Source organism: Pleurodeles waltl, chromosome 4_1 (genome assembly GCF_031143425.1).
Source record: "Pleurodeles waltl isolate 20211129_DDA chromosome 4_1, aPleWal1.hap1.20221129, whole genome shotgun sequence".
NCBI lineage: Eukaryota > Metazoa > Chordata > Amphibia > Caudata > Salamandridae > Pleurodeles > Pleurodeles waltl.
In genome coordinates, this window is record NC_090442.1 from 125710428 (window position 1) to 125854606 (window position 144179).

General features: G+C 46.0%; 1 protein-coding gene across 4 annotated transcripts; it reads left to right on the forward strand.

The window, feature by feature from the left end:
• Positions 1-17260: 17260 nt before the first annotated feature.
• Positions 17261-89263, forward strand: LOC138287444 (scavenger receptor cysteine-rich type 1 protein M130-like). 4 transcript variants are annotated; one of them, XM_069227872.1, is made up of 8 exons: positions 17261-17716; positions 25266-25466; positions 36759-36923; positions 50741-51064; positions 64561-64875; positions 65399-65536; positions 70554-70655; positions 87543-89260. In XM_069227872.1, exons 2-7 carry the CDS (start codon positions 25268-25270, stop codon positions 70628-70630), a joined length of 1218 nt encoding a protein of 405 aa, XP_069083973.1. In that variant the 5' UTR covers positions 17261-17716; positions 25266-25267; the 3' UTR covers positions 70631-70655; positions 87543-89260. The 4 variants fall into 4 exon arrangements, with proteins under 4 accessions (XP_069083973.1, XP_069083972.1, XP_069083974.1 ...); XM_069227871.1 differs by having other exon boundaries at positions 87540-89258; XM_069227873.1 differs by lacking the exon at positions 65399-65536 and having other exon boundaries at positions 87540-89263.
• The last annotated feature ends 54916 nt before the right edge of the window (positions 89264-144179 follow it).

Sequence of the window (144179 nt, forward strand, 5' to 3'; positions counted from 1 at the left end):
CCTAGTGGATTCTGATCCGACCTATCTCAAAGAATTGGGAAAGAAGGCAAACAAATGGCTCCATACCAGGGTGAGCAAGAAAGGTCATAATGGGGGTGGTCAGAAGAAAAATATTTTTTTAATTATTTTTAGTCCCAGGAGAAGGATGGGAAGACGTCTAAGTATAAAATGAAATAAAAATCATTCAGGCCCCCAACCATCTGTCCAAGAGGGTGGGACTCAAGTCACTTGTAACAACAAAAGTGGGTACCAGGGTAAGAACTGGGATGGCACGAAAGTCATGTTGCCGCAAATGTAAACCGACAGAGCACAAAACCAATGATGTTGCCTCTCCTAAAAAAAACACTAACCACCATCAGATGTTGCCAGTGTAGCCATAGGGGTTACTTCCTCAGATCAGGAGGTCCTCTTAGCCTTTAACTGGGAAGTGGGGACAAAAGGTGAGTCGGAGATTCCAGAGGGAAGTTAGCACTCCTACCACCTACTGGTGAATGGAGTCCCATCCACTGCCCTGAGAGACACATGTGCAAGTCACACTGTTGTCTATGTCAGGCTGGTGTTCCCAAAACAGTATGTTCCAGGAGAGATAGCCAGGGTATGGGTTATACCAGGGGAGGTCAATGTTCGGCCTGTGGCTTTAGTGCCCCTAGAGATAGCTGGGTCCCTTAGCTAGAGAAGGGTAGTAGTCAGTACAGACCTCCCTCTTGATTGTGTCCGTGGAAATGACCACCCCGAGGTTCGTCAGAGGAGCTTGTCCTGGGCCACCCCTCTTTCAAGGACTCTGGAGGTGCTGCTCCTGTAGTAAATGTTGATAGGCAGGGCAACGTTTAGCCAAAGTTACAGTGGACCAAGGAGATTGTGATCGGTACTAGGGTTGAGATTCGCATTTGTTCATATTTATAGGGTTGGGGTTGTGATTGGTAGTAGGGTTGAGATTTCTATTGGTTTGTGTTTTTAGGGTTGGGGTTGTGATTGGTACTAGGGTTGAGTTTCCTATTGGTTCGTGTTTTTAGAGTTGGTGTTGTGATTGGTATTAGGGTTGAGATTCCTATTGGTTAGTCTTTTTAGGGTTAGGGTTGTGATTGGTACTAGGGTTGAGATTCCTACTGGTTCGTTTTTTTAAGGTTGGTGTTGTGATTGGTGCTAAGGTTAAGATTCTTACTGGTTCATGTTTTTAGGGATGGGGTTGTGATTGGTACTAGGGGTGAGATTCCTATTGGTTCATGTTTTTAGGGTTGGGATTGTGATTGGTACTAGGGGTGAGATTCCTGTTGGTTTGTGTTTTTAAGGTTGGGGTTGTGATTGGTACCAGGATTGAGATTCTTATTGGTTCATGTTTTCAGGTTTAGGGTTGTGATTGGTACTAGGGTTGAGATTCCTATTGGTTCGTGGTCTTAGGTTTAGTGTTGTGATTGGTTGTCAGGACTATGTTTATGCTAGGTGAATAGGGCTGGATCTCCAATTGGTTGTGGGGTTTAGGGTAACGAATCTGATTTGTTAGGATTAGGACTAGGTTTCTATTGGCCAATAGGGCTATTTAAGCCTAGGGCTCAGGGCATCCCAGCCCGGACGTCGAGGCTAAGGGCGGAGAGGACAAGAGCATTTGCCTGTTTGAGCCAGGTCAGGCCTGGGCCATTTACTAAAAAAGACCAAAAAAGACATCCAACTCATGCATCTCATACTAACCTCATACAGATTGCAATGTCTCATCAACCAACACAAAATCCCACATACCATACCTATACACATATCCACCATACCTACATCAGTAAAACACCTTCATTCCCACAGCAAACAGTACTCTGTCCATTCCCACTAACACAACCTGCCATCGCCCACACAACAGAAAAACACAATATACATTACTTTCATCCATCCAGATACAGACTCCCTGTTCATACAAACCAACAGCACTATCCTCCATTTGCTCCTGCCAGACCCCCTTTTATCATCACAATACCTAAATCCAGCCTCCCAACACACCATCTACAAACAACCTCCCCCTCTCTTCAACAATTACACACAACCATACAACCCTTACCCTCCACTCCACCACACATATTACCTCTTCCAATGATCAAAATTAGCACAAATACCCCTGACCCACATCCATCCCCTCTTACATACCTCATACACTCTTCTCCAAAACACATCAACACCCACTGTAATATTCTAATACCACTCACCAGCACAAATTCATACAAATCCTTCACAGAAAACCACTACATCAATATCTCCTCTCACTATTCCACAAAAACAAAACAGACCACACGCATCAAAATAATCAAACTTTCATTATACTTTCAGTCTCACCCACTCCCACCCTCATGACTATACAAAGAATACAAATCCTGACCAATCTTTACCCCTACATTCTCACTCTTCACAAACATCTACCACAAGTACCCCAACACAGCAACATTCATTCACCCGCCTCTCATCCATTCCACAATTTAGAGCCTTACAATATGATCCACATGCTCCTCCACCACCCCTAACCCATACTCCTTCTACACTAAACAGGCGCAAACATAATAAACAACATGCCACTCTTAACAACTTCGCATCCCCTTGTCTATTACATAATAAGGCTACGCTACAAAAAAAGTACACTCTTCATGCCTCTCACAGCCACCAAATCCACTACCAACACACACAGACCCATCAAAATGCCTCCTAGGCCTGCTGGAAGAGGAACACTATATTGAAAAACAGGACTATTGTGACCCTCACACAGTTATCACAATTAACAACACACCTGCTACAAGCTCAAAATGTACTGCTCACCCTTCTCCAAAACAAAACACCGCCACAAACACACATTTTATAAACTTCCTGCTTATAAATGCTTGATCACTCTCAAAAAACAAGCACCACATCTATGACCTGCTCACGGATACACAACCTGACTTACTATTCATAACGGAATCATGATTGGGAGATGACATGGCCCCAGTGTTGCAAGACGCCGTCCCTCTGGCTATCAAACCATCACACCAAACCGTATAGTCAAGAGAGGAGGTGGACTAGCTAATATATTCAAACAAGCAATAAATCTCAGTTAAACAGACAATATTTCCATACAAGGTTGTGAGGCCGCCCTCAGCAGATGCAATCCCACTCCAACTTCCTCCTGTAACTTTATCCTTCTTTACAGACTTCCACCTAACAACTCAACATTCCCAGACACTTTTCTAGATATAGGTGGTCATTACAACCCTGGCGGACGGTGTTAAAGCGGCGGTAAGACCGCCAACAGGCCGGTGGTAAAAAATTTGCAATTACGACCATGGCGGAAACCGCCAACAAAGACAGCCACTTTAACACTCCGACCGCCACGGCGGTACAAACAAACACCATGGCGGTAACCGCCAACAGACAGGCGGAGGACAAAGTACCTCCCACAGTATTACAACAGCCCAATCCGCCACCTTTTCCGGGGCAGATTCACCGCGGATAAAAACACAGCGGAAACAGGCATTTCGAAGGGAAAACGCTCACCTCTACACACTCCACGAGGAAGGAGGACACCATGGAGCCGGAACTCCATATTCTTCCGGCGATAGTCTTCCTGCTCCTGTACAAGGAGTACCAATGCCGGCGGCAAAGACCACGGTGAGTACTGCACCTATGACACAGAGGAGGGGGAGGGAAAAAACAGGGACACACACACGCAACACCCCCACCCCCCCACACCCACTACAACACACACACCAATGCATATCTATACATTACAGTTACAGTTACACCCCTCAAACCCGCCGGAAGAATGCAAAGACAAAATTAAATGAGTTTAACCATTGTAATATATCAAAATTCAGTAAGCAAAAATAGACATATATACACCATTAACAAAATATACACCATGATTAATAGTTCAGGTATTGCACCATTTATAGTCTGTGGACCACTGGGCCCAAAATGCATGGGCGAGGCCCACACACTATACCAGATCAAAACAGAGATAACACTGCTGGGGCATCAGATAGTAAGACAACAGGCACCTCAGGGGGAAGGGAAGGGGGGCACCTCAGCCAGATGAGTGCACAACGCTAGATCCACGAGGGGGCTCCATGCCCATTGATGTATCCTGGGGAGTGCAAAGCCACAGTCTCTCAAGTCTCTACAGTGGGTGGTTTGCCCACTGTACCATCCTGGGGAGTGCAAAGCCACAGTCTCTCAAGACTCTACAGTGGGTGGGTTGCCCACTGTACCATCCTGGGGAGTGCAAAGCCACAGTCTCTCAAGTCTCTACAGTGGGTGGTTTGCCCACTGTACCATCCTGGGGAGTGCAAAGCCACAGTCTCTCAAGTGGATAACAGTCTCCACTGGTACTGGAGGGGTACTGGTGCCCAGAGTGCTTCATCCTGTGAAGGACAGAGGTAGTGGATGCATGTCACCACTGGTTCTGGAGGGGGACTGGTGTCCAGAGTGCTTCATCCTGTGCAGGACAGACGGAGTGGATGCATGTCTCCACTGGTTCTGGAGGGGGACTGGTGCCCAGAGTGCTTCAATCTGTGAAGGACAGAGGTAGTGGATGCATGTCTCCACTGGTTCTGGAGGGGGACTGGTGCCCAGAGTGCTTCATCCTGTGAAGAACAGAGGTAGTGGATGCATGTCTCCACTGGTTCTGGAGGGGGACTGGTGCCCAGAGTGCTTCATCCTGTGAAGGACAGAGGTAGTGGATGCATGTCTCCACTGGTTCTGGAGGGGGACTGGTGCCCAGAGTGCTTCATCCTGTGCAGGACAGACGGAGTGGATGCATGTCTCCACTGGTTCTGGAGGGGGACTGGTGCCCAGAGTGCTTCATCCTGTGCAGGACAGACGGAGTAGATGCATGTCTCCACTGGTTCTGGAGGGGGACTGGTGCCCAGAGTGCTTCATCCTGTGCAGGACAGACGGAGTGGATGCATGTCTCCACTGGTTCTGGAGGGGGACTGGTGCCCAGAGTGCTTCATCCTGTGAAGGACAGAGGTAGTGGATGCATGTCTCCACTGGTTCTGGAGGGGGACTGGTGCCCAGAGTGCTTCATCCTGTGCAGGACAGACGGAGTGGATGCATGTCTCCACTGGTTCTGGAGGGGGACTGGTGCCCAGAGTGCTTCATCCTGTGCAGGACAGACGGAGTAGATGCATGTCTCCACTGGTTCTGGAGGGGGACTGGTGCCCAGAGTGCTTCATCCTGTGCAGGACAGACGGAGTGGATGCATGTCTCCACTTGTTCGGGAGGGGGACTGGTGCCCAGAGTGCACCACTCACCCTGTAATGGTCCCTGTTGCGTCAGTGCCCCTGCCGCTCATGGTCTTGCGGTGCTTGAGTTGGCGGTCCTTGCCCTGTTCAGTGGTGCTTGACTTGGCGGTCCTTACCCTGTTCAGCGGTGCTTGAGTTGGCGGTCCTTGCCCTTTTCAGCGGTCCTTGCCCTGTTCAGCGGTGCTTGACTTGGCGGTCCTTGCCCTCTTCAGCGGTCCCTGCCCTGTTCAGCAGTGCTTGAGTTGGCGGTCCTTGCCCTGTTCAGCGGTGCTTGAGTTGGCGGTCCTTGCCCTGTTCAGCGGTGCTTGAGTTGGCGGTCCTTGCCCTGTTCAGCGGTCCTTGCCCTGTTCAGCGGTGCTTGACTTGGCAGTCCTTGCCCTGTTCAGCGGTGCTTGACTTGGCGGTCCTTGCCCTGTTCAGCGTTGCTTGACTTGGCGGTCCTTGCCCTGTTCAGCGGTGCTTGACTTGGCGGTCCTTGCCCCGTTCAGCGGTGCTTGCCCTGTTCAGCGGTGCTTGCCCTATTCAGCGGTGCTTGACTTGGCGGTCCTTCATTGCCCAGCTGGGCTGGGGCTGGCGGTCCTTCATTGATCAGCTGGGATGTGGCTGGCGGGCCCTCCTGGGCAGCTTGGCTGTGGCTGGCGGGCCCTCCAGGGCAGCTGGGCTGTGGCTGGCGGGCCCCTCCTGGGCAGCTGGGCTGTGGCTGGTGGGGTCCTCCTGGGCAGCTGGGCTGTGGCTGCCGGGGTCCTCCTGGGCAGCTGGGCTGTGGCTGGTGGGGTCCTCCTGGGCAGCTGGGCTGTGGCTGGCGGTGGCCTCTTGGCCAGCGGGGATGATGGCGGTCTTCTCCGCCGTGCTGCTCCTCCCAGACTTTCCGGGTTTCTTCTGCCCAACCCCACCTTGGGAGGAGTCACAGCTGAGTCCACACTCCCCCCGGGACCCCTGGGAGCGGCTTGGTTGGCTGGAGTCCTCCCCCTCTCCTGCCGGGCACTGGCCAACTTCTGGTGCTTCACATGGGGGGGACTGGCTGTACTGTGGCTCCGTGCCACGCTGGCTGTAGTGTGGCTCCGTGCCACACTGGCTGGCCTGGTGGCCGGTGCACTCCACATACCTGTGACAATAGGCACCACTGGTCCGGAGATTTTGTGGCTGAGGTGCTAGTTCGGAACCTATGAGTTGGACGGGGGAGTGGTGGGAAATAGGTTAAGGGTGGACAGGAAAAGTTGTTTGGAGACACTGGGACGGGTAGCTGGAGGGGGTTTGGGAGTGGAGGAAGAGGTGGTGGTTGTAGGAGGTGTAAGTTTTGTGGCTTTGGGTGCAGGTGCATGCGCTGGAGGCTGTTGTGAGGTGGATGTATGTTGGGTGGGTGTGTGCCTGCGTTTGTGTATCTTGGGAGGGGACGTCACAGACACACTGGGAGAGGACACAGGGGACGTGTGAATGGTAGTGGGGGTGGTGACTACACGTGAGTGGGGTGTGGTGGTGGGTGTGCTGGTGCGGGACGTAGTGGCTGTAGTGGTAGTGCATGCAGGTGTGAGTGTAGACGAGACTGGGAGGGAGGAGGGAGACGAGGAGGAGGGGGACACAGTGGAGGCAGTGGATGTTGGTGTGTCAGTATGTGTGTGATGCTTGCGTGAGTGCCTGTGGGATGTGTGGTGCTTATGTTGGCTTGAGCTTCCCTTGTGTGGTGAGGTGTGTGCAGGCTGGTCTGATGGTGTGCTTGGGATAGGCAGAGGAACAGGGGATTGGGTCTGGGTGGAGGAAGTTGGAGGGGGGAGGCTAGACACAGGGACAATGGCTGCCATCAGTGCTGAGGCCAGAGTTTTAAAGGTTCGATGAAGGGCCACCTGACCAGAATGAATGCACTCCAGGAATGCATTGGTTTGTTGCAACTCCCTTTCTACACCCTGGATGGCATTCAAAATGGTAGACTGCCCAACAGTGAGGGACCTGAGGAGGTCAATGGCCTCCTCACTGAGGGCAGCAGAGGTGACAGGGGCAGGGGCTGAGGTGCCTGGGGCGAAGGGAGGGCGGTGCTGGTTGTGGGGGTGGCAGCTGTACCTCTAGTAGTGGGGGGCACAGATGTTGCCGCCACCACAAGGGAGCTCCCATCGGAGGACTAGTCTGTGTCGCTGGTTGCAGCTCCTGTCCCCGCCGTGGTGCTCCCCTTGCCCTCCATCCCACTGGTGTATTCAGAGTCTGTAGTGTGGCCCTCCATGGCCATGTGGGATGCAGCTCCCTCGTGCTCCGGTGCCACTGCTCCTCCGCCTGATGATGCTAATGCACACAAGAACAGGGAGACCACAAAAAGGGTGGGGGGGAAACAGAAGAAAGACATGTTGAGTGCATGGCTTACCGCTACCGTTGACGGACAAGACAGACACAGCAGACCCTTGCACTACGCTGTGCTCTTGGGCTCTACAGTGCAATTTCTGGGAAATGGCCTACAAGGCTATGGACGACATATGCACACATAGATGACACAGGTGCATGAATAGCTGTACTTGGCACTCTACAGAGGTGGGGTGGGGGCCACAGGGCCATGCCTTACTCAGGGGCCTAGCCTATGTAACTCGCCCTGGCCTAGGGAAACCCACAGCCCTCCTCCCCCACCCAGACACCTCCATTGCGTGCAAAGTAAGCTGAATGAGAGTGTACTCACCCCCTTGTGTGTGCTGTGATGCCCTCAAGTGCCCATCCAACTCCGGGTAGGCCACCGCCAGGATCCGGAACATCAGGGGGGTCATGGTTCGATGGGCACCCCTCCCACGTTGGGAGGCCATCCCCAGCTGAGCCTCCGCCGTCTTCTTGCTCCAGCGGCGAATGTCCTCCCATCTTTTACGGCAGTGGGTGCTCCGTCTGTGGTGGACCCCCAGGGTCCGGACGTCCTTGGCGATGGCACGCCAAATATCCTTCTTCTGGTGGGCGCTGACCTACATGAAATGTACAGGGGTAGAAGAGAAGTCATTACCAACTGCACCGCAAAGTGAGTGGCCCCCATCCCTACCCTTGCCATGTGGCACACGCACCCATCGTCTTTCATGCACTAAGAACTCTGCCCCCTTCATTCTTACAACCAGCCCTCTCCACACAGGCATAGCCCATACTACATGCTCCCTGTGTACTTACCTGTTGGTCTGGAGGACCGTAGAGTAGAGTGTACTGGGGGAGGACCCCATCGACGAGCTTCTCCAACTCCTCCAATGTGAAGGCAGGGGCCCTTTCCCCAGATGCACGAGCCATTGTCTCTTCCAGACCGAGGTCACAGCAGCACTTGCAGTGTAGGTCCTCTCCTGTTGAAGATCAGGTATCAAGTGATTGAACAGATAGAAAATGGCAGTCACGTCAGTGGCGGTCACATCCGCAGCGGTGCGTACCATTACCGCCGGCGTACATCGTCATTGGCTGCTGGAACCCATAGGGTCCAATGTTAACCAATGCAGCATTGCGCCGCGGTCTTTGACCACCTACCGCGACGGTGTACAACGCCAACGCAGTTACCTCACATCCCATTGTCCCACTTTACAGGTCAGGCAGCCGCCATTTCAGGAGCCCACATGACCTAATTACCAACTGCGTCACACATGCCTAGGCCTACTCTCAACACACATACAGGCCAGATTTTGTGTATGAATGGTGTTCTGTGTAGACTGTGGGTACATACCGCTGAGTTGTTTGACTCTGTGCTCGCTGTTGTCCTTCATAGGCACCGTCTGCTGGGACATGTGAGGAGATGGCGGAATCCTCTGGTGTACCGACCGCTGGTGGACCTGTCGACAATGGAGGAGCGACTTTTGATAATCACCTACAGGTTTGACCGTGCCACAATCCAGGAACTGTGTACCCAGTTGGAGCCAGACCTGATGTCAGCACTCCGCCATCCCACAGGAATCCCCCCTCAAGTGCAGGTGCTGTCAGTGCTCCATTTCCTTGCAAGTGGGTCATTTCAAACAACTGTGGCCATGGCATCAGGGATGTCCCAGCCTATGTTTTCCAACGTATTGTCCAGAGTGTTGTCTGCCCTGCTGAAACACATGCGGAGCTACATAGTTTTTCCTCAGGTGGAGGACTTGCCTACAGTGAAAGGTGACTTCTATGCCCTTGGACATATCCCCAACATCATAGGTGCCATTGATGGGACCCATGTGGCTTTGGTCCCCCCCCCCACAGGAGAGAACAGGTGTACAGGAACCGGAAGAGTTATCATTCGATGAATGTATAAATGGTATGTTTGGCCGACCAGTACATCTCCCATGTGAATGCCATGTTCCCTGGCTCTGTGCATGACGCCTACATCCTGCGGAATAGCAGCATCCCTTATGTGATGGGTCAACTCCAGAGGCACCGTGTGTGGCTATTAGGTGACTCTTGTTACCCCAACCTGTCATGGCTACTGACCCCAGTGAGGAATCCCAGGACAAGGGCAGAGGAACGCTACAATGAGGCCCATGGGCAGACTAGGAGGGTGATCGAATGCACCTTCGGCCTCCTGAAGGCCAGGTTCCGGTGCCTCCATATGACAGGTGGATCCCTATTCTACTCACCAAAGAAGGTGTGCCAGATCATCATGGCCTGCTGTATGCTTCATAACTTGGCTTTGATACGACAGGTGCCTTTTCTGCAGGAGGATGGTCCAGATGGCGGTGTTGTGGCAGCTGTGGAGCCTGTGGACAGTGAGGAGGAGGAAGCAGAGGAAGAAGACATGGACAACAGGGACTCAGTCATCCAGCTATATTTCCAGTTAAACACAGGTGAGAATACATTCCTGCCTACTACATGTACTTTTGCACTTCTACCTCTGTCCTATCTGTCGTTTTCACCTAGTGTATGGTCACTGAGTTGTCACTTTCCCTTACGGTTTCACAGGTGTGGGTCCCACTGTGTGTCATCTGCTTAGATTCCTCATGGACTAGAGCTGTGTGACATAGGTATGTTGACATTACTATTTCCTGAGAATTTTGTCACTGTAATTGCAAATACACTATTTCGAAATCACAGACAGACTCCAGATCTTTTGGTGCTTTAGGTGTGTTTATTTACATACAAAATATTGGAGGGGGAAGTTAAATGGTGAGGGGTGATGGCGGAGGAGTGTCCATGGCAGAGTCCAGTCTATTAGTCTCACAGGTGCATTGCCCATATGGGCATAGGAAGTGGAGCAAGGGCAGTTTCAATATGGACAGGGTGACAAAGTGGGACAGTGGGATGACAATCAGTGTGGTCTCATTTCTTGGCGGGGGTCTTGGCATCGTGCTCTGTCTTGTTCCTGGATCTCAGGGACCGTTTGCATGGTGGTTCTCCGTTTGCAGGGGGTGGGGTGCTGGTGTGGTGGTCCTGTGGCGGTGCCTCCTGTCCACTAGCGCCGGCGGAGGTGGTGGGCAGTTCATCGTCCATGCTAGTGTCAGGGGCCCCTCGTAGTGCCACAGTGTCCCTCCTGGTGTTGAGTATTTCCTTCAGCACCCCTACGATGGTGCCCAGGGCGAAGCTGATGGTTCAGAGTTCCTCCCTGAACCCCAAATACTGTTCCTCCGGCATGCCCTGGGTCTCCTGAAACTTGGCCAGTACTGTTGCCATCGTCTCCTGGGAGTGGTGGTATGCTCCCATGATGGAGGAGAGGGCCTCGTGGAGAGTGGGTCATCTTGGCCTGTCCGCCCCCTGTCGCACTGCAGCCCTCCCAGTTCCCCTGTGTTCCTGGGCCTCCGTCCCCTGGACCGTGTGCACACTGCCCCCAGGTCCCTGTTATTGTTGGGGTGGTGGGTTATCCTGGGTTCCCTGTAGTGGTGGACACACAGCTGATTGACGTGTCCTGGGAACGGAGATATGGGCCCGCTGAGTGGGTGCTGTGCTGGTGTTTCCTGAGGGGGAAGGTCTGTGGTGGCCTGTGCCTGTGTGAGGGGAACCGACTGTCCCGAGGCCCACGAAGGTCCAGGCTGGTCATCTAGATCCAGTTGGACAGAGCTGCTGTCATCACTGTGGGCCTCTTCTGTGGGTGGAGTGGAGATGTCTGGACCCTCCTGTCTGGTGACGTTGGGTAGTGGTCCTGCAGGGGTGTAAAGGCATGATTATTGCATCTGTGTTTGTCCAATGGTGTTCCAATGCCGTGGATACCTAAGTACCATATACTAGGGACTTACATAGGTGCACCAGTATGCCAGTAACTTAAGAGATACACTTTTTAGATTAGGCAGTTGAGGTTGCATAAGGTCATTGCCTGTAATAAGCTTATGGAATGTGTATCCCAGTGTACATTAGTGCTATTAGGATTTTTTCATGGTCTGTCCTAAGAATAGCCCCTTGAGTGGCTCTGGTAAAATCCTACCTCATCAGCAACCACAATTCTCTGTTAGAATAAAGTCACAAGCAAACCCTATGTTAACAGGTGTTTAACACACTGGTAACTTGGCACAGAGCAGTCAGGCTTAACATAGAGATAATGTGCAAAGTATTTATGCAGCAGTTCATACAGTAATACAGTGAAACACAAGAAAAGAAAAAGCTCACACTAATTTAGAAAGCTGGAGTAAAATTTATTAAACAAATTAAGACCAAAGCAACAACCATATAATTAGTAGAAAAAGAGGTATGCAATTTTAAAGATTTAAGTGAAAATAACACCAAAAAGCGCAAAGTGCCAACTGGTTTTCTGTGTGTGCCAGACCGGACAAAGATACAAGTTCAGGCCAACCTTAATGGAGCACTGGTTGGCTACAGGGACCAAGTTAGGCCTGATGAACATGTATACCTTAAATTCGTGTTGGGGAGCATTGTGAGGTATTTTGTCCAAGACACATCATGCAGCCGAGAAGATGCAAGATCCTGGTGCGGAGATGTGCCACACTGCGGTGGTTCTGGGAGGCTACGATGCTGCAATGCGAGGGTCTGCACCGTTGTTGAGAATGCCATCAGCAAAGTCCTGCATCGAAGGTGGGTCATGTAGCAGCGGTTCTGATGAGGCTTTCACTTCCAAGGGTCCAGGACTGGGGTAACACCACTTGAGGGACAAGACTCACAACGGGCTGAGTCTAGGAGCTGGGTTCAAGATGGCTGAAGCCAGTTTTCTTCCTGAGCCTTCAGATCAGGAGGCTAGCCAACTAGTCCTTGGAGTACCTTTGGTGGTCCTGGGTTCCAGGTGCTGGTCCAGTCTTTCTCACTCAGGCAGAAAGGTAGCCAGGGATCAGAGCTGCACAGCAGGACGTCGGAGTGGCAGTCCTTCCTGCAGCAAAGCAACACAGCAGACCTTATTCTGAGTCTTCCACAGGTCAAGACGTGTACTTAAGGGTTGGGTCTAAGGGTCCAATAGTTATATCTGGAGCCCACTCTGAAGTGGTGGTCTGGGATTGTCTGGGGTCACAACTGGTGACAAACCCTTTGTGAGTGTGTACAGGCAGATCCTTTGTGATGTGCAAGTGTGGTAGGTGACAACTCCTCCCCCTCGTTAACTTAGAGTACCCCTCCCCAACAACACCTTGCCTCCCTTGGATTAACTGTCTCAGAGCAATACACAAAGACCAACTGCCAGCTCCACCTAATCATGTGAACCAGGCTGCAGGCACCAAATTGTAAGGACAATAAAATGCTAACTTTCTGAAAGTGGCATTTGCAGAATTGTGACTTTAAATCTGACTCTGGCATTAAAGATTAATTTTAAGTTAAAAAAACAAACTCAAACTGTCTACCTGCTCCCAACTAAGAGCAATCACATATTAACTGTAATAATGAAACCCAATATTATCCTATGGGAAAAGTAGACCCTGCAGTAGTGAAAAATGAACTTAAGAGTTTTTCACTACAGAGAAGTTTATAACTTAAAAGTACATGTCCAACTTTTCAAATACACCGTTCCCTGCCCTCCTGTCCTCTAGGGGTGACTTATATGTATCAAAATGTAGTGGTGAACCGAACATGCAGAATTTGACTCTGCAGTGTTCCACCAATGGGCGGAAATTGGCCCATCATGCTGCCTGTGTTGTTATTTATTGCTAGGAGTGTTGAAAAATTACTGCAAGCAGCACCATGCGGTGCAACAGAAGGCCCAGCTGCCTCAGTTGATTTTACTGATGCTCAAGAAGTTTTTCTACTCGAGCAGCAGCCTTCTGACCGAAAATGGATGTGACCCGCCACATTTGAAATATCTCGCCAGATGTCGTACGAGCAACTGGAAATCGCACAAGGGATGCCAATACTCGCTTAGGCTAAGGACGCCAAATATTGCTAATTGTTCTGAAGCCAGGCGCAAGACAAAAACTCTGCCACTCGGCAATTGGAAAAATTCGGCTGGAACTCCACGTTAAATGAGCAATGCAGAGTTGCCATAATTCTACCGATTCCGCTGAATATTGTGCCCACCCCTATTAAAAAGTAAGGTCTGTGCCTGGCAAGAGGTTTATCTTGCTGAGTTGAAATATCAGTTTAGAACTGCACACACAAGCTGCGATGACAAACCTGAGACATTATTTACAGGTCTACTTAAGTGGTTGGCACAATCAGTGCTGCATGTCAACGAGTAGCAATTGATTTACAGGCACTGGGTTCATGGGTCTTTACTAAGGACTTACAAGTAAATAATGTGCAAACTGGGTACATGTCAATTTAGGGGGGAGAGCACAAATACTTTTGCTCTATTTAGCAGTGGTAAGGTGTTCAGGGTCCTAAGGCCAACTATAACAAGATTAGCAAAAAAGAAGGGGTGAAGGCAAAATGTTTTGGGGAAGACCACCTTAAGGCTGACACGTTTAACACCATAGATCCTGTTTGTCTCCTGATTATATTGCAATAAGGCAGTATCAATGTCCACATCAATGTTACTAAATTAGTGAATGGGGAAAAAAATACAACTGGGGAGAAAGGGCAGAATAGGGAGAAAAACTGGAAACTAATTTAAAAAATAGGTCAAAATATATAAAATAGCATGCCTCGGAGGCATCTTCCAAAACAATTATGTAAAATAAAGCACCTTTTGCGAGGGCACACCCACTTTTTGCTAGACTTTATTTTCTGGATTTGGACTCAGCACACTGGGAGATTTCTGCCGAGTGCACTGTGTATGTGCTCTGAGCCCTAACAACATTTCAAATTGGTATACATTTAATTGGCGTATTTAACTTACCTATAAGTCCCAAGTACACACTAGAAAGTGTACCAAAGCATGTAAGTTAAATGTCACTAGTGGACTGAATCAGTGACAGTGCAAAACTGACTGCAGGCCTGAGAGCCTGTTTGTAAATTTTAAAACTGCAACCTTGATCTGTCAATGTAATCCCTTTTGACAGGCCTAAATCTGTCAAAAGCTTAAAGTTAAGTCAAACATGTCAAAAACTTGAAGTTAGGTTAAACCTTTACTGGACCTAACAAGAATAGTGACCTTATTACTTGAGATTAACTGCTACCCAGGCCTTATTACTTGAAGTGGACTACCTTTAACAAGTGAGCAAAACAGTGTGAGATCATTAATTCAATATTCAAGGTTATTTCAGTGGTCTATAACCATGGTTACAGCCAGAGGGTTCAAACTAGTTAGTATTTCCAATCAGCAGTCTCATCACAAAGGTTTTGTGCTCAATGTCCATGTCAGATTGAGTCAGTCCTGTGGTCACCTCACATCTCACAGGTCATCTGCCAGTACAGTAATTTCATACTTCTGGCATTTTCAGCACTGACAGCTCTCTTTTATTTGTTGTGAGTGGGATTCCTGCGTAGTCTGAGGACTTCAGTTTTAGCATTTTCTATACTTCCACCATAAACACAACTGAGTCTTTAATTTTTATATTGATTGTTAATGACAATGTAAAGTGGAAACTCCAATCTTAGTTACATTTTTCGGCATGTAGGTATAAGAAAGTGGATTTTTATTCAGGTGGGCAGTTCCATGTCTCAATGAATAATAACACTAACTTGCTAGGCTGAAATCTAGTCTACAAATTAATCTGAGATAAACCCCATGGTAGCTATGGCACACAGCTCACTTGCTTAATTTAGGGCAATGTGTTATGTAATTATTTAGTATCAAAACAGAAATAAAATCAAAACATCAAAATATAAATAAGAATAGAATAGAATAGAAAAAGAATAGAATTAAATAAACAAAATGACACAAACACAACAACAACAATAGGATGGCATGGGCTTGACTGCAGGGCCTGTCTGTCGCCCGGCCCTGGGTCCAATCCTCCACAGGCGGCCAACCCCTGCACGCTCCTTTGGGACTCTCGTAGGGGCAAGGAAGTCCCACTGGCTCGTGTGAGTGCCCCAGAGGATCTCAACAACCCAAAAATAAGTTTTTCAATATTCCCCTAGGTGGCCATCTGGGACCTCCCTCACAAGGTCTAATGGGTCAGGCACACATACAAAGAGGAAAGAGCCTCAAGAAAATGTTTGCATCCTGGAAAGTATCATTTAGTGCATAAAAACTATCCTGAGCACAACACTGGCATCTTGTGACATGGCGTTGGTGTTAAGAAGCCACGGTGTGCTAGAGCTAGAAGAGTCTAGAACTGAGTCATATCTTTATAATATGGTACAGTTCTGCTCTTTCTCATTTCCACAATGCATGTGCAGCAAAGTACTAAGCTACGTTATGTGAAATGTTAGTACATCTGCCCCTTTTCAATCAGGTGCAATTTGTAATATAATTTTTACCACATCTCATGGTAGTGTACACAAATTCATGTCATAAGCAGCATTTGACATAACCTTACTTCTAGTTAGTCTTTTGAATGGAAGCCCACACATTCAAGGTTTCAGTTTATCATTTCATCACTTTTATGATGTAAAAATGGAGCAAAATCTTAGTTAATGTACCCCTCAGAATCGTGTCCTTCTGCCTTATAAAATGCGCTATTGCTACTTTGCATTGCAGTACACTTCTGGAGTTTGCGATCGATTAGTGACAGTGTACATTTATTTAAAGAGTTACCATGTTTCAGCAGTTATTTGACAGAGTATCACATACAGAAATATCACCTTTCAAGAATATCATGTTGCAAATATAATTTACAAAATTATTGTTGGCTATATTTTTTTTAATGTTTATCCAATGGGACGATGTTTTTTAGACGATATATAAGACACTATTTATGGAAGGTAATGTTCTAACAATGATATCCTGCTCCCACACCGTTTCAGAATGAGTATTGCAATCACCCATGTGGTTTGTTTTATAAACAGTACAAGGTCCTCAACTGGTTACTGATTCTGAACAGTACAAAATGTGGGTAACTTGGGTTCACCACCATTATAACAGCATTTCTCGGCCACTTTCCTATTTTGTTATTTTGATACTGTTCATCGTTTGGGTTCTATTTGTGGTGCCCATACAATAACACAGTAGGAGATGTTCATGTGTTATTCTTTTATAGAAATACAGGTTTGTTTAGGCATTCCCACCATTATAGCAAGTGCAATAATTCTGCTTTACTGTTCCCCTGCCCAGCCTTCATCTCTCTTCCTTTGAGCTAGCCTCGACCCCTCCACCAGGCTACCCAGGGAGTGATGGAGCCCTCGGAGGCCAGCAGGTCATCACATTCTTTGTGCACAATGTCCTGGGTGCTACAGAACGCTTCCAATCTCACCTTTGATAATGTAAGGATGTCTCAGGAACTACAAGGATGAACAGGGGAACCCAGAAAGCGAGAGAGGCACGTAATTACAGTTCAAAAAGAATTACTTTGCAAACTGTGCATCTGTATAGTTGTGGGTTTGTTGTAATAGGGTGCATAGATGCGGTAATAGTCCAACCCAGTGCTATTTTGCACCCCTCCCCTCCCAGCTGTCCAGTGGACATAAGTCACGAGATTTCACTAAACAACCCATACGGACCACTTGTGATGGGAAGGCCCCAGTCTGGATGCTGTAGGTTCGAGCTCACTACTTTTGCAAATTAATTTTCTGCCACGCTCTGATAACTCGGAAATCTAAAGGATGCAGGCAGTGCCGACGTTCCCGAGGAGCTAAATCAGTCAGGAAGGAGAGGGCGGGGCCTTTCTAAATTTAATCCTGTTCCGACATGGGTGGCCGTACGGGGTAGAGATGACACAGGCCCTGCTGTGTTAACCACGGTTGGGCGGGACTAATACGAAGGAGCGGATGTACACTTGTGGCAGAGAAAAGTGGCGGGGCAAATAAAAGAGGCAGGACAGACGCAAAGAGAAGCACTAAACCAAACGTTAGCTAAACCAACAAAAATCAAGAATAAAGTAATAAACTAGAGAGAACGAGAGGGAGAAGGATAGAGGAGAGACGGGTGAAAGCAAAGTGTCCAGGAAAAGAGGTCAACTGAAGAGGAAAGTGTGCAAGAAGGAACGAGTAGGTGTAAGCTCACAGAATAGAGGTTTATAGGAAGACGACACAATAAGTGTGATAAGAACAAGCATAGAGACTGATAAGGAGCCAAGAGGGAGAACGAAGAAACGTGTGACAGGAACAGCAAGACAGCGTTACAGCATTTAAATTACCCCGCCACCTCCAGAGTGCTCCCAGTGAGTACATCTTTTTATTTTTTTATTTTGTATGAGCGTTGTAACTTGTTTCTGTTAAGTTCTGAATGCCACTGTCAGACAACCTATCCCTTTAATTCTTTCGTAAATTAATTATTTATGCATCTGTACCCAAGAATGTTACGTGTATATTAGGGGGGTGTAACACCCCAAACAGCCCATCTGAAGCTACGACCCTGATTATAGCGGATCTCCCATAGTGATAATTTCATGGTGGGCTGCAGATGAGCCGGGGGCGCGGCCATTGGGAATGTGGTGAATACAAGATAATGGAGCCCGTTACGAGGTCCCTTTAAATTATGATGGGGCAAGAAATGGCAGTTAAAGCCCCCCTTGGAATTATGAGGCATGGGGAACACGGAGGATCCGTGTTACTTCACTTGAAATCTGAGTGAAACTCAGGGGCAAAATGAAGAATTCCAGTGTGAGTCAGACATACAGCCAGTGATGCACCTAGTACGTTTTTAAGGGTACACTCGAGGTCCCACTTTTAATCCCCCAGTAATTGTTCCTTCTTATCAGTATCTGTGCTGGGGTGGAGTTACCAACAGGGTTCCGGGCCACTCATCATAAACGATGATGTTGCAACTTGTGAGTATTTGTGAGGATACCCTAAAAGTACCAATTATAATCCACCAGTAATTTTGCCCCCCTGTAGCTACTGGTATCAGCGCCCTTATGATACCATTACCTGTGCCGTTTCAAAAAGACACCCACCATGCAACACTCTTCATTATGGAATGCCCACAAAACATGGATCACACTTTCCTCTGAGTTAAGACTTGTCTCAGCACTCCAAGGGCCATATTTATACTTTTTTATCGCCGCGTTTGAGCCGTTTTTTGACGCAAAAGCAGCGCAAACTCACCAAATACAATGGTATTAGGTAATTTTTCGCCGCTTTTGTGTAAAAAAAATGATGCAAATGCGGCGCTAAAAAAGTATAAATATGGGCCTAAATCTTTAAATACAAGCTCCGAGACCATATCCTTAACTAAAACTAATGGCTGAACTTTCTCCCAGAAGTGCTTCTCCCCCTGTTAGTTTCCTCACTATAATCAAAGATTTTTCCCAGGACTTCTTGGCACACTTATTTCACAAAACTAGAGATCTCGCACTTATGCCTCATACATTTAAACCTGTCTGCAGTGGTGCTGCAACAATTTTCGGGGTGAGGTGCTCCCATCAATGTTACATCATTGAAGTCATAGGGATTGTGAAAAATCCAAGCATAACACAAAGAACTAGTATAGCAAATGGGCCACGTCAGGTCAGCAGGAGTGTTAAGGGTGTGGTATATAGCTAGTGGTAAATTTTTGGAGAAGACTTGCATTTATATTGCTAGATCAAGGTGTGGTAGTGCACTGTCATTTACAGACAGCACATTTCCCATTGAAACTGTAACAAAACATGCACTGACATAGTTTTACTATCAAAACTGTATTGGGTACAAACGATTATGTATAGAAATTGGGTTTACTTTCAGTAAATATCTGTCGTTTGTACATCACCAAGTGAAGTGTCTTGATTTGTTTTGATCCTATGAAAATCTTTGTTTCCATATCACCTCAAAATCTTTAAAAACTTTGATTCACTTGGTGCTTTCCTAACTGATAGATTATTAAATATTTTTACTGTTTATTTACAGAAATGTAATTGTTGTGTATTGCAAAAACGCTGACATCCTATAGCCTTTCTTTTCATACCAGCAAAAATTGTCAGATAGTTCATTTAAAAAAATACCCTAACTTTGTAGATGGATAAAGAATATTAAATACCAGTCTGCATGTTAAAAGAATAAGCAGCAATTTTAGAGAAGACTTTGCCTGAAAACTGACTTCTGTCTTTGAACGCATAGCAAATGTGGCAGGATAAAAACACTCTTTAAGTCATCTTTATTGTTCATTCATCTTCTGAACTCTAGCACGTCTATGTTGAGGGCGCTGCAGTATCCCCGCACACCTACTTCTAGTTCCAATGTCTGTCTTTTTTTGTATTTATTCTCATCTTGCATGCCTTTTCTTTCTATGTGCTTCTCTATGTATCCATGCAGGTCCACTGTATACCATGGTGATTATTTTTTGCATATTGCTCAGTGTTTTTTTTTTCTTATTCATTTAATCCTCACCCGAGTTTAGCAGCACATTATCAAAAACTACTGTATTAAGATATAAGTTATTAATTCACCAGCTTTCACACTGAATTTGCCCACTTTAGTAAAAAAATGCTGGAGTGAGTGAACAGATTGATTTTGATAGCTTATGAGTAGCTCTGTTTCTTGAGGGCGTGAAGGAGAAGAACAATCACCACATCACCATATTTCATTTTAAACAAAAGAAATGAGGTGAGTCGGTGCTATGATTCTCGAAGTTGAGAAGCAGTACTTTGGTTGCCTAAAGACCTGCACTAAATAATATTGAATCTGGGCGCACATGTTTTATCCACATCTCTTACTTATGGGCAGAAGTTCCCATCTCTTCTTGAATGTGGGCAATCTGAACATTGGTAGGAGCCACCATCTTGGCAGGTCACTGCCACACTTCTATCAGAAATCCTGTTGGCATCCTCGTCATTATCTGGTGCTTCACAAAATCTTTATGAATGTCAATAATATACTTTTCACATCTGGCATGCAGTTGGCTAGCCTCCATCTTGTGGCATGTTTTACCAGGAACATCAAAAACTGGCCCCACTCTCATCCAAACCACTCACTTCCATACCATACAGATTTATAAAACCAGTCACCTTACACTGCTTGCACACATACCATTGTAGCGTCCTCCCCAGCCTGGGTACCCACCAATGATTATGCCACATACAGAGCTATGTATCACACTCCTTTATTCTTCAGTGTGTAACTGCAAACTCAACATTCTAAACCTGCATTTATTTTACCATGTTGTAACACTTACAACATAATCTTATGGAGTCTTTCAAGATCCAAAAAGGTTCCAACATACATACTCAATATACAACATCACCCCCTCTGTTAAATAAAAACAAATTGCAATTTTTTACAAAATATCCACATTATAACTCTTTAATGAGCCTTCTTAGCACTTTGATGACCTGTCTGGATCGTGTCTTTGGAAACTGAGAATCAGTAATTACAGTCTCCGTGCAATGTAGGAGCAATGGCATTATGGGATTCTCCAATTGTTCTCTCTGAGCCTGTCTCTACATTGACAGTGCATAACTTCATCAGCTCGTGGTATTTTCTTTATGACTTCTTTTACACCATCACCAGCAAGACTCTTGAGGTATTTCGTAATCTTTTTATTATCTGTCTCTGCCAGCGCATCATTGAAATCATCAAATGTCTCTGTCCAAGGAGTCCATCTATAGTAAATTTTTTCACTTTGGCAGTATAGAAGGGTGGTGGTGGTTTCACGAAAGCAGCATTGTAACTGTTCACAGGATTGGCTGTCACTGCGACTGGAGAGCTCTCCAGCTCTAGCTGGTGGGCTTGGTGACTTGGTGTATGCGCACCATATCTGAGGCTTCGAGACATGCTGGCATCTGGATCGTCTTTAGCAGTCGGTGAAACTGTGACTTCTTTCTTGGTCTCCATTGGAGCCCTTCACTTTCTGGAGATTTTTGGAGTTGTGCTGAGTCACCACTCAGAAGCTTTCATGGTGTGCACTTCAAGTATGAGACAGCTCCATAAGAATAACCCTTGTGCTTCTTCTTGGCTCTCCTCACCCACTATTGAGGTCATAAAGGTCTTCTTGTCGAGGCTCAAGTAAATGTGAATGAATGAATGAATGAATGAGTGTAATTTATAAAGCATTCAGCTAGTCCAAGAGTGTTCCGGCACTTGGCATCACAGACAGAGATTGGGGAGGCAAGACCGACAGGCTTCCTGACACCCTACAGACTTAACAGATACACTTTCAGTGCTTTTTTTAAACTTGCTTCCTCTGTAACTAATCTCAAATGGTCAGGCAACTGATTCCACATGTCAGCGGCAAATACCATGAAGGAGGAACTCCTTCTCCTTTGCTTTTTAAAGTGAGGGACTGCTAACAGCACAGCGTTACTAGAGCACTGCAATCGCCCTGGTCTATATTCTTTGTTCCTTACATTTAATTATGCGGGAATGTTGGACCTGACATGCAGGGATAGTGGTTACCTAAACCTTTTTGCTTTTTTAGGAGACTTTGCTGATCCTGTTTGAAAGGCCTTAGGGCCCTGGGCACATCCCCACTGTAAGCACAGTGTGAATGTGCATGCGTGCCCTCCTTACATAAGTTAGGAAGTGGCGCCCACTAGTATGTGCACACTTGCACATTGGTGTTTTCCATGTATATACTGAGCCTGACATGGCTTACCTACATGTGCACCTTTGCACCTTTACATTAGTGTTTTACATGTATATACTGAGCCTGGCCTGGCTGGTCTATATGTTCCCACCTGAACATTGGTGTTTTCATGTATATATTGAGCCTAGAATGGCTTGCCAGTATGTGCACACTTGCACATTGGTGTTTTCATTTATATACTGAACCTGGCATGACTTGCCGAAATGTGCACACTTGCACACTAGGGTTTGCATGCATATTCTGAGCCTAGAATGGCCTGCAAGAATGTGCAAATTTGCACAATGGTATTTTTATATGTAGACTGAGTCTGGCACAACTTTCCAGTTTGTGCACACTTACACATTGGTGTTTTCATATATACTGAGACTGATACAGCAAGTCTGTATGGGTGCACTAGTACCCTTGTGATGTTCTCAAAGCTTGTGTCCAGCCTGCCCCTGCAGGCTTGTGCATGCGCCAGGGCACATGTGCCCACAGAGTGAAGAATGCCCATGTGCGCTTTCTCTACCATTGACAGTTGCTCCGCCCATAGGTTAATATGAGGAAAGTTTATAATTAATCCTGGCTACAATAGTGGATTGCACTGAGGCAGCATCATAATATTTACTATCATTAGAATCCTAAAGACAAACCCTTTCTATTGGTAAAGGTGGTTTTGTCAAGCATACTTTGGATATACCACTTCTAGAAAGTGGGCATTTCCATGTTCTAAAATCTATTTTGTGTGCCTTTTTAATTCAAGCTGTATTCCACAGTTATGAAATTGGAATGAGAGACCTCTGCCATGTGAGGGCCTGGCTGAATATTTTGGGAGTCAGTAAGAGATTACTGACTTGCAAAATTGGGTTGGTACATGCCACAAGTCAATTTAGGAGTCGCAAATGGAAAATTGTGCCATTTGCCACTGCTAAATAGCTTGGTACGTCTGGCCCTAAATGTCTCTAGCCTAATACCAAGGCTGGTAGTCTTTAATCCACTACCAGATAGTCCCTGCACTCTTTTCTCACACTTGCAGGTTTTTATTTTCTCCCTTTGTGAAGGTTTCACCGTCTGTCTTCCCGATCTGTATGTTTTTCACTAGAAGTACTGGTCTCCAAAAATAAATGCTGGTGCCCCCACCTCCAACCACTGACTCAAATTAAGCACTGCATACCGTACACTTAAGCCCATATTATACTTTATGACGCAAAAACTGCATTTGCGCAGTTTTGCATCAAAAAGTATAGTGCCAGCTTGCGCCATTCCAGGCACAAAGGGTGGGCTAGCGTAAAAAAAAAGAAGTTAGCCGGGTGGGGGTGGCGGTATAGGAGAATGGTGTTTTGCATCAAAAAATGAAGTTAGGCTGGTTAGAGTAAAAAAAGATGACTCTAACCAGCCTAGTGCCATTTCTTGATGCAAAACCATCCCTACCACATGACTCCTGTCTTATTATAGACAGGAGTCATGCTCACCACCCCAATGGCAAGCACATTGGACAAGGGTCCCTTGGGCATGGCCATTGCACCCTGTGCCATGTAGGGAGGCCCATTTCAGGGCCAATGGCACTTTAATTTCTTTTTTAAATACTTACCGCTACTTACCTATACTTACCTGGAATGGGGTCCCCCATCCTGTGGTGTCCCTCTGGTGTGGGTGTTCCTGGGGTTTGGGGAGGGCACCTGTGAGCGCTTTCCATGGTGTTTAACCATGGAAATGGGTCCAAAGGTCCCCTAACGCCTAACCAGACCCAAGTGTTAAACAATGGCGCTAAGCAGGGTTAGTGCCATTATTTAGGCCCGTCTCCCTCCTGTGCACCATTTTTGCACTGGAGGATAAATAAGGCGTTAGGGCCTTGAAGTAATTTTTTGGATGGGAACGCCCAGCTTGCATCTCATTGGCGCAAGGTGGTTTCACGCATCCAAAAAATGACTTTAACTCCAATATTTTGGCGCTAGACTAGTACAGCATAAAAATATAAATATGGAGTTAAGTTTGCCCTGAATTAGCGTAAAAAAATGGTGCTAATTCAGCGCAAACAGAGTATAAATCTGGGCCTTAGTATATAAGCAAAGCACCCGGTCATGGTACATTAGTGACATTATTGAGTGAGGCTAGAACCCTTCCTGATTGCTACTATGACAGGAAAAAATCCAGTTATAGATGCTAGAAAGTTATGCTACCCCTACGACTGCTGGCGAACAGGGGATTAAGAGTTTTCTGTTGGTAAGGGGGAAAAGGCCAGGAGATATCAGGTGCTCATACATGTCGTTTTACTAACTAAATTACTGACATTTTGTGCCTGCTCAGAGCAGAATGGAGACACATTGGCGCCAATGATCTTGTTAGGTTTCAATCTGTCCAGGAAAAGCAAAGTGTGCTCCCCCTCTGCTGCTGCAGGGTATGCAGGGTATGCAGGGGGAGGCTGTACTTTTCCCCAAAGCCTCTGCCCATGCAGCTTGGAAACATGATTTGAAGTCTTTGGATCTAGGGTTATGTACTGCAATGTTTTGGGGCCCTGTAATTCCAGACCTGAAGCATAGAAAGGAGGCCTAAATATACAGGAACTAGTATATGGATAGTAGTCCTATGTAAAAAAACAGAAAGGCACACTAGGATCGCCCCTCCAGATGACAGAGCCTCCATGTGGGTTTTAAGCACTTACGCACACATTAGGGTGACTGCTGCACCTGCTGCACAATAAAAAACAAAAATACCTTGAACTCATGGATGGCAGATGGATAGCTCAGCAGAGGGGTCCATGCTTGAAAAGCAATGTCAGCGACATTGTCATGCCAACATTACATAAAGTCAGGAACAACTTTGGTAAATCTAGGGAAAAAAGCTTTTCTCAAGCTTAACCTCTTACAAATATACTGACTGGAACAAGTTGGGCTAGTTGTGATGCAGGAGGTGACGTGAATTTGGAGCCCCAGTGCAATGACAGATACAAGCTAGAAAGAGATAAAGACCCTGCCCGAGGTATTCCCAGTACTGTACATGCTTTGACTTAACCATGGCTTTTTGACTGTTGCCAATTAAAAGCATACATTTTGATTAAGAAGTGATTTTTCTAATTATCCACTTTAATACTACTCCTATTCTTGGTTTAATTGTTCTTTTTTCCTGGCATTTTGCGAAGCATCTTCGATGGTCCATTTTTAAATATATGTGAGGTGTCACAATAAGGCCAAAGTAACAATGATGTTTTTTACTGATTCTGTCTCTTCAAGGTATGTTCTTGTCCCTTCTCGTCCTCACCCTTTGTGGCATGATGAGGACCTTCCTTGCCTCCGCCTGCACCTTTCCCTTCATCTATGAGGCAAGGAAGTTCTCAAGTTGTATCGCCAATGGAAGGACAGACAGGATGTACTGGTGTGCAACCACCAGAAACTACGACAGGGACAAGAAATGGGAATTCTGTCCTGAGGCAGGTAATGAACTTACTCACAAACCTTTTTCCATATAATTTCTTTCAGTTAGTCTCACTGATCCGTGACTACTGAATAAAAAACTTTTGTTTGACTCGCTATACGGTAATCGCAGTTCTTAATGCAAGAAACTTTTATTTTTAAAATATTGATTCCTAGGGCTAGATTTACAAGGCCCTAGCGCCTCCTTGTGGTACATTAGTGTCATTTTTTTTACGCTAATGTGGCTCAAGGAGGCAATTTTCACGGTGCCATATTTATGCCTGTGTCAGACATATTGTGTGCATGGGGGGCGTTCCGGCATTAGGAGGCTCGCAAAAATGGTGCAGTGAAATCTTAAAGATTTCACTGCACCATTTTTGGTGTCATTAGGTGGGGAAGGGAGCGAAGCACTTAGGGCCAGATTTACAAGAAAGTGGCGCATGTGTACTGAAGCACCACTTTTCTTGCTGCGCCATTGCCCCACCTAATGACACCATGTGTGCGCCGTATTTATGATATAACTTTTGATGCTATTGTGGCGCTTTGTTGTTTCTGCATCACCAAGTAAAGTGTCTTGATTTGGTTTGATCCTAATTAATTCTTTGATTCCATCCCACTTCAGAATTACAAACAATTGGCCTCATTTTTGCTTTCTGTACGTGTAAAGTTAACTCACAAGTGTTTACATTTTGCTGTGTGTTATGAAAACTTACATCCTTTTTTTCACACTTACTGTACCCCAGAAAGACTGTCACATAATTCACTTTAATTTTATTTCTCTAACTGCCAAGTAACAGGAGTTTATAAACACAAGTCCTGATGTTAAAAAATAGGCAGTGATTTGTCTGAACACATAGGGGCTTATTACGAACCCTGGCGGTTCAGACCGCCATGCCGGCGGCGGCAAAGATCGCCACCGGCACGGCAGTCTGAACCGCTATATAATGTTCACAGGGAGGGCTGCCTGTGGTGGCCCTCCTCCACTGCCAGGCTACCTCCGACAGGCAGCCTGACAGTGGAGGAAATCATTATCCGAAGGGCAGCGCTGCAAGCAGCGCTGCCCTTTGGATAATGATCCCTTTTTCTCCAGCCTTTCTCTGGCGGGTTCCCCGGCAGGGAAAGGCTGTTGGAAGGGGTGCTCTGGGCCCCCCAGGTGCCCCTTCACTGCACATGCACTTGGTATGGACAGTGCATGGGCCCGCGTGCAGTGCCCCGTCACGCAGGTCACTGCCCGATTTACGGGCAGTGATCTGCGTTACGGGTGCTGCTGCACCCGCCGCACACCAACATTGGCAGCGGCTCCATTTGGAGCTGCTGTCAATGTTACGGCCCTTTTCCCTGCTGGCCTGGCAGGCGGAAACACTGTTTCCGTCCGCCTGCCCAGCAGGGAAAACATTATACGGCCGGCGGGGGGGTCGTTACGCTGGCGGTCTTCTGTTGACCGCCAGTGCAAAACCGCCGAGATCATAATGAGGGCCATAGTCTGATGTATCTATGTTCAGAACAGCTTCCCTCCCTTAGAGATATAATATACTCAAAATTATAACATTACCTTCATTTCTGATGTAAAGCCCTTAAGGTACCACTCCATTTTAAGTGGACTCCAACTCCATACTAGGTATTTGAAGTTGCCATCTTCCCAATTTTCCATAATCAGAGTCACTATTTTCCTCGATTTATCCAGAATCATTGTCATGTTGGTCATTGATGCAGCTGTTGTCTGGCCTTATCTTTCTAAAAACTGTGAAAGTGACAAGTCATTTACACAATGACATAGGCATACCACCTGATTCAAGATCAGCTTGGGACAAGTGTCTAGTTATCACACATGTCAAGGTCAAATAAGGAACACAGACATATAGATAAAATAGTGTTGCCTGAAGTGATGTCAGATTACTTTATATTTCTCTGATACATACCTTGAAGACCATAATCTATATCAGACATTCCTAAACGTATGTCAGAAATTTGAATCTCTGATAAGATTTAATATACAAGGACTGCACCTTGACCACTTTTCAGGAGAGGTCCTTCACCCTGATTATCATACAAGGTACAGCAGGGTATAGTCTTGAGTACTGCCAGTTCACCAGGAAGATGCTACCTTGCACTTACAGATAATAAGCTGAGGCTAGGAGAAATGATGCTGCCATGTCATTTGTTTTCCTTTCACTGGGAATACTGCCTTCACGTCTGTCTGATAGTCACATCTTTGGCTGTCAACAAGGTATGCAGTGCCTTGTTTTAACCATGTTTTATTCTCACTCTGCACAACATACCTATTTGCTATATTTTTGTGATATTCTGTGTGGTTATTTTAGATGTTCTGAAAAACAGGTTTGCCCTGTTGCAGTATGTGCTTTAAGTTAAAAGTGACTTTTGTTCTTAGTACCATTTGTGGGTGTCATATTATGAGGAGCGGAATAGTTTTTTTTCCAGTACCACGATGCCCTAGATTGCCAGTTTAGGGATTGTTAGTAAGAGGCATGAAATGGCAGCTTTCGCTGCCTATGGCCCTGGCCTGAATTTAGTCCAGGGCCCTAGGCAGTGAAAGCTGCCACATCAGCCCACTTGTGCACTGGCTTTTCCCGTGCAGTGGACTTGGAGCAGGAAGGTGCACAAGAGGCCTGGCAGCTTTGACTGCCTATGGCCCTGGCCTGAATTCTTGCCAAGGCCATAGGCAGTGAAAGAAAGCTGCTGTGTCAGGCCTCTTGTGCACTGGCCTGCCAAGCGTGCACTGCACATGGGACAGGCTGGTGCACAAGAGGCCTGAATGCGGCCCTCTCCTGAATGCACCCGATCTTGGAAGAACTAAGCAGGGTCGGGCCTGTGCTTAGTGCTTCTGAGATTGGGTGCATTCAAGACTCCGCAGCTCACGGAACTCTGCCTCTTCAGAATTCCACAGAGTTCACCCTTTGCACTCTTTTCAGGCAGAAGCAGCAACTGCAGGCCAGTCCAGCAAAGCAGCACAGCAAAGGGAAAGTACTTCTCCTTCAGCTCTTCAGCTCTTCTCCTTGCAGAGGTTCCTCTTGATTCCAGAAATGTTCTAACAGTCTGGAGTTTTGGTTCTTCCTTTGAAGTTGGCAAACTTCAAAGCAAAGTCTCAAGTGTTTGCAAGATCCTTCCTTGTCCAGGCCAGGCCCCAGACACTCACCAGGGGGTTGGAGACAGTATTGTGTGAGGGCAGGCACAGTTCTTTCAGGTGTGAGTGCCCACTCCTCACCTCCCCTCCAGCACAGATGGCTAATCAAGATATGCAGGCTACACCCCAGATAGGGAATCCACAAACAGGCAGAGTCACAGAATGGATTAAGCAAGAAAATGCCTGCTTTCTAAAAGTGGCATTTTCAAACTAACAATCTAAAAACAAAACTTCACCTAACCCCACAATTGTATCTGCTCTCAGACAGAATCTGCGTTTTAAGGATATTTAAAGGCAGCCCCCATGTTAAGCTTTGAGAGAGATAGGCCTTGCACAGTGAAAACCGAATGTGGTAGTATTTCACTGTTAGGACATATAAAGCACACTAGTATATGTCCTACCTTACACATACACTGCACCCTTCCCCTGGGGCTACCTAAGGTCTATCTTAGGGGTGCCTGACATGTAGTAGAAAGGAAGGTTTAAGCCTGGCAAGTGGGTACACTTGCCAAGTCGAATTGGCAGTTCAAAACTGCACACACAGACACTGCAGTGGCAGGTCTGAGCCATGTTTACAGGGCTACTAATGTGGGTGGCACAACCAGTGCTGCAGGCCCACTAGTAGCATTTGATTTACAGGCCCTAAGCATCTCTGGTGCACGTTACTAGGGACTTACCAGTAAATCAAATATGCCAATCATGGATAAACCAATCAACAGTACACTTTACACAGAGACAATATGCACTTTAGCACTGGTTAGCAGTGGTAAAGTGCCCAGAGTACTAAAGCCAACAAAAACAGGTCAGAAACAATAAGAAGAAGGAGGCAAAAAGACTTTGGATGACCCTGCAAAAAGGGCCATTTCCAACAGGACTACACTTCTGAAATGTGTGATTTCTCTACCCTGGCCTTAGAAGGAGGCATATACAACCATGGTTTGTTTGCATGAACTGGAGCTTTCTATACCCACAGAATATTATCCCTTGTTCATCTAGTATTCAGCAATAGTAAATCCCATTCAATGGATTGGAGATTGGTGTTTCAAACATTTCTCATCATGGAAATTGTCAAATATTTAATCCACTGATGGGCTTTAGTAAATCCGTTTCCAGGGTGAGAGAAAGAACAGAACAACCCCAAACGTCATTGGGGTTAAGAGAAAGGGTTTTGGGAGTTTCACAGGAGCCTTGTATATGGATACTGATATTTATAAAGGACAGAGCAAGGGAATGCTGAAAACAGTGAGGAGGGAATACAAGAATGGACCAAAAACATGATAGGTAAATGAGAGTGAATCACACTTTACTGTGGCCTTAGTGTTTTTTGAGGGTGAAAAGAAGACTTGATTGATAATAGAACACGTTGTTTGAAGAGACCTGCCTTCAATTATTTTTTTAATTGTAGCAGTAAATGTAGACACCTGCTGTGCAGAGGCATTACTAGTCTACCAATGTCCTTCATCCTTGTTTTGCACTGACAGCAGGGGAGGTTTTATTTTTTTGGTTGCATGCCCTATGCCTTAAAAATCAAGTGAACTTAGAAGGCCAAACAAATGAAGTGTTTTCCTGGTGATAGACAACTGTATGGAATTATTCAGTCCTTTGATGAGGTTTGAATAAAAGTGAAGGATACCCGTGAGTGTGGTCTGGGTAGCTTCAGTAACTAGATGGCCATTGCTATCATCCCCATCACCAAACTGTGGTTCTGAAGTCTGTTCCAGGGAAATAATGTTTTAATTTTTGCAGGATTGACAGTTAATATAATCTCGTCACTGCTTTCTTGGAAACTCTATCTTGGAAATTTGGCAAGCAGTTGTCATTAGTGCTTGAATTATGGAGAGGCGTTTTTGAGGCACAATGTTGTTGACAGTGGTCTTTCAAATGTGGTAATATGTATTCATCATATTGGAAAGTTTTGATTTAATATTTAGAGTAGGACAAGGAAGTGATTAATCCTTACATACTATGTGGCTTTCCCAGTAATACTGATAAGGCTGTGAATATTACGTGGCTCAGGGTTTAGTGGCAATATGACGAGAATCTGACTCAAGGGATATTGTGCACGGTTAGCAAAATGATTGTAGGCAAATAGGCAGTTCTCTAAAACAATAACAAACGTGTCAATCACTCTAAAAAAATTAACACAACTTTATCTTTTGTCAAAGAAAGGTTTCCAAATTACTGCCTCCCCTAAAAATGCCAATCTGGAAGCACTTCAATCAATTGCATATTGGGTTACCTCAGGCACCTAAATATTTTCCAGGCATTCAGTGACCAGACAAGCCAGTGAGAAACTACAGGGTTAGCACTTATCAGTGCAACATTTGTGTTTTCAGCCAAAGTTAGGAGATATTCTCTCTTTGAAAAGATTGTTCCTCATGCCTCTCAAAAAGGTTGCATTTCTCCATGAAGCTGGATTCCCTGAGGGGCAGCTGATATTATGGCTAAAACATGTAGACCCAAGGTGGCAGAGATCATAATAGCCCTCTCTCACAACAAACTTTGTTTTTTATCTTACATAAGGTTCCCAATGTTAAATATTACTTTTTTGGGAGGCACACCTTGAGGCTATTTTAAAGTTCTGGCTCCATGATGAAATAAAAAATTAACCTGCTCTTGCTGTAAATCAGGCATTGAAGCACACCCAGATGCACTAGGCATCGCAGGTGGGAACCCTATGAAAAAGCACGCCACTAAATAGTGTTAGTGGTTGAGTGTAGGAGGCTGGCCTGGTTTGTAGTGGATACCTTGGGTACTTACACCTTACACCAGGTCCAGTTATCCATTGTTAGTGAATGTAGTAGTGTTCTAACAGCTTAGGCTGAAGTAGGAGACATGGAAAGCTCATGCAATACCACTTATAGTTACACAGTACTTATACACAAGCAAAGACAATACTCAGGGGCATATTTATACTCTGTTTGCGCCGGAATTGCGTCGTTTTTTTTTACGCAATTCCGACGCAAAACTAACTCCATATTTATACTTTGGCGTTAGACGCGTCTAGCGCCAAAGTCCATGGAGTTTGCGTAATTTTTTAGCGTGGACACCTACTTTGCGTTAATGATATGCAAAGTAGGCGTTCCCGTCTAAAAAATTTACTCCGAGGCATGTGCGCCGTATTTACACTCCCGGGCAAAATTCACGCCCGGGAGTGGGCGGGTCAAAAAAAAAGACGTCCAGCCGCTTTTGCGCCGTTTTTTAGCGCCTGGACAAGGCAGGCGTTAAGGGACCTGTGGGCTCGGAAGGAGCCCAGAGGTGCCCTCCCATGCCCCCAGGGACACCCCCTGCCACCCTTGCCCACCCCAGGAGGACACCCAAGGATGGAGGGACCCATCCCAGGGACATTAAGGTAAGTTCAGGTAAGTAATTTTTTTAAAAAAAATTGTGGCATAGGGGGGCCTGATTTGTGCCCCCCTACATGCCACTATGCCCAATGACCATGCCCAGGGGACAGAAGTCCCCTGGGCATGGCCATTGGGAAAGGGGGCATGACTCTTGTCTTTGCTAAGATAGGAGTCATTTCAATGGGGGTTGGGAGTCGAAAAAAATGGCGCAAATCGGGTTGAGGCGAAAATTTTGCCTCAGCCTGACTTGCCCCATTTTTTGGCGCCCAAGCTCCATATTCCCCTACGCCGGCGCTGCCTGGTGTACGTCATTTTTTTTCACGCACACCAGGCAGCGCCGGCGGCTAACGCTGGCTAACGTCATTGAATAAATACGGCGCCCGCATGGTGCTTCAGAATGGCGTTAGCCGGCGCAAATTTTTTTGACGCAAAACTGCGTTGTGCCTTACAATCCACGTCTGGCTGGGCTTGGTTGACAGCTCCTTGTGCATTCACTCAGACACACCCCAAACACAGGGTACTCAGCCTCACTTGCATACATCTGCATTTTGAATGGGTCTTCCTGGGCTAGGAGGGTGGAGGGCCTGCTCTCACACAAAGGACTGCCACACCCCCTACTGGGACCCTGGCAGACAGGATTGAACTGAAAGGGGACCTGGTGCACTTCTTAGCCACTCTTTGAAGTCTCCCCCACTTCAAAGGCACCTTTGGGTATAAAACAGTGCCTCTGCCCTACCTCATCAGACACTTGCTGGAGAAGAAACCTGAACCAGAAACTACACCCTGCCAAGAAGAACTGCCTGGCTGCTCAAAGGACTCACCTGTCTGCTTTCTACAAAGGACTGCTGCCTTGCTGTTGGCCTGCTGCCTTGCTGAACTCTTGTCTGGCTGTGAAAGTGCTCTCCAAGGGCTTGGATAGAGCTTGCCTCCTGTTCCCTGAAGTCTCAGGACCAAAAAGACTTCTCTCTTTCACTTGGACGCTCCGTGCGCTGAAAATTTCGACGTACAGCTTGTTCCGCGGCGAGAAAAACGCTGCACACCGACGCTGACCGACGCGACGCTCTTGGGACGACCGAAAATCCGACGCACGGCTTCGCAAGGACAACGCCGCCCGACCTCTAGAGGAGAAATTGACGCGACGCCTGCCGTGAGATCGTAATTTCGACGCGCAGCCCCGCAGAATGACGCGCAGCCGGAAAACAAGCAGGAAAATCCACGCACAGACCCGGGACATCTGGTAATCCCCGCAATCCACGAAAAGAGACTGTCCGTGCGCCGGAAAACGACGCACGACTTCCCCGCGTGGAAAATAACGACGCAAGTCCGTGTGTGCTGGGGAGAAATCGACGCACACACCCTTTTTCCACGCACCTCTTCTTTTGTGGCCCTCTGAGGAGATTTTTCCACTCCAAGCCAGGTACTTGTGTTTGAAAGAGACTTTGTTTATATTCTAAAGACTTAAGACACTGTATATCACTTTTCAGTGATATCCCTACAATTTCCCTTTGCATACTTTATTCTTTTTGACCTACAATTATCCAGATAAATATTATATATTTTTCTAAACACTGTGTGGTGTATTTTTGTGGTGCTATATGGTGGTATTGTATGATTTATTGCACAAATACTTTACACATTGCCTTCTAAGTTAAGCCTGACTGCTCATGCCAAGCTACCAGAGGGTGGGCACAGGATAATCTTGGATTGTGTGTGACTTACCCTGACTAGAGTGAGGACTTTTGCTTGGACAGGGGGTAACCTGACTGCCAACCAAAAAACCAATTTCTAACAATAAGCAACATTTTTTAGGCCAAGAACTCTTCCTCTCGGTTTTGCTCCTGGTCCCAACTGAGAAACCAATTTCACAGCTGGTTCTGATGTACCCCAAATTTCCGGGTCCATCAGTGATGACCCAAAAGATTGAGGGAATTAGGGGGCAATGGTCCGCATGTTTGACACCTTGTAGCCTCTTTCTTTTGAACCCTTAAGGCCCCATGGATTTGCAGCTGCCTCTAGTTGTTTTGCCAGTGGCGGGACAGCCTTTTGCGCTGGTCATGCCACCTGAACCAGCTTTCGGTTTATCACCAATTCCAGAGCTGACTTCACACTCAGCACTAGGATCCGTGTTGGTTTAGACAGCATTATGCCTGCACTGATGCTAATGATGCTGAAGAGAAGAATAGGTAACTCTACCTAATTCTGAGCCAAATTCATCTTGGCCTCTGCCAAAGCCATGCTCAAGCTCAGTCCCTACGTGCGCAATACATATACATACTGATACAATAGTGCCTTTTCTCAGGAGTGCTCCAACAACTTTTTCAATCAGACTCTGATCACAGCAAACACTTCAGTGATGGTGGGAATTAATTCTCCCCACAATATGTTGATGACACTTTTTATATAGACCTGCAAGAGAGCTCCACACTTCCCCTGGCATGGCAAGAAAGGCATCTTCACTTTCCACACATTCTCACCCTATCTGTCATCACAAATCTCTGACCGTCTCATTGCATTTCAGCATTAGATAGCCCTGTGGATCCTTATGCTCAGTTTTTCAAGAAAGATAGAAGGCCTCTACTTCCCCTCTTCCTCTAATCCTATCAACTCTCCAACTTTCTGTTGACTTTTCTCCAGATGGCATGAGGTTTACCTCCTTGTTTGAGAATCAAGGGGCCAGATGTATGAAGAAAATCATTTGTGACTACCACATTTTTTGCGAGTCACTATTTTGATTTGCAAAAACCAATGTACAAATGTGTCTATTGTAAACCAAGACCTACCTCATGAATATTAATGAGGTATGTCTCGGTTGGAGACCCATCACAGGGATAGTGGCCTGCCTGTGGTCATCAAACAGCCATGTCTGTGATTGTTTTTATATAAAGTATTTTTTGAAACACATCCCGTTTTCGTTAGCGAAAAATTGGATGCTTTCCAAAAAAAAAATGAAACGTTTTCTTTTCATTTTTATAAGAGTAGGCAGTCAAATCACAAACCCACAATTTGGCCTTTCTATAGATAAAAAACCTTTTTGCTTTTGCAAAGGGCCTTATTCTGTCAATCAGGCCGTTTGCAAAGGTAAAAAGGCATGGCACATCTGGCCCTCTGTGTACTGTTCAGTTCTCTGAAGACCATGGAATAATTAATTGCCACCACTACCACAGCAGCACGTTATTAGATCACAAGCATGGAAAAATATGGTCTTGCCTTCCATTCAATACTGCTAAGACACTAATTATCCCCTTAATAGCCAGGAAACTAGACTAGTGCACCAGTCTTCTACTGTGCCTGCCCCAGCATTCTTTTACTCAGCTAGCAAAGTGCTTAATTTCACAACCAGAACCTTATTCAAACTGCCCAGGCACACACCTACCACCCTCTTATGTCATAAAGCTGGGTAGCTATCTGCTGCAGAAGGACCCTATAAAAAGTCTTAACTGGTATACAAAGGTATTATTATTATTATTTCTCCACACTTTTTCTCAGACATCATGATTTGCTACCCTCCACCAAGAAATCTGCACTCCTCACACTAGAATTTACTGGTCCCAGGTTCTGTCTCTAGATCCTGGTATCTTCTCCTGATAGGTTCCAGTCTATGAAACGTGTCCTGTCTTCCTGACATCAGTGCCTGTCATAACTCTAGAACTAGGCTCTAGAGACAGCTCATAAAAATGGAGAGGAAGAACACATAAAGATGAGCATCAGATCCATTAATATACATATTGCCATTTTAGTGGGGGTAAAAGTCTTTGGTTCCTTATTCTGTCATTCCTTACTCTGCGAACCAAAAGTGTATTTGGGTGACCAAAGCCACATTTTTTAACCGGACCTTGAGTCTCAGGTACTCAGCTAGCAAAGTGCTTAATTTCACAACCAGAACCTTATTCAAACTGCCCAGACACACACCTACCACCCTCTTATGTCATAAAGCTGGGTAGCTATCTGCTGCAGAAGGACCCTATAAAAAGTCTTAACTGGTATACAAAGGTATTATTATTATTATTTCTCCACACTTTTTCTCAGACATCATGATTTGCTACCCTCCACCAAGAAATCTGCGCTCCACACACTAGAATTTACTGGTCCCAGGTTCTGTCTCTAGATCCTGGTATCTTCTCCTGATAGGTTCCAGTCTATGAAACGTGTCCTGTCTTCCTGACATCAGTGCCTGTCATAACTCTAGAACTAGGCTCTAGAGACAGCTCATAAAATTGGAGAGGAAGAACACATAAAGATGAGCATCAGATCCATTAATATACATATTGCCATTTTAGTGGGGGTAAAAGTCTTTGGTTCCTTATTCTGTCATTCCTTACTCTGCGAACCAAAAGTGTATTTGGGTGACCAAAGCCAAATTTTTTAACCGGACCTTGAGTCTCAGGTACTGACTGAGTGTATTCATCTCAATGAAAGGAGCAGTGAGTGGAACATTGAATGAAGAGGTGAGACTGTGAATAAACACAAAAATGCAGCAAGATAGTTGACTGTAGTATCATTTCTGTGTTACGTGATAATAGTATTGTCATTAGGAATCAAATAGATATTTAGAGGGATGGAATACTATATTTGGTGTACCAGCATGCACACGTACATCTAATTGTGTGATTTGGTTTCTCTACACCTAAGTATAAGGACACAGGGCCCGATTTAGATCTTGGCCAATGGGATACTCCATCACAAACATGACAGATATCCCGTACGCCATATTATGATCCCAATATATCCTATGGGGATCATAACAGGATATCCATCACATTTGCGACTGAGTATTCCCTGCTGCTGAGATCTAAATCAAGCCCAAATTTTTGTTTGCTATTACAGATCTCCCAGAGAATTCCAGCGTGGCCTTTTGTACCATACCTTTTATCTTTGAAGGGAAGAAGTTCTTTTCTTGCACCACAGAAGGAAGGATGGATGGAAGATACTGGTGTGCCACCACTGAAAATTATGACAAAGACGGGCAGTGGATTCTGTGTTCTGGTTCAGGTGAGCTGGGAGAGTGTTGATGTCATTATCTCCGAAGGATATATAAGAACACTCTCAGGGGCATATTTATGTGTTTGGTGACTTGCTGCACTGCCCTGCGTCACAGGGAAAGGGCAGGAATATGCTGTATTTATCTAATATGGCACATTCCTGTCCTTTCCCCCAGTACTGGAGCCCCCTGCACTAGTGTCAAAGCTGGCACCCTTCACCATGGTGCAGATTTGTTTTTGCGCAGGAAGGGACACCTTCCTGCAAAAAAACACTGTGAAAGGCATTTTCCTCTTTCTATGTGTGCTGCACACATAGAAAGAGGAAAAAAAGGCATATTAAATATATTTCCCCTTATTACACCTCTGCTGGTTAGGTATAAGAGTTGGGAGTATGTTCAGATTTACAAGTCCTTGTGAATCTGGGAATTTGTCAAAATCCACGGGAGTTGGTGGGAACACTCACTGCAACGCCATGGCATGCTTCCACAGGGAAGAGTAAGACAATGCAGCAATATGCTCCGTGTTGCCTTACTTTGCATGTTTGAAGCTTTTTGGCTTAACAATTCTGACTTAGTGGTTTGTGCCACACAAGTACCATGTTGCGTGGTGCAAGCATGGCACAACCCACTCATAAATATGGCTCAATATTTCTCAATGAAGAAATTATCGAAATGTAGGCAAAAATTGCAAAAATGATGTATTCAGCTTTCACCATTACAGATATGTCTAAGGCAGAAGGTCAAATGGTACCAAGCCAACATAAATCTCCATTCGACTGCTCTTCTTCTATTGTTGAAACCTCAGGCAAAACAAAAGATAGTAGTCATTAGAGATCTTTGTGCTAAGACTCAGGGCCTTATTTATACTTTTTGGTGCAAAACTGCACTAAGGCAGTTTTGCCCCAAAACGTTTTGCACCGGCTTGCACCATTTTTTAGCACCAGCTGGGCACCATATTTATGGAATGGTGCAAGCCGGTGCAAAGGGTAGGCTAGCTTAAAAAAAAAAATGACATTAGGCAGTTTTGAGTCAAAATAAATGATTCTGACCAGATTAGCATCATTTTTTGAGGGGCATATTTATACTCTGTTTGCACTGAATTAGCGTCATTTTTTTTTACTCTAATTCAGTGCAAAACTAACTTCATATTTATACTTTGGTGCTAGACACGTCTAGCACCAAATTTATGGAGTTAAAGTCATTTTTTGGAAGTGGAAACCTACCTTGCCTTAATGAGATGCAAGGTAGGCGTTCCTGTGCAAAAAAATGACTCTATGGCCTTAACACCATATTTATACTCCCATGTAAAAATGGTGCAAGGGAGGGAGGAGGGGTCAAAAAATGGGGCAAAGCTTGCTTTGCCCCATTTTTTAAGACCTGGGTCAGGGCAGGTGTTAGGGGACCTGTGGCCCTATTTCCATGGTGGAACACCATGGAATAAGCCCAGAGGTGCCCTCCCTAGGCCCTAGGGGCACCCCCACCCACACTAGAGGGACTGCGAGGATGGGGGACCCCATCCCAGGTAAGTACAGGTAAGTGCATTTTATTTAGGTGGGCATGACTCCTGCCTTTTCTAAGGCAGGAGTCATGTGGCATTGTAGGTTTAGCACCATAAAATGACGCTAATCTGGTTAGAGTCATTTTTTTTTACTCTAACCTGCCTAAAGGCATTTTTTGGTGCTAAACCCTCTCCTTCTATACTGCCAGCCCCACCCGACTAAAGTCATTTTTTAAAACTCTAGCCTACACTTTGCACCGGCTTGCACCATTCCATAAATATGGTGCCCGGCTGGTGCACAGAAATGGTGCAAGCCGGTGCTAAACTTTTTGGTGCAAAACTGAGTTAGTGCAGTTTTGCAGCAAAAAGTATAAATAAGGGCCAATATTTTGTAAGTTTGCGCCACTTTTGCGTCATAAACTGACGTTAATGCGGTGAATAAAAAGTTTAAATCAGGGCCTTGGTGCTAGATGGGTCTAGCACCAAAGTATAAATATGGAGTTAGTTTTGCACCGAATTAGAGTAAAAAAAAAAATGACACTAATTCGGTGCAAACAGAGTATAAATATGCCGCAGAGTATAAATATGCCCCTAAATATGGCGCTAAGGCCATTGAGTCATTTTTTGCACGGGAACGCCTACCTTGCATCTCATTAAGGCAAAGTAGGTCTCCACTTTCAAAAAATGACTTTAACTCCATAAATTTGGTGCTAGAGGGGTCTAGCACCAAAGTATAAATATGGAGTTAGTTTTGCACCGAATTAGAGTAAAAAAAAATGACACTAATTTGGTGCAAACAGAGTATAAATATGCCCCTCAGACTTTTAACCCAACTCCTTCTTCAAAGTTGGAAAGAGCATTTCCTGCTGTCTTTTCATAGGGACCTAAAAAAATTCATTATTTGCGTATTATGCATGTGTGATGCTAGCAGGAGAAATGCTAGTGTCCTGGACACACTTACATTGATATGGGCTCAGAGAGACATCATTTGTTTTGTACATTGAAGAGGAGTACGTGTTACCAGAGTTTTAATTGCTTGTTTTGAATGTACAGCAACTACATGCAAATATCTCTTTTGGCTGAATGTCCCACTGCACTGAGTGCTGAAGCACCCAACTATGTCATAATTCCAACGTTGTGGCTGGTGCTCAGGGGATGGAACATGTTTTGTCAGTTGGGAAGGAGGGAATGAGAGTTATGATGAAGAACCAAAGATATGAGCTTCATACCCATTATTACAGAGGGGTCACGATTAAGAGGCTGCACATGTTTCACTGTCCATGAAAAAGCCTTGCTACTTGTTTCCTTTGTGGTATAATTGTTGTTTTGATTGCTTCCCAGTACCTTTCTCACGCTTAACCCTTTGAGAGGTAATGGCTTGGCGAGGCCCTGAATCAAAATGGCTGCCGGTGGGAAAGCAAATTATTAGTTGGGGACAGGAAGCTAGTCCACCACAAGTGATATTGTCCTTATTCTTGTTAGGTGCAGTAATGTTTTTAGTAATTTAAACCTGAGTAGTTAAAGCTTTGGTAGCTATGGCACAGAGAAGCCAAGATTAACTGAAGAAAATGTGCAAAGCATTTAGAAGTAACAAGCCAGTTAAAAAGTCAAAAACCCATCACATTTAAAATCCCACTCAAATTGATAAAAATGCAGAAAACAGTAATGACCATAATGACAAAATTCTATCGAGAATAACCAAAGATATGAATTTTTTAATTTTTATTGAAAATAGTGCCACAGTCATCTGGTTGCTGTTAACCTGTACCTAGGCATGCTTTAAGGAAACCATGACAGTGCGTGACTTGCATACAGAAACCAAGTTTGTCCCAATCAAAAGCTGAACCTTCTGACTTAACCCCTGAATAGAAATCAAAAATCATCAGTGGGGCAAGGCAGCAGGCAGTGGCTGAGAAGAGCTCTGAGACCACCTAGCTGTCAGACAAGGTTCAAGTGAAGCTTTTTTGGTGGGAAAGCTCAGAGCAAGAGAATGTCAAAATCTCACCCAAGGACTGTCCCTAACCAGCTGGATACTTTCGGAGCCTTGGAACCGTGAAGAGCAGCAGCAACAGCACACAAAAGGGGGTAACCATGCTAAGGAGCATTTTCCTACACTGTCTAGGACTCTTGCTTCTGAAACTGAGTCCTTAATATGTGTTAGATGACTGTGACAAGCTAAGGGGGGAAGGGCACCAGAGGGTCCAGTGGAGACGCGTACGACTTTGTGAGCCAAAGTAAAGAGTCAGGGAGCTTGACCATCTCCTGAGACAAAGTACTCAATGGGCTACCAAAGTAAGGAGAGGACACGCTGACAGACCAAAGGGGCTGAACGGGACACAGAGCATCTCAGTAAGATGCATCCTTGGAAGGCACCAGTGCTGCCAAACCTGTGGTCTGGAACCCACTCCTCCCTTCTCCTCCTCTTATTCCATTGATGTGTAGTAAATGTACTTTATTTTTCTAAATTTGGTTGGGGATTTTCTTGTGTTGTGTTTTGGCTTTACATTAACCTGCCTGCTTTGTACCATAGCCACTACAGGGCTGAACAAAGATTAATTTGTTCACTTAAGTGATTCACCCTATCAAGGACTGTTACCACGCCCTTAACTAATGCCCCCAACTCCTTACAAGCACCTAATGAATATCTAGCTAACAGCAGCAATATAATTTGCCTGCTTTCTTCACTGAAGTACATTTACAGCCGACTGTGACCAGAGAGACCTATGTTATTGGGTAGAGGTTGGATGAGGTGTCTGTGAAGCCACTGGTTTTTGGCAGGAAACCTCAGAGCAGGAGATATTTTAATTTTACACTCAGAAAAGGTCTCTTGTTAGTCAGATACTTTGTGTACCTTCTCCCTGTGAAGATGTCCACCTTCTTAGGTAGTCACTTCTTTGTTGCTCAGATTCTGGGCAAAGCTGCAGGGTGTAGACAAAGAGGGCTCCGCAAGGCTTGAAATCTTCCCTGCAGATGTTGGATCAGATTTGCTGCTGCAGGATAAGAATTTAGTGGGAGCAACCTGAATCTCTGGCTCAGGTCCAATGTATAATTGTAGGTTCATCTTTGCAGGTTGGTCCTGGGCTCCCGTCGGATCTGAGAGGAAAAAGTTGGCAATAAGTTTCAAGTCCCAGGTTTCCAGAAACTTTAGGAGGAGTAACCTTTGAGAACTGTCAAGGGTCCAGGACCTTGGTGACAGTCCTTGAGGGTCAAGGCTCACCCCAGCAGAGGGGAGCAGCAGGGCAAGGGGCAACTCCACTTGGAACTGGTCAGTGGGCTGCTGCTGGAAAGGGTTGTGGAAGTGTGCAATATCCCTGTAGTTTCACAGGTCCAACAGTTTTCTGACAGGGGTCCTGGGGATAACACCTATTTGCCAAGTGCCTTCCTGTGGGTGGGAGAAGCTCCTAGCCACTCCCTAACTATTGAGGCAAATGTTCAGAGGGGTGGCCCTACCCACTTTTGCAGCAATCCTATGTGTTTTACTGTAAGCTGCCCCACAGTGTCCTTCTCCGCTTAAATCCAACATGGCAGAGCTCTTCTTGGACTGGTCAGAGCTCTTTGTGCCCATTCAAAGATGTGTCTATGATGGGCAAACCCTTCCATGTGGCCACTTCAAAACAGTTCAGAAGCAGCTACACTTGGTTTGGAACCAAGTAAACAAAGAAGATGAAGGGAGGCAGTCCTAGGTATGAGCTACATCTGGTAGTGACGGGGGTTGCAACTCTTTGAAGCCCAGGAAGCATCGCCTCCAGGTCATCCTTCACAGGGAAGAAAAACATCTTACCCTCCAGGTTATCCTTCACAAGGAAGAAAAGCATCTTTCTACCCCCAAGTGTTTTATCCACTGTCTTGGAGAAATCCATGTCTCACCACAGGGGACCCATTCACCAGTGAGATGACACTGGACAGTGAAATAGTAATATAAAATCTAACTTTACCATTAAGTTGAATTAAAATTACTATTAAAATAAGTCCTAAATATTATAAGTTGTTTTAATGTTGCAATATTTTCCTATGGGAGAGGCATACTTGCTACAGTAAATTACATCTTTGGAGGTGTTTCACTGGTAAAACATATAAAACCTTAAGTATTCATGTCCTGTTTTTCAATAATGTAACAATAACATGTGCTCTGCTCTATTGACATTTAGGGTCTATTAAAAAGGAAGGTATATATATTAAAAAGGAAGGTTTTGGCCTGGCAAAAATGTGACAAAATATATATTTTGCCAGTTTGAAATGGTAGTTTAAAACTGCCATCCTAGGTTTCAATGGCACACCGGTATGTATGCTGTTCACTGCTACATTAGTGGGTGTCACAATGAGTGCTGCAGCCCACTAAGAGCATTTAAGTTACAGGCCCTGGGTACATGGGTACCATGTAGAAGGGACTTACAAGTAAATTAAATGTACCAGTAAAGTATATGCCAATTTTATCATATTTAGAAGAGAGAGCACAAGAACATCACCACTGGTATGCAGGAGTGAAGTACGCAGAGGCCTGTGGCCAATAAAATTGGTCCAGCTACAGAAGGCAAACACTGGGGAGTATTCTGTGCAGAAGATGATCATGTCTAACAATAACTTTGCCTCATAGTGCTGTAATCAGGACTAGACATAAACTTTGAAAGAAGCCTTGCTGCTGCATACTCCTTCTGGAAAAGGAGAAAGTGTAAAGCCTAGTCTGAAGAACATAAATAGAAAAACCGAGCTGACTAAAGCCCTCTTGCAGCCCATCTCTAAAGAGTGAGCCACCTCAAGCCATAAGAACCCTACGACTCAGCTAAACACAATCACCCTAGGGCCTCAGAGATTATTAACCTGCAGAGTTGTCTTTGAGGACTTCAAGTGTGGTGAAGTAGAGGACTTTCCCCTACCAGACCTCTATTTTCCTGTTTCAGTCACAGAGTGATGCAGAGTCTTTATATCTTCACCCAACGTTTGGGGAGGAGGGGTTCTTTGTTGATAGCCATACATCATAATTCAATAAAGATTGATCACACTAGCATAGCATACTGGAGGTATGCATATTTAAACTCCCAGTGCTGTCTTAGTCTACTTATTCGACTGACAATCTTGACGATTATAAACCAGTTCGGATATGGGGATCTCTGAGGTTTGGTACTCCCAGGGAAATTCTTGTGGTCTCTAGAAACATGCCAGCTGCCTTATCCAATGTATCGACTTAAGACCACAGTCTCTCACATTGACCTTTGCTCATTACTGTAGACCAGACTACTAGTACCCAAGTAGCCCTATTAACTGAACACCAAAGGTTTATTTAAACTGTTTTTTGACACCACTTGCATGATTGTTCTACTTTCAGCAGTGGTTGTTGGGCTTACTAGCTTTTGGACTATTTGTTGGGTTCAACCCTACTTAGTTGTATAGCCTTGCATCCATGGATGCCAAAAACTAATGGTAGGGGTCAGCGGTATCATAGATGTAAGAAATTGGATTATTATTTGGGGTGGGAGGCTGACACTCTCAAGGAATCATTACACTAAATTGTCAGGGTGAACTCCAAAATCACCAAATTAACATGTGCTCAACTCCATGGTGGCTATGGCAGAGAGCGGACTGGTTTAACTTAGGGTGTGTGTAAAGTATTTATGCAGCACCAAAACATTAATTAAGTCAAAACACCAAACAATAAAAATAGAAAAATAGAGTGAAATTTAATGAACAAATTAGAAAAAATAACACAAAGGGCCAGATGTATGACCCAGAGTTTTGCGACTTGCAATTTGCAACTCATTTGCGGGTATCAAATTGCGAATCGCAAAACCATCTGTACAGCAGTGTACTTCACACCATTTGTGATTCCCAGTGGGGTCGCAAATTACCTATCTCACAATATTAATGAGGTAGGTCGCAATTTGCGACCCCATTGGGAATGGCTGCCCTCACAGGGATGATGGCTTGTTGGGAACAGCAGACCACCATGTCTGTGACTGCTTTTAAACAAAGCATTTTTTTTTTTTTTTTTTACACAGCCCGTTTTTGTTAAAGGAAAACGGGATGCATTTCAAAAACAAAATGAAAAGTTTTCTTGAAAATATTTTTGTTACCATTTACAAAGGGGAAGGGGTACCATGGGGACCCCTTCCTGTTTCCAAATGGGTTAGCACCAACTCCAATTGTTTTGTGACCGCATCCAATGTCACAAAACAATCATACATCGCACAGCGACTCACAATTAGGAAGTGAACGCCCCTTCCAAATTGCGACTTGCAAACCTATTTTGCAATTTGGTAAATAGATTACCGAATCGCAAAATAGGGTTAATACATACCAAGATGCTTTTTCCTTGTCGCAAACGGCCCGATTCAGCAAATCAGGCCATTTGCGACAAGAAAAAAGCTACGTACATGTGCCCCAAGATCATGTAAGGGGAACCAGAGATATGAATTTCTAATGTTTTAGGTAAAAATAGTGCCAAAGAGCACTGACAGCAAATGATAGTTAATAGAAGCAGTAGAATCGAACCTAGGAATTATGTCAGACTGTCCGTGAGGGAGTGCCAGTGTGATACTCCAAGCAGGTTCAAAGATTTTCTCTTCAAATCCTCCATTGAGGTGAGCCTGAAATTGTATGCAAGGAAGGTGCATTTAAATTGAGCACCTTTGCAGTGAAGTCCCCCTTGCTGCTCTCGAGTCCTCGGAAGTCACAACTTTTCAGGGTTTCTTCAGCAGCTACTCTTGGTCAGTTCTAAGGATCCTATGATCTCAGGAACAACAACTAGGAGCCAGGACTCCCTTCAGAAGAGGAAGCCAACAAGGGCCAGCTCAGGTCCAGATGATACTGGTTAACTGGTCACTTCAAGACAAAGGTCTCTTGCAGCTTGCTGGGTCTCTGTAGCTACACAGCATGTCAGTTAACCATTTTTTGTCCTGGATACAAGAGGAAGCAGGTACACTCATCAAGGACTCCTCACAGATGACTACAGACAGCAGGTTCACTTGTATTATGATCTTCCACAGGTCCAGAAAGTGTTCTAAGTAGGGTGCATTTGGATGACACAATTTTGGTTTGCATTAGCTAGTGGACAGGGTTGACTCATGGCTCCTCTGTAACCAATGGGGTAAAAGTTCCTAAAAACAACACTATCCACTTTTTCAGAAGTTCCTATTTGCCCTATTCCAAACAATCCCATAGTGAACCTTTTGCCTGAATTTCAAGATGGAGAAACTCTTCCTCGTTTGCGCAGAGCCTGTGTGCCAACCAGAATTGTGGCCTGGTAAATGAGCATTCCCCTCCTCTGTGGTTATTCAAACTAGTTCTGGGGTAGCTCCCCTCTCATTGTGTTTGTTGCAGCTTGATTGGGAGGTCTTTTGGGGGCAGAAAAGTCCTTTGCATGGTGATGGACTTGTATCCATGCTCTGAGTGCCCACCTGCTGTGATATCTGGATCCTCAGTAATGATTTCTGAGCAAACAGGGATCATGCATGTGTGCTATGACCTAGACCGGTCTCATGGACTGAAAGGACTGCCCAAAGGATTATTTTCAGGAGGTGTAAGGCTACTGTTTTCACCTAGGGAGCAGTTCAAACAAACCTAGAGTCAAGTAGCATGAGCGCCGTCATGACATCATACTGTGTTTTCAATGATCAATAAAGGGAATAGGCAAGTTTAACGTGCATTACTAGAATGATGCCTCCTAACTATTTCAATTAAGCTTTATTGCTGTCTTCTTAACTTGACCCTTGGCCTACATTGCATTGTGTACTGTGCAAGGATGTATACGTATATGTCTGAGATATGGTACAGTGTAGAAGACTTAACACAAGCAGTGGGGTGTGAGCGCAAGATGTAAGAGACGTTACTGTGCAGCAAGAATAGCCACATCTTCTTCATATGCACACTAGGATGTGTGTGCGCCTGTATGATGGTGCAACACCGAGGATGCAGCACGTGAGGTTGCATGAGTTCGCTAGGATGTATGTGTACCCACAAAGAGCTCAGTACATTGGAGACTCTGCACATGTGAATGATTGTGTGTGCGCTTGGGTATGTGTGCGTCTGTCAAGAGCACAATACAACGCAGATGCTAGATACAATTTTAGGAGACACAGGACTTGTTGGATGAGAAGCCAGGGGGTAAAGATTGCCCCCAGAAAGATTTTGGATTGAGCTGGGTAGGACACACCACACATAGGAGGAAATAAGAGTCTGCTCTTCAGTGCACTTCAATAGCAGTTTTGCAGCTCAACTGAATGGCCCTCGCTGCAAAGAACATGGAGGGGGAACCCCTCCGGACTCACTCAGGTCAGGTGCTGTGCTGTGGGAGCCCCCTAGAGCTCGGGGGTCCCCTTGCACTGCAAGGGCTTCAGGAGCCTTTTTTACACCACTGTTCAATAGGAGTTCTTTTATTCCGAAATGAGGTCACTAGCCAAAAGGGCCTTTGCAAATCTGGGGAAGCAGAAAGGGCTGATACGAAAATCATAAAGAGTAGAGCTGGGGTCCTTTAGTAACATCTTGAAGCACATATCACTGAGGCTGACATCCAGATGTGAACCTCTAGTCACTCCCACTGCCTGTGTTTGGGGCTATCAAAATTGGAGACTTTCTTGCTGACATAGACTACTCACTGGAGAAAGAGAACACCAAAGGAGTGGGCACTTCAAAGTCAGAAATCCCTAGAACACAAACTTCAAATATAGATAGACTAAGGGCCTGATTAAGAGTTTGGTGGAGGGGTTACTCTGTCATAACAGTGACAGCTATCCAGTCTACCGAAATGTAAATCCCATAGGATATAATGGGATTTATATTTCGGCAGATGGGATATCTGTCTCTGTTGTGACAGAGTAACTTCTCCACCAAACTGTAAATCAAACCCTAAATCATAATCATGTCTGGAAATGGATTATAAAAATGGGAAGTTGAGACTCCACTATAGTCAAACTGAAGCTGTACATCACCATGGAGAAGCTCAGCATGTTTCCTGCCTGCTGTGACCCGGATGGGGGATTAAGATTCAGGCAGTCTCCCCCACCTAGGAGGATCAAGAAAACTTGCCAAGAGCCTATAGAACCAGCTTCTGTCTGACTCAAGACCAGTGGGTCCTTTGAGGATAAGAGGATCATTTGAAGGGAGCAAGGTCCAATGGGGATCTCGTTGCGTTTGAGTTCTGGTAAGACTGACAAGTGGCTCATCGGTCCCTAGGGAATATGCTCTGAATTAATACACTCCAGCGCGGGGACTCAGTGATCTCTATACGAAATCTGAGACCTGACGACCTTAGCAGGTTCTAGTTTAGATGTTGCCACATGTTAATGGGGAACTACCTTCAGCCATAAACAGGGTAGTGGGACTGGAAAACGTACCCGATAATGCTAGTGGCCTTGCCTTAATAAGGCAGTGTATGTTGTTTGCAGTTTGTTGTATTGTACATTGTTTTAGTAGATACATTTTTGACATTGCTTGATGCATTTTGAGTTGTGAGTCTGTGCTCGCCCTACACCTAACGCCTCTCTGAGAAGGTTTAGACTGCTTTACCTTCACTACCACTGAGATTCAAGTGCTGAAAGTATACTTGGACCAGTTGCTGATAACCCATAGAAAGCCAGACCCTAGGACATCAGGAGTAAAAGGCCTCAACCACCAATATTTGGCCAAGTAATTCCTGCTTCCCTGTGGCCCTCTGAAAGAGGTTATAACAAGTTCTCACTGTATATTTACTTGTGAAAGGGAAGGACCATTTACAAGTTAATGAAGTTCCTGGATCCACCTAAAACAATTTTTCTGCAAGGGAAAGAAAAGCAACTCCCCAAATCAAGGGACATATTTAGGAACCCCTTGCGCTGCCAGAGCTTCACTTTTTGTGATTCTCTGGATGGCCCAGACTCGAAAAACATATCTATGAGACCAATGCAAAGGGCACTTGGGGTGGCTTTGAATGACTTCATAGATATGGAGTAAGGCAAGGCAGTGCAAGTCGCTGCGTTGCTTTATTCTGCACAAGGGAGACATTCCATGGGCGTTGTGGTGCATTTTCCCATGCAACACCCATGGATTTTGATTCTGCCCCAGATTTACACAATCATGTAAAACTGGGTAAGCACAAAAACCTTACTATTCCTTAGAGGAGTCAAAATGAGGAAAAATATTTTTATTTCTCCATGTTTTTTCATCTTTCCATGTGTGCAGCATTCTGGCAAACACTTCTCTGGATTGTTTTTGTGCTGGAAGACTGCTCAAACTGTGCCAGTGCAAGGGGAAAGGACAGAAAAGTACCATATTGCAGAAATATGGTCCATTCCTGCCCTTCCTCTTTGGGGTAGGGCAGCGCAGCAAGATGAATTTCTGCTCTCTCCTACACCAAATCCCCATAAATATGCCCCAAGGGTACTGTCACTGCTCTGGGAGCAGTTTTACACAGCATTGAGGCCAAGCACTGACAGGCCAGCTGTCAGTGAGTTAATGCTAACTAGCCTACTGGAGGTTTATGCAGGTAAAAGGTAACTTTCTAAATGTAACTTTTCTTAAATATTTATTACAAATCCAACTTCACAATTAATTGGACTTTTAATAAACATGAAAAATAGTCCTTGCATGACTAATTTAGCCATTTTCTATCAAAATGTACAGATTAAAGTTTAAAATTTGGATCCAGCCACAGCCTTAAAAGTGAAAATATCTTTTAGGGGTTGTTACTGGAGAAACATGCCAAGTTTAATTTCACATGTGTTACACTTTTAAATATCAGGCACCCTCCCTTCTAGTCAACAAGGTCGAATGAGGACTAACTGAGTAACATTTAAAAGTAGGATTCACCACCTGTCAAACTGGGTTCTTTTTTTAGGAATTGCAGCATGTTCTTAGGGTGCTGCAGTCAGGCTACACACAGTAGGCCTGAAGCTGTGTTTCAAAGGCCCACTCTGTGGATGGCACAATAGATGCTGCAGTCCACATGTGGCATTAACCTTCCATGAACTGGGTGTATTTCCTACACCATACTTGAGACCTTTAGGCAAGTTAAATATTTCAATCAGAAATAAACTAATTTAACTATGTTTAAAAGGGGCAATTACTCCTGTTTTAAAGGGTTGCACAGGGCACAAAATCCAACAAATATAGGGCACAGAAAAAGGAGAAAAGGCTGGGTGACCATTCAGAAAAGGTAAATTTGCTACAGTAGGAAACATTATAGTTTGCGTTCTGCTAACTGGCAAATGTGCCCAACTGAGTGGTTTATATGAAATATACTATAGTAAATCTGAAAGCTCCAAAAACCAGCTGGGGACACTTAACCATTTTCCGTTAGTTAACTTTGCTCATTTGCTGATTTTCTTGTCTTAAAAGGCAACAATTTTTTTTTATGAATGCCTGCCTTTAAATGCAGCATTGCCCTGTGCCATGTACCAAGTGCCTGCATTAAAATGTAAACCTGTACTATGCTTGTATTTCTGTACTTATTAAGCACTCTTTTTGTGCTATCCATTTTAAAATGTAGGCTGTACTGTGTTCATGTGGCTGTCTTTACATGCAGAACTGTTTGATGCTCTTGTGGCTGTCTTTATATACAAGCTACACGGTGCACTTGTGAGAATTAGATTTGGGCAAGCTAGAGAAGCCAGGCCTTGGTTAAATTTTGGCTCTAAAGCCTAAAAACAAGCCAGGCCTGCTACAAAATGTCATGCTGTGGTAGGGGTGAGAGAGCTGAGACGGGTGTACAGGTGTAAGTGGACCATAATTGGATAAGGATGTGCTGTGACAGACTGGTGCCTCTGATAAGTCCATTGACATCACACTGCTGACTCTGCCACAACCTTAACTGTGTTTCACACCAGCTGGTCTTAGCCTCACCCCTCTTCCCCGGCAATTAGTTAAATTCAACTCCTTTCGGAGCACACGTGCTTCAACAGGCTGCCAAAAATATCCCTCTCTGCCCTGTTTGTTCCTGATCACAGTTCTTCCTTCTCTGCCCTATCTCTCTTACTCCACCCATCTCTTACTCTCTATTCTCTTACCCCCACTCTCGCTCATGCCATGTGCTAGAAATGCCAGGAGTAGGGTCAAAAGGAGAGCACCTAGAATAGGGACAACATTGGGGGAGCATGGTTACTGAAATAATTGAATAGGGTCTGCTCAGAAGGTTTTTGGCTTGACAATCACAGATGACCAGTGGTGAGCCAGAGCCAGCCTGAGAGGCTCGCCCATCTCTACTGGGACCATAGTCCACACTATGGTCACAAAATAAGAATCTCTTCCAAAGTAATCAGAAAACATGTTCTTAAACAAAGATTCAACCTTACAAGTATAGGATACAGGCACAATTTCAAATGCTGTATCTAACATAAACAAGTGACCTTTCTCTTTGCCATTTAGAGCATCATCTGAGGCTCATGAATGGAGGAGATCCTTGTGCTGGGAGGGTGGAGCTGCACTACACCGAGGGAGGATGGGGCACCGTCTGCAACCACGGCTGGGATCTGACTGCCGCCACATTGGTCTGCAAAGAGTTAAAATGCGGCACTGCTATAGCAACATCCACCAACTCCCAATTTGGAGAGAGTGATGGACCGATATGGGTCAATCAACTGCACTGCTTGGAAATTCATGCGCAACTTCAGGATTGTGAAGGCTCCTGGGTCAAGAGAGGAAGCGCCCATTCCTGTGATCACGCCAATGAGAGTGGAGTTGTATGTTCAGGTACATTTGTGTCCATTGTTGCTGACTCATTGAAATAATAAGCATCATAATCCCACTTGAATAAAATTCCAAACTGTAGGTATGTTTTTATATTTATCTGCTATACAAGAAAATACAAAACTTCAGAGAAGTCTAATAAAACACAGCGCTTTGGAATACCCTAAAGGTCATGCGTTTAATGCAAACATATTTACTTAGATTTCATGCAAAGCAGCATAGCAAAGGAAGTTGCTGTGCTGCAAAGCCTGAAAGGAAGGGAGCTGAACTGCACCATACTAACAAAGCCATGGTGCACTAGCACTGGCTGCGTTGTGCCAGTACAGGCATCCTAGTGCCAAGGCACAAGGGTGCCTACATTATGGGCACAATAGTTTTTCGTACAGTGAAGGATACCTTCCTGCACAAAAACAATCCTTAGAGACACATTCCTCTTTCTATGTGGGCTGCAGAAGGAAATAATGAAGAGAAGTAAGACATCTTTGTGTGGTAGGCGCACCGTTTTGGCACAATCTCAAGTTTACCGCCTTAGTAAATCTTTGATTGCCTCAAATCCCATATGCACCGGAATGTCCATTATGCATGCATGGAATGCCTATCACAACAAATGTAACACAATGTAGTGAAAGCCACTGCACTGCATTTTCATTTTCATTACATCTCTACAAAGTCACAAAGGGAGGCACAAATCACCGCCCGCTGATGACTTGCGTGAAGCAAGAACTACGCAATTCCTTCATATGTGACCCTTAGTAGAACAGAACAATGTATGGTAATGGGATCTTCATGTAATATAACATATACTGCAATACATACTTTCAGTGGAGGTTAAGGCATACAGGATTATTCTGAGTTTTCATAACAAAGCAATGATGTTAAGGGATGGAAACAAGTGATTCTTCTTTGCGGAACCCCCTCCAACCCTCAGTTTTTGCAGAGAGGCAAGCCCCCTTCACAGTAATTTAACTGATTATACATTTATTCTTTCAGCTTTTACGTCGTCACTATCACTGTCCTTATCACCCTCGCATGTAGCAAGTGGATAATTGCGGACACATCCTTTTTTAGCACAAGTGCATAGCATGATGAACATTACTAATTTTATTAAAGCATACAAAGTAACCACAATTAGAAGAGCAACAATAAGTATTCCAAATACTTATAAATATTCACACCCCTTAATTCCCAAATATCCCTGACAACCAAAGCCAGGGAAAAGCCCTGCAAGCATGGGAAGGTAACAGATATAAGACCGACATTGAGATATTGATGGCATATGCAGGACAGGTAATGTGAGCCAAAGAAATGCTCAGGATTGGTAATAGAAACCCTCAAACTTGCATTCAGCGTCAGTGATCAGAATATGTTCAAGGAAAGTCCAGCTTATTATCTTGTAATGTGATTTTAAAGAAACAAGTACCCTGAAGAAGCACTGCTGTATGCAGTAAGGCATGCGTGAAATGGATTGGGTATGGCAAATCAGTTCTTTGAATATTGTGAATGTAGGAAATTTGAAAAATAGATACAACTCATGAAGTCCATTTGATTGGTTATTAAGTATTCCAAAAAGCTATTTAAAGTTTCTTCTACATGTTCAAAACACAGACTGAGCTACTTGCCTGACAGCAAGTGAGTGCAGAGGGTAACTCTGGGCAGAAGCCACAGAATTCAGTAGGATCAAATGGAAATTGAGTAAATAGTGGCGACAACTGTGTGAGTATTTCTCCAAAAAAGGTGATTGAAGCAGCGGTGGTGCTACCAGACCCCAATATTTTCAACTAAGTCTAGAGTTCACTTAGGTGGAAATGTATTCCTTTTGCACTATCTTTAAAGTTCTTTATTTGATTGTGTATGCTAAGTGAGGTGTTGAGGAGCTATGTGCAGCACATAGTGCCAACAATAGCTACTCCCCCTTTGATGCCAGATGGTAATTTAAAGCAATTCTTTTCTGCAGGAACATGGATGTCTTGGCAAATACCTGTAATGAGTCCAAGTGAAACAGTGGTTGATTTTGCTACTTCTTCCAATACTTCAGCATTGCATGTAGTCTCTTGAATGGCCTGCCCTTCTCCGTACATGGAGCAGGGTACGTAAACAAATCATTTTGTTTTGAAAATCTCACAGCAGCCCCACCGTCTCTGGTGAACAACAGAATGTCTGATAGTGGGTACAACATAGCCAATGTAAACAGCCTAGTCCACTCTTGGGGCAATCAGAGATAGGCTCTAGTTCCACAAATGAAATCAGCATATCCTTCTTGATGCTGCTGATAATGAAACACCACGCAGTACCCATGCATAGCAGTTATGGTATCTACTACAGTGTGACACTCATTGTGATCCATCAAAAAACTTTGGGGGCCCCTTGCACTGCCTCGGTGCTAAAGTGGTCTTTTCCCCACACCATATTTACAAAGTGGCGCAATGCATGTATTTCACCACTTTGCCCCTGTGCCACATTATGCCGGTGCCAGGCATAATGTATGTAAGCGGCTGTTCCTGCACTACGAGCCCCACAAAAATGGCCATTTTTGGTGTCATTTTAAATGCCTGCCTAGATCAGGCGTTAAAATGACGCACCCATAGAGACCCATGGACCTCCTTGCACTTTGCTAGACTAGCGTCAAACTTTTTGATGCTAGTGTAGCAAAGCGACACAATAGCATCAAAATGTTTTACGCTATTGTGCTAACGACAGCCATGGTGCACCATATTACAAATATGGTGTGGTTAGGTGCCAGTAGCGGGGTACAGAAAAAGTGGTGCATCAGAGCTGATGCACCACTTTTTCATAAATATGGGCCTTTGATTGCTTAGTTTACTGTGCTCATGAATCCTCTCCCATTCTGACATAGTAAGATGAATAATATCAGGTTGGTAATGGCCAAAGTCATTTTTATACTTTTTTTGTCTTTGGTATGACTAGGGCAAACATATTGGCACATTCTGGCAGTCTGTGCCCATAATAGAACTGGTCAAAATAAGTATTGTTGTTTTTTAAGGAAAACTCTCATCAATGGCACAAAACAACACAATAGGCATGTGAGTTCAGATCTAGCAAGAAGAAAGTGTAATGTTTTTCTGTATTTTGGAGCAAGAACATACACAGAGTGGCTGCTCCATGCAAGGCCAGTTTCTATACAGTTAGGGCTTTTCTTATCCTTCTATTCCACAGCAATATATATCCCGGCAACTACAAGCTTCTCTGAGCAGTGGCAAATATAGCATGCCATACTCAGAGGGACCCAGTATCCAAGATAAAGGGGCTTCATCAGATATGGGTGGTAATGGTGAGGATTGATAGGCGTGGCTGTGGACAGGCAGATGAAGAGCACCAGACCATCATATTTGAAGGTTTTTTTAGTTATGAGCAGAATTTGACAGTGCCTGAGCTAACAAGCTTGTAGTCGGTGCATTAGGATACAAATCCAGTCCTCAGTGGGAGGGTGTGGCAGGCTTCGGTTGGATACTCAGGTAAAATAGCTTGGACAGAGAGTGGAAACTGCAGAGACAACATGTAAGCATTCTACAATACAAAGCTGCATCATCCTTCAGCTGTAAGTCTAACTTAGCAGCCAAGCTTGGAGGTTTTGTGGGCAATGTTATAGGCCACCCCAATCTTTTAGGGGCTCAACTTAGTATTATGAGTAGGCATTGGACCACAGTGCTAAGAGCAGGGCATCAGCCACTTCAATTGTGCCTATCAGCATACCTTTGCTATCTTAATTCTGAGGTTGCCATTAGTCCTTACTACCTAATTGATTGAATCTGGGTAGCATTCACAGTAGAAGTGATGATCAATCCCAAAGTGCTTGAAAATCCCCTGCACTACAGTTAAGATGAAATGTGTTTCTCTAGCACCTGAATGCTGGTTCGGTATCCCAAACCAGAAAAAACAATCCCTAAGTAAGCCATGTGCTACTGTGGTGGTATCTGCTCTTGTGGTGCAATAAACTTCTCCCTCCCCTGAGAACTTACAAATAACCACTTGAACCTAATAGTAGGACGTCTGCCACAGCATCTGGCTAAAACCCATCTACAACTGCATAAAGAGTCCTATTTAGGGGGGTGAGCAGCAACTGCGGTCTTAATCCGATTTCCAGCATTACTAGATTGACACGTAGCACAGGAGTGACAATTATATTGGACCATAAGAGGAAAGAAGGGCACATACCAGAAGGTTGCTGCAAAACCTAATATGCCACCCCTACCAACATGGGCTGCTCCCTGATACAACTGTGCAAGCATGGGGGAGATAACATTTTGGTGTGAGTGCAAACTGAGTGCTGTCACTCCACAACCACTCAAGATTATTTTCACATTTTTCTTGATCCAGTCTTGTTTCCCACTGTAAGAGGCTTGTTCAGACAAGAAAGACAACTCTTTCTGAGAAGCTACAGTGAATACATCAATTTCTTAGACATACATGACAACATTAGGGTGGGTGGTGAACTCCTAAATCACCATCTCTTAGTGAGATTTTTCATCTTGTGCAGTCACAGATGGCCACTACCACCTACGGTAAGAAATCTTCCTTTCACGTTGAGGAAGTTGCCGCTCAAGTAGAAAATCTACTCAAGCAGCAGAAAAGAAGCAGTGCCCTTGTTCACTGTGCGTGGTGCTGTTTGCGTTGATTTCTCAGCATGAGATAAGCACCGCACACTTAAAATCAGTGCACACAGCGTGACCTAATGCATTCCGCTGCTTGCGGAACTCGGCATAAAGCAGTGGAGTTTTTTTGTAATTTTGCTGAGTTCCGCATAGCGGAACTCCGCAAACTCTGCCCAGGCCTAGACAACATCAACATTTTCAGACAAAACAGATTTTCTAATGGCTGAATCAGCAGGGTCATTTTCTCAGTACACTTTATCATGAGGATATTGGTGAGCCACTCACTTGACCACTGCTACCTACTTTGCTCCTGTAGAGCACTGAGAAGGTTGTTCACATATTAACAAATCCTATAGGGAGCTCTAGCAGATGTTAAGAGCCCTCATTGGATCCAAAGAAGCAGAAAGTCTTGTGTCACTCCAAACTCATAATTTGAGTCCCTGTTCACAGTAACAAACTTTTCTTTGGCTAGAATGCATGTACGGGGAATAATGACAAAGTGAGGCGCTTGGGCAGACCTCACACTTCGTAAGCAACAGCTTTCCCCCATTAGGCATACAATCTATACTGTATAGCCCACAACCAGGATACCTTCATCATGTCTGAGTCAGGAGCCATTAACAAAGTACATTAGCTCACAATTGGGAATGGGAACAACAATCAACTCAACTTAGAGCTTGGTGACATGAGCAATAACAATTATCCAGTCATGGGGCTCATCCCCCTCATGGGTAGGCACAGGAGAAGCAGAGTTGAGAGTGGGGCAACAGACAAGGGTGATAGGTGAAACAGACAATAAAATACATATCAGGGTAGCTAGGCTGTAAGGAGGTATTGAGTCTTTATGATAAGGAGGAGAGAAATAACAGCATGAAGTATGAGGGGCAACTCAAAGAATTCAGAGAGTTCAATAAGATTTGCAGCAGCAGCCACAGAGTGGTGAGATAATGGAAACTTAGCTGCAACTCAGTCCATGGCTGTGAAATTGTAGGCTACAGTTTTCTTATCACCACAGCCCTGAACCTGCATCCCAAGAACAAACCAATTATGTTTGTGACATTACAAGCCAACAAGTTTCGCATTAATCATGATGTCCTTAGCTAGCTCCTAACGTTAACTCCTGCTGAGTTGAATACAGACATTATTGACTTCCCCATACCACTGCAAGGGTTCTGGGGTATCTTTTCTGGAATAGTATTGCAAGGCTTATAACCCGCTATCTACAGTCTCCAGCTATAACCAGAAGATATACATACCTGGTAAATGCTTATGGGACAGGGCAATTTATGAATGGAGCCCACTTGCCAGCAAAAATTTCATGAACAAGCTACCATACAAGGGGAAGAAAAAACTGTAGTTTCTCTTTTGGAGTCTTGTCTGCCTTTTTAGCCAATTCATTGAGGAGGTAAATGAAGTCTTTCTTGCAGTGTTCTAGAGTAGCAGCAGCAATAAGGGCTTGATTCACAAAGTTATACCTACACTTCTGTGTAAGTTTACATTTGTTTTGGAATTCACAAAGTCCGATTTAAGAGTAACTTTACTTCTGCAGAGTTTCCATGGTTGGAGTGGAGAACTCCGTACATAAAAAGACATGTCTATCATGTATTTTTATGTGTGGAGTTCTCTGCCCAGACAGCAGAATCTCCACAGCAATAAACTTATTATCAAATCAGAGTTGTTGAATTCCAAAACAAATGTAAATTTAATCAAAATTGTAAGTGGGCTGTGGAGTCCTTTGTTAAGCTAGTAGATCAATAGCAATTCACTGGGGAGCTCATTCCATGCTTTGGCAGCATGAAAAGAGAAATCATTACCACCCCTTCGTATGCTTGAGGAGAGGGATCGCGTTTACTCACGATGCAATTTTGAAATTATAGTAAAAATGTGTATGCGTTTTTCTATCAGCTGAAATAGGCTGAGTGATTTAAAAGCATTATTACACAAGTCATATCAAAGAGAGGCTCTCTTGTGGGACTGGGTGTAGATCATTAATGTTTGCTCCCTACGGATCTAGCTAACCCTTCATAGTCCTCAATGATCTGATCATAGTTTGGCACCATGCTAGGTAGAGCTGCTCAAGCCCTGGTGCTGGGTTCTCATTGCACAGGTCTCAATTTAACTGGCAGTGGCTACTCAGCGCCTGGCATGAGAAGTCCATTGTGCAGACATGTGGAAAATAGTACAGAAGTAATAAAGCGGGTAGCAACCTCAACCCTTCCCTGAGGCCATGGTGCACAGGTAGCATGGCCTGATCCTAACTCTGAGTATAGACGTCCCCACTCATGCTGCTTGAACTGTTTGCACTCCTAAGATCTGGAGTGAAACCACTCATAGCTCCACATTGTGGCCAGATTCTAGGCTGGGCCCAGTCAATTATCCAGACAGTGTGCCTTGGTTGTGCTTACACGAATCATTGGCAGTGAACATTCAGTGTGGTTACGCTTATGAAGCTATGGTGTTGATGGACGAAAAATTAGTCTTTGCCCACGTGGAGTTGAATGCGACAGACAAGGTGGGCACAAGTTTCAAATTTGTTGTTGTAATGTGGTAATCCATGACTTGATGGTGGCCACCAATAACAGAAAGCAAGCTCTGACATAATGGTGGTCCTTTGCATATAGCGTATACCCCTGAAATGATGATAATAACCCCTTTAGCCACAGTGCTAGCATGGCATTATTGTAGCAGTCCTTGGTACACTGCCAGTAATTCTTAATAGAATATGGACCACCACACGCATAATTATGGCATTTCATGACATACTATTGACATATATAGCATAAGAGTGTTTACTCTCTTCTACTTCTTAGATTGCTAAAAATATGCATTTGTTTTTATATAGTGTGGGTATAATGGTGCCCAGCCTCGAGTATAATGCTCACTATGGCATACTAGTGGTAATTCCTGTCACTTTACTAAAAATATTATTTCTATTGAAGATTTACCATATATGACTGATCCCATCTGTTAATTCACCTGTGCACTCACTCATCCATTAACTATTCAAGGATTAATTCATGCATTCATCCACCCATGCAATCACTGATCCATCCAAGCATCACTCCCTCATAAGAACTCCTGGTCCCAGTCTTCTCATTAGTGAGGCGATCCTGCCTCCTGACAGGCCTTTGAAATGCTAGTCAATTTTTAATCTGTATTATATAAACCCCTCCCACCCTAAGCCATGCCTGTAGTTTTTCCTGTCCCTAGACGGGCTGTACGGAACGCGATGTGCATTGAAAGTCTGTTTCCAGAAGGATTTCTGATGTAAGTGACTCTTTTTTGTCTATTTCGTTTTATTGGTTACATTTTTTGTTTGTGATATAACCGGAGCGCACTTGCCTTACCATTGCTTTCAGTAGGTTGTGTCCTTGCTCTGCTCGGGACTGCACTCTTGCGCATATGTTTGGCTGGTGCTGGGAGCTTTCTGGGCAGTCGCGGGTTCAGATGTTGAGGTGATTCTAGCAGCACCTGACTCACGCTGCTGCGTCTTTTTTGCATGTGGCCACGGGGGAGGTGGAGGTGGCAAGGCTACCTTTTAGCTTCCAAAGTCTAGTTGGGCTTGAGATTTGGTTGATAGGAGGCAGTACTAATAAGGAAGTTGTGTATGTTTGCTTGCTGATTGACTCTTGCAATTATGGCGGATGAAAAATCAGTGCCTGTGTCTGGCAAGTCTAGTCCCAAAAGGAAACATGTTCAGGACCTGCCTGATAATGACCTGTTGCAGATCTCCAGGGCAGACTACCAGGACCTGATTAATTCTGCAGTTCAGGCTGCATTGAATGAGCCTTCTGGAAAGAAACTGAAATGGAATGAGGATTCCTCAAAAGGCAAATATGTCCAGGGTGAAGTTTTTTCAGACATGTACAGCTCGCTGTGGGGGTTTTGCAGCTTCAGTGTTTCTCTGTGTTTCCATATATATAACGCCTGAGCTTCAAGTTGAATCTAGCGAAGTCTCAGCTGGTCCCTGCTGAGAAACTGCAATTTATCAGTGGTCTTTTCCACACTCATATAGGGGTGGTGTTCCTCCCACCTGCTTGCATTGCTACACTGCAGAACCTTCTGTTGGATCTCCTGGCTGAGCAGTTGGTTCCGGCTCAGACTTGGTTGATGTTCCAGTGGTTGATGGCTGCCACCATGGCTGTGGTTCCCTGGGCTCATCTGCACCACAAGCATCTGGTGAATCACGTGTTGCCTCAGTGGGACCCCTCCCATGCAAATAAAAATTCTCTGGTTCCTCTCACTCCTGTTCTGGTCCAGAAATTGTGTTGGTGGCTCCACTCTCCCAACCAGGAGAAAGAGATCAGTTTCCAGCTTCCTCCTCCTCCCTTGCTCATGACCGATGCCAGTCTTTGTGGGTGGGGGGCCACAATGGGGTCCTTGGAGGCCAAGGGTCAGTGGACTCAGGCAGACATAACTCGCTCCTGGAATTGGTGGAAGTTGATGGCCATTTGTCAGGCATTGCTGTTCGTCCAGGTTCAGCTGCAAGGGGTGAATCTGTTGGTTCCCACTGACAACCAGATGGCTCTCTGGTATTTGGACTAGGTGCGCATCTCTGTATCATCTGGCTTCCATGATTTGTTCCTAGGCAGAATCACAGCTCAGGGCCTTGAGGTCTGTTTACATTTAGGGTCAACTGAAATTCCATGCAGACAGCCTGAGCTTCAACCTGCATTCTTCAGTTCTGTTCCACCTTTCAGCACCCCTGTTCAGGGAGATTTATCTTCTGTTTGGGGAGCCTTGTGTGGACCTTTTTCTATTTCCACACAATTCCCTACTTCCTTGGCTTTGTTCTGAAGTGGTTTGTCCTCAGGCGTGGGCAGTGGATGCCCTGTCCTTATCCTGTCCTTCTGTATGCCTTCCCTCTGATTCCTCTCCTCCCGAGGGTGCTGCAGAAGATTCAGGTGGAGAGGGTAGGGCATCTGTTCTTGTGTTTACTTCTTTTTGGCCTGGCTGCCTTTGGTTCCCTCTGTTGATGAGATTGTCTGGGGGGAAATTTTTCTGCCTTTCAGTGATCCCGTCCCTGCTTCAGTTTCCCCCCGTCCTTAACTCGTCTCCGTCAATTGAAACAGACGGTCTGGCTCTTTAAGGTTTGATTGTAGAGTCTTTGGGCTTTTTTCTGGTGGCAATAGATATTCAAGATTCCTGCATGGCTTCCATCTTTAAGTGTTACAGTAAGCATTGGGGCTCTTTTGTCAGGTGGGTCAGAGGGTGGATTTTCTGAGTGGGGACCTGACAACAAGTCGATCCACGCATGTAGGGGTTCAGGAGTTGTGCTGGATGGTGTTGCTCCTTTGGTGGTTCGGCTGCCACAGAGATTTCAGCCTTGTTGTCCAGTCACTATGGTGATTGTGCCAACTTGGGATCTGCGACCATCCTAGAGGGTCTCCAACTGTCCCCTTTGAAACCTTTGTTGGAGGCCAATTTTCTGTGGCTGTCTGCTACGTTGGCCTTCCTATTCGCCATCACCTCAGCTCAGAGATTGGAGGCATTAGGGGCCTTGCTTATCTCTTTTCCTTATTTGCAGTTCTTGCTTGTTAGAAATGGGGTTCTTGTTTGGCAGTCAGGTTACCCCCTGTAAAAAGCAAGGACCCTCACTCTAGTCAGAGTAAGTCACACACAATCCAAATTATACTCTGCCCACCCTCTGGTAGCTTGGCACTGAGCAGTCATGCTTAACTTAGAAGGCAATATGTAAAGTATCTGTGCAATAAATCATGCAATAACACAGTATAACACCAAAAAAATACACCACACAGGTTTAGAAAAATATAGTCTATTTATCTGAGTAAATTAAGGTAAAAGTGATCAAGATTTGATAACAACAAGTTGCGATATCACTTTTGTAATGGTGAATAGTCTTTTAGGTCTTAAAAACAACAATGGTCTCTTGCTAGCGCAAATTACCTGGTTTGCGTCTAAATTATCCACACAGGACCACAGAGGAGGAGATGTGTATAAAATGGGGAGGTGTGCGTCGGTTTCTCCGGGTGCACACAGACGATGCGTCAACACTTTTCCACGCAACAAGGGCTTTGCATCGATTTCCAGCGTGCGTGCTTGGATCCTCTTGGGGTTGTGGGATATTTGGACGCCCCGGGGATGATACATAGAAATCCTGGGTGTGCATGACGAAGTCACAGGAGCTGCGTCGATCCGGTGGGCGATGCAGGGAAATTTATGTCATACAGCAGGTGCTGCGTCGATTCCTCTCGCAGGAAGTCAGGCTGCATCATTCCGGTTCAGTGATGCACCAATCCAGTGGGCCGTGCGTTTGAAGTTCCGGTCGTAATGCTGGCACTGTGTCGATCTCCACTCAGGGAGCTGGGCTGCATCGTTCTGGTTTGGCGTTGCAGTGATTTTCTCACTGCAGGGCAGGCTGTGCGTTGATTCCGGCAGGCTGTGGTCAATTTTCACAGCACAGGGAGTTCTTTGAAGAGATGAAGTCTTTTGGGCCCTGAGACTTCAGGAAACAGGAGGCAAGCTCAATCCAAGCCCATAGAGAGCACTTCTCAGCAGAGCTAGAGGGCAGCAAGGCAGCAGGGCAACAGCAAGGCAGCAGTCCTTTACAGCAAAGTAGTCAGGTGAGTCCTTTGGGCAGCCAGGCAGCTTCTCTTAGCAGGTTGCAGGTTCTGGTTCAGAGTTCCTTTCCCAGTAGGTATCCTGTGAAGAAGTGTCTGAGTTGGTAGGTCAGGGACCCCGTTTATATACCCAAATGTGCCTTTGAAGTGGAGGAGACTCCAAAGAGTGGCTTAGAAGTTCACAAGGTCACCTTTCAGTACAGTCCTGTCTGCCAGGGTCCCATTAGGGGGTTTTGGCAGTCCATTGTATGAGGTCAGGCCAATGTCCTTTGAAATGTAAGTGTCAGGCCCTCCACCCTTCCAGCCCAGGAAGCCTCATTCAGTATGCAGATGTGTGCAGGTGTGACTGAGCATTCTGTGTTTTTGGGTGTCTGGGTGAAATGCTCAAGGGAGCTGCCAACCAGCCCAGCCCAGACGTGGATTGTAAGGCACAGAAGGTTTTAAGGGCAGAGAAATGCTAATTTTCTAAAAGTGGCATTTCTAAAATAGTAATTTTAAATCCAACTTCAGCAGTCAGTAGGATTTTGTATTACCATTTTGGCCATACTAAATATGACCTTGTTACTCCTTTCAGATCAGAATCTACCACTCAAACAGGTTATGAGGGTAGCCCTAATGCTAGTCCATGAAACGAGCAGGCTTCACAGCAGTGTAAAACGAATTTAGGAGTTCTACACTACCAGGACATATAGAACACATATGTGCATGTCCTGCCTTTTACTTGCATAGCACCCTGCCCTAGGGGTTACCTAGGGCCTACCTTAGGGGTTACTTAAATGTAGAAAAAGGGGAGTTTTAAGGCTTGACAAGTACTTTTTAAATGCCAAATCGAACTGGCAGTGAAACTGCACACCCAGGCCTTGCAATGTCAAGCCTGAGACATGGTTAAGGGGCTACTTGTGTGGGTGGCACTATCAGTGCTGCAGGCCCACTAGTAGCATTTAATCTACAGGCCCTGGGCACATGTAGTGCATTTTACCAGGGACTTATAAGTAAATTAAATAAGCCAATTGGGTATGAACCAATGTCGCCATGTTTTAAGGGAGAGAGCATGTGCACTTTAGCATTGGATAGTAGTGGTAAAGTGCACAGAGTCCGAAAACCAGCAAAAACAGTGTCAAAAAGTGGAGGGAGGCAGGCAAAAAGTGGAGGGTGACCACCCCAAGGCTGTCAGGTCTAACACTGCTGGACAGGGTGGTGTTGCAGCTGGATCTGTCATATCTCCCTAAAATCTCCTCAAAATTACATTTGCAGCAGGAACATTTTCTTCCTGATTTTCCTGAGGAGAAGGGTGCTCTGGTTACTCCGGCATTGGATGTTAGGAGGGCCCTTCACGTTTATCTACAACGTACCCATGGTTTTCGCCTTTCTCCTGCTCCGTTTGTGTCCTGTAGGGGAGTGACATCCACCATCAGTAGGTGGGTGCACTTGGCAATTTGTCAGCCCTATAAGCCTGTATGCTTGGCTCTTTTAACTCAGGTTCATTGATGCTCTACTCATCTGAGTGTGTTGCATGCTTCTGTAAACAGTTGTGTTATGGGTATTATGAACGCAGCTTTAGCTAAAACCTTGTTTTTGATTAAACATTGTATTCAGCATGTATCCTTGGTGTCATTCTTTCTCTTTATATTTGGCTTGTGAGATACGCACTAATGTAAGGACTGGGTCGAGGAGGTCCTATCAGGGGGTAATGTGTCACTACTTACCAGTACTCTTCATTTCCCCGATTAAGGTCCTCCTCATCCCAATCCTGTTCCCTTCCCCACCTCCCCCGCTGTGGTTGTGTCTGGTCTTGTTCATAACATTCATGGTGGAAAGTGGGAGGGGTTTATGTTATAAACATTAAAAACAGACTAGCATTTCAAAGGCCTGTCGGGAGGCGGGATTGCCTCACTAATGTAGGAACGAGGACAACCTTAATCGGGTAATGAAGATTACCGGTAAGTAACAATGGGCACATTCACCAGTCTCATCTTCATATACTTATCTACACAACCACACACGCAAATGTGACAATCAATGCAGAAATGTTTTCACTATGCCAATGCTTGTTTAGAATAAATGTTCCCTTGTTTAAATTTTCCACGCTCTGAGCTCCTTCCACCACTTCCTTCTCCTTCTTCCCTCTGTCATGTTCCTTCTGCTGATTTCTGTCCCTTTTTTCTGTACTTGTCTCTGAACATTTTACCTCTCTATGCCTGACTTCTCTTTTTCTCGTCTTCTTGGCCACCCCCACTTGCTCTCTTGTGCAACCCTTCAGACACATCTTCTCACAGCCCTGTCGCTCCCACTCTGAATTCTCTTGCAGATTATGGCAAGGTAAGACTGGTGAACGGCACTGGCCGCTGCTTGGGGAGAGTGGAAATCTTCTTCAGTCACCGCTGGGGGACAGTCTGTGACAGCATCTGGGGTATCCAAGCAGCAGAGGTCGTCTGCAGGCAGCTGGGGTGTGGACACGCAAAGTCACAGGCGGGAGGAGCCCACTTTGGAGAAGGATCAGGACCTATCTGGCTCGACAGCATTCAGTGCACAGGGGCAGAGTCTCACCTTTGGCAGTGCGATTCAAAGAGGGTGGGAGAGCATAGCTGTAGTCACCAGCAAGACGTGGGGGTTACCTGTGAAGGTAGGTCAAATTAAGCTGTCCCGTTGAACAATGTATAGGTTATGGAGTTTTTTCTTTTCTGTGTTTCAATCTAAACCAGCCTATGTCACCAATCTCTGACCCCAAGTGATGTCACTTTTGATCGTCGGTATCATCTTAATATGGATCTTGTAACCATCTGTGGTTTTTCCTTTGAATTCAGTTTTTTACAATGTATCTCTCACAGGCATTGAGGGAACTAAACCGCATCACTTATCGTCTTTGTGTGCAATCACACCTCTGCCTCTGACACTACTTGCAATTTTATTTGAATCAACCTACCTCCTCCAGTCTATGGCTTACAATACTCGCTCTCAGTCTAACTCAAAAATGTCCATATGCACTTCTACTCTTGGGAATAATCCCAATTCTTCCTCTGAATCTGTATGCCCCTTACTAGTCACTAATACTAATATACTCCAAACTATCTATCTTACTATTGTGTTAGTCAAGTTGAAGTGAAGGAAAATTAGTTTTTCTGCTGAAGTCCTACATTTATCTTTAGGTCCAGCACAGAGGGATATACAATCGGACATGTACATACGGTTTCCTCTCGTTCCTGTGATCGCTGTTCTGCTGATTGTCCCAGTTGTTGTTTTTATTGCATGGATTATTAAAAGGAAAACAAACATTCAACAAGCAGGTGAGTAATGACAGAGACTGAGAATTTATTCCAAAACAAATTAAAGAAGTCTTGCTCAGTGATGGATTTTTCTGTTCTGGGTAGAAATACCCTAAATAAGAATGCAGGTCTACTCTATAAGCCATCGTTAGTTTATTTTCTTATTTCACGACTCACTTCTCCCTTCCTCTCTGGACTGTATGCATTACATCTAAACTTGGGGCATATTTAAAAGCGCCACCGTAGCGCCACCTTTTGTGATGCTTCAGTGGCGCAATGCCCTGCGCTGTATTTACAAGGTGGCGTTAAGCCACTTTTTTATCTTGTAAATATGTCCCCTTCACACGCAGCACTTTGCGTGGAAGGAGCATGCAATGGCTGTTGCTGTGGGAGTGCCACAGCAACACCCATTGCATTTTGACGCTGCCTCAGATTTACGAGTTTTCGGAAACCCAAGGCAACGCCAAAATCTAATGCCACTCCAGGGGTGGTGTTAGCATGGCACAACAAGAAGAAATGCCTTCATTTCTCCTTGTTTTATTCTAATTCTATGTGTGCTCCCTTCTGCAGCACACAAAGAAAGAGCAAATCGCCATTTAAGATTGTTTTTGTGCAAGAAGGTGTTCCTTCCTGCACAAAAACAATCTCCCCATCAACTTAGCCATCCTTGCACTATGGTGCAAGGGTTGCTGCGTTGGCACACGTCAGCAAATTTAGTGCCCACGCAGGGGCAAACACAGGGGTGCACCATATTCTAGTACAGTGAGTGACGCTTCCAAATTTGGCTCAGCGCCGTGCACCATCATTTTCGGTTAAATCTGACCCTTGATTTATTTTGAAATGTGTTCTATTTAAGCATTTTTTTGACTGATCGGTTTTGCAGACCAACTTTCAAGGAAGGTAATGGACTGAATATTACTCATGATGAATTCAGTGTAGCAACAAACTCGAGGGCCCCCACACAAAGAGCATGGAGGGAGCCCCCTCCAAACTCACTCAGGAGCTTTCAGTCCAGGGTACTGAGGTGAGAAGGCCCCCTGGAGTTTGCCCCACCCTGCACCGCAGGGGCTGTGGGAGCCTTCGTTATACCACTGGATGAATTAACTCTTTAAGGAAGTCTTAGAGATTACTTGACCTAAGAAACACAACTGTTAAATTGTTAAATAATTTAGACTCCCTAAAATTGTCCTAAATGCAACATATGCAATTGGCATGGAGACTCACCTCTTTCACTTTTCTCTCTGTAGAAACCAGTGCAAAAATATGATGAGAAGAAAATTAGCACAGAAAAAGAGATGCCTCTTCCTACTAGAGATAATCCATGAAGAGAAAATCTGAGGGTGCAATAGTAAAATCCCTTCGAAAATTGAAAAACCCTTCAATAACTGAGCATTCACTGATTCCCAAATTTTTATTTCACGTGCCAGAATTTGATTTGTGCGCAGATTACTCTGCTCGGACCCACCCAACTAACATCCTATAACAGTAAAGGCACTATTCTAAAGGGACTGCCCATGTGTCTGCATGCAAGAGCGTTTGACTGCACATGGGGAAGTTATCTGGGAATAGTTTTGCCATGAAACATTTCAAGATGGCTGCCATTGTTTGCACAAATGCATCTGCATAAACAGCTGGAAATCTTGAAACTCTTTCTTTAAGTCCATCTCTGCATCCATTACTGCTGCACGAGCACTCCTAAATTACAATGTGATATGCAGGGCCGGCTTTAGGGCTGTGCGACTGGGGCAGCCGCACTGGGCGTTGACCTGGAGGGGGGTACTAACCTCAAGAGGGCGAGGGGCCTGTGTTTAGCAATAACTTATAGTTTACAATCACCTGCTGAAGAGTTCCTTGTGAATTCCTGCTTTTAGGCAGCAACAAAAATGTAAAGATAGCTCTTGTGATTAATGTTTCTGCTAGAGAGAGATATGGAGTTTTGTCTACTGTTGGTTTTGGCTTGTCCTAAAGTAACGCAAAGGATTAATATGCCTGCTGCAAAGAACAGATCTGTATTTTATGTGGATAGCTGAGCGGAATAGTAAACCCAGCCTTTACCAGTGCTTTAAAACAAATGAAACGTATGTAAGAGAGGGGCTATGGTTAAATGAGGGGCACTTTTGATTGGTGATAGTGAGGGAATACGAGTAGGAGGTCATGGGGGGCAAAAACAATTGTTGCACCGGGTGCCACTAGTGCTAAAGCCGTCCCTTGTCACATGGAATGGCACACCACATCCTTTTATGCTCTATTCTGCCTTCCCCCACAAAACCTATGTTAGGATATTTTAGCAGCACTACCAGGCAAGTCTATATCCTGAGGTAGAGCATGCTTCTTTTTTAATACTACACCTTAACACACACATCTAAGGTCAACCAGTTTACCAGGCTGCCAGTTTACATATGGTGCTCGCATGATGGCTCCCTTGGAGCTGCCATGAGCACACATTCTCCTCCATGCGTTCTCAGCTGAGTCATGGCTTTTCTGCTGAAGGTTTTGCAGCAGCCAAGCTGTGATCCTTAGTTATCAGAACTTGAAGTAACAAGAAGATACACAGCGAGCGCTTAAGTAAGCTGTGCTAAGTGCATGGATGGCTGTCATCATCCTGTCCTGTCATGTCTGTGGTCAGCTGGTGGACAGTTCTAAGACCTCTCAGGATCATCAGACAGGAAGGGCAGCAACAGGACTGCAGAGTTCTGTGGTAAGTAGAGAATGTCAAATGGGATTCTTCAGCTGTTAGGTTTAGTCCTTTATTACACTAAAGTGGAATGGACAAGCTTCATGAACTGCTCTTGCAAGGATACTGGCCTGTGCTTCTGCTTCCTAAATGTAGAGGAAGAATAGGAATAATTATAGCTTGCGTGCATGTCTCATTTATTTGTTTACTTGAAAACATCTGAAATTAATTCTCACTTTCACTATAGCAAGCTAAAGGCCTTTTCTCAAAAGTTTCCTGTTAAATCTATCCTGTAGCTTTTCGTGGAACTTTCTATCAGTTTACTGCACAGGTAATTTCTGGATATTAGATTAAATGAAAATGTAAATCCCAAAAAAGGCAAAAACAACTGTACCTCTCTCGCCTGTATATATTTCTGAAGTAGGCACTTCAGGATGAAGGTACGCTTGGTTGTGCTCAGCCTTACCTTGAGGTTTCCTTGTGATGGAGAGAAAATCAAGCCTCCTTCAGCGATCATTTATGCAACCTAACAGGAGCCTGGATTTGGTCTCTGTGATGAAGTTGATCAGGCCTATTTGTGTATATAACTGTACTTCCTGCCTACTGTTTTTCTTGTATACGGTGTATACTGTAGCCATTTTGTTCATATTAATCTATACTGTATTTGGGGGCGGTCGAGACACTGTTTAGATCATATACCATTGTCAACATTATCAGTAAATGCATAACATGAAAGGCAACACAGTCTCAAGCCTCCGAGTGATAAAGTTATATAAATATCCCAGTCAGACGGACTTTCACCTACCAGCTGGTCAGTTCCGTACTTGCCACCAGCTGCATAACACCTGCTTCAGGCTATAGGGAACTAGAGATAAAAAACAGCCCATCCATACTATGTTACAAATCATACTCACTGTAGGTGACAGTTGTCTCCTGATTACATGGCTTTATCAGATGCTCCATAGTCACACCAGCATTTCACTGAACCCTCTTCATGCAAAATAGGAGAATGAGGCGGGAAGGGGATTCATTGACAAGAAGCAGGCTGGGACACTAGCATTTCCCCACAGTGTCTCTAGAAATGTGAAGTTCAAAAATATACAATTTCATGTTTTATATCATGCTTATTTAACCTAGATGCAACTTAATAAATATTTCCCCATGGCCAACCTGACCTGTCTCCGCTGTCGGTAAGACAAGGTTGATCTTCAACATGGTCATGTCCCGCTATCTCCACCTTCTGGCAGGGTGTACACACCATCTTACGCAAAGTCACCGAGCTTACTGATTTCAACTCTTGGGAGGCCTGCTCCCTTAGAACTTTCAGATACTGGAAACACAAGGTTCTTCGCACTCATATCACCAGTCTGGCCCTGCTCTCAGCTGAGCGATTGCTTACTCTGCATTGGAAAGTGCCCAATACCCCATGGAGGCATGGAATGTATTACGCAGAAATGAGGGACAGCAGAGGGTGCTGATCTCCGCTAAGAGGAGACCCGATGCATTCGTAGGCACTCATTATCTCAGCCAACAAACATCCACAATCAACCTCACAAGCTCCCTCCCTGTAACCTACTTGGGCACACATCCTCCCCACGTCTACACAACTGATGGACCCTTACGGGGTAAGCCCCCACCTAACTGCCCCTTGCGTAATTCCCTGACCTTACATTCCGCCTTTGAATTGTGCTATGACTTTCCCTTCTCCGGCGGGCTTCTCATTCCTTTTTTCCCCTTGCCATCCACACTACTCTCTATCGATACTGTGATTCTTCCACCACCCCCTCCCTTAATCATTGGTCCATGTTATTGTTCAATTTTCTTTCTTTTTCTCTTTTTCCTGTTCTCTGATATCGGTTCCAGACAGACTCCATTACTGATCGTATGAGATGTATCACTCTTGCCTCCAGAACTAGATGCTCATCTTGTTTAATCTATTCATGACATAGCATGTGCAACCTCCCACTGCTCTGCCTTATATTGAAAATCCCACTAAAAGTAATGTTCACAAAATATATCCGGGATCCTTGATTTGTTGCGCCTGAGAAGGACATTTACTGCAGAAGAAAGCCAGTGCACAATAAAAGCTCAGTGAGCATGCAAGCCATCATGGAGAGTTATCAACCTGCAGATCGACCCCCACACATAGGAATTACAATGATTAGGGATATCTTGTGATTGTTTTATTGTCTTCTGGTTTGAACCTGGCAAATTCTGATTTAAAAAATGCCAGCATCTATTCAACCCATTTGTTTTGTTGTGAATCAAAAATTGTGCTTACACTTTTTCAATGTGCGTAAAATTCTGAAAAAGGGAATAAATTACATTGCTTTCCCATTCTTTATCCAATCAATCATTTTGAAGAGACGAACATCGAGCACAAGGAGCTAGATGAGGCGCCAGATTCCCTGTATGAAAACATTGAGTGGGTGAGGAACTAGGACTACCAAAAGGCGCTGACCAGTGGTGAGTAATAAAGATACTGAAAGGTTTTCTCAGCTTCCTTTAGATCCCAGCTTGCCCGCTGCACCATCATTGCCTCAATTGTAAGTTCCTTACAATTAACAGTGAGCACTCACTGTGTCTATTTGGGGTGTGAGCATTTGCAAACGTTTTTGCAACCATGGAAGCAAGGTTGTCATTTATGAGTGCAAATCAAGATTCCTGTAACAAATTACATTGTATATATCCTTATTTATTAGTGCCAATAGTATTGAGTGAATATATAATGCAGAAAACAGTCACTTTAGAAACGCAGGGATGCGCTGTATTCAAGGGAATATGGTGCACCCCTGCATTTTCCCCAGAATTCTTATAACAAATTACATTGAAAATCAGGAAGTGGCGTCTGTTGAGTGAGACACACATTGGTATGCCTTCCAACATGGCTGCCCCACACCCGCCTGCATCCTTCACCGCAACGTTCCCATTCAACCATGCACCAGATTTTATTGAAATCCTCCTCGCCCAGAGTAAGAAACACTGTGTAGGGCAAAAAAGACAGTGAACAGTGGCCCCTAGCATGCTCCAGTGGAAAGCAGGGGATGCATTGTATGAGACATGGGTGTAGTCGCAGATGTGTAAGTGGACTAAAACACCTGGAGACAGAGAGTGAACAAAGCAAATGCATGGCATGGATAGGGATAGACCTGAAACAAGGCCACACAGCAAGTACCTTCCAAGACCACCTGCCTTCAGCATACCTATGTCAAAGTGTGGAGAAACTACAACAGTCAAAAGTCACTATAGAAACGAATGATGTAGGATAGCCCATTGAGCTACTACGGGACCCCTTAATGAACAGAGGACTTTGAGCTATCACAGAGCTATCCCTGATGCCTGGCTAGTATCCATTTTAATTCTCTGGGTATGCGCAAGACTCCTCGCTGCCCCAGTGATGGCCACAGCTTGGCAGATGTAGCTGCAGCCACCAGCGTATGTAAGACATAGAGAAGAAGATTTGTGCATGCTGCTAACAAACAGAGGGCCAGATGTACAAGGCCCTATCGCCACCGTGGCATCACTTTTTGTGGAGCTCCAGTGGCGCCGTATTTACAAGGTGGTGTTAAGCCACCTTTTATGGCTTATCGCCACCTTGTAAATATGGCCCCTTCACATGCAGCATTTTGCGTGGAAGGGGCGTGCAATGCCCACAGCAACACCCATTGCATTTTGATGCTGCCTCAGATTTACAATATTTTGTAAACCTGAGGCTGTGCCGAAATCTAACACCACCCCAGGGGTGGCGTTAGAGTGGAGCAACAAGAAAAAATGCTTTTATTTCTCCTCGTTTTTTGCAAAATCACCATTCAAGATTGTTTTGGGGCATGAAGGTGTCCCTTCCAGCACAAAAACAATCTCCCCCACAATGCAGCCATCCCTGCACTATGGTGCAGATTTAGCACTGGAACATGGGGAAACACAGGGGTGAATCATGGTCTATTAAATACGGCGCTGCCCTACATCATTTTCTAGTAAATCTGGGCCAGAGAGTCAACTCTGCCAGCCACCCAGGCTTGCCAGCTGGGCAGCACCGAGGGAAACCATAGAAGATACTAGGAAATGGATAACAATGGACAATCAATCTTGTTGAGGCTGGAAATTGGGCACAGTTTAGCAGTATCCAACCAGCAGAAGCCCTGCCAAACGATGCACTACACTCCACTGACACAGCCAACAAATTAAACAAAATCTTACAGGCCTTTAGAGACACAAAAGCAACAATAGAAACCAAAATAGGCACTGTAGTCACGACTTCAGCATGTAGAGAGCAGACCAGAAAAAGCTAGTCAAAAGAGTGTCCCAAACAGAAGCCACCTTTGGTGTACTGGTCCCTGAAAGAGCAGAAACTAAAACCAACATGGCAGACATGCTCAAATGAATCAAGTTTCTTCTATTCAGAATTGATAACACCAAAGGTTGCTTAAACTGCAACAACCTAAGATTTGTCGGACTACCTGAAGATAAAGAGGGGAGTGATGTGGACATCCTATTTCCAGTGCTAGTTAAATGACAGCATTGTGACAGCATTGTGAAGATGGACTACATAATTACTTTGCTATAGAAGGAGCTCACAGTGCGCCTTTCAAATTCCCTAAACCAGGGAACCCTCAAGAACTATTCCAGTATGATGAATACACTTCCCGGATTGTGAACAGCTACTGTTTAAAGCATAAATATAGACTCACATCACAGTAGAAAACTATACGGTCATCCTAATTCTGGATTGCACAGTAGCTGTTCAGCAGCAGTGAAATGTGTGTGTCAAAGTTCAGCTACACAAAATGATCATAAAGCATATGGGGGCATATTTAGGAGCCCCTAGAGCCTCCTTGTGCCACATTAGCGTATTTTTTCTTTTAAAGCTAATGTGGCCCAACAAGACCAAAATCCCAGCGCCATATTTACAAAGTGGTGCAATGCATGCATTGCGCCACTTTGTAACCCTTTGCGCTACATTATGCCTGCACCAGGGATAATGTATGCAAAGGGGGCATTCCCCCGCTGGGGGGGCCGACAAAATGGTGCAAGGAAATCTAACAGATTTGTTTCCGGCACTTTTAACGCCTGCTCAGAGCAGGCGTTAAAAGGGGGCACGCCACTGAATACAATGGGCCCCTCTGTACTCTACATACATATCTGAGCTGAAGAGTCAACTCAGGAAGGAAGAGGAGGTGCTGCCGTATCATAGATAGATGGACCAGTTTACTATGCCACATTTTCACCCTGCCAGAAGTAGTCTCACATGGATTCGGTCAAGAACCCCAAATATAGTAGACAAACAACTGATTCACAAAGAGGTCAGCAACATTGGCATATACGGGCAGCTAAATGGTAAACCGTTACAGATAAGTTTACAGAGGCTATAATAGGCTTAGCTCTTCAAACACCAGCCTGATTGAACACTTGGAGCAAACCTCGACGCTGTTAACAATGCACCCACAAGACTTATAAGTAGCGCTAGGCAACTTAAATTGTGTGAACAATAAAAAACAAAATTCATTTGCACAGGACGCTTCACCCCCTTGTGCAGTATTCTCTTGCATTAGGCAAAAGAACGCCATATAAAAAGTTACATGATGTTGTGTTCTCCCTAACCAGGGAGTATCTACAAGAACACATCACCCACGAAGCTCATAATCAACGTCTTTATTCATTAGCGCACAACATTCAACTGGCTTCTTCCTCTATTCTAACCATTAAAAACCACACGTTAACACCTCCCAGATTGATTGCGTAACCCCTTCCTTGAGTAGACCCTGGAGCACGGTGTCGTACAATCACAGTCCATATTCATTACACGACATTCCCATCAGTGCTGCACCTGATGTAATAGATGAAATGTATTGTTAAACATCATTTAAAATAAGCGGTTCTATTTTGGAATGTTAAGGACTTTTAGAGGACAGTACAGGGAGGAATAAGGACTTACATGCTGTTGATGCTGACAATAAATTATATTTAAATAGTTTAACTCTTCACGCCTACTTCTCGACATTGGCGACGAGCTGAGGAAACAACCTGCCTGTGATAGAATCACAGAGTTTTTATGAGGAATTTGTGCTCGTCAGAGAGCAGACGTTACGACCGGAGAAAGAAAAACTGCCAGAATTGAAGACACTGCTGACAGAGTTCAGCGCAGCTGACGACAAGAAGAGAGCATGCGTAGGAAACTGACGAAAGCGCAAAGTGAAAGGAGCAAGAACACCTTCACATACGTCCAGGGCCGGCTTTAGTGCTAGCGGCACCAGAGCGAAAATCATCTTTGGCATCCCCTGACCCCGCAATGACCTACTTCTTGGATTCCCTCACTACCACTCGAGCAAATGCGAGACCCGTTGCTTTCCAAATTCTTGTTAAATCGTGTTATTGCTTAACACAACGCCCCGCCCGGAGGTGCGCGCTCCCCTCCCTAAGTCAGCCCCCAACGAAGCCGCACCAGTTGTACTGCCCTAAAGCTGGCCCTGCACCGAGTAGAAGCACTGCGTCCCTCTTGTGCTCTGTCAGTCATGCTCAGTTCAGCATACATTTGAGGAATATAAATCCTTGTGAAATACTGGTTAAAAAATAAAAATCTCTTCTTTACCAAGGATTTGGCCACCATCTCGGGATCGTTTTTCACCTCATAAATTTCAGACTTTCTTAAAGGAGTTCACGTAACGTTCATCATCAAGCTTTATTTTAGGATATATTGTCATCTACTGGACATTTGTGTTATATCAGACCCCCTTAGGCTATTGAAGCATAGGTAAGGACATTTTGAGGCACAAAAAAGGAAATGTTGCCGCATATTTTTGTGGTTTTTGCAGCACCTTATTTTGGTTATATTCCATGAACATGCAATCTTTCATCTTGTGTTTAATTGTGTTCATATTTTTTGGGAAAAAAAGGGATGGTGAACTGGACAGATGTGACGGAGGGTGGTTACATCGTACAAATAATGATGGAACTGGGGAGATACTGTACAACCTTTTGCATGCATGAATTACACAACCATTTGGTACTGCAAATAACAATTTGCGATTTTTCTGATACGCAAATTGCAAGTCGCAATACGAAATGTACAAAAGTGTCTTCAACACTGTTAGCCATTCACAGAGAGTCTCAATTTGCGACCCACTGTGAATGGCCACAATCACCTCCATGTCTGTGAGTGCTCTTAAATAAAGCAAATCTTTTTTTGTTGTAATGTAGCCCATTTTCCTTAAGGGTCTATGAGATCAATGTCTGCTCTAAAAAAATGTTTACACTCCCATTCACAAAGAGGAAGGGGTAACTGGGGGGCCCCTTTCCCCTTTGCAAATGGGTTACCACCAGCTTGAAGTTGGTGGTAACTGCAATAGCTTTGCGACCGCATTCACGGTTGCAAAACAATCATACATTTCACTGCGACTAGCTAATTGCAAAGGGCGCCCTTGGCACGCCCCTTTCTAATTGCGATTGGCAAACCTATTTTGTGATTACTGACTCGCAAAATAGCATCTGTACTTACTAAATTTTTTTTTTCTGTGCTAAAATGGCCTGGATCTGTGAATCAAAAAAGCTTTATACATCTGGCAGGCTTATTTACAAACGCTGTGTGCCACTGGTGCGTCACTTTTTGTGACACACTTATGGCGTATAGTGCAGGCCCATATCTACAAGGCCACATAAAGCCACTTTGTGTGGCTTTTCATGGCTTTGTAGACATGGTGTAAGGCAACCCAGCACAAGTCACTACATCACCTTACACTGTGTCAAGGAGGCATTCCACAGGATTTGTGTTGACTTTTCCCATGCAACACGCATGGGTTTTGATGCATCCCCAGTTTTCCAAGAATTTGTAAACCTGGGAGTGTGTCAAAACTGTATGCCTCTGCACACATAGAAAGAAGAAAAAGCCTCCCTTGAAGGTGTCCCTTCCTGCACAGAAACAATCCTGTCTGTCATGCAGGCACCCTTGCACAATGGTCCAAGGATGCCTGCATTGGTGCTAGGCAGCCCATTATGTGCCAGCACAGGGGGAGAGGACAGAAATGCACCATATCCTGTAGATACAGCACATTTCTGCCCTTTCCCTGTGGCCCAGGGCAGAGCAGCATGTTCACTTGCTGCACTACCCTCCACCATGGGGCTTGAAAATAAGCACATAAATCTTTTTGCACATTGTGTGGCAGCATATCTTATACTGTGTGTAATACAGTTTTAAAATTATGTATTCACAGTGCAATCTTTCTCAGGCTTGGATCTCATAAATACACAAGCCTTTATTCCCCACTGTGCCATACAGGATTTGTTCTGTGAGTCTCTGGTTAGGCACAGTCATCAGCAGTGATCATATTAACCAATTGAGATTTAATAACTAAAATACTGCATTTCCCATTAATTAGGTGAGCTTGAGTTTATTTTGCATTTAAGGTGTGCGTTATTTTCAATCTATTTACATGAATTTAAAAATCCAACAAAATATCCTGTTCTGTTTAGCCACATCTTTGCCCTGCTCCCACTCTCATTCCATTCAGGATCACAGTACTTTTCAGTTTTGTAAGCATTTCAGCCACTGACCATGTCCTATTTTGAAGTGAGCAACTTCTGTTGAGCTCTTTAAATAGGATGTATTGTCCACATGCAATCTTTTAAAGTCTCTAAGGATACAGAGTCAAACCAGGCTTTGTTGCCCTTCCACAGCAGTGTTTTATTGCCCACAAATTTACATTAAGAAAAAAGAAAAAAAGATTTCAGTGTGTGTGGCAGGTGCATGTCCTTGAGAAACTCTTTAGGAAACTACACACATGCCTATCTTCATTGCTCTGCCCAATCAAGAGAGAAAGAGCAGTGGGGGTAGGCTTTAATATCGGCATCAGGCTGGCAGTCAGAAAAATTGCACTTCTCAGCCAATTCACAGTAATTTTGTGATTTGTGAAATCCCGATAAGCTGGGAGGTCTGTCATATATGCCTACCATATATTTCTATTTAGTGTTACAGTATTTGGCATTCTTCGGTAAAACAACGTTTCAGAAAACAAAGAAAGCATGAAACAAGTTTGAAAACTACAGTAATATTATAAATATTACTATATAATGTATTATGAATATATTATTGATGACAACGAATAAAACAATGTCAACATCTCTTCAAATTAGATCTGGCGACTGTAGCATCCTTCCCATCCTGGGAGCACGTAAATAAACACTTCACACAGAGCTCTGTAACAGGCGTCTTTATTCTTCCATTACGTAATTCCTGTCACGAGTCCACCCAGGACCTCGAAGGCTTCCCTCGTTGTGAAATAAAAAGTAGAAACAATATGAGCATTATATTTCCTCAATAAGCTGATGAGATGCTTGCACTGATCTGCCTGAACAGGTGGTATGTGTTAGTTGAGCACAGTCATCGAGCATTGAGGGCGAATAGGCTCAGGTGTGCGATCTGGATGTTCAGGCGGGGTCGCCTCGCTTGTGAAACCAGGAGCTGATGAACACTGAGGTAGGTGTTTAAAGTATGATGAGTCCTGTGTGATGGATTTTGCAGGACAATGCGCTGTCACCATGTGTTCTTTGCAATTCATGACCATCAGTGATCGACAGCACACAAAGGGCCATATTTATACTTTTGTAGTGCCGCATTTGCGCCGCTATTTGATGCAAAAGCTGCGCAAACTTACAAAATACAGGTGTAATACAAGTGCATTTTGTAAGTTTGCACAGCTTTTGCATAAAAAATTGACACAAATGTGGCGCTAAAAAAGTATGGGCCAGAGTGTCTTTTTTACGCTTCCATTTCTATTAGTCCAGTACCAAGTCCCCTTTCTCAAAGACAGTTTCCTGTGTACGTTGATGCTAATCGGTATATGTTTTAATTTTGCACTCATGAGAAGTGTCTGTGACGCAAACCTTATCATCATTCACAAATCGTCTAGATGTTCATTGTGGTAATTTGGTTCCAATGGCTCCCAAATGTCAAGGTAGCAGGGCTCTCACTTGTTGTGAAGTGGGGAGTTGATCAATAGGCATGAAGTGCTGGGCACAGGGTTTGACTTAAATGTATTCCTTTAATCGATACCCGTTGATTTACTTCTTAAAGCTGCCCATAAATCATTCAACAACACCATTGGCTTGGGGCCAGAGAGGTGCACTTTTGTGATGCTTGACATTGATTCGATCAAGAAACTCCTTTAATTCTTTGCTACTGAAAAATGGGCTATTGTCAGATTTGAGAATAGTGGGGATGCCCCAAAGAGGTCATCAAGTTGCTTGATGACTTTATCATGGGTTGTCGATGATAAGTCTTGCACCAAAGGGAAAACACAAGAATTCATCAATGACTACAATAAGATAATGTCCATTTTCCAGGGACACTCAGAAATCAAGTGCAACTCTCTCCCAGATATGTGAAGGGAGGTCAGGCGTCATCACTGGATGCTGTGTTACCTTGGGTAAGCATTCTTTTAGCTCTTTCCCAACTTGTTCATGTAAGCGAGGGAACCACACTCAGGGGCATACTTAAGAAAAGTGGCGATGCACTCAGTGCAGCACCACTTTTCCTGCACCCCTAGCGCCCCTCTAATGCCACTATGTGTATGCTGTATTTAAAATAAGGTGCACCATGTCGGTAGGGGGCAGGCATCAGAATATTTTAGGCTAGTTCAGCGCTTTGCAGGATTAGCGTCCAACATTCTGACTCTAATCCTGCAAAGCACCCAGAGTCCCATTGTAATCAATGGAAGCCTCCTTTTAATGCCTGCTCTGAGCAGGCATTAAAAGTGCCAAACAAATGGCGCAAGGATATCGCTTAGATGTCCTGGTGCCATTTTTTTGCCCTCCCCCCAATGTATGCATTTTCGCCACTTTGTAAATATGGTGCAGGGTTTTTGGCCTTATATCACCACTTTAGTGTAAAAAATGATGCTAATGTGGCATTTGAATGGTGCTATGGGCTCTTAAATATGTCCTTCTGTCTCTTGGGGCTCTTTTGGTGGCTATAATGCCACAATATCCTTCATGGGCTAGTTCAATGACTTGCTGCCTCAGGCTCTAAGGTATGATCATTCTCTCAATATGATATCCTCTGTAGCGATGAATAGCTCAACCTGTACATTTGTTAACTTTTAGAATTCAACATTGTCAGCAAAAGGTCAATTTTCTTCCAAGATTGGGTTGTAATGAGGTCTTTGAGGGTGAACATTACTTTATCTCCCTGGATAGCAACAATAATCATTTCAATGGATAGAGCTGCTGGTGCGCTGAACCTTACAATTAAATTGAGATACTCTTCAGCTCTGGATGTTGAACTGTGGTGATGTAGCACCACTTGTGAAAAGTAATATGCAGAGTTTTTGTCCTTTCCTGGCTTGTGTGCAATCACATATGCGTACTTATGCAGTCGCAACCCTCTCTCTTGATGTGATGGGGCATCTTAGCTTTTGAGTTTCCAAAGATAGTGAGCAACTCCTGGTAGTTGGTGATGACAGTCAAATGTTTCCCATACAGAAACACATTAAAATGGCTGCAGGCCCACACTACAGCCAGGCTCTCCTTTGAGAGTCTTTCTCTATTGCTTTTTTGGCCTGGTGCCTACACACACATATGTGCACCACACCTCCACTGTTCTTTTTTGGCACCATAACTATGGGTGAAACCCACAGTGTAGGACCAGTTGAGCATTGAATGATTTCATGTTTCAAGAGTGTTTTTAGTTAATTCTCAACAGCTGCTTGTAAGTGAAAAGCGACTCAGTGATGACGTCTGGCAACAGCTTGAGTATCCTCATTAATAAGGAGTTGCACTTTCATTGGTTTCCTAGGCCATGAAACAACAATGGGAGCTGACTCACAGTTTCAGCTTGAGCATGGAAGTTGTTGTTGAGAGATATCAGTTCCATGTTGGCATCAGTGCCAAAGCTAAGTAAGCACTCACTAGATGAAGTTCCTTGAAGGTTATGAATTGGCGTTTGTGTCACAAAGTTGCAGTAAATGACCCTTGACTCTGTGATGGTTGAGAAGCAGCCCAAGTGTATACTTTCATATTTAATGGAGAAAGGCATGGCATAGGGGACAGGCTGTTGAACGTTTCTTCTGGCATGATGGTGATCGATGCACCACTATCTATAATGAAGGTCATGGGGTAGCTGGTCACTTTTAGGACAGTGTCCAAAATAATTTTGTTGCTTTATTTTATGACTTTCTTTTGACTTTTGATCTTCTGTGCAAGCAGCTAACCCTACATGTGCATGTTCTTCCTTAGTCAACATCATTAGCACACATCTACCTTATTCACTAATGCTTGGTTGTGACGTTGAAGAACTTTTACACAATGAACTTGAAAATGGTTGACTCTGCTTGGTTTCTACTTGTAACTGATGTTGCTTTTTTGCCTTGTAGGTGGGGAAGAATGCTTCTGGAACCTTCTGGCAGCATTTTCTCTTCACGCTGCGAGGCATGTAGGGGCATCTTTAAGAGCCCCTAGCGCTATTGGAGCGTCACTTTACGTGATGCTCCAGTGGCACTAAACTCTGCTCAATATTTACATCCTCTCTTGATTGGGCAGTTTTTTGCATTTTTATGTGTGCTGCATTCTGCAGCATGCATCGAAAGAGCAAAATGCCAGTCATGATTGTTTATGTGCGGGAAGGTGTCCCTTTCTGCACACAAACAATCATTTCAAAATAAAGCTTTGGTACTTGTGTGTGTGCTGCATACTGAGGCACACACAGACGTGCCAAATTGCCATTAGTGATTGTTTATGTGCAGGAAGGGACACCTTCTCGCACATAAACAATCAAACCCCTCAACTCAGACATCCTTGCACGGTGGTGCAAGGATGTCTGCTTTGGTGCAGGCAGCTTAATTTAGCGCCAGCGCAGGGGACAACACAGTGGTGCATCGTATTCAATTAAATACAGCACATCCCTGTGGTGCATCGTATTCAATTAAATACAGCACATCCCTGCATTGTGAAAGTGACAGAGCACGGCACTGCCAATTTTGGCACAGCGTCGCGCTCCGTCATTCACTTTTAAAAATGGGACTTAGTTTCTCTTTCACTTTGCAGACCATTATGAAGTGGTTTTCTTTCCCACAGCCTTTGCACGTCTGTCCTATAGCTGGACCTTTGCCTTCATGGGGAAATGAAATCCCACATCGAAAACATAACTTTTTCCTTCTCGTAGGTAGCAACTCACAAGAATCTGCTTTGGGCTTTTGCTTGCTTTTCATGATTAATGCTGATTCATTATGCATTTCTGCGTCCACCTCAGCAGCCTGTTGATCTTTATGTCCCTCTGCCCTTGCAGACATTAGCATTTTTTCCAAACTGAGTGGCTCTCTCAGAATGTGCCTTCTGAAGGATTCTGAAAGGCAGTCATCAATGACTCGGAGGCACATTGCTTCTTCATCATAAAAGTCACAGAACTTACAGTATTTGAGAAGTGTATCAAGTCTCTCAACAAATTCATCCATTGTTTTCCCAGCTTGTTGTCATGTTTGGTTGAGGATTTACTTTCGTCATCAGATTGAACTTGGTATCCAATGCTTCTTTCATCTTTTGGTATGATGCTGCATCAGCTTGTGAGACTATTTTTAGCACTTCCTTCACTCCACCACCAGCAAGGTTTTTAAAATTATTAATGATTTTCTGATTGTCTTGTTCTCTTAGTGTACCTATAAAGTCATCAAATGTTTTGATCAATGCATTCTATCTGCCACCAACGTTCTGCTTCTTCACCGTATCTGACAAAGGTTGTATCTTAAGGAATGTAGCTCCGTTGTACTTTGTGTTTCCTTATGTGTCTTCAGGAATGTAGCCACGTTGTACTTTGCGCTTCCTTAGGTCTCCATAAAGACCATTGTGCTGTTCAGGCAGCCTTAATTTTGTACAGGAAGACTAGCAACCTCTCCACGCAACCCTCATTGCTTAGGAACTGATCGTCTTGCCTGATTTTAGGGCATATAGCACTTTATTCACTGGTGCCGGTAAGTAAGTTTTAGTTTTCGTACCTAGTTGTCACTGCCTTTAAAGTCTGCTTTGCATTGATGATGGCTCTGTGTTAAGACACAGTGCAGTATTTGTTGTTTTAGCTTTGCCAATGGGTTTTGGCAGGCTTTTCGACTGTGCTCCTCTGCAGGGCCTTCAGGTTCTTTGATGGCCATTTTCAGGCTGTAGTGGGGCTATGACTCCACACATGCCACTCGCAGACAGCTTTGCATCGATTGTGGGGTGCACATGGCACCACAAGCAGTTTGATGTGCTTTTGCAAACTCTCAGGGAGAGCAGCTTAATTTCTTCTGGGCATGAATCCCCTTCTCATTGCCAGATGCAGTATCCTCCCCAGCCCAGGAGTATGTAAATAAACCTGCTACATAAGGACCTCTGTAACACACTTCTTTATTCTTTAACATATTATCACAATTTGCCCGCATTGCACCATAACATTTCTAACCAAACCTAACACATCCCATCCAATTACATAACTTCTCTCTAGAGTCCACCCTAGACTTCAAGCGCCCAGGGGCACATGATATCAAAGACACTACAGTGGACATACGGAAGTTATTTTGAGTACAATCTTTAGAAGATTGCCACCTTTTGATATGACTGAATCACAGGATTTAGGGTCAAGATGGCAAAATGGAGTAGGAGATTTGACCATTTTTAAAAAGTGTCATGTAAGAGAAAGCAACTTTAGAGTCAACACTTCCATGAAAGATTCTGAATAACTAGGGAGAATAAATGGAAACATGTGAATAGCTCTAGTAAGTTTGTTAACAGAATAGTAACCAAAGACATATTAGTGTTTAAACAAGTCCAGAATGAATTGTCAATATCAGCAAGTGATTTATTGTCAAGAGATACCCGAATTGTGATTCCACAATCTTTCTGAAAGAAAATAGGCGAATTGGTTTATGAAAGTCATATGGGTATTGTTAGACCTGACAGCCTTAGGGTTGTCACCCCTAACTTTTTGCCTACCTCCCTCCACTTTTTGGACCCTGTTTTTGCTGGTTTTAGGACTCTGCACACTTTACCACTGCTAACCAGTGCTAAAGTACATACGATCTCTTCCTGAAAACATGGTGACATTGGTTCATACCCATTGGCTTATTTAATCTACTTGTAAGTCCCCAGTAAAGTGCACTACAGGTTCCCAGGACCTGTAGATTAAATGCTACTAGTGGGCCTGCAGCACTAATTGGGCCACCCACATAAGTAGCCCCTCAACCATGCCTTAGGCCTGCCATTGAAAGGCCTGTGTGTGCAGTTTCACTGGCAGGACATATACCTGTGTAATTTATATGTCCTGGTAGTGGAAAACTCCTAAATTCGTTTTACATTGCTGTGAGCCTGCTCCTTTAATGGGCTAACATTGGGGCTACCCTCATATGCTGTTTGAGTGGTAGATTCTGATCTGAATGGAGTAACAAGGTCATATTTAGTATGGTCAGAATGGTAATTAAAAACTGCTGCTGACTGGTGAAGTTGGATTTAATATTACTGTTTAAGAAATGCTACTTTTAGAAAGTGAGCATTTCTCTGCACTTAAATCCTTCTGTGCCTTACAACCCACGCCTGGCTAGGTTAGGTGACAGCTCCCTTGTGCATTTCACTCAGACAACCCCAAACACAGGATGTTCAGTCCCACCTGCACACATCTGCATACTGAATAGGTCTTCCTGGGCTGGGAGGGTGAAGGGCCTGACACTTACATTTGAAAGGGCAGTGGCCTGCCCTCACGCAATGGACTGCCAAATCCCCTACTGGAACCCTGGCAGACAGGATGGAACTGAAAAGGGACCTTGTGCATTTCTTAACCAATCTTTGAAGTCTCCCCCACTTCAAAGGCACATTTGGCTATTTAAGCAGGGTCCCTGACCCTACCAACTCAGACACTTCTGGAAAAGATACCACTGGTGAAGAAACTCTGAACCAGAACCTGCAACCTGCCAAGAGGAACTGCCTGGATGCCCAAAGGACTCACCTGACTGCTATTCTGCAAAGGACTGCTGCCCTGTGTTGCTCTGCTGCCTTGCTGCCCTCTGGTTCTGCTGAGAAGTGCTCTCGTAAGGCTTGGATAAAGCTTGACTCCTGTTCCTTGGAGTCTCAGGGCCAAAAAGGACTTCATACTGCAAAGAACTCCTTGTGCGGCGAAAATTAGATGCACAGCCTGCCAGAAATGACGCACAGCCTGCATTGCGGTGAGAAAATCACCACAAGCCGAACTGGAACGACGCAGCCTTGCTCCGCTAGAGGAGATCGACGCAGTGCCAGCATTGTGACCGGAACTTTGAAGCACGGCCCACTGGATTGGCGCATAGCCGAGCCGCAACAACACAGCCCGACTTCCTGTGGGAAGAATCGGTGCAGTGCCTGCCGTGCGACAGGAATTTCCCTGCATCACCCACCAGATCACCAGCTCCTGTGACTTCGTCCTGCACGCCCAAGATTTCTCCGCATCGTCCCTGCGGCATCCAAATACCCTGCAACCTGAAGAGGATTCAAGTCTTTGCGCCGGATATCGATGCAAGGCCCTGACTGTGTGAAAAATAATGACACATCGGGCCTCATTCTGAGGCTGGCGGGTGGCGGTAGCCGCCCGCCTGGCTGGAACCGCCAAATGGCCGCTCCGCGGTCGAAAGACCGCGGAGGCCATTCTGGTTTTCCCGCTGGGCTGGCGGGCGACCGCCAGGAGGCCGCCCGCCAGCCCAGCGGGAAACCCCTTCCCACGAGGAAGCCGGCTCCGAATGGAGCCGGCGGAGTGGGAAGGTGCGACGGGTGCAGTTGCACCCGTCGCGTATTTCAGTGTCTGCAAAGCAGACACTGAAATACTTTGTAGGGCCCTCTTACGGGGGCCCCTGCAGTGCCCATGCCATTGGCATGGGCACTGCAGGGGCCCCCAGGGGCCCCACGACACCCCTCACCGCCATCCTGCTCCTGGCGGTCGGAGCCGCCAGGAACAGGATGGCGGTGAGGGGGTCGGAATCCCCCATGGCGGCGCAGCAAGCTGCGCCGCCATGGGGGATTCCCAGGGCAGCGGAAAACCGGCGGGAGACCGCTGGTTTTCCTCTTCTGACCGCGGCCAAACCGCCGCGGTCAGAATGCCCTGCGGGGCACCGCCAGCCTGTTGGCGGTGCTCCCGCATCCTCGGCCCCGGCGGTCCTTGACCGCCGGGGTCGGAATGACCCCCATCATCTCTGTGCGCCCAGAGAAACCGACGCACACCTCCCCGTTTTCCATGCATCTCCTCCTCTGCGGCCCCTCACGGAGAATTTGGACTCAAACAATGTACTTTGCGCTCGCAAGAGACACTTATTGCTTTTTAAAGACTAAAGACTCTTTTTTGTCATTTTCTAAAGTGATATTTCAATGTGTACTTATCAAATCTTGATCGTTTTTGACCTGCATTTAACCAGATAAATATTCTATATTTTTCTAAACACTGTGTGGTGTATTTTTGGGGTGTAATACTGTGTTATTGCATGATTTATTGCACAAATATTTTACACATTGCCTTCTAAGTTAAGCCTGACTGCTCAGTGCCAAGCTACCAGAGGGTGGGCACAGGATAATTTGGATTGTGTGCGACTTACCCTGACTAGAGTGAGGGTTCTTGCATGGACAGGAGGTAACCTGACTGCCAACCAAATACCCCATTTCTAACAGGTATAGTAAAAACAAAAGCATTTTTGAGACACAAAGTTTGGTTGCCCCGATTAGATACACTTGTTGAGAGTGTCTTTCAATCATGCCATCTGTGTTAGTGCAATAGAAAACCTTCACCTCCTGAGACGTCATGTCCAAACGTCCAGATTCTATTTTGGACACAGTAGCATTTGATTTTTATGGCCCAGTAAAGTCTGGCTGTTATCTACTTGTCATATATGAATATTCTTGTTTACAAATTGTAAACCAAGTTTCGCCCACATCGTCAACAACTGTGATTCCGGTTCTGGATAAATTGTTGACAGAATGGGTATACCCACCACACTTAAATCAGATAGTAGATATCCATTTAATGGCAAGGCATTTAAATGACTTGTGCAGTATTTAGGGATAAATCATCGAAAGATCACACCAATGTGGCCACAAGCCAATGGAATGATAAATAGGTTTATGGGCAATATAGGGAAAGCAATACAACGGGCAAAAATGACTCAGATTACAGCCCATCAAGATTTGCGTCAACTTTCTTGAAATTATCGTGGGAATCCAAATAGATCTACAAGAAAAGCAGCATCTGAGTTAATGTTTGGACATATGTGGCGAACTAGGATTCCTCAAGTGCTAAAGCCTTTGAGACAAAACACACTGACATTTCAAGAAATGGGCATCTCTCAAAGGAAAGAATGAGAGAAAATGCATTTCTCAGGAGGAATGCCTAAGTGTCAAAATGTTATCCAAGTGACTAGATTATTGTAAAACTGACCCAGAAAAGGAAGACATATCCTGAATGTAGTTCATAAAGAACCATTGCCGGTCATTCAAGTCAAAGGAACTATGATTTCCGAAGAATCCGCAATCAGATCTGTCACCAGAAATGATTTCCAATTCAAGAAAATATCTGAACAATAATGGAATAAGATCTTATCATTCATCCAGAGAGAATGGTGGAACTTGAAATGAAGACTCAACATCACAGGAGAATACAAGTAGTACTGAAGAAGATGCAGTGATACAACGTCCAGGTAGAGTTGTGGGGTGTCCACAGCATCTAATTGAGGAGAAATAATTAGCATTTAATAACTTGATTTGTCTTAGTCTCAGTTAATAAATTTTGTTATTTCATAATTGTTTATTTCTTGTCTCGCTTATTTCTTTATGTGGGGGGATATGTAATGCATTGTGAATGCATCAGTTAAAATAAAGGGTTATATTCTAGAAAATTAAGAACTGGTAAGGGGCAGTACTGAGAGGCTGGGAGGGAATGAGGACAAACATGCTGTCAATGCTGACAAAAATGATCTTTAAATAATTTAACGCTTCATTCCCACTTATTGACAATATACAGGCATCCATCTGGAAGTGTTTGTGAAAACAAAAAGTTTAAAAATACATTCAGGCAGCTAATTGTTCCATATTTTGTGCAAAACGAACAAATATTTTTGTTCCTTCCTTGCATTAGTTTTATTATATAGCTATTAAGTGACTCTCTCCTTCAATAGTTACCCATTATAAATTGAGGCACCACGGTCTTATTTCCAGTGGTCTCTTCCTAACAAGCAAATCTTCAGTTATCATCGCCTTCGATCTTTTGCGAAGGCGTCCCCCACAGGCACAAAAGGAAATACACAAAGTAATCTGTGTTTGCAGATGGTGTGTGTGTTTTGCAAGTAACCAATCATATGTGCTGTTTATTTACATATGCTATTGCTATTTCAGAAGGCGCCTGCTCTCAAGAGGATGCAAGCTCTAACATTCATTACAAACGTGAACTTCGTCCTCTTCTGATCCAGAATGGATTTTATGAATCATGATTATTGTTATATTATTGGGATTCTGAACTCTTAGAAGATCTTATTACAACGTTCAAGAAACTTTAACCAGAAAATCACTGCAACCTGGCACCACAGCTAGAAGATTGTGCATTCCAGTGGACGAGACTTAATCATTTAATGAAAAGTTGGTATTTTTATTTCAAATTTGCATACTTACACACATATAGATTTCAGTTAAAAAGAATAAAAAAATGTAATAAAAGATATAACCATCCATTATAGAGATAATAAAAGAAAGAATCGTTCCGATATCCTACACACAATATGAAATCACTATAAATTAACCAGAAATTGTTTTTTAGGGTATGCTCTTTCTAAGTTAGCCAGTTTACTTACCCGCCATCCCTTTAGTGCTTTAGGGGTTCAAGTTACATCTTTTTGATAAAGCCCAACATGCCTGAACTATGCCTTGCTACATGGATTCCAGAGAAATGTGTAAGCTAAGTTGGCTGACCCTCCCTTTTAGTCAACTTCAGTACTGCTATGCATATGAGTGGTCGCACATGGAAGAGCTTAAAACGACGGAATAGAATGTGTGCAGACGAACTACTTGTGGTTCTGAATGATTTAAATATTGCTGCCCACCACTTCTGTGCTGTCTATACCAGCACCATATTCATTGTTGAAAGTTATTTGAAGTGCTAGATACTGCACACAGAATATAGCCGTGTTATGACTACTCCAATCCGAATCCAAGGAAGCAACCAAAGAATGCTTTGCTGAAGATATCATTCTTGTATCTGATTGTCATGTTTTGTGTGTTATGTTACAACTTGTTTGTAGAGGGGCACCTTCCAACAAACGGCTGCTATAACGCTACATCTTACTTCAGTATACTCAGTTGCAATTGGATAAGTGAGCTGCGAACAGAAAGTGCGTGTTGCGAAGTTGGGGTGATGAAAGTCAGAAATGTGACTGGGCCTTGATCAAATATAAGCACTACTCAGTTGATGTTGACTCACTGTTATTAGGGGCTATTGACAGTTTTTGGCGCTATTTTTAATTATACGATTAGTTAGTTCAACTGCCTTTATGTGAAGTTAGAAAAGTGGAAGTACATTTGCCATTTTTCCACTAAATGAAGGGAGAGGATTTGTGGACATTTTAGCCCATATTTATACTTTTTAAGTGCCGCATTTTGACGCAAAAACGGTGCAAACGTACAAATTACAATTGTATTTTACAAGTTTGTGCCGCTTTTGCGTCAAAAAATTACACAAATGCGTCGCTAAGAAAGTATAAATATGGACCTTTGAATGTGAGGGATCGCCTATCCTCTTGAAAAACTTTACTAACCTCGTTTTAGCATAATTGATGGAGTGTTTTAAGTTCACAACTGCACGTCTCAGTAGCCTTATATGGTCACACGTGATAGAGGAGTGTCAGTTCAAACACAGGTGCTAGTTATGCCTATACTTTGCTGTCATTACCTATAAATTTGACTTAATTTTAATACTTTTGGAATCACACATTCAAAACATCATGAATAGCCACACAAGCTTCATAAAATTCAGCATAAAAGACATATATCTGTTTCTTTTTGAGGTCCACATGGCTAGGTTTATAAAAAATGTATTTTGTACTTTTGTGAGTCGCGATTTTTAAAAATTGAATTTTCACACAAATGTATCTTTTTCTACACCTATGGTGTGCTTATTGAGCAATGTGGTGTACTTGATATTGGTTTATTATAATGTGGTAATTAATACAGCACAACTTAAGGCCTGATTTAGATCTTGACGGAGGAGAATACTCCATCACAAACATGACGGATATCCTTTCCGCCATATTACGATCCCATTATCTCCTGTGGAGATCGTAATATGGCAGACAGGATATCCATCGTTTGTGATGGAGTATTTCCTCAACTGAGATCTAAATCAGGCTTAGGAATAAGAGCCTTATTTACAAGGCCTTTGCGCCACCGTTGCATCATTGTTTTTAATGCAATGGTGGCACAAGCAGTGCTCTACACTGCTCCACATTTACAGATTGGGCCAAATGTGTCAGTTTGTAAAGCCTTGCATCACATTATACCTGCGCCAGGTATAATGTATGGAAGGTCGGTGCTCCCACTGGAAAAGCCCTGCAGAACTGACACAGTGAAATTTTAAAAATTTCACTGCGTTATTCTGCAACTTCACTGCATCAGAATTTTACCTCCTGCTCAGAGCAGGTGTAAAACTGATGCGGGGCTTTACTCAATGGGGGCCTACTGAGATTGGTAGAGTAGTATCATTTTTTTGACGCTAGTCCAACAATGTGTGAGTTTAGCGCCACAGATGCATCAGAATTTCCGATGCAGCTGTGAAAACGTGCGCCATGGAGCTCTATATTGTAAATACAGCGCATCCATGGCATCGTTAGGCGGTCATAGGGCAGCGCAAGAAATCTGACGCATCAGAGCAGATGCATCAGATTCTTGTAAACACGCCCCTAAGTTTGATGAACAGACAAGCTTCCCAGTATCTCAGTAGTAAAACACATATTTACACAACCAAAAGCTGTCAAACGAAAAGGAGATGGGGGAGAAATGAGGGAGTTGAACTTATTTGTGAAGTTCAGTAGTGTACAAGCCAATTTCAAATGAAGGGATTGTTCCAAACATTGTATTTACAGGTGCGACCAGAAGGGTTTTTGTTTGCTGGTGTATATGGCTTTGAACATAATAAATCTAATGATTTCAACCAGATGCACACTTAGAGGAGGAGCCAGTCATGATCTTTGAGGATAGGGAGATGTGAGTGTGGTTGCACTGGTTAGTGATGAAGCATGCAGCATAGTTCTTGTTCATGCATCTTTGAAAGAGAGATGGTTTGATGTAGAAGTAACAGGACTAGGTGATGAATGAAATATGTTCGAAGTATTCCATATATGTTTAACTAGGCCAGATGTTGACATTGCAATTGAGCTTGCCAAGACCAGTGAGAATTATCCCAGGTTTGATTGGCATGAGCATGAAACATACTGTGGATAACAGCAATTTACTTAAGTTTTGCCACTGTCTTGGAAGAGATACATCACTGACCAACAAGACCTTGAGCAACAGATGTGGGAAATCATTGTGCTGGTGTCAAGTGAAGGCTTACTAATGCAGCAGGTCCCTCAAGTTCATCAGGCCGTTAGCGACTGGAAAAATGTTTCTTCTATGTACCAAAGCAAAATGCGACTCAGTAACTTGTTTACCGAATCACATTTTGCTTTTGAGATTCGGTATTAGGAAGGGGCGTGTTTAGGGCGTCCCTTACTAATACTGAATCGCACTGGCATGTAGAAATGTTATCTCAGCCGTGAATGAGGTTGCAAAACATTCCCAGTTACCACCAATTTGAAGGACCCTCTCCCCCTCTATTTTTTCAGAGCAGGTAGTGGTCCAACGGACACTCCCTACTATGAAAAAATGTTAAGAAAACTTTTTATCTTTTTGTCTGAGATGCATCCAATTTTCCTTTTAGGAAAACGGGCTGCAGTTCAAAAAAGATGTTTATTTAAAAACAGTCACAGACTGTCCCCAGCAGACCACCATCCATGTGAGTGCGGCCATTCCCAATGGGGTCGCAAATTGTGACCTTGTTCACGAATATTGATGAGCTAGGTCTTTGCAACCCCACCTGGAATCGCTAAATGTGTCTGACACATATTTGTACATTTCATTTTGTGTGTCTATATTTGCGAGTCGTAATTAGAGACTTGCAAAATGAAATGGACATACATCTGGCCCCTTGAGTTTTGTGCTGCACTTTCACCTGTAAGATGCAGCTGTTTTCTAAATTAACAAATGTTTAGGGATCAACTGTCTATTCTGACTGAGTCAGTTACCACACCAATGTGGCATTTCTCTCATAACTCCTGGGAATGTTTACTGTTGTCGCTTATATTGAAAACAACACCTACATGAAGAAGCCAATAGTGAGTTTACATAGCTGTAAATAACACACTTTATTTTCAGTAGTCCATGGTTTGGCACAAATTAGACTTAATCATGGGGAAATCCTGCTTAGGCTGCAAATTTATAAACATAATCCAGGAATAGCTCAGTAAGTTCCTATGATCATGCACAAACATACGTGAAAAACACACTTGCTAACTTCCCTTTGTGCTCTCCCAATGTGGGAACAGTATTTCCCAAAGGAGGCACATTTGTTCCCTAAATTCCACAGCACTCACCTATTCACTTTGCCAGTGGACAGAGTGTTTTCTTTTATAAAGAGAAGGAAGATCCGAAACTAGTTTGTGAAAATCCACTCATGTGCATGTTTTGCAAGTGGGAAAGGATCAGAAAATAGTGAACGCCCATAGGTGGTATGTTTGTAGGTGTTCACCTGTGATGAGGCATTTCTGCCTGTGAAAGCCCACTCCCCATTTGCACGATATTTCCTCACATCCAAATACCTTTAGGACTACAAAATTCACTTATGTAAATTCCAAATTTAAAAAGCCACGTGCAAGTTAGATTTACATGCGTAAATGACTTTGCCACTGAGGTCTATGTTTTAGAATTCTGTTAAAGTCTGTCTCCTATACGCATTCATGAGATGATTATTTGTAGGGTCTTTCCTTGATACACGATTGTAACTTGAACTTTTCAGTGTGGGAACGTTCAGGATTAGAAGGTACTCTTGAACTAATGTGTACAAATCCTTACAGGGAAAACATTTTTGGCTACAAAGCAGGGCTTTGAAACGTCTAAGATAATTCCTAAAATCCCTCTTTTGTTTGAGAGGGATTTCCGACTTTTTAGCTTGACAAAAAATCTCCAAGTATTCCTACATTTTCAATACTCATTCTGAGAAAAATGCAGTCATGTGGATTTTCCACAGGTAGCAAATCTGTAATATGTATGAGAAGACACTTTTTGATATTATAGACCAAACTTCAAATGCAGTTGCGGAGTGATAGCTGTGTCAGGAATCTCAATGTACAGATTGCACAACTCAAAATACATGGCAGGCAATGTTTATGTAACCTACGGATTTAATTTCCTTTAGAGTATGCAACCCTTATAGTACAGGGTGGATCCACCTTCTCAGGGAAAGAGAATGCAATCCTTAAGATCATTCAAAAATAAATGGCAGCCTTCCACTTGAAACACAAACCTTTAAAAGCTAAATTTCGTCTATTCCTTCCGACACATTGCAAGATACATATGCATTTGCAGGATTCTTTATTAAGAAAAGACTCATGTGGTCTTTATGGTCTTTATCGTATTGTATGTGCTAAAAGAAGAAGAAAGAAAGGTGTATTCAGTTATAATGATAGAAAACCCATAAAGCACACATTAGAGCAGACACATAAAAAGAAAAAAAAAGCAATAATTAAAATCGATAAAATACATTAAATGACCAATAATTCATGCAGTGGGATGAAACAGAATCAGTGCCTTTTAGAGTCCCCTGATCGCACAGCTGTTTTTAAAATGTTGGCAACATGAAATACAGTATGTACTTAGAGCATTTGCAGAAATAAAAGACCTGGCCATGCCTTTTTAAAGCCACGTTCCTTACAAAAAGGGATTAGATATGCCTTTCTTGTGGACCCCATAGTATTTGCACAAAAATGTGGTGCAAGGGTGCCTGCATTACTGCTGGGCAGCCAATGGGGCAGCAGCACAAGGAAAGCACAGGAATGTGCTGTATTATGTTAAATATGGCAAAAAGAGACTCTCAGGGCATCCAGCAGAGCCATCATAAACGTATAAGCCATGTCCATTTGACACTGGTCAGCTGGGCACTTCAGGAAACGGCTTCGTGCAGCATGTGTCCCTGTGTCAACACAGGAGATCAGCTGTTTCTTTATCGTGGGTAAAAGAGGGTACCGGCCCAGTCATTCAGGGATCGTTTCAGGTGGCAGACAACAGGTCCAGTCCTCTTTTGACCATCTGTAGGAACAGAAAGTGTTGTGAGGTTGGTACCTTCTGGTGCTACATTTATGCCTCGCACAAGTTACTGGGAGGGCAGTTGCTGGAGAGCCAATGCCCCCTGGTAAGAACTGTCAAACACTGACTCACTCAACAAGCAAAATCTCAGTGTTCATAACAAACCCAACATTGTCCATCCATCTAATGCAATAAAATTGGATTTTGAAAAAATATGCATGGTTTTAATCCACTATATAAAAATACATACAATACTTCATTTATAAAATGAACATACAAACAAACCACAGATACAATACACAAGATAATAATGTAAAAAAGGGAGGATTCTCAAAGCGATCCTAATCGCATTTGAAGATGATTTGAAATCCTACAATAAATGCCACAGATTTCTGATGAGTATGATAAACAATATATTGTCCTCATCCAGGCACTGAGAGTCATGCTATTACATTTCATCAAAGCGTTTCGGTGGCCCCAGCATATTTAAACCACTTATTCAGCACTAACAATTTTATGTCTCCTCCCTATCATATCTAAAATGAACTTGTAATATAAATCCTTCAATACTGTTAGAAATGGGGTTTCTGGTTGGCTAGGGTATGCACCTAAACCAGGCAGAACCCACCCACTCTAGTCAGGGCAAGGGATTTACACGTCCAAGATAACCCCTGCTCACCCCCTTGGTAGCTTGCCACGAGCAGTCAGGCCTAACCCAGAGGCAATGTGTAAAGCGGTTGCACAACACACGTAATGCAATATGTACACCGCAAAGTAAACACAACACTGAGCTATGTAAAAATAAACTGTATTGCACAAAACATAATTAGACCAAACATTACATGTCAGTAATATCCTGCTACCTTAGCAGTTGTCAGAATGTTACACAGGTTACTAAAACTCTGCAAGAATAAGCAGTAGTCACATTAGAACACACAAGCAGTAGTCAGGAATCACAATCTAAAAGAAATGCACTTGTCATAAACAAATCATAAATATCCATAAAAGGAACAATATAAAACCATATGGCAAGTAATCAACACACAACAGCATGTCTGACCCCTAAAAGGCACATCGGCAAGTATATGGCGCAAAAAGACACAGGCTAACATAATTAATCCACCACATCCATACTAGGAACATTTGAAGTCTCATTTTCTTTGAAAGTACCTGTTTTTATGCTGTCAAGGAACCTCTAGTGCTGCGATGTGGACAGGCAGGGAGGGAGGCAGTGCACACCCCCTTTGGGTTTGCAGGAAGGGGCTCCTCCTGGGACCCACAATCCTATGGGTTCCCCCTATGTGCCTCTACGGGCCCTCCAATGAAGGGGGGGAACCGGTAGAACTGAGGTTGCCACTACGGGGAAAAAAGGGGAGATAGACCAGTCTGTGAGGGGGCCTCCGGTGAGGCTTCCTCCCGCCTGCAATCTCTTTTGTGGCGAAGGAGGCCCTGAGGGCGGGAAGCCTCTGTTGAGGACTCCCCCCTGGCCTCATGCTCCTCGAGGAGACTAGAGGCCTGGTGGAGCGGGGCCTCTGATGAGGCTTCCCACCCGCTCTTACAAGTTGCATCTGAGACGGTGCACGAGCCAGTCTATAGCCTTTCTCCTGGGCCGCAGCGGTGACGAGGTTCACAAACAAGAGCCTGGTGGTGCCCTGGGGAAAGTTCTTGTAGTGCTCTGGTCCCCCAAGGGCACACTTCGGTTGCGCTTAGCCAGCCCAGGTCACGGCGGTGAAATATGAGCTCTGATGAGCGCTTCTCAGCGTGGGGCAGTTACTTAAAGCCTGGGTCACAGTGGTGAGTTTTCTCCAAAGGCCCCACAAGGAGGCACTCCTCAGGCGCTAAAGGCAGCATACGGGAGCATTTCCAAGGCGCGAAGCAACACACTGCCAAAGCGCTTGCAGGGCACGTTTTAGGTGAAGAAAAGCAGCACTCTTTGGACTGGGGAGTTGCAGGGGTCAGGGGCATGGCACCCTGCCCCTGGAGACAGAGGAGGGGAGGGAAGCACTGGGCTAGCAGGCCCAACAACAGGCCAGCACAAGGGATGCAGATGGTGGCAGTTCCTCCTAGTGACCTAGCAGGCCACAGGTCAGCACAGCAGCCGCAGTCCAAGGTGGGTCCTGTCAGTCCATTCAGCAACATTCCGTGTTCAGTTCCAGAAGAGTCTCTGGAGTCCCAAGAATGTCTCCTCATGTCTAAATTGGGGGGAAAAATCCCTTGTACTTATACTCACTTTACAGTGTGTTTCACAAAGAGAGGGGAGAGGAGGATCCTACCAGTTACAACTGGTTCTGGGAGTGCCCCCTCTCTCCTTCAGCACAGGCTCCAAACATCAGTTGGGGTAAACAACCCTTTTGTGTGAGGCCAGGGCACAGCCTCTACAAATGCAGGTGTGCCACCTCTCCCTTCTCTCAGCCCAGGAAGACTATTCAGTATGTAGATGCACCTCTGTGACACCTCCACCCTCCCTGTGTACAGGCTGTCTGAAAAATATGCACAAAGTCCAATTGTCACTCTGTCCAGACGTGGATTGGAGTCAAGCTGCAAAACACCAGAGTCTTAAGCACAGAGAAATGCTCACTTTCCAGAAGTGGCATTTCTAAAATGGTAATAAAAAATCCACCTACCCCAGTAAACAGCATTTCTTATTACCATTACAACCCAACCATACCAAACATGCCGACGCTACCTCTCATAAATCAGATGATACCCCCTACACCTAAGGCAGGGCATTTCCAATGCAATCCTATGAGAAGGCAGCACTCACAGCAGTGAGAAACCAAATGGGCTGTTTGTCACTACCAGGACAGGCCACGCTACTAGGCACATGTCCTGCCTTCTACATACATGGCACCCTGTCCATGGGGCTAGCTAGGGCCTAGCTTAGGGGTGACTTACATGTAGCAAAAGGGGACTTCTGGGCCTGGCAAGTAAATTTAGATGCCAGGTCCATGTGGAAGAAAACTGCGCACAGAGGCCCTACACTAGCAGGCCTGAGGCAGGTTTGAAAGGCTACTTCAGTGGGTGGTGCAAGCTGTGCTGTAGGCCCACTAGTAGTGTTTAATTTACATGCCCTGGGTATAGAGATACCGCTTTACAAGGGATTTATAGGTACATTAAATATGCCAATTAGGTATAAGCCAATCATACCAAGTTTACAACGGTGAGCACATGCACTTTAGCACTGATTAGCAGTGGTAAAGTGCTCAGAGTCATAACGTCAACCAAAAAGGGTCCGAAAAATAAGAAGGAAAAGGCAAAAAGTTTGGGGAATTACCCTGTAAAAGGTCCAGGTCCAACAAATACAAACACAAAATAAACATATTGTACATTTCATGTTCTTATTGTCACAATAATGTACAATGACACATATAAGTGACAAATATTTGTCAGTACAATGACAAATATAAACACCAAAACTTAATGAATACCACTACTTTAAAAACGTTATCAACTTTAAACACCAAACACATCTCGATATCTTGTGCCATTACATGATCAGCATATCATCCATACCTAACACATACCTAATTAATATACAATTAAACACAAAATATTTACAGACTCGCTTTGTGCTTTCACTTTGTCCAGTCTCCTTACCTAGTTGTGAAAGATGTCATTTAAAAATACCCAAGGAATATCAAAAAAATATACCTAATTCTTTCTTTTTAATTATTATTCAGTTTTGTATACATTTACATCCAGGATCCATGACCCCAAGCGGTTAGATGAAACACTGCAATTAACAGATTATCACTGTGGTACAGTTCTATCATTGTGTAGATTAGCCACCACTGGCCATCTCAGATCTATGGAATTGCAAGTATCACATCAAATACAACCAAATTACATACCAGCCACCCCTCTTTACTGCACATTTTTTAAGGTTCTAATTACCTTTGCTGGTCACTGTTTAGGACAGATCAAGATATTGTAGAAGGTTCTTTTGTAGGAAGGTACACTTTTCATCACGTCTTTAGTTAAGATAATCTATTTTATTAAAAGTGACATCTAAATTTCACCTAGTTTTGTTACTATCTCATACTCTTATTATTTAAAACCTTGTATAAATTATATAAAATATTCTATACACCCACTATACTCTAAACATCAGGACTAAAAAGAAGTGTCTGTAATCTAGCTTCTGTAATCATTTAAAAGCACCCCATGCTTAGGAACTTACCCAATAATCCATTTTAGTATTTATGGCCACTCAGTACTGCAAATTCAAAATGCCAAAAGGTCAGTATCTTCCTCTCTACCCTATTTATATCAACACAATGCCATTACCGATGCTTCCGTAGTCGCTAAAACTAGACCGATCAAGCTGAGCTGGATCTCGTGGGCATGTTGAAATCCGAACCACAACATCCTTCACGTCTTCCGACTCTATGTTACTGGTCGGATTGTTTGTCACCTATAAATATAAACCCCCGGGCGCCATCTTGAAACTATTTTTTGCATGAGAGTCACCTGATAGTTCATGGGGGACTGATTCCACCCTCAAAAAGCACACTTTCCTTTCACAAATATGCCTAATATTGTATATACATACCGTAACGCAGCCTTTAGAATGCTTTGTACACATTCCTAACTTATTATCATACCCGCCATGTACAGAATAATGTAACCCACAACACATGCATCATTGAGGTGCTGTAATCCTGCCATTTAATGAGAACTCATGCATCGTGACTCCTCTGTGACTTGCCAATAATAGCAACTTTTTTCTGTCAAGACCATTCTTTTAAAAGTGTCATATGAAGATACTTTTCAGATGTTCATATCTATATCTAAATTTGCCTGTAGGAATAACTATCATCTATCAGAACCATACTTTAAGCAGTATAATATGATAATAAATGTTTCCAGATACTCACATCTATGTCTAACATCCCCAAGATCTCTATTGAACACTGAGGGGGTCATTATGATATTGGCGTTGACTGTTAAAGTGGCGGTAATAACGCCAACAGGCTGGCGGTAATTACTGCTAAATTATGGCCATGGCAGTGACCCTCCCATAGACAGCCAATGTGCAACACTAACCGCCAGGGCGCTAACACCACTGACCACGGCGGTAGCCATCAACAGGCAGTCGGGATACAAGGTACCGCCCACCACATTATGACACAGCAACCCAACAGGATTTCTGAGGTGGTACCAACGCCATCAAAAGCCTGGCCGAAACAGAACACAAAAAACAAAAGACTCACCAACAAGTACACAGAGGACTCTGCCGCCGCCATGGAACCTGAACTTCAAGTTTTCCTTATGCTCTTCTGCGCCATGGTCTCCATGGAACATCAACGTCGACGAAGATGACGATAGTGAGGATGCCCACCTGGCACACAAGGGGGGGAGGGAGGAAAAGTAGAGTGACACACACACACACGCATAACACACACCATACACAGAACCAGCTGCAGACTAAAACCAATGTCACAGGACACGTCAAAATGAAACAAGAACTACAATGATTATCAACAAACATTGTAATCTGATGCCAACAGCCATCATATTGTCCATTTGAAAATAAATGCAGGTGGCATGTCCAGAATGGGCCAATGGTCAGCCCAAAGTACAAAAGAGCCACATGCCCACAGGCCACAGTCCAAGGCCCAACTTGACTCCTGACACACTCCAGAATCCACTGTTCAGGAGCATCATGTTGGAAATGGGCAGGCACCTCAGGGGGGCAGGGCCAGGGGGAGCATGTCAGCTGAAGTGGGGGCTCCATGCCCATATGCCTTTAGTGGGGAGTGAAAGGCCACAGTCTCTGAAGTGGGGAACTTGCCCATTGGTTCTGGAGGGGGCTCAATGCCCATCTGTCTTTGGTGGAGAGTGCACGACCACAGTCTCTGAAGTGGGGAACTTGCCCACTGGTTCTGGAGGGGGCTCCTTGTACAATGTCCCTGGTGGGTGGCCTACGTGCCCTCTGCTGAAGGTGAGGGCTCCTGTGCCTCAGCTGGAGGGGAGGGCTGCTATGCCTGTGCTGGCGGTGAGGGCTCCTGTGCCTCAGCTGGAGGTGAGGGCTGCTGTGCCTGTGCTGGAGGTGGAGCTGCTCTGCCTGTGCTGGAAGTGGGGGCTCCTTGCTCTCTGCTGGTGGAGAGGCCTCTTGCCTTTCATTGGTGGCTGATTGGGAACCTTCCCTTTCATTGGTGGTTGAGAGGGAATCTTCCCTTTCATTGGTGGTTCTGTGGGAACCTTTCCTTTCATTGGTGCTTAAGAGGGAACCTTCCCTTTCTTTGCTGGTGGAGGAGGATCTTTGGCAATCTCTGGGTGTGGAGAGGGATCCATGCGTCCCCTCTTGTGATGGGTCCTCTTGGCCTTTGACATGTCACTTGTGTCCTTGCCTCCAGGACTATTAGTTACCTCCACTTTCCCCATCTCCTGTCCCTTGATTTTCACCACCCTAGTGCTCTCAGTAGGAGTGGCAGCCGTCACATTCTGGGGCCCCTTTGTGCCAGCAGCTGATGATTTGATGGGAGCAGTGGCAGACTGTTTGGCTGAGGTGCTGGGCTGGGCCGTTGGGACCCTGCTCTTATGGGCAGGGGGTGGAGAGGGAGGAAAGAGGTCAAGGCGTGCAAGGAAAAGCTTCTTAGGGGCGTTGGAGTGGGATGTGGGAGGAGGGATGGGAGTGGAGGTTGAGGGAGTGGTTGTCGGAGGTGTACGTCTGATGGACGTGGGTGTAGGTGCATGGGCAGTGTGCATGTGTGAGGTGGATGGGTGTTGGGTGTCTGAGTGTGTGCGTTTGTGTCCCTTTGGAGGGGGGGCTGACAGGGTGGGAGAGGACAAATGGGACGCGTGGATGGGTGTTGTGAAGGTGTCTGCAAGTGAGGTGTGTGTGCTGCTTGATGTGGTGATTGTGGTGGTGGCTGTTGATGCAGTGCATGCAGGTGTGAGTGCGGATGTGACTGTGAGGGAGGAGGAAGAGGAGGAGGAAGAGGGGGAGACAGTGGAGGCACTGGATGTGGTTGTGTGTGCAACTGTCTGTTGTTTGTGTGAGTGCCTGTGGTCTGAAGTGTGCTGCCTGTGTTTGAGTGTGCTACTCTTGTGTGACTTTTTGTATGCATGCTTGTCTGTATCTGTGCATGGGATGGGTTGGGGTAGAGGAAACTGGGACTGGAAAGTGGTAGTTGGAGGAAGGACGGTAGGAACAGGGACACTGATTGCCATCGGAGAGGAGGCCAGAGCCTGAAATGATCTCTGTAGGGCCGCCAACCCACTGTGGATGCCCTCCAGGTATGCATTGCATTGCTGCATCTGGGATGCCAGCACCTGGATGGGATTCACAATGGTAGACTGCCCTACAGCGATGGATCTCAGGAGGTCAATAGCCTCCTCACTGAGGGCACCATAGCTCCCCGGGGCAGGGCCTGAGGTGTCTGGGCCGAAGGAGATGCCCACCCTCCTGGAAGCGGGAACGGGCAACTCTGTGGGGGGCCACTGAGAGGACGGTGTTGGTACGGGGTGGCGGCTGTACCTGTCACTTAGGTGGTTCCAGACGTGTCCACCATCACCAGGGAGCTTCCATTGGAGGAGAAATCAGAGTCAGTGTTGTCACCTTCTGTCTCCTCCGTGGTGCTCCCCTCACCCTTCATCCCACTGGTCCCCTCGGCATCGATGAACTCTGCCTCCTGGGTCCTGTGGGATGTGTTCCTTCAGTCACCGGTGCCTCTGCCCCTCTGTCAGATGATGCTAATGCACACATGGACAGTATGACAGAAGAAAATAGGGGGAGAGAGAGAAAGGGAGCACAGGATCAATTATAGCACCAACACCACAGTTGGCATCCACATTATCATCACATACAGGGATCAGGATTGTGCACTATGCATCACACTGGCATTCCATTGGCTAGGTGCCAAAGCAAGATGAGAGCCAACCACTGCCAACTGCACCCCTCCTGGAACCCACTAAGCCCTGTCTGACATGGAATGCAACCTAGCTAGGTGACTAGATTTTGCTATACACCCATTTACCTTGAACTAGATCATGCAGCAATGGCTTAGCTGGCATTAAAGGGCACCCACTAACTAAAACCCACCACCAGGATCCCATCCCACCCAATAATAATTGTCCTCACGCTCACCGTACTCACTCCCTTGTGGCTGCTGTGCTGCCCTCAAGAGCCCATCCAGCTCTGGGTAGGCCACCAGCAGTAAGAGGGCCATCAGGAGGGTCAAGTTCCGATGGGCACCCCACCCTCGTTGGGAGGCCATCCGCAGCTGGGCCTCCGTGTTCATCCGGGCCCAGTGTCTCAGGTCCTCCCACCTTTTCCTACAGTGGGTGCTCCACCTGCTATAGACTCCCAGTGTCCGCACATCCTTGACGATGGCATACCACAATCTCTTCTTCTGATGGACGCTGACCTGCAGAGGTAATACAGACAGGAGGACACCATTAACCATACAATGCAGCCTGCCACAAATACCATTTCCATCTCCATTGGCACACACATCATCCGGCCCTCACCATGTACACTACCACCAGACGTACCCCATACCCAACTGACACGCTGCTAGGACACACATCTCCATGCAACCTTGTCACATGCATTGTGCCCATGGTGTACTCACCTGTTGGTCTGGAGGCCCATACAGCTGTCCATACAGGGGGAGGACCCCATCCAACAAGCACACTGACTCCTCTGAAATGAAGGTAGGGGCCCTTTCCCCGGGCACACGGGCCATGGCAGGCTCCAGACCTAGGTCACAGCAGCACACGCAGTGAAGGTGTTGTCCTGTGGAGAGTCAGGAATCAAGTGAGGTTTTAGACAGAAAATGGCAGTCACGTCCACGGCGGTGTACACCTTCACCGCCGCTGGTGATCCCCATTGGGCACTGTACTCCATAGAGCCCCATTTTAGCCAATGAGAACTAGCACGGCGGTGAAAGACCGCCTTCCACCATGATACCTAATGCTGGCGGATTTACCTCACTTCCACCTGTCCATACTTACAGAACAGGCGGTCACCATTTTATGGTGGTGGACAACATTAAAAAATTAAAAACTGCGTCATTGCCGTAAATTGCACATACATTGCCATTCACATTGTCCCATCACATAAATGTTCTATGTACACTGAGGTGGTGGTTCCATTGTTCAATGTGTGACACCCTACTCACTCCCTTAGATACCTACCACTAAGTGTACCTACCACTGGGGAGGAATAGGAGGAGAAGACAAGACTCCGTGTACATACCCCTTGTGGACTTGGCTACACTGGAGGGTAGGCACATAATATTCACATATAGACTGGACAGGGCCATAATCACAGAGTTGTGTGCACAATTGGAGCCTGATCTGATATCAGCTATCCGTCATCCCACTGGGATCCCCCTCTTGTGCAAGTTCTATCAGTGCTCCATTTCCTGGCAAATGGTTCTTTTCAAGTGACAATGGGATTGGCAGCAGGAATGTTACAGCAAATGTTCTTAATCGTGCTAGCAAAGGTTTTGTCTGCCTTGCTAAAATACATGTGCAGCTACATCGCTTTTCCCTAAGTTGAAGATTTGGCCACTGTAAAGGCAAGTTTCTATGCAATCGGACATATACCAAATATTTTTGGGACGATTGATGGAACACATATTGCGTTTTTTTCCCCTGCCTCAGACACAATGAACAGGTGTCCAGGAATCGGAAGAGTTTCCTCTCACTCAATGTGCAAATGGTGTGCCTGGCTGATCAGTACATCTCCCCACCACTGCCAAGTATCCTGGGTCGGTGCATGACGCCTTCATCCTGAGGAATAGCAGCATCCCAAATGTGATGGCACAACTACAGAGGCACAGGGTGTGGTTAATAGGTGAGCCAGAGTCCCCGCCCAATGTATGTCAGTGTGTAAGGATAATGTTTGCCCCTCAATACTTGCAGGTGACTCTGGCTACTCAAACCTATTGTGGCTCCTGATCCCTATGAGGAATGCCAGCACAGGGGTTGAGAATCGGTATACAGTAATGATGCACATGGGCGAACTAGGCGGATCATAGAATGTGCCTTCAGCCTCCTGAAGGCCAGGTTCAGATGCCTCCATCTGACAGGTGGATCCCTATGCTGCTCCCCTGAGAAGGTATGCCGGATAGTTGTAGCATGCTGCATGTTGCAGAACCTGGCCCTCAGACGACATGTGCCATATCTACAGGAGGAGGAGTTTGGAAATTGCCTCTGTGGCAGCAGAGGACCCTGAGGACAGTGAAGATGAGGAGGCAGAGGATGAGGATGTGGACAACAGAACATCAGTTATACGTCAGTACTTCCAATGACACACAGGTGAGACAGTGGAACTGACCTTGCCTCTGATTATTTATGTGTTCAGTGTGGCTGTAGCAAGATGGCATTCACTTCCTTTGCATCTCAAATGACTGTCACCTATGCCTTCTCATTTTGCAGATGTTGGTGTTAAAACAACTGTTTACTGATGTGATAACTACAGACAGCTACAGGTCATTATTTGTATTCTATCACAGTGTTCAGGTCAATTGCACAAGATGTAACTGTTACCCTAATTGCACATTTTCATCACATAAAGAACTATCACTCAAGTTGTGTTTAAGTGTGTTTATTGTAGTGAAATATATAGACAGAATAGTGCAATGGAATGGGGTGATGGTAGAGGTACGTCTAGGGTATTGGTCCAGTCTGTTTGTAGCACAGGTCCAGTGTCCAAGGGGCCATAAGAAGAGGAGCAAAGGCAGTTCAAAGTGGACAAGGTGACAGGGGTCATTCAGGAGGGTCTCATTTCCTGGCGGTAGTCTTGGTCTTGGCAAGTGTCTCTGGCATCTGTCTGAGTCGCAGGGAACGTTTGTGGGGTTGTTCACCTTCTGCAGGGGGAGGGGTGCTGGTAGCCTGTGGGTCCTGCGGCAGGGCTTCCTGTCCACAAGCTGCAGTAGATGTGGTGGGCTATTCAGGTGACTGTCTAGTGGAAGGGACCCGCTGGTTTGCTGTATATTCCCTCATGATGTTGGCCATATCAGCCAGCACCCCTGCTATGGAGACCATGGTAGTGTTGAGGGCCTACAAATCTTTCCTGATCTCCTGATGGTGTACCTCCTGCAGCCACTGGTCCTCCTGCATGATGTCAAGAATTTGGCCCATCTTGTCCTGGGATTGTTGGTTGGCCCCCAGGATATTAGTGAGTGCCTCGAGGACAGTCGGTTGCCTGAGCATGTGCTCCCCCTGTGGACAGCTATCCTCCGAGTGCCCCTGTTGTCAGGACTCCCCAAGGTCCATCCTGCGTTATCTGTCAGCATCCCCAGGGATTAGGGTTAAATCATATCTCTGTTCTTGGTTAAACCTTCATGTTTCTAAGTTAAAATAATGTGCTGTGTTACACAATTGGTTTTATCAATGCTTGTTTTTACCAATGCTTGTTTGCTAATGTGAGCAGGTGTGGACATGTGCTTCTAATTGGGTGTGGATTAGAAATGTGCTTCTAATTGGGAGTGGTGACTCAGTCACAAGTGGAAACTCAACTGCTTTCCTGATTGGCTGTAAATAGCAGAGTGAAGCATGCCTCCCTGCTTGGCTTTGTTTTGCTTCCTGATCTCAGCATCTGATTTGGCGGTCCAGCTCCTTCTGTCATCCTCATATTCAGGACTTTTGAGGCAATTCCTTTCTTTGTTACTGTACCAGCTGGCACCAGGCATTCCTCCAGCACTCCGAAAAGGCTGCAATTAAGTGACTAGTATTCTCCAGGGAGTTTGTTCTTTGAGCGCCGCGCTTTCCTAGAACACCTGTTGTATTTCAGACCTCATATTTTGGCAGAGTGCTTATTTTGAAGAGACAAATGCATTTCTGAACATTCCACATTATTATTGTAGTTACTTGCCTAAATGTGCTTCATGAAATCTGCTTGAGCTCAAGTACTACAAAAAGTGGCAGTGCAATTTTAAAAGAACATTTATGTGACTTTTCTTTCTCTAATAGCATAACTCTTGGATTTAAATTGTGTCACTCATGCCTGTGTTTCAGGTTTGAGGAATTTGCTTTTGAAGGGTTTTTCACACACACAATGAAACCAAACTAAACTGTGCCACCCTAACTGTTTAAACCCAGAGTGGATATTTGTATTTCTTTGATTGTTTTTGTTCCTTTTAGTTTAACCCTGTGCATGCAGGAAAGTTATATGTGATATAATTAATGCCCTTGTTTGTCTTTCTTGCGCATGATAATTGCAACCACAGTTCTAACTGTGGTGTGCAACAGTGAATCTCTGTGAAGCCAGCCCTAGGGTCGCAGTACTTATTGTTATGGTACTCAGTTTGGGTTTTTGGTAATGCAGTGTTAGTAATTGTGCCAACAGTTATTATTATCCAAGAAAAGTGCTGGAGCATCCTGGTGTTCTTCTACTACTCCTGTGCCCATATCAGAAAGAGAGATTCAGTTTCAAGGAAGTTGAGTGCACTAACTCTACTATCACTCTGTCAACAGCGACCTGTCCCCCAAAGATACAGGGTGCCTGGCTGGACCGGCAAGACTTGACAGTGTTTTGTCTCTTTCTCTTCCACTCCCCCTTTCCTTTTGGGGCACCTGCTGGGGTTTCTGTGTCCACGAGGAAGTGCTGAGGGGTGTTCCAGGAGGTTGGGGGCATACCATCGCCCCTGAAGACATCCTGCTTTTCAGGTGAGTGGCCCCGTCTCAACACCTGTCCCCCTGTGCCTGTGTCCCCTGAACGGTATGCCTACTGCCACTGCCACTGACCCCAGGACCCTGATTGTCTTGGCTGTGAGGTGTGGACTGTGGTCCCAGTACAGGCGGGCACACTGCTGATTGACATGTCCTGGGGACAAAGGTGTGGGGACGTAGAGTGGGTGCTGTGCTGTTGGATACTAATGGGGGAGGCTCTGTGGTGGACTGGGAGTGGGCTGGGGTGTCCGACTGACCAGTGCTAACTGATGGGCTAGGAAGTTCATCCAGAACCAGATGTCCAGAGTTACTGTTATCACTGGGGGCATCCTTTGTTGGGGACTGGATAGCTGCAGCACCTCCTCACCGCTAGGATTGGCTGGGGCACCTGCAGGGATGTAAGTGATGTATTATGCATCTTGTCTGTGTCATATTCTACATCCCTAGTTTCCCCTATATCGTTGCTGTTGCCCTGCCCCCTTTGTTTGTGTATGGTGATGTATTGTGGGATTGTTAGTTCTCCATGCTGTGCATGCATGGGTGGTGGGTGTACATGCAGGGCTGGGAGGGCTGTACATGAAGTGGGTATGACATGCAGGGCTTGGCATTGGGGAAGGTAATATGTTGAGGTGCACTGTCTGGGATGGAGTGGAGTGTTGGGAGTCAGGGTGAGGGGAGATGGCATGCAGGTATAGGTAGTAAATCTTGACTCACCAGTGTCTGGTCCTCTGGCAACACCAGTGAGACCTTCTGGATACAGTATTGCCAAGACTTGCTACTCCCATGCTGTCAGCTGTGGGGGAGGAAGTGGGGGGTCCACCGCCAGTCCTCTGGATGGCGAGCTGGTGCCTTGCTGCCATGGAACGTAGCTTCCCCCATAGGTCATTCCACCTCTTCCTGATGTCGTCCCTTGTTTGTAGATGCTGTCCCACAGCGTTCACCCTGTCCACAATTCTCCACCATTGCTCCATCTTCATTGCAATCAATATTTGCTGTACCTGTGCTCCAAACAGCTGTGGCTCTACCCTTTTTCCTCCACCATGACCCACAACTCCTCATCAGTGAAAGGGGGTGCCTTTGTGGAGACATGGGTTTTGTGTGGGTGTGGGGTGCGTGAGTGATGGCTGGGTGTTAGTAGTGTGTGTAGTTGTGTCTGTGATTTGCGTGTCTGTCTCTTGGCTTTTTTTGGCATTCGTAAAGGGTTGTGGGTAAGGTTGGTGTGTGTTTTATAGTGCGGTGGGTGTGTGTGGTATGTGTATTAGTGTCAGGTGTGTGTTTTTGGTATTGGCCAATGTTGTATTGTATTGTTTTCGGGTGGCCATTCTGACTGCACCCGTGTACCGCCAATGGTTTACCGCTGTTGTGATTCGTGGGTCATAATGTGGAGGGAGTTATTTTGTTGGCCTGACGGTGTGGGTGTTTGTAATGACACTTTAACACTTACCTTTGATCTGGCGGTTTTGTGTTTGTGGCAGGTTTCTGTCGGTTTAGTGTGTATGTGTCATAATTTGCTGAACGGATGTTCGCCTCCACAAAGGTATGTTGGCGGCCCTCACTGCATCGGTACGCGGCCTTTACCACCAATGTCATAATGAGGGCCAGAGTCATTCCCAACCTTCTGTACTATTGAGTCCAAATCTAAATGTATTGCATTTGAATGTGGAAAATTGTTCTCTTAGGACCAGATGTACTAACTTTAGAAATACCGATTTCCTAATTGCAATACTCTCTGAATTGCAATTAGGAATTCGGTGTTCCTAATGTATGAAACTCTTTTGAGTTTCATTAACAATTCCTAATGGGTCATAACTAGACCCACCTCATGCATACTAATAAGTTAGGTTGCAATTTGTGACCCATTAGGAATCACAGCCATCACAGGGATAGTCACCATGTCTGTGATTGCTTTTTAATAAAGCAATTTTTTAAAAAATGCAGGCCATTTTTCTTAAAGGATGTGTTTGAGAAAAGAAAATTAAACCTTGAAGTTTCATTTTTTTTAAGACTAGGCAGTGGTACCTTGAACTACTACCTGCTCTTAAAAAATTTTTGTTCTTCATTCTCAAAGGGGAAAGGGTGCCTTGGGGACCCTTCCCATTTGTTAATGGGTTACCACCTTCTTCAAGGAGACAGTAAGATATGAATGATGTCTCAAACATTTTTACATCCTATTCAGATTTAGGCCCATATTTATACTTTTTGATGCAAACCAGCGCCAGCGCTGGTTTGCGTAAAAATGTTTACCGCCGGCTAACGCCATTCCTACGCATCATGCGGGCGCCTTAATTAAGCCAGGCAGCGCCAGCGTAGGGGAAAATGAGGGTTGTGCGTCAAAAAATGGTGCAAGTCAAGTTTGAGGCAAAAATCATGCCTCAAACCGGACTTGCGCCATTTCTTGACACACAACCCCCATCAGCAAAGACAGGAGTCATGCCCCCTTGCCCAATGGCCATGCCCAGGGGACTTCTGTCCCCTAGGCATGGTCATTGGGAACAGTGGCATGTAGGGGGGCCCAAATTAGGCCCCTCATGCCACTTTAAAAAAAATACTTAGCTCAACTTACCTGTACTTACCTGGGATGGGACCCCTCCAGGGATGGCCGAGGGTGGCAGGGGGTGTCCCTGGGGGCAGGAAAGGGCACCTCTGGACTCCTTCCATGGTCAGAGACCATGGAAGTGAGCCCACAGGTCCCTTAAAGCCTGCCCTCACCCAGGCGTTAAAAAACGGAGCACATCAGGCTGGGTGCCGTTTTTAAGGCCCGCCCCCTCCTATTCGTCAAAATGTCGCAGGAGTATAAATAAGGCGCACAGGCCTTTAAGTCATTTTTTGGGCGGGAACGCCTACCTTGCATGTCATTAACGTAAGGCAGTTTCCTGGATCCAAAAAATGACGCACACAGAGGAATTTTGACGTCCGCGGGCTCGGCGTCAAAGTTTAAATATGGTGCACGGTTTGCGGCGAATGTGCGTCAAAATTTTTGACGCACATTCAACACAAACAGGGTATAAATATGCCCCTTAGTATTTGGAATGGACACCATAAACATGCCTCTTCCAAATACTGAATCACAATTTGTGATTTGTACATATATAAATGCAGTCTTGAGATCAGAAATGGCCCGATCCGTCATTCCTGACCCCAAAAATGGTTTTACATATGCTCCAAAGTTTCCTCCTTTTGTTCATGCTACCAACCCTTCTCTTTGTCTCCAAACTCTCTAGTGTGAACCAATGCATATCATAATCTTTATGTTTCATCATTTAAAAGTGTTCAATTAAATGTAAAGAAAGCTTCTTCACCTCACTCACAATGTGCACCTCACTCCCCCTTGCCATGAATCCCCAACCACACAGCCCATGTCTTCACATCTCATGCTCACACAAACATGACCTGGGGCTATTCCGCTTCATTCAGCCCAATCTATTGATGTCCCAGTTCACAAACCTTTCCCCAGTTTTTATCACCAGAACAGTGCACCTCCATTTCCACAGTAAATTCAATGATCACATCTGTGTCCGCATCACAACTTTCCCATACATATATTTACAAGTTCACTTCTTAGTGAGTAATGCTTACAATGTGCACTAATATGTTTGATCAACCTGCTGAGCACCGATAAGTGTAACTGTTGATACTTCTGCAAAAAAAAAAAAAAAAAATTTGAAAAAACTTGTTTAACTAAAAGGGCTTTTATTTTATTTCTTCTGATAGCAGATTTATGTTCATTAATCCTAAACCGCAGTTCTCTACTCATTTCTCCTACCTATCCAAACACGCAGCAGTAAATGATTAACTACAATATATTTTTATTGTGACAATTGGAACCACATACCTCACTCCATGACAAGACACTTTAACATCCCTTTATATTGTTGGCATCTACAACGGCCTGCACATCTGTAACTCCCCACAACTCTTTCTTTGTTTAAATTCACCTGCACTTGTGATTTCTTCTCCTAGTACTTGTGGACCAATTTGTTCCTCAGATTTTAATTTCTTCTGGGGGCAAAAAAGGCTTATCTAATATATTACCCTAATGACTCTTTAGAATATTCCGATTTCTATGTATTATGTTCCTTATCCCAATGTTCACTTCAGAAAAGTTATTTATAAAAACAATGCTTTCTATTTTTTTCTCTTTTTTCTTCTACACAAACATGCTCTCCCTATTATAATATCCTTCTCTTTTGTCTAATTAATTTGTTGGGGTATCCTCTCTCTCTTAATTTATTTTTCAGAATCTCTGAATGTTTGTCATAATCTGCAATTGAGTTACTGCAATTGAGCAATTGAGCCGAAGAAATTGACCAAAAGCAATGTTATCTTTCTTACAATTAGGATAGTAACTGGAATAATGCAATAACGTGTTTTTGTGAGAGGGTTTACAGTAAAATTCGACCTCTAAAAGGCCGTCAACCTCCTTAATAGTTATGCCTAGAAAGTTACATTTAACTCATCATCATTTAACTTTATTTCGGTAAGTAAAAACATACCATAAAAGTACAATACAAGAATCATAAATTGTTAATTTTCGAAATTGGTAGAACACTAAAAAAATATAAGCACAATAAAAATACAAAAGAGATAATAAAGAGTTAAAATTCGAACAGAATGATCACAATACATATCTCCTAAATTTAAAGTGTACCACACAACAAGGACCCTATTCCCTATGGCCATAGGTGTTCAATAATACAATAAAACAGTGTCTTAATATTAAAAGTTAAATACTAAAATCAGACATCAAAAAGTCAATTAAAGTGCATACATAGATCTAAAAAATAGCTACCCAGTCTTATTCTTTAAAATTGCTAGTCTGAGGCGCCAGATTGATTCGAGGAATTTTGCCACTGGTAAAACTACCTCGGCAGATGGATCACATTTAAAAATTCTCTCAGCATACAAATGAGACCTGGCACCTATAGATTTGGAAAGCGGGATAATCCAACAAACTCTTTGTTTGTGATATGCATGACAAAAAAAGAGAACATGTGAAATAGACTCTTCACGTTGGCAGCCCATCGGGCAGAGCTTGGAACTATTAGTAGAACAATGCCAATTGTACGTTAGGGAACACAGAGGGAGGGACCCTATTCTGAATCCAACAAAAAGAGCTCGCGCAAATGGAGATAATGCTATATCCATATAAGGCTCAAATTCATAGTGGCGTTTGAGTAATAGATAATTATCAGACATTGACAGCGGAACAATCTTAGTAAATTGCACAATCTGAGCGTTGTGCCAAAAAGCATCCTTCAGTAGCTGCACAGCATTTTTAGGCATGGACGAAGGGTCCAACCTAGTGGACCCAAAACCTAGATGGAATAAGGATTCTTTGACATAGGTACACCATTTCGTTTTACTGATAATGTTGCTGCCCACTAATTTGAGAAACCTACAACGAAATGGAGAAAGGGCATCTGTTATCCAGAGCCGTATCCAATATAACAAGGGCCTTTAAGCAGCAATCTGCGAAATAGAAAAAAGATTTAAGTCCATACGGATGGGCAGAGATGGAGTGCTAGAAGGAACTTTTAACAATGATTTCAAAAATTGATTTTCCGCCCTTTCCAAATCCGCCAGGTTACAATGGCCCCAAAGTTCAGCACCATATAAGGCCCTCCCCCCAGGGCTTGGAATTTATATATTTCAAGGGCGGGAGACATTGCAAACTTGGGAGATCTAGAAGCAAATCTTACAATGCCACCCGCCCTTTGCTTCAGGCACAATAAGGATTTCTGGCGGTGTGCATGCCAAAAGTGTGAGTCTTCCAGTTTGATGCCTAAGTAGTCAAAAGTGCCCACTCTTTCCAAGGGAGCACCATCTAGGTATACTGGTCTCTTCATTCTGCACCTACTGTCCCCAAAGACCATATACTTTGTTTTTGCTGAGTTGATTTCCAACCCATGGTCTTTGCAAAACTCCAAAAATCGTGATAGCAATCTGGAAAGGCCCATGGCAGTTCGCAAGAGTAACAGGGTGTCGTCAGCGAACAGTAGACAGGGGAACTTCTGGCCACCCAAATTCGGGGCATCACCATAGCAATCTAAGAGGTATGGGATGCAAGCGTTAATAAACAATAGAAATAGGGTGGGTGCAAGGACACACCCCTGCCTCACACCTCGCGTTGTAGAAAAAGCTGGGGTCAAGTCACCAGCCGAACCCCAATGCACTCTGGCGTAATTGTCAGAGTAAAGTTCTTGGATAACATTGATCAAAGAACCCGGAACTCCAATATTGCTCAAGACCTCCCAGAGCTTAGCACGTGGGACAAGGTCAAACGCAGATTTCAAATCGACAAAGGCCACAAATAAATGGCCTTTGTCTGCGTCTACGGTCTTCCACTTGATGGTAGTAAATCGGAAGACCTGACCGATGGTACTGACCTTGTCCCGGAAACCTGTGTTTTAATCTGGATAGCAACTGGAAAGAGAATATTTTTTGCAGGTTATCTAATAGACTAATCAGTCTGTAGTTCCCAGGGGAGCTCTTATCTCCTTTTTTACGTATGGGGACGAGGATAGCCACCTTCCACGTATCTGGGTAAGAACGAGTTATCAGAACAGTATTCAATAGCCTATTAATGTACCGGGTCCAAACAGATAAATCTGATTTATACAGGTCCGATGGGACACTGTCTAAGCCAGGAGCTTTCCCTGTTCTTTGAGCACGGATTGCCAGCTCAGTTTCTTTTAGGGTAAAGGGTGGCACAGGGGAAAAGCACAGTGAAGAATCAATAGGAGAGTTGTTCGGATTGGGGCAAGACCCATAAAGTTCCCGAAAATGAGAGAGCCAGGATTCTGCATCAATGTGACATTCAGGAGTAGATGAAAGGGCGGGGTTTCTGCGTGAGACCAGGGTCCAAAAATGTTTAAGGTCACAGGCACTAGCTGCCTCCAGCAGACGCTCCCACAATTTTTCTTCATATTTAAGTTTAGATGACTTACAAGTAGAAGCATAGTACCTTCCTGCATGTATGATAGCATCCCGGCTCTTTAGCTTTAGAGCTTTGGACAAAAGGCTCTTAGCCTCCCGACACTCCTTATCAAACCACTTACAATTGGACAAGGAGGAATTGTTTTGGGTTGAGGGGGGTTTAGTAAAAAGCTCCTTGAGATCCATAAAAAGGGTCGCATGAGAGGACATAACTTCTGAGGGAGATAAGACGATAGAGTCATCAAAAAGCTGGTGGCAAGAGACTAGGTCATGAAGCTTATCATTAAGCAGGTTAGATTTCAAAAACGAAGAACATCTCACCACACGCCTATTGCTGGATAATTCCAACCAATCATTGGGAGCATCCAGAACATAAGGTGGAGTGAGCCCTGAAAAAAGAGTTGCATTATATTCAATTTGTAAGGGGGCATGGTCGCTAGTGTACCGAGAATCAACCTCAACATTGATTATAAAATTCCAGACTCGCACATCACAAATAACGTAATCCAAGGTGCTGCTATGGTGGCCTCTGTAGAAGGTGGGTCTAGAGTTGTCATTTAAAAAACGGCCATTTCCAAAACGCAGGCCATAAGTTACTACAAGGTCTATTATCTGCATGACCCTAAGGGGAGGAGTACATGGCACTGGTTGGATTGAAAGCGGGGGAAGATTCCATACTTCATCTTCAGCCTGGATAGACTCGACAAAAGCTGAATCGAATACAATTTGGGCATTGAGGTCACCTGCAATAATAACATAATATTTAGAATAAAGATCGGATAAAAATTTGTGCAACAGATGAATAGTACCAGACTGGCGTTGGTTGGACCTGTCCTATTATAAATATTAATACATAGCATCGGAGTGCCTGTGATAGGCCATATTGCTATTGCAAGGATATCACAAGAGTCAACAGTGATTTCCTTTACTCTGCCCACTTCAGTCAACTTAACCCAAGTGCATAGACCCCCAATCGCCCTTCCCCTGGTGGACGGAGTCACCTTTTTAGTGAAACAACAATAGCCTTGCCTATACGCACAATCCATAGCCCAAGTTTCCTGAAACATACATATGGAAAAAGATTCAACATAAGCCCCCCAGACCGGATCAGATAATTTGCTCTTGATGCCAGCCACATTCCAAGACAATATTTTCCTTTTTGTAATGCTACAAGCTGACATACAAGAGTCGGCATCGGGAGCAGAATTGGAAGTCCCATTAGTGGTGCAGGGTAAACCCCTTATAGTATTGTCACCCAAACCGAGTGAGGATCTTGTAAGTGTCGTTGCCCAGACATGTGGAACATTATGGGGGTCATTCTGACCCTGGCGGTCTTTGACCGCCAGGGCGGAGGACCGCGGGAGCACCGCCGACAGGCCGGCGGTGCTCCAATGGGGATTCCGACCGCGGCGGTAAAGCCGCGGTCGGACCGGCACCACTGGCGGGGTCCCGCCAGTGTACCGCGGCCCCATTGAATCCTCCGCGGCGGCGCAGCTTGCTGCACCGCCGCGGGGATTCCGACCCCCCCTACCGCCATCCAGATCCCGGCGGTCGGACCGCCGAGATCCGGATGGCGGTAGGGGGGGTCGCGGGGCCCCTGGGGGCCCCTGCAGTGCCCATGCCACTGGCATGGGCATTGCAGGGGCCCCCGTAAGAGGGCCCCTACATGTATTTCACTGTCTGCTGCGCAGACAGTGAAATACTCGACGGGTGCAACTGCACCCGTCGCACAGCTTCCACTCCGCCGGCTCGATTCCGAGCCGGCTTCATCGTGGAAGCCTCTTTCCCGCTGGGCTGGCTGGCGGTCTGAAGGCGACCGCCCGCCAGCCCAGCGGGAAAGTCAGAATTACTGCCGCGGTCTTTCGACCGCGGAACGGTAACCTGACGGCGGGACTTTGGCGGGCGGCCTCCGCCGCCCGCCAAGGTCAGAATGAGGGCCTATGTTTGCAAGAATTAGAATGAGATAGTCAATCCACATCAGATGTTTCCCCTGAGGTGACAGGGTCTTGTATGAAGGTACCTTTATTGTTGCAAACCAAAGCAGCCCCGTCGCCTGGGCAAGGCAACAAGCCAGGGGAGACAGTTGAAACAGAGACATTTCGAGGAATTGGGTTGGCTCCAGGTGGACGCAAGGACGTGATCTTTTGACCCATAGCAGGCAAACTTTCTCAAAAAAAATGTTAGAGTCAGATCTTGATAAATTACGAGCTTCCATCTGCAAGATCCCTTTAACTAAAGCGGGGCTGACAAGATGAAGTTTGATAGTGTCCCGCCCACCAGGGCCTTGCACACGAGAAGCAAAGGCAATATCCGCGTGGATGATAGAGCCACAACCCCTAGTGTGGTGAATCCAATACGACACCTTGTTAATAAGAGAGGAAGTGTCTTCCCTCGTGTGAGATGGAAGTCGAGGGACGTTACACATGTCGATGCAGTTTCGGTTGGGCACATGAGTAGAATGGGCCACAGATTGGCCTGGATTAAGAGGAAAGAGTGGCGAATTCGCTTGAGCAGAAGTCGAGTGATTTCCATGATGATGACTGTAACTAGAACCCTTGACCGTTTCCCGTGGCAGTGGGGAATCTACTGGCAGAGCAGCAGGAGCCAATGGCCGAGAAGCTTGTGCAGTGGCTGAGTTCGAGATGAGCTGAGGAGTTAGGTCAGGTTTTTTGAGTAATTTAAGGACCTCAAATAAAAGACTCTTCAATTCCCCGACTTCACGCTTTAAACTAGATACCAGAGCTGAGACATCATCACTAGGAGGATCAAAAATGGGTTGAAGAGGCACAGGCACAGGGAGTGAAGGCTGTATGGCACTTGCTAATTCTGGTTGGTCCAAGACAGAAAACCGATTTGTACATGGAATCCCATTGACAATGGAAACAGAACGGATTATGTCCAAATTAGAACTAGTGCCAGGCGAAAGCGCGGAATTAGCCAGACCAGTCGAGCTGGGAGGGTCAGCAACCTGGGCTAAAGTTTTCTGAGGCTGAATGTAAGTAGGTTTAATGGAGCTAGTCGTTAGAAATGGAAGTAAAGATCCTGATTTCAGTTTCTTACAGGCATTGCCCTCTTTTTCCTGGAGGATGGATTCCACTTCCTCAATTAAGTTATCGATTTCTCTAGAAACGCAATTGGAGTGGAATTGCGTTGCTCTGTTGGATTTAGAGCTTTTGGATTTGGCTATAGCCAGGTCAGGACTAGAACGAACCTTGCGCTTTCCCATGCTGAATAGAGAATGGGGAAGAGAAAAAGGAAGGAAACTTACTCAGCACCACAGGTCACCGCTGGTCGACGCAGCACAAAAACCGAGAGATTAAAGAGTATGGCCCAGCCCAGCCTCTTCCGGGCGCTGACAGGCGAAGGACGGGCCCGCCCTTGGCCCGGGCTTCGCCCACGCGCATCCCGCGATGGCGGGAGCGCAACGAAGTTTTTAAAGGGCTCCTGCCCTGTGGCAAATGGCTACGCCCCCGGCACCAGCAATGCGCGTCCCCATTTAACTTTGCTTTTAGTAGCCATAAATTTGGGGTTTTCACCACCCAAACTTAACCAGGTGATTCATTCAGCTATCTTTTCTTCTGGACCCCGCCAAATAAAAAATATATTGTCAATGTAACAGAGCCATTTCATCATAAACATGTTTCTTTTCAAGCTCTCTTACATCAAGGCAAGCTAGCCTGCGGACACCTTTGGTCCCCATACTAGTACCTTTCGACAGTAAACAAAAATATGTTATTTTTAGGGATCATCTTTACACATTCAACTAAGAAGCTAATATTCACCTTCCAACTTAGACTCCCCAAAATGTGGTGTATCACCTTCACCATATCATTTTGTGGAATATTAGTATAGAGGGTCTCAATATGAAAAGTAACAAAAACTTCATCTACTTATCATAGTGTTTCATATGAACAGAGACTTTAATATATGATTGCTGAGTGCTTACTAGAGGTTTCAGAAACAAGTCAACATATTTACTCAGGTCTTTCACGATCGCTCCTAAAAAGGACACAATAGGTCTCATGGGAGATTATTCATATTTTTCTGGACCTGAGGTAACCCATATATAGCAGGGATCATAGGGACATTTTGTTTCAAAAACGTATACTATTTTTCGCATATCCACTCTTTTTCTTTGCCTTCCTTTACTGATTGGGAAATTCCAGCTCCTATTCTGTCAAGCCTTGCTTGTGATACCTTCGGATAGTGTTCTTTCACAATCAATAATTGTAAGATTCTAGTCTCATAGTCAGGGGTGTTAAAAATCACCACTCCATAGGCTTTATCAGCAGGTTTGTTAGTGATAGTGTTAGAAATGGGGTGTCTAGTTGGCAGTAAGTTTCCACTGTGTCCAAGCAGGGACCCTCACTCTAGTCAGGGCAATGGAGAGACACACTTAAGATAAACCCTGCTCACCCCCTTGGTAGCTTGGCACAAGCAGTCAGGTGTATCTCAAAGGCAATGTGTAAATATGTGTACCTACACACACAGTAATACAGTAAAAACACTACAAAATGGACACCACACTAGTTTAGAAAAAATAGAAATGGGGTCTGTGGTTGGCAGTCAGGTTACCCCCTGTCCAAGCAAGGACCCTCACTCTAGTCAGGGTACGTCACACACAATCCAAATGATCCTGTGCCAACCCTGTAGTAGCTTGGCACTGAGCAGTCAGGCTTAACTTAGAAGGCAATGTGTAAAGTATTTGTGCAATAAATCATGCAATACCACAATATAACACCACAAAAATACACCACACAGTGTTTTGAAAAATATAAAAATATTTATCTGGATAAATGCAGGTCAAAACGATTAAAGATGAAAAAAGCAAATGTAGGGATATCACTGAAAGTGATATCAAGTGTCTTTAGAGTTAAAAGATTACTGTAAAAGCAATAAAAAGTATCTTAAGTTCTCCTAGAAACAACAAGTACGTTGAAAAATCCTCGCAAGGGACCGCAGAGGAGGAGATGTGTGGAAAATGGTGAGTGTGCTTCGGTTTCGTCCCTTCGCACACGGACTTGCGTTGTTATTTTCCACATGGGGAAGACGTTGCGTCGATTTCTGATGCGCGGACTTGGATCCTCTTCGGGTTGCGGGGTTTTCAGACTCCCCGGGGACGATGCGTGGAATCCTGGGCTTGCGGAGCGGAGTCACAGCGGCTGCGTCGATTCTGGTAGGCGATGCATGGAAATTTATTTTGCACGGCAGGTGCTGCGTCGATTTCTCTCAGGAAGTCGGGCGGCGGCGTTCTGAGTCACCTTGCGTCAATCCAGTAGGGTTGTGCGTGGAAGTTCTGGTCACGTCGCTGGTGCTGCGTCGATCTTCTGTTTGCGAAGTCAAGCTGCGTTGTTCCGGACTCGCCGTGCAGTGAAATTTTCACCGCTAGCAGGCTGTGTGTCGTTCTTGGCATGCGGTGCATTGAATCTTCACCGCAGGGGGATTTCAGCTGCAGGAGAGAAGTCTTTTTGGTCCTGAGACTTCAGGGAACTGGAGGCAAGCTCTATCCAAGCACTTGGAGAGAACTTCTGCAGCAAGGCAAGAGAGCAGCACCACAGCAGGGCAACAGCAAGACAGCAGTCCTCTTCAGAAAGCAGTCAGGTGAGTCCTTTAGGCAGCCAGCAGTTCTTCTTGTCAGGGTGCAGGTTCTGGTTCAAGTTTCTTCTCCAGGAAGTGTCTGAGGTGGTACGGCAGAGGCCCTGCTTTTATACCCAAATGTGCCTTTGAAGTGGGGGAGACTTCAAAGAGTGGCTTAGAAGTGCACCAGGTCCCCTATCAGTTTAATCCTGTCTGTCAGGGTCCCAGTAGGGGGTGTGGTAGTCCTTTGTGTGAGAGCAGGCCCTCCGCCCTCCCAGTCCAGGAAGACCCATTCAAAATGCAGAAGTATGCAAGTGAGGCTGAGTATCCTGTGTTTGGGGTGTGTCTGAGTGAATGCACTAGGAGCTGTCAACTAAACCCAGCCAGACGTGGATTGTAAGGCACAGAAAGATTTAAGTGCAGAGAAATGCTCACTTTATAAAAGTGGCATTTCTAAATTAGTAATATTAAATCCAACTTCACCAGTCAGCAGGATTTTGAATTACCATTCTGGCCATATCAAATATGACCTTCCTACCCCTTTCAGATCAGCAGCTACTGCTCAAACAATGTATGAGGGCAGCCCCAATGTTAGCCTATGAAGGGAGCAGGCCTCACAGTAGTGTTAAAACACATTTAGGAGTTTTACGCTACCAGGACATGTAAACTACATAGGTACATGTACTGCCTTTTACCTACACAGCACCCTGCTTTAGGGGTTACCTAGGGCACACCTTAGGGGTGACTTATATGTAGAAAAAGAGGAGTTTTAGGCTTGGCAAGTACTTTTAAATGCCAAGTCGAATTGGCAGTGAAACTGCACACACAGGCCTTGCAATGGCAGTCCTGAGACAAGGTTAAGGAGCTACTTAAGTGGTTGGCACAATCAGTGCTGCAGGCCCACTAGTAGCTTTTAATCTATAGGCCCTGGGCACATATAGTGAACTCTACTAGGGACTTATAAGTAAATTAAATATCCCAATTGGGTATGATCCAATGTTACCATGTTTAAAGGGAGAGAGCATATGCACTTTAGCACTGGTTAGCAGTGGTAAAGTATGCAGAGTCTAAAAACCAGCAAAAACAGTATCTCAAAAGTGGAGGGAGGCAGGCAAAAAGTTAGGGGTGACCGCCCTAAGACTGTCAGGTCTAACAATATGTATCTAAATCAAACAAGACCAAAATGACAAAAATCGAACATACACAAGTAGAGTTATTAATTTTTAAAATAATAAGAGTCTTACTCCATGGAAAACCATAGTAACGTTGTTGCACAAAGTACATGGTTTGCGTCACAAATAAACCTGCATGGGTGAGCATGCGTTGATAAAGTTAGCAATGTGTTGATTTCTCACTCACAAGCAAGACGGTGCATCATTTTTTCTCCGGTCAGGTCATAGATGCATCGTTTTTTTTCTCTCGCCAGAGAGTGATGCGTCGATTTCCAGAGGGGCACGTTGGGTCGACATGGATTTTTGAAGTCCCAGCCATGATACATGTGAAATCCTGCTGCACGGTGATGGAAAACCAGCTACGTAGAGTTTGTGTAATTTTTTTAGCAGCCGCAAGCGGTTGTTGCATTATTTCTCTAGCCGCAATGCAGGTGATACATTGATTTCCCAGCCGAGTTGTAGGTGGTGCGTCAACATTTCCCCCCCACGGCATCCTGTGATTGGATTTCACTTCTTGTTCTACCAGCTTCTCTTTTCCAGGGCCCAGGGACTGGAGTGGGCAGGGCAGGAATGTCAGCAGAGTTCCAGGTGCTAGCAGAGGAAGTCTTTGATGGTCCTGAGACTTAAAAACAGGAGGCAAGCTTAGTCCAAGACCTTGGAGAAGCTTCACAAGCAGGAATATACAACAAAGTCCAGTCTTTCTCCTCTTTCAGGCAGAAGCAGCAACTGCAGGCCACCCCAGCAAAGCACAGTCACAGGCAAAGGGGCAGTACTCCTCCGGCTCTTCTTCTTGGTTGAGGTTCCTCTTGAATCCAGAAGAAATCTGAAAATCTGGGGTTGTCAGCAATGTTCCCTCTACTTGTTTTCCACTGTGTGCGGCAGTGTGCGGTCTCTGTGCGCTGCAGCCAAGGATACGTGCGCCAAGAAATTGACCATTCACCCGTGTGCAGCGCATAACTAGCCAAGATCTTTAGCATTAGCCTCTCCATACCACTGAAGAAAAAAATGGATATCATTGCTCCATGCAATAGGGCATCAAGGCAGTTTTGTGACCTGGTTGCACACCCCAAGGACATGACCTGTTAAGTGCCACCTACACCCCAGTTAGAGAAAACAGAGGAACATTGCCTGCGGCCTTTAAACACTGTTTTCATTTACTTCAATCCAGATTCAAATATGAGCATTTTCTGCAATAGGAGAGCACGAATATCGCTCTAAAAGGCTTATTTGAGCTGAGAAAGTGATAATGCATATAAACAACTATGAAGTATGACAATGATGGAAAAGTTGATAACAGCACATTTCCTACTGTTCTGAAGCATTTCCTAGCTCATTAACCATTACTTTTCAACATAAATATCACTTGCTCGCTTGTATGCTAAAGTACGTCAAATGATGTTTAAAACACTCCCTGCGGCCTTTAAACGCTGTTTTCATTGACTTCAATCCAGATTCAAATATGAGCCTTTTCTGCAATAGGAGAACAAGACTATCGCTCTAAAAGTCTTATTTGAGCTGAGAAAGTGATAATGCATATAAACAACTATTAAGTATGACAATGATGGAAAAGTTGATAACAGCACATTTCCTACTGTTCTGAAGCATTTCCTAGCTCATTAACCATTAATTTTCAACATAAATATCACTTGCTCGCTTGTATGCTAAAGTACGCCAAATGATGTTTAAAACACTCCCCGTGGCATTTAAACGCTGTTTTCATTCACTTCAATCCAGATTCAAATATGAGCATTATCTGCCTTAGGGGAGCACGTATATCGCTCTAAAAGGGTTATTTATTAACGTGTGCGCTTGCCGAAGGGGACTGCGTGATGGGGGAAGGAAAGGTGAGCGCGCGCGAGCGCGCGCGCCTTACAGGAAACATTGGTTGTCAGTCTGCTACTTTTACCCCTTTCCTCCTTTGAAGTAGGTAAACTTCAAAAGAAAGTATCTGTGGTTCATCTGATCCTGCATTGCCCATGCCTGGCTCCAGACTCACTTGGAAACTGCATTGTGTGAGGGCAGGAAGAGCCCATTCAGGTGTAAGTGATCACTTCTCCCTCCCCTCTAGCTCAGATGGCCCATCAGGATATGCAGGATACACCCAAGCTCCCTTTGTGTCACTGTCTAGTGGAGATGCACAAACAGCCCAAACAGCCCAGGGCACGGTTATGTGCAGTACTTTGGACTCCAGGTTGGGAGTGACCAGGTGGCACCCCTACAGTCAAAGATTGACACCATTCTGGTGTGGGAGCCTCCCAAGATCCAGACTGAGATGAGGGCCTTTTTAGGTCTCACAGACTACTATAGAAGGTTTGTCAAGGGGTATGGCACTATTGTTGCTCCCTCAACTGAGTTACCCTCCAAGAAGCAACACAAAAAGTGATTTTGACCGAGGCTTGACAGACAGCTTTTGATGCCCTAAAGGCAGCCATGTGCACAGCACCCATGCTGAAGGCACCTGACTTCTCTAAAGAATTTGTTGTGCATACTGATGCTTCAGAGCATGGAGTGGTAGCAGTATTGTCACAGGTAAATGAAGATGGTCTAGACCAGCTTGTAGCCTTCATTAGCAGAAGGTTACTTCCCCAGGAACGTAGGTGGAGTGCAATTGAGCGTGAAGCTTTTGCTGTGGTCTGGGTGCTGAAGAAGCTAAGACCCTACTTGTTTGAGACTCACTTCTGGGATCAGACCGTCCACAGGCCCCTCACATGGTTAATGCAGATGAGGGGTGAGAATCCAGAACTGTTGAAGTGGTCTCTTTCCCTACAGGGAACTAACTTTATGGTGGAACACCGCCCTGGAACAGAACATGCCATTGCTGATGGTCTGTCCAGACTCTTCCGCCTTAGTGATGAGAACTCCCATGATGTTGGGTAGTTCTCCCCACTTTCAGCTGGGGGGACTAGTGTTGGACCTGGCATCCTTGGTGTGATCTCCCCTGTCTTTTTTGCCTCTGCTTCCCATGTTTTGACTGTGTGCTGGACTCTGTTTTTGCTGCTTTTGGTAGGCTGAGCACTTTACCACTGTTACCACAGTTAAAGTACAAGTGCTCCCTGTGTAAATTGTGTGTGTAATTGACTTTTCCATGATTGACACATTTGATTTACTAGTAAGTGCCCAATAAAGTGCACTGTAGGTGCCCAGGGCCCATAAATCAAATGCTACTAGTGGTTCTGCAGCACTGATTGTGCTACCCACATAAGTAGCCCTTTAAACATGGCTCAGACCTGCCACTGCGGTATCTGCAGTTCTAAACTGTCAAATCAACCTGGGAAGTATACCCACTTGCCAGGCCCAAACCTTCCCTTTTTGTACATGTAAAGCACCGCTAAGGTAGGTCCTAGGTAGCCCCATGGGCAGGGTGCAGTGTATGTTAAAGGTGTGATATGTGCTGATGTGTTTTACATGTCCTACCAGTGAAATAGTGCCTAATTTGTTTTTCACTGTTGCAAGGACTATCTCTCCCATAGGTTAACAAGGGGTCTGTCTTTAAGCAACCTTTAAGTACAGTTTCCCTCTGGTAGCAGGTAGAGATTTGGAGTTTGGTGTCTCTGAACTCACAATTTAAAAATACAACTTTTGTTTTTTACGTTGTCAGTTTGAAAATGCTACTTTTAGTCCCTGGGCCCTAGAAAGGTGAAGCTGGTAGAAGAAGGACGAAAATCCACTCACAGGACGCCATGCGTGGAAACTTTTCACACACCACCTACAAAGCAGCTGTAAAAATGATGTGTCACCTGCTTCACGGCTGAAATCGACATACTACCCGCATCGTGGCTGGGAAATCATTGCATCACCTGCATTGCGGCTAGAGAAGTGACACAACATCTGCTTGCGGCTGCTGAAAACGACACAAACCCCACATTGTGCGGTTTTCCATCATCGTGTAGCTGGATTTCACATGCATCATCGCTCGCCGTCAAAAATCCACATGGACCTGAGGTGCCCGTCTGGAAATCGACGCATTGCTCTCTTGCAAAAGAAGAAAATGACACATCACTGACCTGACCGGAGTAGAAACGACGCACGGTCTCGCTTGTGAGTGAGAAATCGAATCCTAACTGACTTTTTTAACACATGCTCACCCGTGCGGCTTTATGTTTGACGCAAACCAGGTACTTTGTGCAACAACATTTCCACTGTTTTCTATGAAATATTCATAACTTCACGTCTATATGTTGGGTTTTTGTCATTTTAGTCTTGTTTGATTTAGATAAATATTGCCTATGTTTCTAAACTGGTGTGGTGTCCATTTTGTAGTGTTTTCACTGTATTACTGTGTGTGTTGTTACAAATACTTTATACATTGACTTTGAGATAAGCCTGACCTCTTGTGCCAAGCTACCAAGGGGATGAGCAAGGGTTTTCTTAAGTATCTCCATTGTCCTGACTAGAGTGAGGGTCCCTGCTTGGACAGAGTGTAAACTGACTGCCTACTAGAGACCCCATTTCTAACAATGGTGGTCAGTGGTGAGGATAGCACTTGTATTTGTACTTGACTACAGTGATTAAGTGTACACCAGTGTTTTCAGTGCAGACCATTGCATGGCCACATACCCCTTGTTTTTGTGTTTTTTCTTTTTTTCTTGTTGGACTTTTTCTGCTTCCATTTTTTTATTTTTTGTGATATTGAATTTCTCCTTGGAACTCTATCTTTTTGGAACTTTGCATTTTTGATTGAACCTCGCTAAAATGTCTCAATGTGGGGGATGCACTAGCTGTGGCTACAAAGGCTGTTTTTGAGTTGGAGAAACTGGAGGAGTACACAGTGGCTCAACTTAATCAGTTTTGTAAGGATCTTGCCTGCCCAATCAAGAGCTCTACCAGAAAGGAGGAGCTGCAAAAGGCACTGAGGGCTTGGGTGGCAGCCAAGGATGCTGAGGGGCACACAGAGGAGAAGGAGGAGGGTGAGGATGTACAAAGAAATCATGGTGGTGCAGTGGAGGTACCTGTTCTGCCTGGGGGGAGGGTCTCCAGGTCAAGAAGCAGTGTGTTATCCAAGGGTCTGACTCCTGAGGAGTTGCAGGACAGACAAGTAGCGAAGGAAGGTGTATCAGTTGGAGCTAGAGAAACTTAAGATGGAGATGGAGATGGAAGAGAGGAGGCTTTGCAGACAATGAACATTGTGAGGGTGCTGGTGCACCCTACGCTCTACATCATTGCCACCAGCTCGATTACGAGCCGGAGACAATGCTGTAGGCTGTTTCCCGCTAGGCTAGCTGGCAGAAACTCAGGTTTCAGCCTGCTGACCTACCGGAAACTCTTAATTGGTCCGGCGGGGAGGTGGCCAGTATGGCAGTAACCACCCCATCGGAAGTTCGGTCGACTTGTAAACCATCTACCAAACTCATAATCAGCCCCTAAGTCTCATCCAATCTCTGTTTGTTTGAAGCTTGCATATTTTTTTTTCAAATCCTGTTGTATTGAATTAGATGGATGGAGGATGTTGGGATCATTGTGATTTTTCTTGTTGAGTAATTCAGTGTTGAACAGTACTTACCAGGGGGATTTATGTAGATTTAGGGCCATATGTACGAACACATTTTCCCATAGACACAGAATGGGCAAAACTGCTTGCTACATCTGGCCCTTAGAGCCTAAAGACACAGGGGGTCATTCTGACCTCGGCGGTAAAAGGCGCTTACCGCCGGTCAGAAGACCGCCATAACACCGCCGCGGCCGCGGAAAGCCGCCACGGTCATTCTGACCCACAACGGCCAAACCTCCAAAAATCCGACCTCCACTGCAGGCCGCCACATCAGCGGGCAGCGATAAACTGGAGATGACCAAACCTCCACCGTCACGCCAACAGAAATACGCCCATGCCATTTCGACCCACGAATCAACGCGGCGGGCTTTCCAACGCGGTATTCCATTGGTGGTACACACCGCCGCGGTCAAAATACACACACAGCACCAAAACACAGGCACATTGGACAATTACAAATACACACACCTGATACACATACACAACCCACTCCCACACAATCAATCAACTATAAAACACACCCCCACATCACCCACAAACCCCTACGACCACAATTACTGAGAGAAGGAGAGAGAGACACAGCAGACAATCCATAGCAATACACACTGAGGCACACTACACCATCACACACACCACATAGTAGCACAAAGCACCACACACCAACATACTCATCATCACATACACCACCCCACACCTCACCGACACCACCCCATGGCACCCCAAAGGCACCCACGCTTTTCGGACCAAGAACTCCGGGTGATGGTGGAGGAAATCCTAAGAGTGGAACCCCAGCTCTTCGGCTCACAGGTGCAGCACACCAGTATAGCTAGGAAGGCGGAGCTATGGCAGCGGATCGTGGACAGGGTCAACGCGGTGGGACAGCATCCCAGGAATAGGGAGGACATCCGCAAACGATGGAACGACCTACGGGGGAAGGTCCGATCGATGGTCTCCAGGCACAACATCGCGGTCCAGAAGACTGGCGGCGGACCCCCACCCACCCCTCCCGAATTTACATCATGGGAGCAAGAGGTCTTCAACATCCTGCATCCTCAGGGCCTCGCAGGAGTAGCCGGAGGAATGGACTCTGGTAAGTCCAATCTCAACTACTATATCCCCCCCACCCCACCAGCATGCCAACCCACACCCCCACCCTCACCCCCAAACCCCCAGCACACATCCTCCCTGACAATGTCTCACCAGCACAACCCACCCATCCCAACACCAACTCCTGCATGCCAACACAATCCATGGACACCCATCACCCAAGCATGACCACTGCACTTACCCCCCCCCCACTAACTACCCTCACAACACCTCCCTCAAGGGAATGCCTGCACTGGGGGACGAGGGCACCCATAACACGCACGCCATTGCACACACAGAAACAATAACCAAACTCTCTTACCCCATGCAGGACCCGAACGCCAACACACCAGCCAGGAGGGTCCAGAAATGTCCATCCCACCCCCGGAACAGGCCCACAGTGAGGACAGCAGCTCTGTCGACACTGAACCTGATGACCAGCCCGGACCATCGGGGACCTCTGGGCAGTCGGTTCCCCTCAGGCAGCCCCAGGCCACACCAGACCCGACCCCCTCTGCCAACACCAGCACAGCTCCCACCCAGCGGGCCCATGCCTCTGTCTCTAGGACACGTCAATCAGCGGTGTGTCTGCCACTACAGGGCACCCAGGCTAACCCAACACCCCAACAACAACAGGGACCTGGGGGCAGTGGGAGCGGGCATACCGTCCAGGAGACAGAGGCCGGGGGAAACCGGGCAGCTCGGAGGGCTGCTGTGCGACAGGGGGGGAGGAGAGGCCCAGGGAACCCACTCTCCAAGAGGCCCTCACCACCATCATGGGGGCCTACCACCACTCCCAAGAGACGATGGCGACGGTACTGGCCAGGTTCACGGAGATCCAGGCACAGCAGGAGGAACGCTACATGGGGTTCAGGGAGGAGCTGAGAATCATCGGGACCGCAATGGGGACCATCGTCCTGGCCCTCAACAGGATAGAAGACGCGTTGCGGGACCATGTGGCACCACACAGGGCCCCTGTCACTAGCCCGGACCAGGAACAGCCTACCACCTCCGCCGGCGCAAGTGGACAGGAGGCCCCAACACCACGACAGGCCACCAGAACCCCACCTCCTGCTGAAGAACAACCACCCCGTAAGAGGAGCCTGAGATCCAAAAAAAAGACAGAGTAGGATGTCAAGACCCCCGCCAGCAGGACATACCCCCTGAACTCTTCCCACTGTCCCACATTGCCACCCTGTCCAACCATGAACTGCCTCTGCTCCATCCTTCCACAGGCAAAAGGACAATGCACCTGTGAGACTGAGAACTGGACTCTGCCATGGACATTACTCCACCCCCACCCATCACCCTTATAATCACATGTACCAATATCTAGCACTGTAAATAAATCACATATTGCACACAAATCAGTTTGGAGTCATGCTGTATTATTAGCAAATGTTTTACATATTACTGTTCAATATCTGTTCTGTCAATTAGTGATGACAACATACCAATGTCAATACGCTGTAGTTCATGGGCAAACCAAGCAGAAGTCAAGCACTGAGTCATACAGCACTGAGAAGGGAAGGGAAAAACAAAAATTACCCAAAAAGATCTGGTGGGAACTACAGAAAGTACAGATGCAGGAGGCTATAAGCAATTGTGAAATGGCGTGGGTGATTCTTACCTGGGTGTTACTGGAAATACTGTTGTATCACTCTGTCCCTATTGTCTGTGTCGTCCTCTGAGTCTTCCTCCTCTTCACTCTCCACAGGCTCCACGGCTTCTACAACACCACCATCTGGACCATCCGCCTGCAGGAAAGGCACCTGGCGTCGCAAAGCCAGGTTGTGAAGCATACAGCACGCCACGATGATATGGCACACCTTCTTTGGTGAGTACATTAGGGATCCACCGGTCATATGCAGGCACCTAAACCTGGCCTTCAGGAGGCCAAAGGTTCGCTCAATCACCCTCCTAGTACGCCCATGGGCCTCATTGTAGCGTTCCTCTGCCCTTGTCCGGGGATTCCTCACTGGGGTCAGTAGCCACGGCAGGTTGGGGTAACCAGAGTCACCTATTAGCCACACACGTTGTCTCTGTAGCTGCTCCATCACATAGGGGATGCTGCTATTTCGCATCACATACGCGTCATGCACTGACCCTGGGAACTTGGCATTTACATGGGAGATGTACTGGTCAGCCAAACAGACCACCTGGACATTAATCGAATGATAACTTTTTCTGTTTCGGTACACCTGCTCATCGTCTTTTGGGGGTACCAAAGCCACATGGGTCCCATCAATGGCACCAATGATGTTGGGGATATGTCCAAGGGCATAGAAATCACCCTTCACTGTAGGCAAGTCACCCTCCTCTGGGAAAATGATGTAGCTCCGCATGAGTTTCATCAGGGCAGACAACACTCTGCTCAAAATCTTAGAAAACATAGGCTGAGACATTCCAGATGACATGGCCACTGTGGTCTGGAATGACCCACTTGCCAAAAAATGGAGGACTGACAAAACCTGCACCAGAGGGGGAATCCCTGTGGGTTGGCGGATGGGGGACATCAGGTCTGGCTCTAGCTGGGCACACAGTTCATGGATAGTGGCACGGTCAAGTCTGTATCGAAGTATTATATGGCGTTCTTCCATTGTCGACAGGTCCACCAGCGGTCGGTACACGCGAGGATTCCTCCTTCTCATCCCAAGTCCCAGCGGACGGTGCCTAGGAAGGACAACATGGAGCACAGAGTCAGCCAAACAACAGGTACGTACAGACAGCTTGCACAGTTAAAGAATGGCAATGGGTTGAAAGGCGGGTATGTGTGGCAATGCAAGGCCTAGGCCTGTGTGTCGCAGTCAAAATTAAGCCATGTAGGCCCTTGAAATGGCGGCTGCCTGACCTGTGAAGTGGGACAATGGGATGTGAGGTCAATGCGCTGGCGGGGCACACCGTGGCGGTAGGCGGTCGAAGACCGCGGCGCAAAGCCGCATTGGTTAACATTGAAGCCTATGGGTTTCAGGAGCCAATGACGAAGTGCGCCGGCGGTCGCGGTACGCACCGCCGCGGTACGCACCGCCGCGGGCGTGACCGCCATTTTCTATCTGCTTAATCACTCGAGACCTGATCATCCACAGGAGAGGACCTATACTGCAAGTGCTGCTGTGACCTCGGTCTGGAAGATACAATGGCTGCTGCGACTGGGGAAAGGGCCCCTGCCTTCACGTCTGAAGAGTTGGAGAAGCTCGTGGATGGGGTCCTCCCCCAGTATGCGCTACTCTACGGTCCTCCAGACCAACAAGTGAGTACACCGGGTGCACATGGAATGGGCTATGCCTGTGTGGATTGGGGTGGATGTAAGTTGGTGGGGTGGGGGGCGAATGAGGAGTGCAACGCCCGACAGATGAGAGCATGTGCCATATGGCAAAGTTGGAGGGGGGGCCAATCACATCTAACATGCAGGTCATTGATGATTTCCTCCTTTCCACCCTGTACATGTCAAATAGGTCAGCGCCCATCAGAAGATCGAGATTTGGCGTGCCATCGCCAAGGAAGTCCGGAACTTGGGGGTCCACAACAGACGGGGCACCCACTGCCGCAAGAGGTGGGAGGACATCCGCCGCGGAACAAGGAAGACCGCAGAAACACTGCTGGGGATGGCCTCCCAACCTAGGAGGGGTGCCAGTCACACCATGACCCCCCTGATGTCCCGGATCCTGGCGGTGGCCTACCCTGAATTGGATGGGCACTTTAAGACATCACAGCAGACACAAGGGGGTGAGTATCAGCACATTCTCCTATCTTTCTGCGCAGTGGAGGCGTATGGGTGGGGGAGGAGGGCTGTGGGTGACATTATGCCAGGGCGCTTTCTGTAGTGTAGTCCTCTCCCTTAGGCATGGCCCTGTGCCCCCGGCCCCCACCTCGGTAGGGTGACAAGTACAGCCATTGAAGGTCCAGCATCTCCCATGTGCGCGTTTGACGTCTCTTGGCCTGTTGTCTTAGTCAGTAGTACTGAGTAGTGTACCCCGAATGCGCGGCTTAGTGCATTAGGCACCTGTGTCTGTCCTCTCCGCCAACGGTGTTGACATTGCATGCACTCAACCTGGTCTTCTTTTTTCTCCCCCCACCCTTTCTCTTCATCTTCTTTTGCATGTGTGCATTAGCATCATCAGGCGGAGGAGATTTGGCATCGGAGCACGAGGGAGCTGCAGGACACAAGGCCCCGGTGGGCCCAGGAACAGACACCGAGGGCACCAGTGATCCGGAGGGCGAGGGGAGCACCACGACGGGGACTGCTGGTGAGAGCAGCGAAAGCGACACGTCCTCGGATGGGAGCTCCCTAGGGGTGGCGGCAACATCCGTGCCCCCCGCCTCTACAGGTACAGCCGCCACCCAGCGCACCAGCCCTGCCCTCCCAGCAGCCCCTCAGTCTTCGCTCCGTGCCCGTTCGCCCAGGAAGGCGCGCGTCTCCTTCACCCCAGGCACCTCAGCCCCTGCCCCTGTTGCCCCTGCTGCCCTCAGTGCGGAGCTCATTGACCTGGTAAGGACGCTCATTGTTGGGCAGACGACCCTTTTGAATGCCATCCAGGGTGTGCAAAGGGAGGTGCAACAGAGCAATGCGTACCTGGAGGGCATTCATTCGGGTCAGGCTGCCCATCAACGAGCGTTCACTGCTCTGGCCTCAGCACTGACGGCAGCCATTGTCCCTGTTTCCAGCCTCCCTCTTCTTACTGCCTCCAGCCTTTCTCTGTCTCCTGTCCCTCAGCCTATCCCATCCACACCATCAGACCAGCCTGCACACACCTCAACACCCAAGAGCAGCTCATCCAAACACAAGCACCACAGATCCCACAAACACTCACCCAAGCAACACCCAGATGCAGACATGCCAACAGCCACTGCCACCCCTGTGTCCCCCTCCTCCTCGTCTCCCTCCTCCCTCCCTGTGACGTCTACACTCACACCTGCATGCACCCCAACATCAGCCAGTGCTTCCATCACCACCTCACCCTCCAGTACAGTCCACACTCGTGCAGTCACCACCCCCACTGCCATTTACACGTCCCCTGTGTCCTCTCCCACTGTGTCTGTCACCCCCTCTTCCAAGACACACAAACGCAGGCAGCCACCCACCCAACAGCCATCCACCTCACGACAGCCTACAGCACCAGCACCTTCACCCAATGACAGCACACCTGACTCTCCTACAACCACCTCCTCTACCTCCACTTCCATCTCCACTTCTCCTACCCTTTACCTTGGCCCTAAGAAACTTTTCATGGCTAACCTTGACCTCTTTCCCCCCGATGAGCTCCCCCATCCATCTTCAAAGAGTCCCAAGAGCACCGCAGCCACCACCAGCCCAGCTTCGGGTGTCACTGTTGTGCATGGGTTCTGGAGCCCACCCTTTGCCAGCAGTGACACATCGATCAGCAGCAAGGACACGTCCAGCCCCCCCCCCGGCAAGAGGACCCGCAAAAACAAGGGCCGCCGTGCGAGGACCGACAGGGCTGCCCCCAAGGAGCAATGTGCGGCCACTTCACCACCCACACCATCTAGGGGAGGCAAGGGCCCGAGAGCCCCATCAAAGGAGCGGAAGGGCAGCAGGAGCGCGGAGAAGGTGGACCCCACATGCCACATCCCAGCTGGGAAGGAGGACACTAAGGAGGCCAGGAGTCCGTCCCCGAAGGGTCCAGAAACGTCACGGTCCGAGGGCGACTGAGCAGGGAGTCCAGGCCAGGTCTGGCTCCCTTGACCTGCTGGATGAGCACCGCTGAACAGGGCCCGCGGTGAAGAAGAGCACCGCTGAACAGGGCCCGCCGTGGAGAAGAGCACCGCTGAACAGGGCCCGCGGTGAAGAAGAGCACCGCTGAACAGGGCCCGCCGTGGAGAAGAGCACCGCTGAACAGGGCCCGCCGTGGAGAAGAGCACCGCTGAACAGGGCCCGCGGTGAAGAAGAGCACCGCTGAACAGGGCCCGCCGTGGAGAAGAGCACCGCTGAACAGGGCCCGCCGTGGAGAAGATCACCGCTGAACAGGGCCCGCCGTGGAGGAGAGCACCGCTGAACAGGGCCCGCGGTGAAGAAGAGCACCGCCGAACAGGGCCCGCCGTGGAGAAGAGCACCGCTGAACAGGGCCCGCCGTGGAGAAGAGCACCGCTGAACAGGGCCCTTCTTCTCAAGCACCGCTCCGCTGGGCCCTTCTTCTCAAGCACCGCTCCGCTGGGCACCGCCGTCTCAAGGACCGCTCCGCTGGGCCCTTCCTCTCAAGCACCGCTCCGCTGGGCCCTTCTTCTCAAGCACCGCTCCGCTGGGCAGTGCCGTCTCAAGGACCGCTCCGCTGGGCCCTTCCTCTCAAGAACCGCTCCGCTGGGCACCGCCGTCTCAAGCACCGCTCCGCTGGGCCCTTCTTCTCAAGCACCGCTCCGCTGGGCACCGCCGTCTCAAGCACCGCTCCGCTGGGCCCTTCCTCTCAAGCACCGCTCCGCTGGGCCCTTCTTCTCAAGCACCGCTCCGCTGGGCAGCGCCGTCTCAAGGACCGCTCCGCTGGGCCCTTCCTCTCAAGCACCGCTCCGCTGGGCACCGCCGTCTCAAGCACCGCTCCGCTGGGCCCTTCTTCTCAAGCACCGCTCCGCTGGGCCCTTCCTCTCAAGCACCGCTCCGCTGGGCCCTTCCTCTCAAGCACCGCTCCGCTTGGCACCGCCGTCTCAAGCACCGCTCCGCTGGGCCCTTCCTCTCAAGCACCGCTCCGCTGGGCCCTTCCTCTCAAGCACCGCTCCGCTGGGCACCGCCGTCTCAAGCAGCGCTCCGCTGGGCCCTTCTTCTCAAGCACCGCTCCGCTGGGCACCGCCGTCTCAAGCACCGCTCCGCTGGGCCCTTCTTCTCAAGTACCGCTCCGCTGGGCCCTTCCTCTCAAGCACCGCTCCGCTGGGCACCGCCGTCTCAAGCACCGCTCCGCTGGGCCCTTCTTCTCAAGCACCGCTCCGCTGGGCCCTTCCTCTCAAGCACCGCTCTGCTGGGCCCTTCTTCTCAAGCACCGCTCCACTGGGCACCGCCGTCTCAATCAATGTTTATGGTTCACTGTGCCCACCATGCCTCCTCCTTGACCAGTGGAGACTGTCATCCACCTGATGGACATTGAGAGACTGTGGCTTTGCACTCCCCAGGATGGTCCAGTGGGCAGCCCACCCACTGTAGAGACATTGAGAGACTGTGGCTTTGCACTCCCCAGGATGGTCCAGTGGGCAGCCCACCCACTGTAGAGACATTGAGAGACTGTGGCTTTGCACTCCCCAGGATGGTACAGTAGGCATGGTGGCTCCTCGTGGATCTGGCGTCGTGGACTCATGTGGCTGTGGTGCCCCCCCCCTTCCCTTCCCCCTGAGGTGCCTGTAGTTTTTACATCTGATGCCCCTGCAGTGTTCTCTCCAAAGGACTCAGGTCTCCTGTGTGGGCTTTGCCCTTGTTTCTCACAACTTTGGCCCACGGACATGATGGATTCGTAGGATGTGCAGGACTTGTTACTTCAGTTATACACTGATGTGTATGTCATTTGTTTTCTTGTGAATATCTTTCATGGTTGTACGATATTTTTCAGGACCTTTTTGGTACATAAATATTTATTCCAAATTTGATTATGTCCTAGCATTTTTCTGGGGTGTTTGGGTGGTGTCACTGTGACTTGTTGCTCTGCATTGGTGTGTACATAGTTGGGGGGGGTCGCATATGTGTGTGCCCGTAACCTTTCGTCCTCCCCCCTCCCGTGTGTCGTAGGTGCAGTACTCACCGTTGTCGTCTGCGCCGGACTTCGTACTCGTGATAGATGAGAAGGTAGACGAGAGCAGGTAGGATGTTTAATTCGGGTTCCATTCTGTCCTCCTTCCTCCTGGAGTGCGTAGTGGTGAGCGTTTTCCCGTTCGTAGTCTGTTTCCGCCGTGTTTTTATCGGCGGTGCTCCCGCCCCGGAAAAGGTGGCGGATTGGTGAGTTGTGATAGGGTGGGCGGTACATTGTCTGCCGCCTGGCTGTTGGCGGTGACCGCCGCGCTGTTTGTTTGTACCGCCGTGGCGGGCGGAGTGTTAAAGTGGCTGTCTGTGTTGGCGGTTCCCGCCAGTGTCAGAATTCCATATTTTTTACCGCCAGCCTGTTGGCGGGTTGGCCGCCGCTTTAACACCGACCGCCAGGGTTAGAATCACCCCCACAGTGTGCCAAATGTGATCATCTGTTTGTGTTAGACCAGAAGAAGTCACAAGTTCAGGTTAGCCCAGCTGAAAAAGGTACGTTCCGAAGTCTGGAGCAAGGAGTTTAATTTCCTGTTAAGGAGGGCATAGGAGGACAGAGAGTGTCACAGATGGTTGTTGCTGTAGCACGAAGAGCAGGCCAGGCATTGTTAGAAATGGGGTCTTGGTTGACAGTCAGGTTGACCTCTTTTCAAGCAAGGACCCTCACTCTAGTCAGGATAAAGGAGAATCACCCTCATTTAACCCCCACTTGCCCCCTTGGTAGCGTTGGCACAAGCAGGCAGGCTTAACTTCAGAAACAATGTTTATAGTATTTGTACCAACACACACAGTAATACAGTGAAAACACTACAAAATGGACACCACACCAGTTTAGCAAAAAATGTAATATTTATCTAAATCAAGCAAGACCAAAACAAAAAATCCAACATACTCAAGTCAAGATATGAATTTTAAAAAGAATAAGAGTCTTAGGGCCAGATGTAGCAAAGGATTTGCGCCTCGCAAACGGCGAAAATTGCCGTTTGCGAGGTGCAAATGCCTCTTTGCTATGCAGAAATGCATATTGCGAGTCGGGACCAACTCGCAATATGTATTTCCGAATCGCAAATAGGAAGGGGTGTTCCCTTCCTATTTGCGATTCTGAGTGGTATGCAATACCATTTGCGACCGCATATGCGGTCGCAAATGGTGTCGCAGTTACCATCCACTACAAGTGGATGGTAACCCACTCGCAAATTGAAAGGGGTCCCCATGGGACCCCTTCCACTTTGTGAATGGACCCACAAATATTTTTTCAGGGTAGGTAGTGGTCCAAGGGACCACTACCTGCCCTGAAAAAAAACCGAAACTAAAGGTTTCGGTATTTTTTTTAAGTGCAGCTCGTTTTCCTTTAAGGAAAACGGGCTACACTTAAAAAAATAAAAAGACTGCTTTATTGAAAGCAGTCACGAACATGGAGGTCTGCTGACTACAGCAGGCCTCCATGTTTGCGAGTGCCTAGACTCGCTATGGGGCCACAATTTGCGACCCACCTCATGAATATTCATGAGGTGGGTCATTGCGACCCCATAGCGAGTCGCAGTACGGTGTCTGAGACACCGTACTGCATACCAATTTGCGAGTTGCAAATTGCAAGTCGCAGGGACTCGCAATTTGCAAGTCGCAAATTGATTATTTGCTACATCTGGCCCCTGATCCTTAGAAAACAGTGATAATACTATTGTTATACAAAGTACCTGGTTTGCATAAAAAATAAATCTTCACAGGGATCGTGTATCAAAAAAGGCCAGTGTTGATTTCTCACTCGCAAGCGATACGTCATTCCTTCTCCGGTCAGGTCAACGTGCATCGTTTTTCTCTCTCGCAAGAGAGCAATACGTTGCTTTCCAATCCGGTCGCACAGTGTCAGGAATTTGCACTGCGTGGGGTCTACGTCATTATCAGCAGCCACTATCGGGTGTTGCGCATCGTTTCTCCAGCCACAATATGTTGGTCTTCCAGCCGCGATGCAGGTGGAGCGTCGATTTCAGCTGCGAGGCCAGTGGCACATCGTTTTCGGCTGTGTTGCGGCTGGTGCATGCAAAATTTCTCCGCACAGCGGCGTTAGCGTGAATTTCTGTCCTTTTGCACCAGCTTCACCTATTAAGGGCCCAGAGACAGGTTAGGACACCAATTGGCAGGGCAAGAGTCTCAGCAGAGAGTCCAGGTGCTGGAAGAGAGAAGTCTTCATGTCCCTGAGACTTCAACTAGAGGAGGCAAGCTCAGTTCAAGCCCTTGGAGATTGTTCACCAGCAAGAAGTCACACAAATGTCAGTCTTTGTCCTCTTTCAGGCAGAAGCAGCTACTGCAGGAGAACCCAGCAAAGCACAGTCACAGGCAAAGGGGCAGTACTTCTCCAGCTCTCCTGCTCTTCTCCTTGGCAGAGGTTCCTCATGGTTTCAGAACTAATCTGATTTTCAGGTGTTTTGGGTCCAATACTTATACCCCTTTCTGCCACTGCCTGCTCTGAATTTTTTTTTACATTGCCATTCACAACGGGGAAGGGGTCCCATGGGGACCCCTTCCCTTTTGCGAATGGGTTACCACCCATTTGAAAGGGGTGCAAATTGCGATTGGTTTGCGACCGCGTTCGCGGTCACAAACCAATCCTGCATTGCACTGCGACTGGTAATTAGGAAGGGAACACCCCTTCCTAATTGCGACTCGCAAACCCGTTTTGCGATTCGGTAACCAGATTACCGAATCGCAAAACGAGTATTGTGCATTGTGATGTGCTTTTTACACGTCGCAAACAGCAAAATTAGCTGTTTGCAACGTGCAAACTGCTTGCTACATCTGGCCCTAAATGCTTGAAATATTAATATAATTAAAAATAAATGTGAAATAAAAAAGGAAAATAACAGTTAATATCTATTAACAATTGTTTAAAAAAAAAATATTTTTAAATCTGTAAATCTGACCCCTCCGAAGTCAAACACTTTCCGCACTTTTCCTTATGTTTGAAAGGGAATGTTAAATCTAAACCCTCACACATTAAACACTTTCCCAGCTTTTGCTTGCATGGGCATATAAATAATAAATATAATTTCTTCAAAGGCCAACACTTTCCCTATTGTTGTTTTGATTGGGGTGCGAATAGCAATTCGCATCTCAAAGTACAGTACTTTCCTTACTGTTGCTAAGCTTGGGGTCAGAATAGCCAACGTGACTCCTTCAATGTCTAAAACTTTTCCTGTCACTGCTCTGTTAGGGTTGTTATATTTATTTTAACATGGTATTGTTTTATAAAAAAAAAAAAAATTATTTATGAAATTAAATACTTTGTATTTCTTTTATTTTATATTTATTTAGTTTGGATTATTCTTCTTTTAACAAGTTTAAATAGATGGCTGCATGATTTTTGTTATACATGTTTATTAGTGTTCCAAATATTAATATACATGACCTAATATAATGTATTTGTATTAATGTTTACATATTTTTATTTTTCAATATTTGTAGTAAATATGTACAATTATGCATAAATGTATATAATATATATATATATATATATATATATTTATATATATTAAAAAAAATTTTAGCTGAAAAAAATAATGGTTACAGGGATGTTATAGTTAGGAATTTTTTAAAGGATTTTTTTATTTTTTATTTTATAAGGATTTGTTTTAGTGAATTTATAAGGTTTTTTTTTACTCTATTTCCTCATGCCCTAAAGTAACTATAAGTCACGCCCTTGCCTTGCACTGCTAATTACCCCACATATTACAGAACTCTTGACATCTTTGATAACACCAGTGATAATATCAATGTAATATTTGCAGTAACGTTTTTTACGAAAAAAGTGTGCATGGAGGAGGCATGAATTATAGTTACTTTAGGGCAGGAGTCATAGTTACTTGAGATAACTCTAAATATAACAGGTGAGTTTCTATGGTTTTGTTTGTTTAAATTGTGAGCCTAACTATAACGTCCCTTTAACCTTTGTTTTTTTCAGTGAATTTCTACGGTTTTTATAACGTATAGTAATTTTCATCACTATGGGGGTCATTACAACATTGGCGGTAAAAGCCGCTTACCGCCGTGCAGAAGACTGCCAACACACCGCCGCGGCTGCGGAATTCCGCCACAGCTATTATGACCCACATCTCGAAATCCGACAAAATCCAGACACCCACACAAGTCCGCCATACCAAAGGTCAGTGATAAACTGGCGAAAACAAAACCTCCACAGTCACCTCAACAGAAATACGCCCACACTATCACGACCCACAAATCCACGCGGCGGTCTTTCAACCGCGGTATTCCATTGGCAGTACACACCATCGCGCTCAAAATACACACACTCTTACAAAACACAACCACATTGGACAATTCAAAATACACACACCTGATACACATACACACACCACTCCCACACACCCAATACAATATAAAACACACACCCATATCACCCACAAACCCCTACGACAAAAACACAGAAAGAAGGCCAGAGAGAGACACTACAAACTACTACCAGTCATCCACAGGCACACAACACCATCACCCACACTACTTCCACGCACAAAACTACACACACCACTACATATCACCACACTTATCACCACATACACCACCCCACACATCACCTACACCACCCCATGGCACGGCAAAGACACCCCAGGTTTTCGGAGGAGGAGCTCAGGGTCATGGTGAAGGAAATCATCCGGGTAGAGCCACAGCTATTTGGAGCACAGGTGGAGCACACCTCAATTGCAAGGAAGATGGAGCTATGGAGAAGAATAGTCGACAGGGTCAACGCAGTGGGACAGCACCCAAGAAATCGGGACGACATCAGGAAGAGGTGGAACGACCTTCGGGGGAAGGTGTGTTCCGTGGTCTCAAGACACCACATTGCGGTACAGAGGACTGGCGGCGGACCCCCACCTCCTCCCCCACAACTAAAAACATGGGAGGAGCAGGTCTTGGAGATTCTGCATCCTGAGGGCTTCGCAGGAGTCGGTGGAGGAATGGACTCTGGTAAGTCAAATCTTAACTTTCATATCCCCCACCCTACCTGCATGCTATCACAGACCCCCACCCTTGCCCCCTCCCCTATCACTCCAACTCCTCACAAATGTACTAATAACACAAACCACACATCCCAACACCAAGCCCTGCATGACACAACAAAGCATGGACACCCATCACTAAAGCATGCCCACTGCACATACCCATAACACCCCCCTCAACCATAATCACACAAGCCCCCACACAGGAATGCTAGCACTGGGGTACACGGTCACCCACCCATTGCACACCATGACACACACAGATGCAATAATCATGCTTTTACACCCCTGCAGGACCACTACCCAACGTCACCAGACAGGAAGGTCCAGACATCTCCACACCACCCACTGAAGAGGCCCACAGTGATGACAGCAGCTCTGTCCAACTGGATTCAGATGACCAGCCCGGACCATTGTGGGCCTCGGGACAGTCGGTTCCCCACACCCAGTCACAGGCCACCACAGACCTTCCACCCTCTGATAACACCAGCACAGCACCCACCCAGCGGTCCCATACCTCCGTCCCCAGGACACGTCAATCAGCTGTGTGTCCACCACTACAGGGAACCCAGGATAACCCACCACCCCAACAACAACAGGGACCTGGGGGCAGTGGTAGTAGGCACACGGTCCAGGGGACGGAGGCACAGGAACACAGGGGAACTGGGAGGGCTGCCGTGCGACAGGGGGCGGACAGGCCTAGGGAATCCACTCTCCATGAGGCCCTCTCCTCCATCATGGGAGCATACCACCACTCCCAGGAGACAATGGCAACGGTACTGGCCAAGTTTCAGGAGACCCAGCGCATGCAGGAGGAACAGTATTTGTGCTTTAGGGAGGAACTCAGAACCATCAGCTCCGCCCTGGGCACCATCGTAGGGGTTCTGAAGGAAATACTTAACACCAGGAGGGACACTGTGGCACTACAATGGGCCCCTGACACTAGCATGGATGATGAACTGCCCACCACCTCCGCCGGCGCTAGTGGACAGGAGGCACCGCCACAGGACCACCACACCAGCACCCCACCCCCTGCAGATGGAGAACCACCCTGCAAACGGTCCCTGAGATCCAGGAACAAGACAGAGCACGATGCCAAGACCCCCGCCAAGAAATGAGACCACCCTGATTGTCAACCCACTGTCCAACGTTGTCACCCTGTTCATATTTAAACTGCCCCAGCTCCTCTTCCTATGCCCATATGGGCAATGCACCTGTGAGACTAATAGACTGGACTCTGCCATGGACATTCCTCCACCATCACCCCTCACCATGTTACAACCCCCCTCCAATATTTAGCACTTCAATAAACACCCTTGAAGCACAAACAATCTGGAGTCAGTCTGTGATTTTGAAAATGTGTATTAGCAATTACAGTGTCAAAATGCTCTTTCAAATGTAATGTCAACATACCTATGTCACACATCTCAAGTCCATGAGGAATCTAAGCAGATGACACACGTTGGAAACCACACCTGTGAAACCGTAAGGGAAATGTACAACTCAGTTACCATATACTGGTTGAAATCGACAGACAGGATAGAGGTAGAAGTGTGAAAGTACTTGTAGTAGGCAGGAATGTGTTCGCACCTGTGTGTCACTGGAAATATTGCTGGATAACTGAGTCCCTGTTGTCAATGTCTTCTTCCTCTGCTTCCTCCTCATCACTGTCCACAGGCTCCACAGCTGCCACAACACCGTCATCTGGACCATCCTCCTGCAGAAAAGGCACCTGTTGTCGCAAAGCCAAGTTGTGAAGCATACAGCAGGCCACGATGATCTGGCACACCTTCTTTGGTGAGTAGAATAGGGATCCACCTGTCATATGCAGGCACCTGAACCTGGCCTTCAGGAGGCCGAAGGTGCGTTCGATCACCCTCCTAGTTCGCCCATGTGCCTCATTGTAGCATTCCTCTGCCCTTGTCCTGGGATTCCTCACTGGGGTCAGTAGCCATGACAGGTTGGGGTAACCAGAGTCCCCTAATAGCCACACTCAGTGCCTCTGGAGTGGACCCATCACATAAGGGATGCTGATATTCCGCAGGATGTAGGTGTCATGCACTGAGCCAGGGAACATAGCATTTACTTGGGAGATGTACTGGTCTGCCAAACATACCATCTGTACATTCATCGAATGATAACTCTTCTGGTTCCTGTACACCTGTTCACTCCTGTGGGGGGGGACCAGAGCTACATGGGTCCCATCAATGGCACCGATGATGTTGGGGATATGTCCAAGGGCAAAGAAGTCACCTTTAACTGTAGCCAAATCCTCCACCTGAGGGAAAACGATGTAGCTCCGCATGTGTTTCAGAAGGGCAGACAACACTCTGGACAACACGTTGGAAAACATAGGCTGGGACATCCCTGATGCCATGGCCACTGTTGTTTGAAATGACCCACTTGCAAGGAAATGGAGTACTGATAGCACCTGCACTTGAGGAGGGATCCCTGTGGGATGGCGGATTGCTGACATCAGGTCAGGCTCCAACTGGGCACACAGTTCCTGGATTGTGGCACGTTCAAACCTGTAGGTGATGATCAAATGTCTTTCCTCCATTGTCGACAGGTCCACCAGCGGTCGGTACACCGGACGATTCCACCATCTCCTCATATGTCCCAGCAGACGGTGCGTAGGAATGACAACAGCGACCACAGAGTCAAACAACTCAGAGGTATGTACCCACAGTCTACATAGAACACCATTCATACACAAAATGTGGCCTGTATTTGTGTTGTGCGACAAGGCCTAGGTCTGTGTGACGCAGTTGGTAATTAGGGCATGTGGGCCCCTGAAATGGCGGCTGCCTGACCTCTAAAGTGGGACAATGGGATGTGAGGTAACGGCGCTGGCGTTGTACACCGTCGCGGTAGGCGGTCGAAGACCGCGGCGCAATGCTGCATTGGTTAACATTGGACCCTATGGGTCCCAGGAGCCAATGACGAAGTACGCCGGCGGTGATGGTACGCACCGCCGCGGACGTGACCGCTGCGGAAGTGACCGCCATTTTCTATCTGTTCAATCACTCGATACCTGATCTTCGACAGGAGAGGACCTACACTGCAAGTGCTGCTGTGACCTCGGTCTGGAAGAGACAATGGCTCGTGCGTCTGGGGAAAGGGCCCCTGCCTTCACTGCAGAGAAGTTGGAGAAGCTCGTAGACGGGGTCCTCCCCCAGTACACGCTACTCTACGGTCCTCCAGACCAACAGGTAAGTACACAGGGAGCATGTTGTATGGGCTATGCCTGTGTGGAGAGGACTGGTTGTAAGAATGAAGGGGGCACAGTTCTGCGTGCATGATGGACTGTGAATGCATGTGCCACATGGCAAGGGTAGGGATGTGGGCCACTCACTTTGACTGTGCAGTTGTTAATGACTTCTCTTCTTCCCCTGTACATGTCATGTAGGTCAGCGCCCACCAGAAGAAGGATATTTGGCGTGCCATCGCCAAGGACGTCTGGACCCTGGGGGTCCACCACAGACGGAGCACCCACTGTCGGAAAAGATGGGAGGACATTCGCCACTGGAGCAAGAAGACGGCAGAGGCTCAGCTGGGGATGGCCTCCCAACATGGGAGGGGTGCCCGTCGAACCATGACCTCCCTGATGTTAAGGATCCTGGCGGTGGCCTACCCTGAGCTGGATGGGCGCTTGAGGGCATCACACCAGACACAAGGGGGTGAGTACAACATCATTCAGCATACTTTGCGTGCAGTGAAGGTGTCTGGGTGGGGGAGGAGGGCTGTGGGTTTTCCTAGGCCAGGGCGAGTTCCGTAGGCTAGGCCCCTCCGTAATGCAGGCCATGTGGCACCCCACCTCTGTAGAGTGCCAAGTGCAGGCATTCATGCCCCTGTGTCATCTATGTGTGCAGATGTCGACAATAGCCATGTAGGCCATATTCCAGGAATTGCATATGTAGAGCCCAACAGCGCGACGTAGTGCAGGGGGCTGCTGTGTCTGTATTGTCCACCAACAGTAGCGGTAAGCCATGCACTCAAACTGTCTTTCTTCTGTCGTCCCCCCTCTTTTTGTGGTCTCCCTGTTCTTGTGTGCATCAGCATCATCAGGCGGAGGTACAGTGGCACCGGAGCACGAGGGAGCTGCATCCCACATGGCCATGGAGGGCCACACCACGGACTCAGAATACACTAGTGGGACGAAAGGCGAGGGGAGCACCACGGCGGTCATAGAATCTGCAACCAGCGACACGGACTCGTCCTCCGATGGGAGCTCCCTTGTGGTGGCGGCAAAATCTGTGCCCCCCACTTCTACAGGTACAGCCGCCACCCACCCTACCAGCACCGCCCTCCCAGCAGCCCCTCAGCCTTCGCCCCGTGCCCGCTCACCCAGGAGGGTGGGCATCAGCTTCGCCCCAGGCACCTCAGCCCCTGCCCCTGTCACCTCTGCTGCCCTCAGTGAGGAGGCCATTGACCTCCTCAGGTCCCTCACAGTTGGACAGTCTACCATTTTGAATGCCATCCAGGGTGTAGAAAGGGAATTGCAACACACTAATGCATTCCTGGAGGGCATTCATTCTGGTCAGGCTGCCCTTCATCGAACCCTGCAAACTCTGGCCTCAGCACTGATGGCAGTCATTGTCCCTGTGTCTAGCCTCCCCCCTCCAACTTCCTCCACCCCGACCCAATCCCCTGTACCTCTGCCTATCCCAAGCACACCATCAGACCAGCATGCACACACCTCACCACACAAGGGAAGCTCAGGCAAACATAAGCACCACACATCCCACAGGCACTCACGCAAGCATCACACACATACAGACACTGCCTCCACTGTGTCCCCCTCCTCGTCGTCTTCCTCCTCCCTCCCAGTCTCGTCTACACTCACACCTGCATGCACTACTGTAAGGAAATGCCTCCTTGGCATGGTTACCCCCTGACTTTTTGTCTTTGCTGATGCTATGTTTTGAATTGAAAGTGTGCTGAGGCCTGCTAACCAGGCCCCAGCACCAGTGTTCTTTCCCTAACCTGTACTTTTGTATCCACAATTGGCACACCCTGGCATCC

What these genes read in the sequence shown, in the direction of transcription:
- LOC138287444 (XM_069227872.1), top strand. Translation starts at nt 25,268, where the DNA reads ATGTTCTTGTCCCTTCTCGTCCTCACCCTTTGTGGCATGATGAGGACC. An exon ending in CGTGGGGGTTACCTGTGAAG is followed by an intron (nt 64,876 to 65,398) that starts GTAGGTCAAATT and finishes ATTTATCTTTAG; the next exon opens with GTCCAGCACAGAGGGATATA. An exon ending in AACAAACATTCAACAAGCAG is followed by an intron (nt 65,537 to 70,553) that starts GTGAGTAATGAC and finishes ATCATTTTGAAG; the next exon opens with AGACGAACATCGAGCACAAG.